Source organism: Cygnus atratus, chromosome 3 (genome assembly GCF_013377495.2).
Source record: "Cygnus atratus isolate AKBS03 ecotype Queensland, Australia chromosome 3, CAtr_DNAZoo_HiC_assembly, whole genome shotgun sequence".
Classification (NCBI taxonomy): domain Eukaryota; kingdom Metazoa; phylum Chordata; class Aves; order Anseriformes; family Anatidae; genus Cygnus; species Cygnus atratus.
Genome location: NC_066364.1, coordinates 90,326,198 through 90,470,376, shown reverse-complemented (window position 1 = coordinate 90,470,376; position 144,179 = coordinate 90,326,198). Strand labels below are relative to the sequence as shown.

Here is a 144,179-nt window from a genome sequence, read left to right as displayed (position 1 = left end):
TTTAGACATGAATCATGAGCACGTCCTTAGCTACTAGTCACTCTCAATATCCCATGGCCTTCTGTTGCGATTTTCACCTCAACCTCTGCATTTATGGGAATGCACGCATCAGTATTCCGCAGACGTCAACAAACAGTCACCACTTCTGTTCTAGCTGAGCACAACAGATGGGAGTCAAAAATGAAAATGTTCACATAATGCCCAGCAATAGTTGTTTATCTTGTTTGTTTCTTTGTGGCTCTGAAGCTACACTGGAGGAGCTGAAGTAAAAAGGCAGGAGGGGAAAGGGTCAAAGATTTGAAATGAGTCAAAGAAACAGAAAAGTAAACATGGGAAATGGTTTATGACTGCATCCCTGATATTATGCCAGTGAGATAACAGGAATGCTATCAGGAGGTAGAATGCTACATGGTTGCTGAGTCCTAACTCTTACCAAAATAATGGGCTCTTACTTTAAGGTAGTTATCAGTGTACCATCAAAAAACCTGAAGTGTTGCCCTTTTATTTCTATTTCATTTTCTTTCTGTCTCCGTTCTTTTTCGAGGGCCCTTCGCATCTCTGCGTTATACAACATTATAGCAGGGCTCTGTGTGTGCTTTCATATGTTTGTGTTTTCACACACACACACAAATGCTGTAATACTTGAAGGATACTTGAGATGAAATAGGTAAATACATACCTATACAGTTATGAAGCCAGTGGAGACTCTTCCTCTAAAGAGAGAATATATTTTTATTATAGGAACTCAATTTATAAAGCAGATCAGACTAGAATGTCAATCCTATAAATCTGTATGTTCCCCTTGGGGATCAGGGTCCTCACTAAGCTACAGATAGGATAGGAAGGATTTACCAGCTCGGGCTTGGAATGATTGCATTACTTACAGGTAAATAAACTGAGTTGTTGGAGTGTCTAAGATCAAAAAGAATCAAGAGGGGCTTAGCAACAGGCATGGTTCAGTCACCAAGAAGCCATTCAGCCTAAAAATGCATAGTTGCATTCATGCTAATGAGTGGGGAGAGGAAGTTTTCAGGCCAGCTGATGCAGCAGTGGCACCTTTCCATATGCACCATGAGTAAAGTTACACCTCCTACAGAGTTTGGACATGTTTCCTGAGCTACAAGTTGTGGGTTTTTTTAGTTCCTTATTGTTGCTATTTGTACTGCTGGACATGCACTCAAGACATACCTTCATGCAGCCAGTAGTTCTCTCACCTGGGCAGCAACTGCAGTGTCACCTCCTGTGGTGTTTGGCTGCTGGGCAGACCAAGTGTTCTGCAGGAGGCATGGGGCTCTAGGCACACTTTTCTGTTGCACGTCCATTTCTTTTCCCTGATTTGCACTATCCTGCCAGGCCTAATCTGCAGCTGCAGACGTAAAAGCTTTATCCTCTGCTGCATTGTGCTCAGTGGTTCATCTCAGACTAATCCAGTGTCAGCATAAAAACAGCTTTCTCACTTTGCAGAGAGGTTTTCAGCAGCTTCTTGCTGGATCCAGACAGCTGGGTCCCCTGGCAGCAGGGACTGCATGGTGCCAGAAGTGTGGCTGTGCATGGACCCTTGACTCTTGAGACAGTAAGCAAATTGATAAAGCCTTTCATGGCCTCTAGCATTTTCTACTTGAGCATTGTTTCTGGAATATGAATGAGCTCAGCCACACCATGTCATGAGGTGAGGAAGGAAGTCTTTCCTGATTTTTGCTCAAGAGGCAAATGAGTTTAAGATCACATCAAGATGTATATACATATATATACGTATATGTATATACATAAAATAAAGTCTGAATTTTGACAACTTTTTTTTTTGATAATCCAGGTGAGCTAGAAAGGATCTATACTTTTGAGATATTTTGAAATCTCATTAACTTCAATGTGATCTGAAAAGACTCAGCATGTTTGAGACCTTAAGCACTACAGCATAGGTCGAGGCCAGCATCTAAAAACAGCCAAAAATCAGGAGGGAAAATGATAACTGGGGTTTGTTATAGATCATGTGGTTCTCAGGCCAGAGAATAAACCAGGAATCCTGACTCCAACTCCTAAAAGCCTTTTCAGCTGCTTTCTACTCCTATATATGACAATGGAAAAGAGACATCTGTGTCCAAACCACAGAAGAGTAATTGCTCAAATCATCGGAGGGATGTGGTGTGTCTGTGGGCTCTCTTCAGCTGGGTCACAGGCTGCTTCATGTGGTTAACAGCTTGGCAGAAGAACACTTGATTAGGATGAGCAGCTTGTGAATCTCATAGCAGTTGAGTTTTCTATTTAGATAAGTAGCAGAAAGGTCAGGTGCTTCTAAGGATCTCCTCTGGTTTCTTAGCTGGAGAAATCAAATTGACTGGTGTGTTACCTAAAGATCTATATTGTAAATTGTATCAGAAGTGCCAGGAGGTGCCATCTTTGTGTGTAGATAAGGGACCTACTCTGATTATTTGAAGGTATGACATTTTTCCTGATTTGTTGAGAGAGACATAAAAGATTTGATGGAGAAGTGGAGGGAAACAACCCTGGCTATGAGTGTCTATACGTTGCCCTCATCCTCAAAGCATGCAAAATTCTTTACCTATTGATGACATATTTTCTACCCCTTATTTAAATGAAAAGGCGAGAAAGAGACTTGACTTTTCTTCTACAGTATTAAGGGGTGGGAAGTTGTTCAGAGCCTGAGATGGGAAACAGTGCTTTCTAGGATGCTTAACCTGTATCTAGACTAGTACACAAAACGTGCTCAGGACTGTCCTCTTTCACTGAGGCTAGCAGACATAGAATGACCCATGTATGTTAAATTTACTTATCCTCTGAAACAAAGGGGAATGTTATTTAGCACAGGTCAAAGCTATGATAAACATCCCTGTAATAACATACCAGGCTAGACAGAGGAGACTACTTATTTGGAACAATAGATATGGTTTAATTTGGTAGTATAAATACTTTATAGTAAGACTTACCAGGAGAGGTGAGTAGGCAGCAGCTTTGGTAAACCAAGGTAAACCAAGGTCTCTGCATGTACCATTTGCCCTGAGGGCTGTGGAAAGTTTATACTGTGTTTCTTGAGGCTGATCCTTGAGTGCAGCATGTCCTTGCTCAACATAACTCCTTCCTACAATATAACCCCTTCCACTGCAAGTCCGCATCCCAAAGAGTTTGCTCAGAAATGATCTTATTCTTAAAGAAAGCCTAATATCTTTTTGAAAGCCTCTGGAGTTCAGCAAGACAACCCATACATCTTTAGTAGATCTCTAGTAGATATCAGCTAGACAAAAGGAATAAGGAGAGGACTTCTTAAATAATGTTTTTGTTTGTTTACCTTTTCTTTGCCATTCCACAGCTCTGATTCAGTCAAAAGTTGGTTCTTCACCAGTGACTATATATGAAGTATGGAGTTAATAAATCTGTTATTTATTTTCTTGGAATTTTGAGATGTGGGAATGCTGTTTTTTGTTGTTGTTGTTTGTTTGTTTTTGTTTTTGTTTGTTTGTTTCTCCCAGATATAGAAGGTAAAATGAAATTGTGGAAGAGGTGGTGATTAGTTTTATTTTATTCTGATATATTTCTGAAAGATTATATATTTGTTTCATAAGACAGAAAAACTCTCCTCTCCCCAGATATGTCCTCCTTTAACTCACTTCAAAACTTAACATTCCTAGATTATACCAGAAATTTCCTAAATTCCTCAAATCACTGCAGAAATTGCAGTAACCACTATTTTCATAGATATAGCTGATACTCTAGATCTTTATGAAATGAAAGCATCTGTAAAGATGGAAGATTTTATTCAATAACATGAGGATAAGATTGATGGAAAACCATGAAACTGAATGATTTATCTTTTCCAGCCCAACCTTGTAAACAAGGAGTACCTTGAGTCACTCAAGGGTGCTTTTTAAGTGGTATTTTCCAGGTTTTGTTCAGTATGTGTTCACATAACTCAAAAGACAAGTCTTACTCTGTGAAGTAAGCCTATCACCAGGAGATTTGTGCTCCCCCAAGTCCTTCTACCTAGCCATGATTGCAGTTTCCAGACTCCTTTGTTTTGTCACTTTAAGTAATTCTTTTGGATTTTCCACTGTAATTAATACCTCAGAGTAATAACTTTTTCCTGTGGTCTAATTCTGGCTGGCAGCTAGGTACCACCCAGCCACTTCCTCACTCTTCCTAGGTGGGATGAAGGAGAGAATCGGAAAGGTAAAGGTAAGAGAACTCATGGGTTGAGATTAGGTAAAGCAAAAGCCATGGGAACAAGCAAAGCAAAATAGGCAGTCCATTCGCTGCTTCCCATCAGCAGGCAGGTGTTCAGCCATGTCTAGCACAGCAGGGATCAGTACACATCATGGTTTCTTAGGAAGACAAACACCATCACTCTAAACACCTCCCCCTTCCTCCTCCTTTCCCCCAGGTTTTATTGCTGAGCACAACTCCACGTGGTGTGGGACATCCCTTTGGTCGGCTGGGGCCAGCTGTCCTGGCTGTGTCCCCTCCCAGCTCCTGGTGGCCCCCCAGCCTGCTGGCTGGCAGGGCAGCACGAGGAGCAGAGACATCCTTGGCTCTGTGCAGGTACCGCTCTGCAACAGCTAAAACATCGGTGTGGTATCACCACTGTTCTCGTCAAAAATCCAAAACAGCTTCATGTGAACCTCTATGAAGAAAATTAACTCCATCCCAGCCAAAGCCATGACACTTTTGAATATGATACTAATTCTAGCTTAGCAGCTGTATTATGGCAACTGAGTCTTCTTAAACTTTCTTATAAATCTATCAGCTTTTGGGGCCATGAAAGCGTCCAAGCAATAAATGGTTCAGAGGAAAGTCCTATCAGGTCCCAAAACTTTAGTAACAGTTTCCCAGTTCTTCCTGACCACATAAATAGCACTGTTAGTGGTATTGACTTATGAAAGGCTCCTGAAAAGTTTTTATCTCTGTCAAAAGTCTGATACTGTAATGTGATGGTACTATCTTCTCTGGCTGCCTCACAGTCTGAAGTGTTTCTGGCTTGATCTTCCTGAAGGGGCTACAAAAAAAGGCTAGACATTAAAATTAATCTAAAATTTGACAGTTTCAGTAAGAGTATTTTTAACCTCTCTGATCCTCTTCTTTCTTAATTTTTAAAAAAGACGGGAAAGGTGGTTGTCAAAAAATGCTATATATATGGCTGACTCCAATGCTATACACATGTGAATCCCCAAACTACTTAAGTCTAAGGAGGGAAGACAATTCAGATAAAATTATGATAGTAAGTTTATTTCAGCCACCAAAAGCATCAGAAGTGTCCTTACACTGATACTCGGAACAAATGCACCAAAAAGTTAAGAGAAGCAGATGGTGTATTAATGGGGGAGAAAATAAGTAGAAATACTGCCAAATGGTTAATTTATTTATTCTCAATAAGCAGTTTCCAAATGTCTCTCACATTTGATGTCAGGCTTTTGGTTAAATCCAGAAGCATCTGGAAATTGGGGAATTTGAGCATTTTGAGGAGAATTCATCAGGAAAGCCAGCAGAGATCAAAAGGCCTAACCAAGCAACAGTTAAGGCATTTCTCAGCATTACCCTGTAATTCTCTTGCAGTCAGGCTTGCTGATGAACAAGGGCAAGTTTCACACCTCTGGGAAGTAATCAGAGAGAAAACAGGAGTGGACTTTGCTCCACTCTCAGGGTGACCCTTCCCCCCTACAGGCAATTCCCAAGGGGATTGGGGGGTGAAAGGATTTCTCTTCACCCTCAGTCCTGTCTGTGTGCATGTAGACCTCTCCTGTTCTTCTTCACCTACATGAAATAATCTTATTGTCTAATAATAATGCTTTCTAGCTGAACACTTATTTTGCCAATAGGAAAATGAGACCCTTATGCAAATTCACCTGGAATATATATTCATTTCCAGAAGTGCTTAAATGTGTTTAATTGGCACCCTGAGATGAAGTTAATAATGCTATGGACTTCCACAGAACTGTGAGTTTGGTTGGAGAAAGAGAGAGGCAGGGGAAATGACAACAAGAATATCTAACAGGGTTCAGGGTTGACTTTTTTTTCTTTTTTTTTTTCTTTTTTTTTTCTTTTTTTCTTTTTTTCTTTTTTTCTTTTTTTTTTCTTTTTTTTCCTTTTTTTTTTCTTTTTTTTCCTTTTTTTTCTTTTTTCTTTTTTTTCTTTTTTTCTTTTTTTTCTTTTTTTTCTTTTTTTCTTTTTTTCTTTTTTTTTCTTTTTTTCTTTTTTTTCTTTTTTTTTTCTTTTTTGGTGAATTTGGGCTACCTCCTCCAGAAAGGCAGGAAAAGCAGTGTAAAGACTTCAATTTTTTTACTTTGTTCACTGTTTAGACCAAATGGCTGAGCTTCGTTTAACATTGTTCACGTTCATTTCACGTTGATATTCATGTTATTAGCTTTTTTCCACAGTTGTTGATGATCTCTGAAAATTGCACGAGTTGATAGGGTACTGAGAACTTGTGAATGACCTGAAGTAGAGATTATTGTTTTATTTTGGGCTGTATAGTGTGACATCAGTAAGAATGGTGATAGGGCCCTGGCACTGCGTGAAGGGCTTTATGCCAGTCTATGGGGAAGGTGAACAAAGACCATGTTCTCTCTGTACAGATTTCAGTCTGCTGGCTCCAACATTCAAATGGTTATCAGTAGGCTGGGGAAAAAAAAAAAAGTGCAAAAAGAGAAATGTACTTACAGACTCTGAATCACATCCCAGGGGCTGCTAATGATCACCCTTCAGCTGCTAGCACAATGCCTGTAAATGCCTATTTAGAAAAAAGAGCAACATGAATTCTAATGCCAGTGATCAGCACTCTTATGGTTAGTAGTTACACGTGTGGTGTTATTTTATGAGGTTAAATCATATCTCTTCTTTCCCAACCAAGTGTTTAAAATGATTTATTTATTTTTTTTTCACAGCTTATTAAAGAAATCAGAAGTGGGAAAAAGCCACTGTGCCTGATGTGTTTCCGCCCTCCGATACTAGGAAAGATAGCCAACATGGTGTATTTTTTTTTTTTTTCTGGGACGAATGTTCTCTCTTACACAGAAAGCAATAGGACTGAGAGCAGAAGCACAGAGTAGGGTTCACTCCAGCCTCTGCTCAGTTTGGGTACATGGTCATAATGTTTTCTTACTGCCTTATCTTTTAGTTCAGTAATTGTCTTTCCCAGCTGTGCACACAGTGCAGTGTTAAGTGAGTCAAGTCAAAACTGTTCCTATCATCCTTTTCTATGAGCTACTTTGCTGCTGCTTCTTTCTTCTCAATGTTATGCTATTCCTTCTGTTAATTATGTATTTAACTGCATTTGAATTCACACCAATCCCATAACACCATCCCTTATCCCCCCAAAATAGCCTTGCAGCTATATTTTAAATTTTTAATCTGTCTGTAGGCATATTTTATACTGTATGTCTTATCTCTCCCTATTTCCAATGTACAGTGGAACTCTTCAGAAAGGCCAGACACAAGGTCTAGGCAGTCCATAAATCCCACTTAATTTCTGGAAAAAAAAAAAATCCGCACTTTTGCTCCTGCATTGTTTTTTTTTCTCCTGCATTTTCCACGGGGGCCTTTCCTCAGATGTCAGTTATACTTTTTGACAATTTTTCATTCAGCTGTATATTTTTAACCAAATCTGTTCATGATTTTTATGGGTATCAAATTAAATACCAAAGTTCCATACCAAATTTCAACCTGGAGCACAGTTTCTCAAACCACGTCTTGTGTATTAGAGCTGGGTAGATCTGCTTCAGTATGTCAGCAAGAATTAGAGCTTTGGGTTTATGTTCAAACTCATCACTATGGTTTGAAAGGCTTGGTGTTTCCTGTGAAATTGTCTGGGATGGAAGGCTCAGAATTACCTGAACCACTTACATTTTTCTAATGACACAACACTGAGGGAGGAAACCTCAGTTCCCACATGTAAACCCATAAATAAGTCTCTGAAAGGTGAAAAGAGATCTGAGGGGGGCAGTTTAGACTTTCTGTTGCCTTGTTCTTGAACGATCCAATGGCAAGTCTAAATATGCCAGTTTTGATATGTTTATCAATTTATTGTTTATTATTTATATATTTAAAAAATAAAACACAAGTAAGGAGTTACTTCAGGGACAGCAGCTGGAAAAGTATCACTTGAATGAGTTTATAGTCAAAAATAGTTCAGGAAAGGTTATGTTTTATTTTATATGAAACTAAAGCCATATGCAATCCTAAGGTCTTCCCCTTCACCAGCTCTATTCCTCAGTGTACATCTTTGTCTGTCTGGTAGTAATAAACTCTCTAGCCAGAGTGCTCCTAAAACCAGGCATAACCTTCTCCCTGACTACTAACGTTCCTATGGGACACTCTGGTTTCACAGCAGGGCATCCTAGGGTGGATCACAGGATCATCCTAGGTGGATCACAGGATAACTTCCATAACCAAGTGTGTCATTTAGAGAAAGCCTATCTCCATGAATACTATTATCTCATCTACTATACGCAATTGACAGATGTCCCATCTTTATAACATACTCCTCCACCTCACTTAATCGCCAGTCACACTAAGACTTCATTCTGGTTCTTAACCAGAAAAAGACCTGGAAGACACACTTGCAGGTCAAATGCCATGCCCCTCAGTGCCAGAAAGAAAAGAAAAGAAAGAAAAGAAAAAGAAAAGAAAAAGAAAAGAAAAGAAAAGAAAAGAAAAGAAAAGAAAAGAAAAGAAAAGAAAGAAGAAAAGAGAACAGAAGAAAAGAGAAAAAGAAAAGAAGAAGAAAAGAGAAAAAAGGAAAGGAAAGGAAAAGAAAAGAAAAGAAAGAAAAGGAAAAGAAAAGAAAAAAGAAAAGAAAAGAAATCCACAGCTATTTCCTTCTGAGTTTAATTCTCTCTCTTTTCACTTGAGGAAAAATTTTGGGTCTGCCTATTCTCACTGACCACGTAGTCAGGCAGCAAGATCTGCAGAGTCCTACCAAACCACCTGCCTCAGGAGGTAGAAGAGCAGGCAATGGGAAAACTCTTCCTTACCAATAAGCTTTAACATGCTACTGCAGATTTCAGATACATTAAATGAGTGTTTTTCAGGATAAAATAATTCCCTGGACATTTCCTTGCAGCTGCTGTTCTGACAACTGTGATTGACAGAAACAGGCTGGGAAACACTCTTAGAGCTCAAAAGAAAGGCTGAGGAAGGCAAAGAGAGTGGAGGTGGGGGTGGGGGAAGGACCTGTGTTGAGCAGGAATCTGTGAGGAGGCTTCTCTCTATTTCTGATATTTTTCCACCATGCTTTTCACTATGCCAAGACTTACTTTTTTTCTTATTAATATAGAAATTCAAGATTATGTTTGTTTCCTTTTTTATTTTTTCTTTTTCTCCTGTCTTTCCCCATTTTTTCATATTGTGATCTCTTGGTTAAATAAATGCTCTTTATTATGAGCTGTGAAAGACTATGATACCTTGCTGCTAAACAGACTGATGAGGATTTTAAGAGCAAATCACATGCTGTTTTTGCATTACTAGTGATATTGTCACATGTAAAGAGTTACCCTGATCGTGACTGTCAACAGATAAATGTGCACATTGTCTTTCTACTTAAGGGATTCTTTTGTGGCACTGAGAAATCAGTGAAAGTACCTGACTGATAAGAGATGCACCAAACTTACAGATGGAAGTCAATGAGGATGTTGGTTTAATTTCTTTGACATTACAAATTTCCTTATCAGAAAATGCAAACATCTCATCAGTATTTTGATAAATCTGATAAGTTAATTTGTGGGAAGAAGCTTTTGTAAGCTTGCTGAAGCCAACGGAAGGTGTTCCATTGATGTGGAAAAGTTGTGAAGCAGGTTGTCAGTGTGTTTTGAATGGAATCCAGGATGGGTATATACACTTCTCAAATATATGTCATTTTCTTCCAAATTAGAAAGATCACTGTGTTCTCAAAAATTGCATTCCCCACATTTGGAGTGGCCTTTTTCATATTCTCCAACTTCTGGCTTCACAGAAGTTCTGGATGTCATCTAAGACTGTGGCATAATTGCCGTCTGATGTTTGCAGAATACAGCATTGCCCAGTAGGGTCTCCCTGTTCTTAATGCATTATTTTCACAACCTTCTCTGGGAAGTCAGGGGTCTAGATTAGTATCCAGTGCTGAGGTCATGTGCCATTTACTCACCCTGTGTCACTTTGTATTACAGTAGGTTGTGATAAGCTAAATACAAACTCCTTTTCCTAGGGTTTGGTTGCATCTCACTCAGGAGCCAAGAGTATGAAATCAAAGAGGAACTTTCTTGGCTCTTAATATAAATAGCTTATACAGAGCACAGCATCCTACTTTGCTGTATAGGATTGCAACACAGTAATATAGCTCTGGAATTTTAAAGCTTGAACTGTGCAGAACACAAAGGTGAGAAGCTAGATTATCAGAGGTCATTCATAATCTGTTATTAAGACACGAAAGGTTTCCTCCAAATAATATTATCATCAGTCATTTTATTCATAGATAATTTATGAATGATGTTTGCTGTAAATTTAGGCTTTTAAAATTAATTCAAGTGACATTTAGCCCTATGAAGTCGGTGGCAGAATTTTGTGATTTAACGTGACATAAGCAGTGCCTCCTGTTGAATCCCTACTTACAGTGCCTAAAATTCATCATTGTCACATTCTTGACAAAATCCTGATGGTCTTACAAGATGTTGGCTCCCCAGAGCGTTTCTTTGAAAAATTTTGAGGATCAACTTTCAGCTTCTGTTTTATCTTATGTCTCTTCAGGTATTTGTAATGCTTTATTTGTGCAAATGGTCAACTCATTTCCTCTTCTGACCACCTGAAACAGGAGGATGACAAGAGCAAGTGTTATTCAGCTTTTCTTGACATTGTGGAAACTTGCATTATGAGTGGAAAAACTTGTAACCAGTCAAAAAGTTGCTGCTAATAACTGAGCTGTCATGCAGTATTGGTGAATGAATTATGGATCTAGGCGTGTTGATTTTTTTGTCGCCCCCTTACCCCACTTCCACCACCACCTCTTTTGGGTTCACCCTATTCCCAATGAAAATTATGCTATGTGGATGTTTAGGCTACTAACTACTACTATATATCAACAAAATGATTAGATTTTGTGGTTCAGAAAAAATATTTTCCTGGACTTTTTTGACATCATAAATATTTTGGAGATGCATTCTGATTATCTATTAATGACAGGGTCTCCGAGGAAGATATAATTTGAGGCATTGCACTGAATTTTTGAAAATAAAAATAAAAATCCTTGCAATCAGAGGAAAGGAAATCAACCCTCCATAACATGTAGTGGTGTTTTTGTGGGTTATCTGGCTGTGTCTGCACCGTGGAATATCTCTCTACATCCCCCATCCTTTATTTATTTTTCCACGTTCACATTTACAACCTAATTTATTTTCTTACCTGATGGTCTCTCTCCTCTTTTTCCTGTCAAATCAGAGTATTAATGGGAAATTTCCTTAATTTTTAATTCAAGTGATAAATTAGACACCTTAGAACCTTAGTTAACACGTTGCAAATCTCCGATTACAAACTGTTGTGAGGTTGATATGGACTGATATCTTTATATAAAGCACTACAAACCTTTTCTGAAATTCACAGCAAATTAAAGCCTACAAAATTAACTAGGGTCTCATGTCAGTGTGATTTAATTATGATGAAAATTCCTAGCATGTTAACTAGCATTTTAACATCAAAGCACTGGACTCTAACATAGGGAAGTACTGCTATAATTATTGGTAGGTACCCTAACTTTCCTGAAAAACTTGGTAAAAGTCTATAAGTCTGGTAAGCACATGGATAACTAAGGAGGCAATATGATTGAGAGGTCTGAAAAACACTCAAAATTAGGACATATGCACTATACAGCAGAATTTTCTTCTTTGTATATTATATACTTTTTGTTGTTGTTAAATCAAAGCATCATAATTTCAACAATCTACGCAGCTAGATTTGCAAAGAAAATAGGTGCATTCCTGTTGTGTTGCTTTAATTCAGTATCACAATCCTTAAGAATTCAGACAGCACACACACACACAAAAAAAACACCAAAAAAACAGTGTAGCTACAAAAGAAAAATTGCTGTGATGTTTATGAATTAGAAGTGCTTTGTGCTTCATACAGCCCAAAAAAATGGAATGAGAAGCACTCAGTTTAGAGATGATTTCATGTTTTCACAGTTTTTGTCTGTTATTGTTTCAATACAACCCATATTTTCTCTGTTCTGTTCCTTCTTGGATGTGCAACAAAAACATTAGGTCACAAAAAATAATTTTATTTATTGCTGCTTGACTTACCAAATCTTCCCAGACACTTACATTAATGGATTTATTATTAACCTTTCTCAAATAAAATCTAAGAAAAAATAAGCAAAATTTTTTTGGTCCCTTGAACACAAAGTTAAAATAACCATGGCTTGTGGTATATTGTTTTCAGTTTACTATGAGTTATCTCCTGAATTCAACTTTTCCTGTGCAGTCAATATACTAATGCTCAGCAGTCATCTACAGAACTGCTGTTTGATTTTACGTCAAGGTTTGTTGTAGTTATTCTTTCTTGTCTTTCCATAGCCTCAGTGAAGCACTTTTTCCTTTCAATTCTTTCCTTTTCTTAGCAATTCAAAAGATTCCCATCCATTTTTTACCAAGCAGCAAAGGTGAAAGCATCTCTGTAATGAAAATGTGTATGAGGAGAGCAGATCAATTTGCAGTGTCACAACATTATGACACTCGCATCACAACACAAAACACAAAGGCTGTGCTCCCAGGCAAGGAGCATGCCACACAATCACTCTAGGCAGGGTATCAGAGCTGTTCCTGATTTTGCTTGTCCCCTGCTGAAAAGGAGATAAAAACCTTCAATCCTTATTATGCAGCACTGTTAGAACACAGTGCAGCAAAAAACAAGGGGGAACGGACAAGGTTATCTTTAGGCTTTTGAGGAGAATTAACTGTGTCACTGAGCATTTTCTACTTTTAGTTAAGGGCTCCAAAGAAGCGCTCTTTCTGCAGCTTAACATTCATGATGCAGTTTATTCTGTGCATAGTAGCTATCGATAGCTGATGATAGGGTCAAATCTGCTTTCGGCAGATCAGGATCCAAATTTGGTCCAGCAAACCAGGCAGTGACAACTGTGTAGCAGACCTCTGCAAGGAGCACAACCCTGTGAGCTGCTAGACAGCATGCACCAAGCCCCAAGGTGTGCTGCAGCATTTAGAATGACCTCTGTGTTGCGATTCATGGGTTTACCACTGAGTTTCATCCAGCCACGTGTTGCTTGCTCTGCTTCCACAAGCCAGAGGAGCTGCAAAAATATTTGAAGTAGCAGGTGGAAAACAGATGTGAGCTCCTTTCCTGTCCCCAAAGTTACACCTTTTCTATTCATAGCAAACATGCAGCCTGATGTCTCACTAGGACAGCCCCATTTTCCTGCTAACACCACTCTGCGTGTGCGAGGAATGCTTTCCAGGGTAGCACTACAAAACAGGATGATCTCTAGTGGGAGTGGCAGCCACAGGCTGCAGAGATGTGTGAATTACCTGGTGATCGTGAAGCAAAACTGTACCCTGGCCATTATCTGTGCTCTATCAAAGGAGTGGCTACCAGTGGTCACCCAGGCAGGGAATTTGCCAGCCTGGTTGTCCAGCACAGTCACACTCGTGCTTCCACCCTAGATGGCCCCACACTTCAAACTTGCTACCATAGGGAGTGAAGATGGAGTGAAGAGAGAGAAAGTGAAGGTAGTGTAGATCTTCCAGTGTTATAAATCAGCCCCATTACACTGAACTCCATGGGGCTGGCCAACTGCAGGTCTACAGGCAGCATGGAGTAGTCCTTCCAAAAACTGGCATTGTAAAGTTCCTGGAAGTAACAAAGTGAGGGGGAAGCCTTAGCATTCACCTTGATTTCATGTCACAGAAAATTTTCTAGTTCTTTATAAAATGTGGCTAGTGTGCTACTGCTTGTTCAGGTATGTGAAGTAGAAAGAGATAACAAGGTACTTGCTTGTTTTGATCAGTGGGAGAAAAAAATAAAAATCCCTTCTAGTGGAAACATATCGAAACCCTGCAGCCATCACATAAAATATATCTATGGAAACCTGATTCTTGTTAATCCCAGTTGTTTCCCAGTTGTTGATTAGAAAACTAGTTTAGGGTTATTGAAACTCTCCCCATTAAGTAACTCTGTAGAAGTCAAGGAGCATCCAACCTTGTCCAGCTTAGAGAAGGGCTAGTTTGAATACCTAGGGTCCATCACCTTCTTCTCCAAAGGTAGATTAGTCAACTTCTCCTGCATTAGAGATGAGCTGGTTGAGCTTAGCTGGCCAGTTGTGAGCGTCAGATATAATTTGTTGTTCAGAGACAGATCTCAACAGCATTTTTTCTCTAGGGTATGTTATGAATACCTACAGACCTCAGTAACCCCTTGATCTGTACAGCTGCTTACCCTCTCCAAAACAGGTGTTAAGTGCTGTGATCAAGCCTTCTGTCAGAAACTGAGACTCATTAGCAGGAAAACACAATTCTAAGCAGTTTGCAGTACTGTGTGTTTGTGCAGGAAATGAAAGAGCCTGTCTGCTGTTTTGAAAACTGAGGGGATAGTTCCTCTCGCAGTCATTAAACCTCAGTAAGGATATTTTAAAAATAATCAATTGTTCTAGTCTGAGTGAAACAAAATGTCTTGTTGACTCTATATTATAAGAATGCATTTGAGATCCACCTTCTCCTTTTAGACATTTGGGCTGATTTGTTTTAACAGAGTATCTTCAATATCTTGCTATGAGAAAAGAGAGAAGTGGTATGTGGCTGAGTTACACCATGTGCCAGGATGCTGAGGCTCAGCAAAGATAAGATAACCTCATAAATAAACAACAGATGGCCAATGGCCTAATGCTTTGCTTTGGGTGAACACGACAGGGATTTATTCTTTCAACCTGGAGGAGCCTCAGAAAGGCTGAAACTGCAGAAATGTATGACATGCGGGCGGACACAGTTTGTTATGGGGATTCGGTCTGAGCAGATGGTATTAGAATAGAGAGCTATTATTAGGCATCTGCTTCCCATCTCAGTTATATGATGTGTAAGGTTTAGATTAAATTCCCCAAGGAATGCCTGGATCACTTACTAATTTGTACATTCACATCTCTGTGTGTCTTACTTTGAATTCAGATGATGGGCTGCATCCTGAACTAGGTTATAGAGACATACATTTGTAGTAACTTCACAGATTTAGTAAAGCGATGGCAATGTAACTGGAGGCAGCATCTGTGTTCTCACTGCACAGAGAGCTCCTCAGTGATAAAGTATTAGCTAAGGACTGATACCTGAAACAGGCAGAAACTCTGTGTTGTCTGGATAAACATGAGTGGAATCATACACTTGTGAAGGCAACAAGGTGTAAATGTTCTATGAGACCTGCAATTAGGTATAAGCATGATAGATCAGGATTTCTTTCTGCTTAATCTCTGTTTTGCCTAGTAATTGGGCGTATCACAGGCTCAGTGCTATGGACATCTTCATGTCAGCCCATGCTGGACTTAAGGCAGGAACAGTCCCAGGCCCTCCAGGGAGGCTTTCAAAGAACCTGTAGTGATGAGAATGTCATGTCTTACAACAAATTAAATTCTTAAGGCACTTTTGAACACTGCTTTTTGTGCTTTCCATGTGAACAAAGTAAAACTGGTCAGCTGGGTCTGCAGAAGACAATGGTTTCTCAGCTTGAAGGCCAATCTCCAGCAGCAGATTTTAATAGCACAACTGCACAGTTGCCCCTGGGGCAGGTAACCTGTCATGATTGCATGTGCTAGCAGCAAGGAGAAATACCCCTTGGCACCTTCCCAGCTCCATAACCTGCCTTGTACCAGAGAGAAGGAGCCACTGATGGCTGCCTTGCCCTGGTGTGGTGGGGCAATGATCTGGCTATGTTCACTTTTTTTTTTTTTTTTTCTCAATCCCTTCTTTTCTATTATTAAGTAACAAGTATGTTGCTTTGCAGGAAGGTGTTGCTGCAGGTGTATTGCAGGGGTAGCTGAGGCTGGTATAGTATCTACTTGATTCCAGTGGAGAGGAGAGCAGGAGACTGAACTTCAGCATCAGCAAAGTGACACAGCCTCTGTATAAATATGCATAACAAAATTCTGATCAGATCAAAGGAAATAATGTAGCTGATAAGTTGTACTCTAAAGCACTTTCAGGCTAGCATAAATTGCTCTATTAATAAATAAACATAAAGATGTAACAAGCAGTTCTTCCTTCTTATGCAGAGAATCTAAGGAATAAAACCTAACCACTGAGGTCATTCTTCAGTCTTTGAATTTCCACGACCTTCTGCAAAGCAAAAAGTACATTAATTTGATGTTCTTGTCAGGTTCTATACCATGTCATTTATGGTTCAAGCTACTGTGTTTAGAAATGGGTCTGTATTACCAAAGTTATTAGTGCTTGAGTATGAGCAAACTAACTTCTGTTCTACCTACAGCGAGAGAGAAGGTGTTGACTGATGTCCATCAGATTTTTGAGACCTACAGCAACATAAAAATCCAAATAGCTCTTTTACCATTCTGACAAATTTCCCAGCTACTACAGACAATGCTTATGGGTAGAGGAAAAATGGGATACTTCTCATCCATCCTTTCTATAACTATAAATCACTTGCTTAATTAAACCTAGTTCATACGATTGCATGAGAGCAGCCATACCTCTCTCAGCAGTAGTGTGTCTACAGTCTTATTTAATTGCATTATACTTCATTTTTGCTGAGTACTGAGCCAATCTCTCAAAAGGTTACAAGGCAGATAAGGCATGATTAGTAACAAAGTAAGTTTTCAGAGGAAAGTTTTCTCTCTAAGGACAGAGTGGAAAGGGATGGGTGGAAGCTAACATCCCATTAAGCCTTTGCAGGTGAGGAAGGAAGATAAAGGGGTGGGGTACTAGTCAATCTGTTTCAGTCCTGTAAAAAATCAGCGTCAAAGACCATTCCACTGACTGAAAAAAAAAATAAAGTTGTGGATTGTTAAGTTTTACATTTTCATTTTCAGTACTGAAAATCATTCTAAGTGGAGAGAGAAAAAAATAAATACCAAAATGAGAATAAAGAATAAAGTCCCTTTCATGAAAAGAGATGTAATGAGCAGAGAAAATTGCCTCTTTTCATTACAGCCTTAAGCTTGACCTCATGCTCTGTCTCACAAGCTGTATTTTTCATTATTATTCTCAGAAATATTTTATATTCCATGTGCTTTTTCTTCCTATTGAAGAAATTCAGACAACGATGGTGATGAGGATCCCTATTTTATGGGAGCTAACCTGTGTCAGTCATTCATCCACTCAAGGCTTCTAAAAATCCCCAAAGTGTTTCTCTCTCAACATTTGTAGTCAATTAACACTTCTCACCTTCAGCAGATGATATTTCAGATTGGGTAAACTGTATCTATCACAAAGAAAAAAAAAAGAAAAAAAAAGGGGGGGGTAAGTTTTATAGATAGTTAAAGCAAGTAGGAGTCTACCCTAGCATAAATTGCAGATGGCATAAAATGCAAATGTCAATCTTCTATTAATCGCCAGCAGCAATTTTTTCACGTTAAACTTAAAACTTAGCAAGAACATTGCATCTAGTTCTCTCAGTATTTTATTGAGAAGGTAGAAGATTATAGGAAAGAGTGGCAAAAAGTATTTATTCCTCCTTTAGAAAGTAAGGTACAATCAATCCTGAGTGCAGCATTAGACCTGACTGAAAACAGAGGCTTTTGAAGAATAAAAATTCTTGGCGTAGCTAAAATATCCAGCTAAGGAAATCTACAATGTGAAAGTGTCTAGAAATAGGCAATGAAATAATTGTGAACCTGGATGAAATAAAACAGAGGTAACAAGGAGAAACACATTAAATATACTTATATATATTTATTATTCCACCATTTTTCTTTAGCAATGGGATCAAGTCCAACTACCCATTAGTCTGCACCTATATGCATTATTTAGGGAACTCAAATCCAAGTTGCTTATCATTTGAAGCCTGCAGGGTTAATTTTCCAGGATAGTTGTATTGTTTTTTTGTTTGGTTTGTTTGTTTTCTTGCTTGTTTTTTATTTTTATTTATTCTGTAAGTGCATGTCCTGTATTCCTGAGTGTATTTCTGTGCATTTGGTATTATATTACTGGCTCATCTCCTCATCCTTCGCATTCTTTCTTGCACCTATTTTCTTCCCATTCTCTCTTCACATAAGACTTTCCAGGTTCTAAACCACCCAGCCTGGTTTTATCTGAAGTTTTGCTTAGTCCTAATTTTGTCTTTTAATTTGGAGATGTGTGTTCACAATTTTCCGTTATTCCAGATTAAATAGTTATAATTGCATGAATAAAAACCAAGTTCATAGTTGGATAGAAATTGTATTGAAAGTATTTTCTTTCTTTTAAACTACTGCAATTTTCTTTTGTCAGAAAAAGTAGACTCAAAATATAATCATTTTTGGAGAATAAAGTGAATGCTTTTCCATCCACTTTTTGCTGAAAAATTATTGATAACGAAATGTAAAGGAAGAAAAAAAATAATTTCTAGATCTACTTTTTTTCTTCCCAAAAGCTGAAAGTTGTACTCATTTACTGTGTAACCAGCATGTTCAACATTAATTCTGCTAGTTTATGCCATTTGGGAATCTGAAACAATATGTCACAGACCAAACTTCTTTTTTAGTGCTGATCCTGTACAGGTGTGTATTCCTTAACTATGGATTCTCAAATCTCTTTTAAGATGGGCAGATCACTTTCATAGAAGTTGACTAATTTAAGAATTTAAGATACTCCTAAGAAACACAGTTTAGTGGAGCTGACATATTTTCAAAGTTGGTTGACAACCTACATCCTTAACAGAAGTTGACAAGGCACAGCTACTGCTCTTCCAAGTCTTTTCATGTAGTCTTTAAAAAGCAAAATCAGTTTCCCTTCTCCTGCATCTGTCAGGATCATATATTCATCATTAGATGGATGCCATATCCATTATTTTATGATTTAAAAAAATGGTGGTGATAAATCCCACAAGAGATTAACACATCTAAAGAGCCTAGCGAGGTTAATTCTTTGCCCGCGCACCACTGCTTCCCAATGAAAGCTTTGCAGCTGAAAAGGAAAGACCTTCTCCAGCACGTGTTTTTTGTATTGAAGCAATCTTTTATTGTTTATTCATGCTTAGTATAGCAAGGAAGACCTATTTTCCTCCGAAGAGCCTGTTTATACTGCTTTCTAATTTTCCATTTCAGTGGCTTTATGTCTTGTCCTTCAGCTTTGCACAGTTTTCTCTGCTAGTGGAGTTTTCCTCTTCTTGCAAGCTGAGAGGCACAACTTGGGAAAATAGTCTTTTTCTTTTTTTTTTTTTTTTTCCAATTAAACCTATTTAAAACAAAATGAGGTACGAACATGTCTGCCGCACTTCTTGCATATGTTCTGCTGACTCAGCCAAGTGATTTAAGCCTCAGTTTGAAACCCCATGGTGAAACAAGGAGTACGAATGCAAAGCCATCTCTAGAGTACAATGGATTCAATGCTCTCTGCAGCTGTTTTGCAGGTACAAGAGAGGTATGTCCATGCCTATTTGGACTTGGCAAGAGTGAAAGACCCTAGGGACTCAGGCTCAGTGACACCATTGTTGAGTGTCAGCTTCATCTTGAATGCTGACATGGCTTGTTCAACTTGTTCAGCCAAGTGGTTCCTGTGATTTGTCTTGAAAGCAAAGCAATACACTACAAGAAAAATAGATTACTTTCTTCCTTTTTGGAACTCCTGTGAGTTAGAAACACCCAAATGAGACCTTAGGCGATTCCTGGAGCTCACAATACCTGCTGAATCCCAAAGGATTACCATTCTGGTTGTTAAGGGAATTCCCTACTGATTTTATTTATTTATTTATTTATTTATTTAGGATATTCTACCTAAGGCATTGTTCTCTGCAAGGAAAGTAGTTCTTTTCTTGAGAGCACTTTGCAAAAGTGATTATATTGTCTTTCACAACATAGATAACCCCACTGCCAGCTTTCTTTGTGAGAGGTAAATGACATCCTTGTGATGCAAACTGTGTTGACTACAACTTGAGGTCAGCTTGTCGGGGTCAAAAGTCATGGCCACTACCTTCCTCACCGCGCTAGCCATGTCTTTGGTCTCTCATGTGTTGCACAGATTTGTCAAGCTATTTTTATTAGTCTGGCTGCTCAAAGTTTCAGGCTGCTTAAGGGACTAGAGATTGCAAAACATAATGCTAAATTCATACAGCTTTATCATACAATCTAAGAAAAATATATTTTGGAAGGGATCTCAGGAGGTCTCCAGTCCAATGTACTGACCAAATCAGGTCCAGCTGTGAGGTCAGACCAGGCAGATCAAAGCTTTATTCAGTCAGGTCTTGAAAACCTTCAAAGATGGAGACCATTCCGGTGCTTGATTGTCCTTACAGACAAAACGTTTCCTCTTATATATAGCCTGAACATTTCCTGCTTCAGTTTTTGAGTATCGTTTTTTGTTGTCCTATTATACTCCCCAGTAAAGAGCCTAATTTTGTCTTCTCAATGTCTTTCTTGTAGGTATTGAAAGGCTAATGATAGCCCCCTCAACATTTACTTCTCCATCCTCAAGTTGTTTGTAGGCAATTTTCCCTCTCTAATCACTAGTCTAAGCATCTACCACTACCAAGCTTTTGCTTGTTGTTGTCGTGTCTATTTATTTCATAACTTGTTATGTTGTATAGGTAAAATAAATTCCTCTCTCATCTGCCTCATAATAAGCACTAGTATAGTGACCCATAAGTCTATAGGCACTCATCAGTTTAGCCCCATTCCCCTGTTTAGTCAGATGGAAATTCTCTGTGATTCAGGCTTGCCTTTTTAATATGCAAACTTTTTCTACTGTACCATTGGAGGCAATGTTCCTCTGCCTCAGCAATGCATTGCAGGGCCTGTTGTTTTTTTGAAAATGTGGTGGGAGCTGACACAGAATTACCCATACACTCATGGGACACAACATTTGAGAAGGCAATTTCCCTAACAGCACTATATTTTTGAAGATTTTTCTTATTATTTCAGGAATTATGGATGGTTCTTAGCATGGGTCACCAACCAAGAAATCTGTGTATGAATTAAGAGATATGGTTTAAATCCCTATTTTACTATGGATTTCTGTTCAGACTGCGTGTGTTTAAATAATAAGGCATTTATCTAATCATTTATTATAGACAAATAAGGAAAGTAGGCACTGCCAGGGAATGATTAATTCCCTCCTAAACCAGACACTTAGGACAGTTCAGTCCCGCAAGCATTTCTTTTTGTCTAATGACTCTAAGGAAAAACCTAGTTTCCTAGCTTCAATGCAGACATCTACACTTAGACTTCTAAAGTTAGCTGACGTGAATCCTCTTGGTTTCTCTCAGCCTCAGTTCTTGCACCTTAAAATTGTCAGTTCTACCTCAGGAAGTATTAATGGAAGAATAATCCTTAAGGATTTTAAGTCATCCAGGTAACATATAATAGCATGGACTGTTGTTTAGGTTTTTTTTTTTGTTTGTTTGTTTGTTTGTTTTGTTTTTCATCTAGTGAAGCATAGATAGTGTAGTTGTGTTGGGTTGAAGCAGTACAAAGCATGAGATGGAAGATCTGTGGCTGAGTTCGTCTCAGAACAGGCACAACACACCTCCCAGCTGCTTCCTCCAGAGCAGCATAGCATCCACTGTCCTGGCTAGCCTAGGTCACAAGACACAGAGATGGTGATACTGCTTCTCCATGCAGGTGAATCTGCCTTTCATCCTCTGTTCTGTGTTGAAGAGGAGGAACCAAATTAATGAAACTCAGAAATTCACCTCAGCTTCCTCAGTTACAAATCGTGCTTTAAATTTTTATGTGGATTGGTGTGATGGGTATAATGTATGATTCCATTTCAGGTAATTACATTCTGCCTGCTTAAAATTCTCCCTGTGGTTTCCACTGGGAAAACGATTCTTCATTCCTCTCCCCTGCACCCTGCTGGGTAGGTAATATTGCTGTCAGAGTGGCTGCTGTGTGCCACCCCCATGCCCCCCACGTACGATCATACACAAATTGTGGTGATGTTAGACTGAGCCCTGCATATGCAGATTTTTGTCCTGCGTGCAACTGAAATTGGCTGAAATTGCCTGGGTGTAGCTGAGAGCAGGGTTTGACCTGCAGCTTTCAAACCACAGGGGATGAAAGGAGGCTGTGAAAATGCAGCGTTATAGTCAGTTTTTGTGCCAGGAGAAAGCCTTTTTATCAAGGATCCAGAACCATATAACTCTTCCACATCCCCTGCTGAAGCAGGTGAATATTGTCTGATGGGTTGTGACACCAGGTTATCTGAGGCAGGGAGAGTGGAAGCAATCTGCCTGCTACCATGCAGTGAGAACAGAGTCAGAAAAGTGCTGGAAACCTAGCTGGAGCTGCTTTGGAAGGTAACAGCTTCCCAACTAGATGACACAGTCCTACAAAAGGTGTTTTAAGTTGGCCTTTTTACTGGGCAAGAAGCCTAGGAGCACTTATGTGATCACTGCCTGTTGAAAGAGGTGGCAACTAGAAACAGAGGAGGCATAGCTTGTCTTAGAGCTCCAACCAGCTACGAGCAGTTTTGAACTAGGCACTGACTTGGTGGGAAAGCCATGGCTGAAAGGCAGGTGGGTACCAGCTTTCCTCTCTTCTGCCAAACCCCCACACAGAGCAGACCTTATTTTGTGGCCCTCGAGGTTAGTCTCACAATTCATTTGGGTTCAAAACTCCCTAGCCATACATACATTTCTTTTTCCTGGGCTGCTGTCTCTTGTCTCCCAGGCAGCTGCAGCACTGTGGTGTGTGCTGGCAGCCCTAGAGCCTGCTTCCTGGTGGCATGAAATGAGGCAAGAAGACCCAGGTGTTTGCTCTGCAGACTGTGTTTCTTCGTTCTTTTCCTACATCCCTACAATTGATCTTTTTTTTTTTTTTTAATCTTTTTTCTTTTTTTTTTTTTAATTCCCTTGCAAATGTTTCCTTCTCAAGATATATTTACATTTTATTCATGACTCTGTCAGGATTAATTTCAGCGCTTCACGCTGCCTGTGACTCCTCATGTATAATGAATGAAGCAGCAGCTGTTGCAGCTGACAGCCTGGGCACTCCAAGGGCATATACGCACCAGCATCATTGGCAACTTCTTACCAGAAAGGATTTAATAACCCTGCGGTCTGGACAGCACTTCTGGCCAGGGCAAGCTTTAGCAGCTCTAAGCAGAAGTAAGGTACTTTTCAAATGACTGTCTTGCTCTTCGACTACGTGCATTGATAATAACAAAGGCTTTGGGTTCATCAGTGTCTGAAGGCTTTAAGGTGCCTGGACTTTAAGTGTCTGGACTTGATTGCATTGGTGACATCCCTGGGGGAATTACTTAGCCATCTCATTACTGTAAGAAACTAATCCTGGATCTAGAGTAGCACATGGACAGAGCCTCACATTTTTCCTTTTTCATCAAACAGAATAAATTATTTATAACATAACTCTCTAGAGTTTCTCACCCAATATAGTCTCGGGGTTGAGAATGATACCTGGCTCTGCCACTGACTTCTTGAATGACCACTGGAATGTCACTTTATCTTGGAGTCACATAGCCTTCAGTTTCACAATGGAAGGCTAATAATAGTTATCTTTTTTTCCTCCCAGCTTTTTGTTTATTTAGCATAGAAGCCTCTTGAGAGGAGCATATTTAGTATTTGGATTCACCCTACCACTCTGGCACCTTGATCTTCCTGGAGATTCTTAGGCTGAGCCGTAACAGGAGCAATTACATTAATAAACCAATGGTTTCGTGATCTCTAATTGAAATGCCACCTCAACCTTATACATCAAATTTCACCATCCATTTACCATCAAGACAAAAAAAAAAAAAGGTGGAAATTATTCCAAAAGATAGTGTTTTGTCTCTCTCTCTCTCTTTTTTTTTTTTTTTTTTTTGTTTAATGAGGGAAAAATCAATTGTGAGGTAATTTTGGGGAAAAAATATATTTCAGATTAACATTTAAAGAGATCAAAATATCAACATTTCTAGATTATCATGTTTGCTTAAGCAAAAATTATTATTATTTTAAGTTTCAACATCTCTAATTATTATGGACTTCTTTAATTTTGATTCTATAAATACTTTTAATATTTTGGCTTCTTTGCCATCTTTAGGTTGTACAGGAAATTTCACCTACTAGATTGTCATGTCAGACTTAAACTCTGTTTTCAAACCATGCCAGTTATAACCTCAGATGACAAAACATTTTTTTTAATTTTTTTTTCATCTTCACATTCCCTTTTGAACACAACTCACAAGATTCTGTATCCCACAAGACTGAGATATAGAATCCCCCCTAAAGTCATTGGTAACTATTATGGCATTACTCTATATATATGTCTTGTGGCTCATAAATGACATGTTTCTTTAAAAAAAATATATATAATAAAATAGTAGAGATAATCAGTGATGAATCTTAAAAGGATGGTGTCATTAAAACTTCTTCCAAAATGCTGTGTAAATATTGTAGTCTTAGAGAATAATTAAACGTCCAATTTGAGTGAAATTGGACAGATTAGCTAGGTGAAAAACTATTCATCCAGGGAGTAAGGTTTGGTGTGCTGATTCTCACTAACTAATTTTAATAGTGTCAATTTGACAAATGAAAGAGTTTGTTAATTTTTCACAGGTGAGAAAAATGAGGCCTGTGATGTGCAGATGGTTTGTCATAGAGTCAGTTACTGGGAAAATCAGGATCATCACTTGGAGGGATTCTTAGCCTACAGTGTAGAATGCAATCAAAAACACCTGCTTGGCATCAGCAACCTGAGATAAATAGTGAGGCACCACCCAGAGTAGAGCACCTATTTAATGATGGATTTTGCAGACAAAATGGCTCTGGCTGTTCATTCTGTCCACTACTACAGGGAAATGCAGGACCATTATTCTTTACAATGTCTCAGCAAGGGGATTTTTTCCAGCTCATTTGTCCAGTGCTTTGTTAAAGCAGTTATACCCAATTACTGCAATTACTGCAACTTCCACTAATTTTCCTTTCCCACAGTTATTCTGTACTTGAATCTTTTTTTGTTTTATTATTATTATTATTTATTTTTTTCCTTCCACTAGCTGAAGAGAATGCCAGGCAAATTGTCCCTTTCATAAACTAGTAATCTCTCCAGTCAAGAGGTTCAGGTTCATTCAGATAAGCTGTCACATAAGTAGTTCGTCTTTACTCTTCTGTTGTACCCTCGCAAATTTTGTAACCAAAACAGACCTTAGAGCATTTATTAAACAGGAAAATCCAGGTGCTGGCAGTTCAGAAGATGCCACTTTCCTCTTTTCAAGTGCTAATGTTTTTTGATCCAGAATGGTTATGAGCAGGACACTAACCAAATAACATCCCCCCCACACAAGCCATTCATCCTTAAGATTATCAACTGTCTGCTAACTCTTCTCTTGTGAGATTTAACATCCTGGCCATGGTCCAAGCTGTACTGTTAATACATTCAACAGACACATCCTAAAATGTACCCTGCATTTTCATCAGGGCACTGTATTCTTTATCAGCTCCCGTAATGGTAAGTGTTGTTGCTATGCACAGTTAAACACTGAGAGACTGCTCTGTGCTCCTGTGGGTAGTGCTAACATTTGTTGTGCTGTATTTTCTGGTATAGAAACATCTAGGTTCATAATTCCCAAACTTGTGAAAGCCAAGACTTTACTGTATTTTAAGGAAATAAAACCAGTCATACCCATCCTGACTCCCACAAGATGCTAAAAAAAAAAAAAAAAAAAAAAAAGACACACACACACAAAAAAAGGACCCATTTGTGCATAATCTGATGCTTGGACCTTTGCATCCTCCAGATCAGGAAATGAAGTTTTTGATTTTCTTGTACCTGGAATCTGTCAATAACCTGTCTTTATACCAAACCATGAGGTCCCCAGCAGGGATTGTAAAATATTCTTAAAAGCTGAAAGGGCTTGTGTGTAACTTAATTCTTCTAAGTTTCATACTCTTACATGGAAAGGTTGCTCTGGTGCAGAGTGCCTCTGAGAAGAGGGTGTTCTTTGTGCTGAATGTCTCTCTTCTCTCTCTTTAATTTATTCAGATGTATTTATATCATAATGCCATAGGCTGTTTGGCTGTTTGATCCCAGATGCATAGATAGAAATCAAATTGTTCATTGTTCCATCATGGAAAAATACTTGAAAATCCTGGGGATTTTCATTATTGTCAATAAACAAAACTGCTAGGCAAGAGCACAGTAGACGTCTGTCTCTGGACTCTGCTTCCAGCACCTTCCCTGAGCTGACTCTTGCTCCCTGATGTATGGCTCAACTTCTTATGGCTTGCTTCAGCCAGGATCATTTGAAAGGCTTTCAGGAATAAGTAAAACTTAGGAGAAGTAACAGAGTCCAAAAGTGGATATTGGGTGGATTTTAAAAGCGGTGACCAAACCCATGAGTGCAGTGGGTACTCTGATCTCAGAGATCTTCCACCACTGTTGGGTTTAACTCAAGGTGTCTCTGGGCTGGACTAAGCATTGCTCTGATCAAGGGGAGGGCAGGCAGGCGTAGCTGATGACTCTGCTCCATTTGCCTAGTTTACTCTAGCATTTAATGGAGAGCAGCTTATTATTTTCTACCTCCTAAACCAGCAACTACAGTTACAAATAACTTGTTCACAAGTGGCAAGACTCTATATTTTAAAACTGAACTAGGTAGGCAGAGCAAGCCTTGCTTGTTACTGTAGGGAACCAGGCAGACTAACCTCGTATAGTCTAATAGGTTAAAAAGTGGTGTATTGTGCTTGGTGTATTTTGCTTTAGTTAGTGTGGACAAGCTCAGTGGTTCTTTTTTTTTGTTTTGTTTTGTTTTTTAATCTAAGACTTTTGTTACAAGCAACTTCAACTGCCCCCAGAGAAATAGGGCTATGGCATTTTCTCAGCCCAAGTGTCACTGAGGAATTCACAGTAAGATTCCTCATTAATCAATTAAGTGGCCTGTTTTTATGCAGAGAAGGGTCAGAACAAGGTGTGTGTATAAACAGATAGATGTTACATTTATATATATATATATTGACCTTAAGTTTCAGCTCACTAGCAATCCCTACTCCAAAACACAGCAACACTGAACCTATTTTAGCTCAGGATTTCAAAAATTGTTGGAAAATGTTCCTGGGCACCTGAATCTATTTTCCCATATTGTTGCATGGCTAGAATGGTCCCCAGAGGGAATTTGGCCCATGTACCCTCCCAAACAATCACTCATGGTTTAGCAAGGCCCACAAGCCTCTCTTAGCAGGCAGATGAAACTACCCTGTTGGAAGGATGAAGAAATTCAGTGGTACAGATGTATGCTAGTCTCTAGCTGTTCTCTTGCTAAAGAGAGTACTGCTGTAATTAATTTATGAGTCTGAGAGGCAAAATCAGAGCATCTCTATATCTACACACAGAGATTTCTTTTTTTTTTCCTCCCTTTTATTTTTTTTAATAGGATAGATAAGGTCATCGCTGAATACAGGCTTGATTTGCTCGTACATACAAGAATCTAAATTCAGAATAACAAGACAGAAATCAATATAAGTAATCCTGATGGACCAGCGGCAACAGAGATCAGAGACATAAGAAAAATCGTGTTTCGGTTTTCTTAATCTAGGGTCTAAAAATGTAATTATTAAGCAGCAGTTGGCAAACAAATTCTAAACATGGGACCAATCCCCTCAAATCACCCAACTCCTATACAGTGCTTTTCTATCCAGACCCCTAGTTTAGTAGCAGTCCTTATTAAGTAAAAGGAGTCGGCAGGCAGTATTTCTATTTAGACTGTGCTTGATTGCATTAATACTTGCATACGGTATGTTACATAAGGAGAAATTGATTAAGACACCTTTGTTGCACTGTAACAACTGTTGCTCTTACCAATAATAACAGCCACCATTATGCATTCAAGATGCAATCAAATCCTGTGCTTCAGGATGTCAGCTGATTGCTTCTGTTGCTGAAGGTATGCAAAGGAGGGTCAGGAAGCAATTTCTCCTCCTTGTGCATTGACATAATTTAAGGGGTGAAGGAAGGCAGACAGATGAACTGTTGATCTTATCGTAAATGCCACATCCTACTAAGCTCCAGCCTAGATTTGCTTTGGTACCTTGTCTGGGTGAGTAGCACCTAATCAGGATTCCATTTTATCTTTCTTTTTGCTGTGCCAAAGAGGATCTTTAAGAAAAATGGTCTTGCCTCCAAAAGGCAACCAGGTAACCATTTCCTTCCAAATCACCCACTGGGGATATCCCAGTTGTGTACTGTCTCTTCCTTTAAGGGTAAACTGTATGATACCATGCAGGTCCACATGCCCACCCTGTTACTCAGCTGCTTCTCCAGCACTTGTCCAAGCCAGCCATTAAGACAGGTCAGCATTTGTATTTCTCTGTGGACCATAAATGCAGGCACAGAGCTTACGCCAATGTTCACCAGCACCACAATAGCTTTTGCAGCCTAACTGCAGCTTTGTACCAACAAAAGAAGGAGCAGATTCAGGCCAAACAACTGTTTGCGAGTGATTAGAGGCTAATGGGATTTGGCAAATATCAAGTTGGCAGGAGACATTAGAGGGAAGTTCTTCATCAGTGGGTTCCCCATGGTGCTTTGAAGGGTCATCGTGTGTACTGGTGGGATTTTCATATTTTCTTCCTTCCTCCTTCCCAGAGGCATGTTGAGGAGGAAGATAGCTCTTCTGCCACATAATCACTTCTTTCGTCCCTCTCCCCATAGCACACCCTTCCTTCACATTCTTGTTTATCACGCTGAGCCGTGATGCAGGAGTTTTACTCTTCTGCTTCTCCCCTGCCCCCCTCTCGCTCCTTACATAAATCTTTGCTGCAGAAGCAGAGCCTCAAGAGATTTTTGATCAGTGAAATACTAACAGCTTTATGAATTGCTTCTGAGTCTAAGCGAACTCTGCATTTAATAGGATGCTAGCAAGGAACTGAGTGAATGCTAATGGTGTGCTGAAGGAGGAGGTCCTGTTTCAGGTTTATCCTTACAGATGTATTAGATACAGACAGAAAAAGTCTTCGACTACAGTTTCAGAGACAGTCTTCTGAATGAAAGATAATAGCAAATGTTCAAGAATCTATGGAATCCGGGGTGGTCCAACCTTTTCTAGGCATTTTCTTCACCCTGAAACTGGTTTAAGGAAACTTCCCTTGCTGTCTAGGCAAGGGCATTAATCCTTTCAGGCAGTGGGGTGCATCAGATCAGACAGGTAACCAGAGATTTGAGCTCCACGTAAGTTGCTATAATATATGTGTCTGAGGGATTTAAAATGTCTGAAGGTTTAAACTCAGCCAGAGGAAAATATTAGTAATGGGACTTGGGTGAAATGTGTGTCATTTGTTTCTGGATTTTGTTGAATTATTGACTTGAATTGTTGAAATATTTTTGAATTATTGGTCGTGGCTATTTTGTGACATTAGGAGAGAAGGCTAATTGTGGAGAGTGAGATGAGGGTCTAAGAGAGGAATTATGTGGATGGGGGGAAAATAACAACAAACAACATTCAGGCTTCAGGATGGATATTCTGAAGGCTAGAGTGAAGAGGAAGAAGGGGGGAATATAAAAGGAAATTTGACTTCAAAAGGCTGAGATAGCTTCAGGAAAGCAACAGGTTTTTGCTGCAGTCGGGGACATGGGTTCCTCCATAGAGGTTCCTTTTGCACAGGCCATCACAGAGCCAAGGGGCTGAGTATCCTAGTGTCTGCAAGGCCACACAGATGTGGTGCAGGCCCTGTAGGAATTAACAGGAAGATTTCCATGGCAGTGATGGGGTTCCCCAGGGTCCACTTCAATCCCATGAAGTCTGGTTTCCACTGGGTTTGCTGGTTGAGGCTGTCCCAGGTCAGGATCTGGGAGGTGGCGTTGTCCACACCTGCCCATTGCTGCTAAATGCCGTTGTATTTCAGAGCCTCTGTGCTGGAAGTGGATAAATCATCCATGGGTGTGGGTGTGAGCGTGCATTTATCTCTACTAACAAAATCCCACGGTTTATAAATCAATGTTTGAGAAGTTTATCTTGTTCATACACTAAACTCTCTGGTGGTTTATCTGAGTCCAGTTTTGCATGCTTCGGCTGCAGACAGCAAACATATTGAGCAAATTCCTAATGAAGTGATTACTCAGCTTAGCATTTAAACTGCCACATTTAACATCCTCTCATTCTCATAAACATATTGAACTACTAAAGGGATTAAGGATGACAGGTTTGCTGTGTCATTACTAAAAAATTAACCTAGACTTTTAATCAGAGACATCATCAGAAACAAGAATAACTGAAGAAGGTGCTGAAGTTTTGAGAAGTATTTAACTCAAACGATTTTTTTTTTTTTTTTTTGCACTGACAGCTCATTTTCAGAAAGACTTGTCAAAAGCAGGTGTAAAGGGCACAGGCATTTTATTTAACCTCAATGCATGTGCAAAGATATATACTATAATCTTCACATTTTAACAAATGTTTTCACATTCTCAATGATTTTATTTTATTTTATTTTATTTTATTTATTTGGTGGTGGTGGTTTTTGTTTGTTTGTTATTTCATTTCTTTTATTGCAGGTAGGACTTAATTTTCCAACATATTCTTCCAAAGTCAGGAATACAGAGGAAAACTGACAGGCTCTTTTAAATAAATAGTAACATTTTCATGGACCCTGGGCATTTCATAACTAAGCATTGGCATTTATGCCTATAGAAAGAAAAACCAAAACCCCCCCCCAAAAAAACTGATGCATTTCCATACATTAAAATTTTCATTGTCTCCTACACAAACCCCAAACTACTCTATAGCTGTAGAGGCTGTAACTTCCATGAGTGGTTAAGTTTTCAGAGGAATTGAGGACACAATGTTACCCCTTTTTCATGAGATCATGAAGTCACGAACATGAGATTTAAATCATGAGATTTCCCTTTCTTGCGACAGGGGATCCCTGCCTTCAGTGCTTTCATGACATGACAGCACTCTGCTCTTGCAGCAAATCAACATGAACTCTGTCTGCTGAAAGCAAGGCCCAAAGTGATTAAGCTATGCTGTATACGTAGATATATGTATAGGTGTGGCACATTTCTACTTTACAGGGTGCTGAGGACCATAGGCTGGATCACAACGGCCAAAGAATAGCAATTGGAAGATGCAGAAGTTCAGGAAAGAAAATAATCCAAGGGTTACTTGGGAGATGACTTGATTTGCTGGTTTATAAGAACAGTCGTATTTCATCAAACTTACAGATGTTTCTTGGTATCTAGGGAGGGGAAAAAAGCAAAGTAGTCCTTTCATTTGGGAGGAAGACACATTCATCAGTGGAAAGACATTAATCCAAACCATCTGCAAGATGGGATGGTTATATGAAAAATGTCCTCATTTGTCAGTTGCTTAGGAAGATACTTTGCAGCAACTGCATATAATGTTCAGTGGGTAACAAGCTTTCAGCAGTAATCAAGACTACTAAAACCTGAGTCGGAGGTCCAGAAAAAGCCATAGAAAGATTTCTGTAGGCCCTAGTGAGCTTAAGTGAAAACTGCTGTTTCTGTTTTAGAGCATATTGACACCACAAGGACACAAGGACACGCTCGTGAAATTGCTCTTTCTTGCTCTTCCTTTCAAGTAATTCCACATAATAATTGCAAGTGGAAATACTTGCAAGTAATTACAAGTAATTCTGTGTTTGACAACAGCAAGATGTTTCTCTTACCCTTCTTTTTAGTTCATGGCTATTAATGAGTCTCTCTTTACACTCTGGATATCAAGTCTGTGATTAGAGATGAAAATCTGTTCAACTACGTTTCCTGATCTCTCAAATGTCATGGCTGTATCTTCACCACCTACTTATTTAGCACAATAAAGGTGGAGTAAATCACTCTTTTCTTCCCGGATACCTATTCTCTTCCATCTTCCATGATACATCTCTAGATTTTGCCAAAGGGAGGGATAGGAGATTAAGGGTATAGAAAAGGGCAGAACTGGGCCCTTTTACATGGGTGGTGTAAATGTTTGACCCACACCTAATCAGCTTGTTTGTCCTTTTATCCTTTAAGACCTGAGGTATGGCAATGACAGTAAAAAATTGTTACAGGCATCTCTTAACTTTTGGGACCTTTTGCCTTCAATTTGTCATCCCAGGGCATAGTTCCACAGTTGCAGACAGATGATCTCAGCACTTTTAGAAACTGAATCATCAAATGTCTTGTTGAAAGACCAGAAAATGTTGAAACAATGGTGAGTTTCCATGCAAGTCTTTGTTAGGGAATTTGCTGAACATCCCCTCAGAACTCATTGTCAGAGGCATAGCTTGAACACAAGTGTCCAGGGCAGTCTTCAAATTCAGGCATCCATCCACTGTCCTTCTGCAGCTTATGTACTTTCACAGAAGGCTACCAGGAAAGATAAGTAATTCATAACACAGTTGTCCACTTAATTAGTAGCTCTTTTGTAAGGAGATTACATAATGGCAAATCCCACTGATAAATCTGTTTTCCCACTAGGATATAATGTAGTGACTTGTATTTATATATTTTACATACACTTTTTTATACTTATCTTCTTCATTGCCTTTGCAGTTACACCTTCCTTCCTAACGTCTCTGTCTCCATGCTAGATGTATATCTCTGTGAGCAAAGGGCAACATGCTCTTTAGACATTGAAACTCCAGAACAAACCCATGTAACCACATCTATTCCACAAGGGCCAGTGAACTGAATCTTAGCAAAGGCAACAAAGTTTTGTCTCTGAAAGGTTTTGCCTGTGAAAATGTTAATTTTAAGGGTGAGTTATTTATTTTTTCCATTTGTGTCAGTTAGCACTGATCTGAATGTTAATGAACATTAGATAGTTAACAGGTGTTTTACTGGTATTTATTGTACCCGTTCCTTTCAATTCCTAACGTATAAATTGTAGAAAAAGAACGTAAATGAAACAAAGTAGAAATCTGGTTCTGCAAAATAAGTCATGTTGCTTGGTAACAAGGACCCTTTGCCTGCCAAATGTTGATTATGATCCCCCTGCTTTGTGATGCATTTGAGTCAGAAGATAACTATAATCACGGGACTGCATGAAGTTAGTCATGCAATCACAGAAGCTGGCTAAATGGCTAGTTACAGATGTTAGTGGCTCCTACAGCATCTCTCAAACCATTTTATTCTAGAAAGCTCCTTTCTGAAAAGTATAATCCCTTCTTGTATCTGTTGTGTTATGCACACCATTAATCTTCCTTTCCTTCCTAGTTCTTGCTGTCACCTCCTTTTGTAGCTGGAAGGCACTGCCTAACAAGAAACGTCCTGTCCTGTAATCTGGTGACAGCACAGCATATCTGTTCCTAGCAGGGCAGCTTTAGGGGCTGTGTTCCCTGATGAACATCAATCGAGGAAGAAGATTAAGAAATTCCCCCCTAACCCATCAGACAAGAATGTGTCTGTAGTAGAAGTAGTTCCTTTCAGGTTGAGTTGCTGAGTACAGTTTTAGCCTTGTCTTCTGGATTCAGAGATTTATTTGAAGTGCCCAAGAGATGTCAAGAACAGAGCCAAAAGTTATGAGAGATTGGGGTAGGTGACAGAAGGTGGGAAGTTTCACCCAACTTCCAGTATTTTTACTTTTTCCAAATACTCCTAACAGAGGGAGAATATATCATGTATGAAAAGAAAGAATCAGTTGTCATTTGGGAGATGGGAAGGTCAAAATAATACTATGTCATATGGCATAAAAGGATGGCTAAAAGTAGGTACCAGATTAATGTAAAGTATTCTAAGGCTAGGAAGGAAAGAATAGGGTGAGACAGCTGTTAAAGGAAGCAGAAAAAAAAAAGTTTCACCTTGTTCAATATATCCCAGAAAAGAGTACAGAGGTCAATACATTCACAGCAAGGCCTGTCAAGGGGAAGCTGTCAAAGCGATCTAGAGCAAAAAGGTAGTGTTTCAGTGTAAACTGAAAGGGAATTTCTCTGCTCTTGGCATGGATTAGTTCAGTATCCAATGTCCCTTGTGTGTGCTTGTATTGATCCAACTTCTTCTGAAATTTGCATCAGCTCCTAGGGGTTTAGATGTAGCAGTTACTGATATTATGTGCTACTGACTGATTTAGGCTGGCCTGAGTAGGTGCAGTACACTTCTATAGGTTCCCAGGGTTTCGGTAGAGAAGGCACAGGAATGAAATCAACATTTTGGTAGCTGTTATGTTGATCTGTGTTTTCTTGAAGAAACCACACAATTTAGCTTGCTGGCTGCTTGCTTTATCACAGACAAAATGCAACATCACAGCAACAATAATCTTGTGATTAATTTTAGATAACATATCTGTAATTATTTTTTAAGTGTTTTTCATCTCTCCCTCTTTTTTTCTGAGTTCCTGTGTATGTACTATCTCTCTCACATCTGAGTGCATAACTGATGACAGCTCACTGATACCACACTGGTGTACTAGGAAGTGTCATTGTTGTCAAGGCAGAATGTATTTTTCTTTTGGTTGGTTGAAGAACATTCTGTACTGTAAACAATTCCTATGCTTAAAACACCTTCCTCTTGTCGAAAGCTAGCAAAAGGTAGAAATATGCTTGGTCTCTACAAAAGCGGATGTTTTGCTTGGATGAATGCTAATCAAACGATTACATTCAGGCCAAGCTTTTCTTCAGTACTTCAGTACAGTGTTATGGCTCAGCTACAGGGGATTACTAATCAACAGGTTTGGGATGAAAATCAGGTAGTTCAAGACCTCTTTTGGCTAATGATCATTAGGCATTATATTGCTAATTATAACCAATGGGAATGTATACTTAGAAATCCTTCCCATTATTTTGGCACTTCAATGGATACAGTCAAACAGAGGCATTAAAGATCTGCATGTGCTCCAAAAAAACAAGTTCCACTTTTAATCTAGATGAAAACTTAGTTAGGCAATGATAGATAAATCGATATATCAAAGGCCTCAGTATGTTCATGTTGCTCTGTACTAGGAAATGCCCTGCAGAGATGGTCAGGGTAACTCTGACCACAGACTGGGAACAGTCTGGCTGGGCTAGCACGATGTTTTATTTGTTCACTTATGTTACCCTTGTTCTTGAACCTGAGCTTGTTTATTTCTGAATGTCATTGCACAGTGAGGGCACAGTTGCATAGACTGAAGTAGACCTTGATCCCAGACTCTTTCCTTTTTTAATAAAAGGTCTTCTGTTTAAAGTGTACTACTACATTGCTATTGTCTTGCTTAAGGCTAAAATCCACCTTTCTCTCCAAATATTGGTCTTATGTGCTTCATTCTAGCAGCAATTTCAAAGCCCAATTAATCTGAGTAATGAAGAGGTAGCTGGATATATTTGTTTGGGGTTTGGATTTTGTTTTTGAATCGTGTACTTTTGGTTGGATACCGTCTGCCTTTTCTTATGAGTGCAGAATGAAGAACTTGAGATCCCACAGCCTCATCTACAGACAGCATAAAGGAGTTATATTCAGTTGTTGTGACATAAGTGTAAAGGCCCTCATGGGCCAACAGACAACCTATTGTGAAACACATACTCAAAGTAAGTAACCCACCTTCACCTCATGAAAATTTAAAGATCTGCAAAAATCTGGAGTTCTAGAATTATTTGGACAATGCTCTCAGATGTATAGTTTAATATCTAGATAGTCCTGTGTGAGTCAGGAACTGGACTTGATGACCCTTGTGGGTCCCTTTCTACTCAGGATCTTCCATGATTCTCTCATTCTCTGTTTTCTTGATGAAAATGGCAAACAGATCACGTATGGAGCAGACAGATTGTTCAGTTTTTAGGTGTTGTCTACAGAAATGCTTGCAATTTGGGCCTCTCAATGAGACACAGAACACTGTATCTGTAGATCACCACTTCAAATTTTGTCTCATTGAAAGTCAGTTGAACTGAGTTAGTCTCTGTCAGGTGAATTGATGGGATCACATATTTCTAATAATTGCTATCCACACTGATGCTGGCACCAGAAAGAAGCTATGCTGGCAACATCAGAGAAAATAAAAATTAAACAGGCAGCGATACTGCAGTATTCTTCCCTACTTTAGATATCAAAGAGTTAGTTCTTTTAAAAATACTGCTTATGTCAGTCAATCCAAGAAGTAACATTTCCAAGCAAGGTAAATGGAGAAAAGCCCTGTAATATTTGTTGAACCTCTGAGGGATAGGGACCTTCCTTTCACAGGACTGTCCATGGATCTCTCCCAACCCTAGCAACAGCCAGAACAGACCAAATTTACTTTCAGTGTCTCTTCTTTGCATTTAAACTTGGGTGACAAAGGTCTAGAAAATTGAGAGCTTAACAGAGAGGGTGAATGGGAAATTGTTTGTGTTTCTTCTTATACAAGTATTATGAGGCATCAAGTGTCACTTGTTTGTTATATGTTCAGAATAAAGTAATGGAGATCTTCAGCTTTCAGGTTAGCTCTGACACTCCTTGCCATTGGGCTGTTAAATTCAAACCACATCTTTTGTCTCAGAAAGTTCCTCATCTGCAATTTTTTGGAGCTTCTGAGAATATTCTAGAGAAATGTTAATAAATCTTTGTCCAGCTCTTCCCTAAAAATTTGCTTTTGGCCACAGTTAGAGACAGAAAATGGATGAGATTGCTCTTTCATCTGGACCTTTCATTTGAGGCAGGATGCAAAGTCTAGCACTCGTAAGTCCATTAGCTCCAAAGGTATTTAGTTTGCCATTTGATGTAGTACTATTCAGAGAAAATCTTTGTCTGCCCAGAACGCTCAGTTTTTAACAGTCAGTCTCTTATTGTTTGCTTATATAGGTGAAGTAAACTGTGCTGCTTGTGCTATGACAAAGCTTTTTACCCATGTTCTTCTTGTATCTCTAGGGTGACATAGTAGTTAGAGCATTAGACTAGGAGGTTGGAAAGCTAAGTATTATTTTCAGATATGTTACTAGTTTCTAATAAAGCCTCAGGCAAAATACTTCTCTGTGCTTTTTCATCTGTAAAATGATGATGATGATGACAGAGCTCTGTGAAATCATTTGGCAATATTAAAATGGATAGCTCTGTTTGATAGTGCTGTTTGATAGCTTAGTGCTTATTATTATCACCATGTATAATGCAGGCCCTGCAAAATCAGAGCATCAATGAAATGCCTGCTGTTCTCACTTATATCATTTACTCATGAACTCTAGAACATTTCCATCTGATGGAAATCTACATCAGATAGAAACAAGTTATGGAAAATGAAGCTTCTGTATCTGTTTGAGGTTCAGGATCAAACCACCAACTGGATAGCAGTCTCAGGAAATTAGAGCAAGGCTTGTCGATCTCCTGCAGGAGACTAGCATAAAAATAATAATAAAGTGCCACCCAACACCAGCAGTATGTAAGCTAACTTGCCTGACCAGTGGAAAGGGGAAGGCTAATCATCACCTCAGAAACTCCTTGCCAACCCCACTTCCTCTGCCCATACAGGCAACACTGCTACTTTGAGTTCCCAAAGCTTTCCTTTGCCTAACTCACTGCAGCAAGTGTGTTGTCTCTATTGTATTTTGTGTAACTTCCAGGCATCTCTGCTCCATTCTTTTCATAATATTATTTCTACTTGTAGTGTGATGTTGCTATTGGTCCAATGAGGCTATTTAATGAGAAGCTAATCTCATTCCTTCATAAGGAAAAATTACTCAGCATTACAGTTTATCCACAGAGCAAACAGATTGTCAAATAAAATAGCATATTATGCCCTAAATAATTAAATAACCACAGAGATATTTGTCATTCTGCTATTCAGCAGACTGGTGTCAGCTGAGAAAGCAGATATCTTATTCCAAATGATGTTGGCTTCCCTTTTAAAGTGCAGTTACAGAAGGAAAGCAATTGTCAAAACGACAATGTGGGATTCCGTATTTTTTCTCTCTGTTACTTCCTGAGCAAATTCATTCAGTTTATATATCACACAATGCTTTTAAAAAATTGCACCAGGATTATTCCTGTGTTTCTCTTGTCCCACTACCAGAGAAGATACTACAATCACCATTTAGCTGGTAGGTTTGATGAGGAACAAAGCAGAAAAGGATTCTGCTTACTGTCTTATAAAGAAAGTGGCTCAGCTAGCTGAGCAGACTGGGTTTTTTGTTTGTTTTGTTTTTCTTTTGTTTCATTTTTTGTAATTTGTATGTCAGCAGTGGTGGAGTGGTAGAAGGAATATTGTACTTTTTCCCAGTTACTGCTTTAATGAATAAAAAGCAAATTTTCAACTGGAACTGCAGCGATATTTATTTGGCTTATTGTATGGTAAACAGGTAAATGAGACAACAGTGCATATCTTGAATATGATGCAAGATGTTGTTCCACATACACAGTGCAATATGCAATTACAATATGCAAATAATGATAATAATGCTAAGAAAGTATCTGTTGTCTCACACTTAGATTTCAAAAGATCCCAAACTACATGCATGTGTTTCTTTCTTCTGTACTCCTGGCAGATTTTCCTTTCCAATCTTTCGCTTACAGTAACAGGCTTCAGTTCAGTCCCAGGCTGTTTAGATTTGTTGTCTTGCAAGTCATCAGAGCCAGCAACACCTGCTGTGTCCCATTGGAAGGAGGGAATGTGAGGCTGTGATCTACCCAGCATGTGTTTTTTTTTATTTGTGTTGAGTTGTGAGCTATATGACCTTAAAATTGCATCCCCTTGATTTGTAGGCACTCCAGCTTAACTAATTTAGGGGTATACAAAATACATAAGTACTGACTTTCTATCACTCCCAGAACTGTGGGCATAACTAAATCAACCAGCTTCACAGACATAAGAGATACAAAAAGTGTAGCAATAAAGATTTTATTACTCTAAAGTATTTCTAAAATAACCTTTTCCCCTCTCTCTTAAATGGAGAGTAAATGGAATACATGATAGTGTGGCAAGAATGTTTTATTGGCACGCTTGAGTAAGGCAGCCATTTCAAACTCATGCTAGTAAAAGGCCAGCTCCTGCTGCCATTACTCATTTGTATGGTCCTAATGACTTCGATGTGATGACATGCTCAAGCAATTTGAGCAGGATTCAGTACAAAATCTTCATCTCGTAACTGTTTATTGGAAATTAAAAATTTTTATCGATGCTATAAATAATACTTTGGACTGTGAAAAATCAATTGACATTTTAACACCTAATTCACATTACTAAAATAATGGCAACCTTTCAGGTTGTTTACTTTTGCCCTCCTGTCTACTGGGGCTGAAAGTGGACTGCTCTGCTTCACTTTGGATTTCCAGTCAATCTCACTTTCCTGTTCCCAGTTCAATGACGGGTGCTTCAAAGCCAGGGTAGTTACTTTTATCAGCTTCCCTTCATGACTTTTTTGCTCCTCATCTTGAAACTGAGTCAATTGCTAGTAAACTCCAGCCATGGGACATCTGTTTCAAACAGACTTTTCAATCAGGGCCTTATCTGTTGGAGTCCTTTCTCAAAAGCCTATGATTGGCCCCTGATTCATCTCTTTGATGCCACCACCAGTGGCATAAGGACTTGTGGAGAACACGTTGTGTATTTCCAGCTCCAAGGCTGTTGAGATCTGATTTGGCCCTCACAGGTGCTAAACTGTCTCAGGAATCCCAAAAACACCAAACCACAAGACCATTCCAGCCATGCTCATTCTCACCACCTGCATGCTTCAGAGCATCTCCTGTTTTGGGTCTAGCAGTGACAGCTCAAACAGAGCCAGCAGAGCTGACGTGGGGCTTTCCAGACCCCTCTGCTGTGTACAGAGCTTCCTAAGAACTGCTAATCTGCATTGCTTTGGTGAAAAGGTGATTTCAGGCAGCTGAGAACAGGCTTATGGTGTTGCTTCTCTGTGCTTCATTCACCCAGCAAGAAGCAGGTTTGTGATTAGGGCTCAGAACAGCTATGGCAATGCAAATACTGATAGTAATAACAGTTGGTACTTAATGGTTCCTGTAGCCAAGCCCTTCTGACAGCTGTAAAGCTGACATTCCTCAGTCAGTACACACATGCCTTTATATGAAAGAATTGGTTATCCTGCATTGCTCTTAACCCATCGAGCTCCTGCCATGCCACTGTTTCCTGTTATCAGATACTTGTCAGTAATAAGCAATCAGTCAGCTCCTTGACAATTAGCGGGGGGGGAAAAAATTACCTGTGTCAGTCCCAGATGTTTAAACCAGGAGCAGGATAAGCCACAGAATGTTCCACACTTAGAGCTCTGCAGTTCACCCTGTAGCCTGGCTTATTGTTTCCTTGGCTATGCCTTGTAATTTTTAGTAATAACACAAGCATAGGATGTCCTTGATATAATTCCTTTGATAGCATGAGTTTTTGTTATTATTGTCATTGGCTGTCTTTGCACAAACCTTGATTATTCTATGTATTGAGAATGCTTACAAGGAACTGGCATTGAGATTCTTCAAAACAAGCATATTAGAAAAGCAAAAAAATAATGACAGAAGAACTTTCTTTCACAAGGTAAAATCACCAGCATAAGGAAGAAAAGGGTTAGGTCCAGAACCACCTGCACTGGCAATTAACACCCTCCAATGTAATTATTGGACAGAGTAGTTGCTTCTAGTTTATCAGGCTGACGCAGGAGGTTTTCTTTTGAGTGATTTTGCATCTGTGTGAGTGGGTTACCAAGATTAGAATAAGTGTTTTGTCTGTGTAATTGAATCTCAGCTACATATCAGCAGCACTGAGAGCTCCCTATTAGAACTGAGAGCCTGCATTCTGGTTTCTGTGTAGTAAGAGAGCTCTGGCTGAAAAGTTTTCAGTCTATTACCCAGGGTAAACTGGGGGTGGCAGGAAAGGTAATAGCCCAGAGCAACAAATGAACATACTGAGTAGATGAATGGCAAAGGTAAGAGACCCAAATCTCATGAGAGTTATGCTGACTTCACATTAGACCATGCCATATTTTGTGGTTTGGTGGCATCTACCACTGTGAGTCATGCTGTTCACAATGAAACTCCAAACCATGAAGAACTTGAGAGCTGTCATCCATTCACCCAGATGAAATACACCAGGAGATCTGTGGTGGAAAAGCAGAATATTAGCATCTCCTGTCGTGTAAAATGAAGCCTATTTCCACGCGTTTGGAACTGCTACATCTTAACTGGAGAAAACTGAAAGTTTATTGAAGCTGAAGCAAATGTGATCTGTGCCTGTTTTGGAAAGTCTTTATTGCCCTGATCATCTGGCCCTTTTTTAGTTTTAGTTTTGGCACTGTGGAAAGAGTAAATAAGATCAAAATATTCAAAGTTTGTTGAGAAATTGTATGTACTGTACAGTAGTAAATAACATCTTGTGGTTTGTGTGATAAATTAAACATAATTGTTTTCCTCAAGGTCGAAATGAATTATTTCTGTCCCCCTAGATGTGAAACATTTTGCTTTGATATTTAACTTTTTCATTTTCCCCAGAAATCTTTTGTAAACATTTTCTTTTGCAAGAAATCAGGGTTGCTTAAAGAGAGAAGAAAAGCTTGTTCTTTGTCTTGGCAGGTTGCTGTTTTTAATTTAAAATACATGTGATCAATTGTTCAAAAGTGTCTCTGAGAGTCTGGGTAAGGGAGCATCATTGTCTGAGAGAAAACATCAAGTGAAAACTGTGCTCCCAGAACATGTACCAAACTCTAGACATATTAAACAGATCCTACAGCCATGTTAAATGAGGATGGGGAAACTCCTTGTATTATTTTCACTTTGAGTAATGTTGCACAGGTTTTAACATCTTCACATCTTGAACCCGTGTCAGATCTAAGTTTCTTTGGAACAGCGGTACCAGCAATGCCTCCCAAAAGGAAGCTGCAGTGAGGAGGGTGTTGATCTCTTTTCTCAGATGACAAGTGATAGGACACACAAAAAAAGTCTCAAGTTGTGCCAGGGGAAGTTTAGATTGGACATTAGGAAGAATTTCTTCATGGAGAGGGTGGTCAAGCATCGGAATGGGCTGCCCAGGGAAGTGGTGGAGTTCCCATCCCTGGAAGTATTTAAGAGATGTGTGGATGTTGCACTAAGAGATAGGGTTTAGTGATGGGATTCAGTAGATCAGGATGATGGTTGCACTCGATGATCTTGAAGGTCTTTTCCAACCTAAATGATTATATGAGTATACAATATTATGAATTGTTGCTAAATGGTGTAGGTGATGCATTGCAAGACAGAAATAAGAGGAAGAGGTAGGGGAAAGAGTGAACTTTGGTGATATTAATAGCTTCAGGAAGGGCTCTCACCTGAAGTCTCACTCTATGAAATGGGACCTTGCTTATCCAACACGCTGAGTCTTTAACATTATTTGTAGCAGTAAAAACACATGCTGCCATAGACTGTTGAACCTTTCTCATTAATAATAGACATTTTCACTAAGATAATATAATTAATAAATGTACTCAACTTAAAAATTCTTACACTGACAATGAAGATGATAATAGGTTAGTGTCTTGTTCATTCATTCATATTCATTCATTTTGTAATAGAGGATTTCCACCTTTGTAGGTGTATTGCTTTGGTAAATGTTGCTGGTTTGGTGGTTCAGCAAGAGACCTGGCAATGAGTATTCCGGAAAAGTACAACTTTCTGTCTTTACTGAGAGGAATATGCAACAAACAAGAAAGCAGAGCAATGGATAAGCTTGAAAGAAAAGTTATATGTGACTATCTTAAGCATCTGCTCGTGACAGCAAGCATGCTCTTAAGCATGCTCTGTGACGTTATTATAGAGGATGGACTAGACGGACATATGCCGGAACCAGCAGAGCTTTTCCTAAGACATCAGTGGTCATAGTAGAAAGAAGTCATCTCCCCCTGGAGTGCCTTTTATTTCTAACACTCAAAATAATTTGTAATCTTTTTTTTTTGACATTCAGAACAAATTATACCTACTACCCCCAATCACCCCAATATCTCTTGTTACAGCTGCACATTGCATCAATGTGTATCTGAGGCCAGTGTACCAGACTATATTCTTGGGCACTGCTGAGAGTAAGAGGCACTTTGAAGTCCCAGGAAAACACTGTTCACAGGAGAGGTTGAGTTTATTTTTAAAGAGCTTAGCTGTGAAAATGCAATGCAAATGATTTAAATAGTTTGCGATAAATGCTGACAGGAACAGATTTGTTTGTGTAAAGCCAGGAACTTTCTGCTAAGGGAAAGCTACTATGACTTTGGCGTTTTTATTCTGTCTCTCTTGGCATACTACCAGGGGTTGGCATTTTTGTTCACAGGTTTCAGTTCTCTTGGCAAACACTGATCAGCTAAAAATGATGTTGCCACTTAAAGGTGGATATGACAGACAGTCCTACTACTTCTTTTTTTTTTAATTATTATTTTTAAGAAAAATGGTGCTAAGGATATTAAATCGTTTCATTATAGTTAGGGTTAAAGACAGGAGAGAATGCAAGAATCCCAACCAGAATTTAATTCTGAATCTGCTTCCAGAAGTTCAGTCTGGGTTTCTCCTTCTCTTTCCTCATAACTGACCAGTGATTCCCGGGCCTCAGAAATCTGCCAGCCAAGATTTTCCCTGTCATCATATGTTTCCACCAGGGATTTCAGCTGTGATAAAGCAGTGTACTCTGAAGACGCAACATTTAGTCAAAACACCTCTTAAAGGCATTGAGCTAGATATTTGCACAGTGCTTTCATCATGAGTCTCAGTCCTCATTCTCAGAGCAAATGCAAGAGCTCTCTTCAAGACCTTGAGAAAGCATCTTCTCCACCTTCCATTAGCAACATGTTAACAAGGATTGACAATATCCATATAGATAAAACTCAAGGTCAGTAACAACACGTGGGTGATCGCTGTGGACTGTCTTGAAGAACCGTAAAGAAGTTTTTTCCTAGCTGGCAAGCTGAGCAAACTGCCACGTTATGGCTGATGATATTGGCATTTTATGTAGTACCCAAGACTCTAGACATGAAACAGAGAGCAGTGTGAATGGGCAGCCAAGTGATGCTGGTATGCCCTGGAGGAGGAGTAATAATGCTGCAGGTCAGATTTTAATCATTTATGATAACACATTAATAGAAGATAATTGAGCTGTGAAGCTAGAAATCACCAGCTCTTTTGTTTCTTGGAGAGTGTTTTAGTCTTGGTGAAAAGTGGCAGATTGGCCTCCCTGGAGTCTGGAGTCCTTTTGTTTGTCAAAGAGCAAGTACCATATGAACAGCAACGATATGCTCTTACTCTCCCTGCCAAATGCCAGTGAGATGTCACTGCTTGCTCACAGTCTTTTTCTTCCTATTATTATTATTTTCTTTGCTATTGAGACTGTGTTCATGGTAGTCAATTCTATTGGTGATTCTTATGTGTGCATTGAGTGCATAAATTGAATCCAGGGCCTACTCCAAACCCCACTGGTGTGGATGGACTTTTATCTCTTTATTGGCATGGAAGAAACTTGTATGGAGTTCTGTGAATGAAGATGTGATTGCTGTCACCTGAAAGACCGATAACCTAAGCTTCCTGATGGCCTCCTATCAAGTTTGCCAGACTTATTACCTCTTCAAATTGTGAATGTTCACATCATATGCCTTCTAATATCCCTCAAGCAATTGCAACTCATATGCAATTCATATGTTACGTATCTGCATACTGTTAAGTAACAAAGATTCTACTAAACAAGTAATACCAACAAATAAAAAGCTAATTCCTGAAAATCTTGACCTTTCTGTAATTGCAGATAATAGTTTCCAAGTGCCCTGAGCATTTTTGCCATCAGTTATTTCCTCATGTATACATAAGGTACTCAGGGTCTGTAGTGGTCTAGCCCAGAAATGTCCTTTTTATCAAGTCAAATAACATAGTAATAACAGTCATAACTATGTAGTACTTTACTAGACTCTATTATTTTTCCTCTAGTAGTCTATGGAAAAAGGTGAGGGATGTACTCAGAATAATTTGTTTTCTGCCTTTCCAGACTAAGTATTTATAATTTTTTAATTTTTATTTTTTTTATTTTTTTTTTTACTTCTTTTCAAGGGACAGAAAGAGTTAGGGTATAAGTCCCACATCTTAGGTTGGAAACACAATAAAGTTACCTAGAAAATCTAAATTGAATAGGTTGATGGATAAATATCACTTAATATATTACAATAGATTTATTTTTCTATTTCTTTCAATGCTATTTCTTTATTCATTGTTCTCTATTCATTAAAAAAAAAAAGAAAAAGAAAAAAAGAAAAAAAAAGTTCTTGTCTCTGGCTAGTTTCATGTTTGTTTTTTTTTGTTTGTTTTTGCTTTGTTTTGTTTTGTTTTTTCCTACTGTTGTTGTTTTTCTAGTTTTTTTTTTTTTACTTAAAAAACAACTTTTAACCTTATACAAAGTGCACACTTCAAAGTTTGCTTTAAAATTCAAAAGGTTGTTCAGGTGCACTAGAACCATACAGCCAATGAGCCAATGTTCTGTTTCCTTGCTTTACATTGGTCCTTCCTGTTTGAATTAGGAAGCTTAGATCTTCTATACCCTGCTGAGAGTGAATGTTTAGGTATTCAGACAAATCAAAGTTTAAAGGATTCCCAGGGATTTTAAGAATTCACTTTTCCTGAAATAAAAAAGTCCTGAAGCCACTGGTTGGAATTAGGAGCTAAAAAGCAAAGGGTGGCTGTGCATAAAATGAAAGAGCAAAAATAAAGAACAAAGGAAGTTTATGCAATTCTGAAAAAAAAAAAAACTTTAATGTTAATAGTCAAAACTCATCTGTTTCCTCCACCATCTTATTCTTAATAATAACAACAACAAACACACAATTTATATATATTATACATATTATATATCATAGCAGAAATCCCACTACACTGATTTATGGGGAGTTAAGAATAGTTTTAGTCCTTAATCCACTTGACTGTGCATGAGATTTAACATAATACTTGCTTTATGGGATTCCTCATGTCCAAAATCTAATCAAGTACCTGGGCAGCCAAATCACAGAAGCTGAAAAATGTGTTACCAGTCATCTTCTCCACCCCTTGTTAGAGCAGGACCTTTTCTATCTAGTCAGTGATAGCCTATTTTTATCTGCTACATATGACAGACATCTTCCTTTTTCCTGAGAAGATTTCCACAATTCATAATTTCATTTTAGGCTTTTAATGGTTTTTTTTGTTGTTGTTGTTTGTTTTTCATCTTATTCTGTTCACTTTCTTGGACCTCTGATTAACATGTTCTCTTGCCCTTACTCTTTAAGTCCTTGTAGACAGCTGCCATGTTCTTTCATTGCATTGATGGATTTTAAAAAAAAGATGGTAATTCTTTTATTTATTTGTTTGTTCTGTCTTGTTTTGTTTTACTTAGTATGATTATTTGTAAGGTGCCTGTGTGCTAACTCTAGAAAATATAAATCTTACTTTGGTTTACAGATAATGATATGAAATATGGTATGTGGGAAAGGTAACGTGTTCCCTTCACTTTCCAAGACCTATAGTGTATTTCCTCAGCCTCCAAACTCTATTCCACTTTGATGCAGGCTACACAATAAACAGTATGTGGAAAGAATCTAGAGTAGGAAATCGAAGTCCCATGTGCATTGCACATAGTTCTGTTTAAATGTTGAGACTCTAAATACTGGTGGATGCATTGGTCTATAACAGTGATGTAACGATGTCTGAAGTGGCTAGAAGCAAAGGTGAAGGAGAGGAGTCAGTACCACAGTAGAAGCAATGCTGCGCCATAATATAGTATGTTTGCAGAAAGGTGGAGGGTGCATCAATCCCAAGAAAATATTGCAGTTTTAAGTGGAAACATTGGCTGAGACAACTAGGAAAAAGCTGTAATACAACTGGCTTGTTTTAACAGGATTTGGGGGTAGCTATGGTTTTCTAGCAGGCAACTGGCTCATCACTTGCAGATTCACCAAATTCATTGGAGAAGTTTTGTTTTGGAAATATAGTAGCAATTTTTTCCCTCACAATTAGAAATAATAGTAGGACTTACTTTAGCTTCAGGAAAAAAAAAAAAAAGGCATACCAATTTATAGCTTGATGAAGTCTTTTTCCACCTGATTGCTGTAGGTACAGCTCCATTATAATGACAGGAAACAAAGTGAAGAAGGGTGGAAGAGTGAGCATATATATTTTCCTCGTTGCTTTTTTCCTTAAGTACTTTAAAGAAGGATTTAATGCCAAGTTGTAGTATAAAGGTCTCATCAAAATAGCATAAACTGTCAGCTTTTCCAAAATAAATCCACCAGTTCAGCCATCATTTCTATAAGGTGTTGACAGCACTACACTGAAATTAAATAGCAAATGATGGTTCTGTTCACCTGACTTAATTTCTAGGACTGTCCCTAAGAATGTCCTAGAGATCTTAATCTCACTGCTGAGCAGCATGTTGAGCTCCCAGGTCTTACAGCTCAAATTGAGCTGTGTGGGGCAAAGTTTGCACAGTAGACAATCTGTCTTTTGTTTTCAAGCTGAGTGACATCTCTGAAAGCAAACTAAGGAATAAGGTTTTGTTTTTGAGATCTTTTTTTTTGTCTAACATAAAGCACCAGTCAGGCACCAGTCTTGTTCCCTCTAAAATTCTGCATGTGTTTTAAAGAGCTCTGGCTTATGGTTGCACTGGAAATCAACCTTTGACATGTCTTTACTTCAGTATGCTGCACAAAACTATGTTTGTATAATGCTGTTGGGAGAGGAGCAAAGTCATCTTGTGAAAAGTAGCATCACAAGGAAAAAATGAAAATGCAATCTCTTTCATTTCCTGTGGTTTGTTGAGTGTTGTCATTAGAGCTCTCCTGGCCTCTCTCATCCTGTGGGTAATGAACTGAATCCGAACCTTAGAATTGAGAATTTTTGTATTGCATCACATTAACAGGCTACCAGACCACTTATTTGGACCCGAATAGTTCTGTTCAACACAAGTTTTCTTTGGATTGCCCAGATGCAGTGTCAGAATATGTAGGGAGGCAATCAGGGAGGTGGTATTTTCTCTTGCAATGTTGCCAGCTGAAAGCAACCTTGATAGAGTCTTCCAAGACAAAGTTTCCTCATGATCTAAATTTCTACTGCTTATGAACAAACATAGTCAATTCTTTGTATGCTTCATGTTCAACCAAAGAAGTCACCTGCAGTCTCTGCTCCTGTATCTGCAACCTCAAAACTTTGGTGTGGCTAGAAGTGAAGAATACCCAAAATGAGCAGGAAATTTATTGACTCAACAATTCCCAAAGCTTTTTTGAAGTGCTGTTCAGATTTCCAAGTTTTGCCTAGCAAAACATTTGCTACAGAAAAATTGATGTGCTTCTTGCTGGTATGTCCCTGGAATGAGATCCCTTCGTAAGGCGTATAGTTTTCTGAAGATCAGTGACACAGGTAATTTGAGACATCCAGTGCCATTTGAATGAATCTAGCCCAGAGATTAAAACCTCGTTGCTGGAGCAGATTGTGTGTCTCATCCCATACTGACCTAAATGATAATTTACTAACATTTATTCTAATGGATAAAGATTGTACTTCAGGGCAGCTGGCTGACATTTGTTCATCCTCTTGAGGAGAGTAGTCATTTATGAAGGATTTTGACTTTTCTCTTTTTTTTTTATGTCCCAGTAGGGGACAGATGATCCCTTTGCATTTGAAGTGGACAGTACTGTTGACTAACATTATAAAGGAACCATAGTTCTTTTCCCTAGCAACTTCAGGAGACTTAAATATAAAGGTCAGAAGTTTCCTTTTATGTTGAATTTCCGTTGCTTTTCAATGGACACTTGAAGGTTTGACTGGCCAGTTCCTATCTGTTAATACTTAAGTCAAACACATCTCCTGCTTCTTTTCTTAAGGTCAGGAAGTTACATTCTGGGAGCCACACAAGGAACTTCCACAAAGCCTATTTTTATATTTGAAGACTGTCCTGCAGCTGCTCACTGTGTTTCCTAAGCTCTCTGAAGCAGAAAGCCACTTCTAGGAAAGTTGTGTGCGATTGTATAAACCCATTAAACTCATTTCCACTTCTTCAATGAAAAATGGCACATGGAGTTGCAAATTTTTTAATATAGAAGGTGGGGTAGTTAGAAAGCCAATATTAGTGTTGATGCTGTAAAAATAAAATTAAAAATGCATGTACTGGGGAACTAATAATAATAAAGACTTGAACAAAGGTCTGCATGGTTTTTGGTAATCTGAAACCACAACACAAATATTAACTTCTGAGAGTTTCCAATATATCAGTCAGTCCAAATGAATACTCATAGCAGAAGAGGACAAAATGAAACACAGCTGCAGATCCCTCACAAAAGCAATGAAGAAATGGTTTGCAAAATCAGGAAATTAAGGAGGTGATGCACTTTAGGCAGACATCTGATGCCCTGGATACTAGGGTGAAAGAGAGATTGCAGCTACTGGGAGACACTGCTGCAGGGCTGGTGTCTGTGTCTTCTGGCAGACACAGAGATAACATGGAGCGGTGTCAGTCCTAGTGCTCTAATAACCAGTGATAACATCCAGTCTTTCTGGGGAGGGAACAAGGTGCTTCTCCTGTCCTTCTGCCCCCACCAGGGCCAGCATGGATTAGAGACTGCTGCCAGACCCTGAAGTTAAACAGAAAAGCCCTCACGGTGACTGCAAGCTTAAGAGGACTCACTTACAGCTTACACCTCTGCATGTACCATGTCCTCCTTTCTTTTAAAAGCTATAAAGTCATATCCAAGATGATGTACTTTCATGCTAGGTGGATTGTGGATTTGAAAGCCCATATCAAATAGAATTGATCAAAGTAACTGCAGAAACCAAACCTGGCAGCGGCTTGTCTCTTGGGTGCATTTTTGTCAAGTGCTCGCAGAAAGCTACAGACTTGGACTGGCCCCACCTAAGAGAGAGGCTTTGCAAGGGATTCTGCTGTGCGGTGATAGAAACGGCGGTAAATAGCATTAATGATGAGTGACAGTCATGCCCTATTTTTCCGTATCACCCAGCTGTGAGTTGGTTACCTTCCTTAGATGAAAGTTTCTTTGGCCCTTGCATCAGACTGAATTTCGGATGGAATTATGCTGCGCTGTGTCAGAGGGCAGAGATCTATGCATGTTGAGGCAAATGGACTGAAAAGTGGGAAAGAACAGAAAGAAAATGAATGGGCATCTGTGAAATCTGGCATACACAGGATTCATACAACTAGACATAATCCACGAGTGAGGGGAAGGATATACTTCAATAAATAAGCTACTTTATAGAAAATGTAAATGACACTAGAGCTATAGAACGCTTGCCAGCATTCCAGCTCACTCTGAAAAATGACAGGAAAGTATGATTGACAATTTTTAATGCAGCTTAAATTCTCCTTTTTTTTTTTTTTTTTTTTTTTTCAGAATCCAAAATATAAAGCTATGGGTTGTAGGAAGTGTTTATTAAACCTAAAAATGAGCAATTCAAACACTTGCATGAGCCATAGTGTAGTGATGAATGAGGAAGAAGAGAAATAAAAACAGTACCAGTGGTGGTAGTATTATTTTCAGAAAGGCTAAAAAAGAACATTGCTTCTGTGATCTTAAACATAAGAATTTCTAGAATAGAGAAACACCTGAAAAATTATAGCATGAAAGTGTAGGTGGTAGAGCAGCATTAAATCAGTATTTGATCCTGGACCTGAGAAATATAAAATAGAAGGGCAAGATAACAGATCTGATTCTTCCATGTGTATACATGATAGTGGATGCAATTCCCTGTGCAAATTGCTTAAAATACGTTGAGATATTCTATGATTACTGCCACTAAATAATGTGAGATGTGATCATTATTAATCATTATTTTATTACTGTTGTAATAAAGCTCTAGAAATAGACATATCAGGTGTAAATCAGCATTGCTCCATTGCTCTGTTGACTTTCAGTTTAGTGATGCTGATGTGCATCATTGAGGAGTAGATCAGAATCTGGAAATAGATATAAGGACATCTTCTTACACACAGAGAAAATATGTTTCTCTTTTACTGGAACTGCACTATCTTTTTGTGTGTGTGTGTGTGTGTGTGTGTGTGTTAAACATGTACAACAAAATAGATATTTACTTGTAAAGTACCAAGCATTAAGTTCTTGTATACTCAAAAGTTAACAGGTGGTAAAAATGCTTTCAGAGTAATCCTGGTGTTTTATTGCTAGATTTCATCATATCAGCATTTCCTGCCTGATGAGCTGGTGCTCTGTAAAGGTAAGGTAATGGAAGCACGAGCTTCTTCTTCAGTATTAGGAAAATCTGCTTTGGTTTCCCACGTAAATTATGAGGCTTGTGCTGTGGTTCTTCGGGTCTTGAGATTACTGATCAGATCAGGTTAGGGACTTGCTCCTCTGCATATGGGAAGCCTTGCAGGGAGTGGGAGGCTGTGCTGGGCTGTCAGCTGGGAGCCCTGCAAGCACCAGGGCTGAGCCGGAGCCTCTGAAGGGCTACAAGGCACCTCGTGCAGCAGCCTGGTTCTGTGGAGCGTCTCAAGTGATCCCAAGGCACCTTCTGCAAGGGTAGGGCTGGCGGCTTCCATTTTCTAGCAAATTCCAGCTTGTCTGCTTGCCTTTTGCTCTACTGTTTTTTTGTTTGTTTGTTTGTTTTGTTTTGTTTTGTTTTTCCATGCAGTTTCCATAACAGAGTGAGCTCCTCAAGCTCCAAAGATAAGTGGCGTTTGTGGGGCTGGGAGTTGAGGCCACGTATTTCCCCACAGGAACAGCCACATGTCAGTAAGGGGGCTCAAAATTATTATTCCTGCATACACAGTATCTGCATTGCCTGGGGATCCACTTCTTCTGGATGAAAAGAGTTATAAATGTAAGGTATTATTAGCACATGGCTTTGTAGTGAGCCACCCTCAGGCCACATTAAGGTTTTTGATGTTTCTCAGTTGCAGCCTCTAAAGGGATCTTAACATGATTTCAGAAAAAAAATAAAATAAAATATAGAAATATAAAGAAATAAAAAAAAGAAAGAAAAGAACCTTCTTAAAGAAAAAAAAATAAAAATGAAAGTGCTTGTATTTTGATTTTAATTTCTGTTTGTAGCTGATGTTTTGTTAAGATGCAGGATGAGTATCTTGATTATTCCCTTTTAAAAGTGACCTTGATCATTTAAACATGTAAATTAAAATGAAAGATCTGATGACCTTTTCATTGAGGTCTCCAAATTGCTGCAAGTAGCCATCCCTGTCTCCTAGCGTTGCAGGAATACCTCCTGCTAGGGAACACAGTATCAGGCTGTGTTAAAAATACCTGGAGGGCCTTATTGATGAGGGGAAACTCACTCTCCACGGCCTTTTTAACATTCAACAACAGTGTAACTTGTTTGTTTCCTCTGTGTTGGAAATGTCAACAAATGTCACCCAAGTTCTTTGCTGTCCTTTCTTATCTTTTGACATATTATTTGATATGTGTGTGAGAGTGTAGGGTATATTAATAAAGGAGATTTATTCTCCAGAAAATTAAGAGAGTGAGCATTAGACTGCACTGAAGAAAGGTTTCTTCTGTTAGTTTTGCCATTAGAAAAACAAAACAAAACAAAACAAAACAATGCTCTAGAAAAGACTTACTGAAAAGAGAGATGGAAAGAAGACCTATTAGTTCTTAGTGGTCTGTCCTTCTGTTAGCATGGGTCACTGTTAATTACTCTAGGATTATCCTTCTGTTGAAGTGTGAGTGTGCTTTGCCCAGCCAGTTTAAAAATGCTTTTTAGCAATGTGATTCACATTACCTTTCTGGGAAACCGTTTCACAGTCAAGACATCTTGGATCAAAATTTCAGAAGAGATATAACTGTCTCACATAGCTAACTAAAAATTTCATAAATGACTTAGTTCCCCAAAGGTGGTTGATGACGATTGGAGCCTTAGTTGCTTTTTGAAACTAGTCTGCAGTTCCTAAACCACTACAAGCTTTTTTATTCTATTTTTTATATATTTTTTAATAGTAGCCTTTGCCTTTAATGAAGCTGCTGGTATTCAGATTAAGTTATCCTTTAAAAATGTTAATGTATTATACATTATAGTAGTAGGTGCATAATATAATTATAATAAGTAGAATATGAAATTTAACATTTATAAGGCACTTTTTGTGTTAGTATAATGACTTAATTATGGCAGTGCTGAAAGGCCCCCAAATCAATTGGGGTTATACTTTGCACATACTATGTGAATGCATAGAAAGAAACATTTTCAGCCCAAACTGCTTTCAAATATGTTGACAGGACAAAGAAACAATGAAGGGTGAAAGTCTTTGTTTTCATAATAAGTACAGAGAACTTGCATAGAAGAATATTAGGAGACTTTCCAAAGGACAAACACCAGTAGTCTGTGGCAGATCTGTGGAAAGAAGTCCCTGTGCATGACACCACCTTCCTTCCTTTTCATCTTCAGCTGTTTTATACACACTAAATTTTGATGATTTATATACCTCTGCAATTTGATAAACAATTCTTTTTCATCTCTAAGTCAAATGTTTAAGCTATTTGTAGACAGTTAGTCATTGCTATATATACATTTCTTTTTTATTATCATTATATATTTTTTTTATTCCAATCTGTCCTCTGGGGAAAAAAAAAATAGTTCTGCTAAAACATGCCTGGATCCATCTGTGAAATTATGCCCTGTAAAACATTTATAAGACTATGCACCAACGATGTTCTGTCTCCTTAGTGCAATGTGCTTTGCAGTTTTGAGCAGCCAGGGTGGGATGTGATGATGAGGTGAAGATGCAGGCATGCAGCCACGCCACTGGCAGCAGCCCTATCTCTAGCCCCTCTTCCAAATTACAGACCCATGGAAAACTCACAAAAGCATGGTTATGAAAGGCAAAATGCACACCTCATCACTCTAAGATTCCTAATATCAGTTGTCAGGAAGCTTGTGAAGTAAATAAATTCTTAAAGTAGTATAATTTCTAACAATTACTATTATGAGTGTTTAAATAAAAAATAAAGCCTATAGGAAAAATAGCAAGTCTTGTATAATATTTTATGTTCTATTAATTTGTGACCACTTAAAACACCCTCTTAAACCCACACAGTTAACTTTCGCCATGCTTTTGGCACTATTGGAAGGAAAACTTGCTTAAAACTTTATATATGATTGGGAGATTCAAATGGGGAATCTCATCTGAGTTTAATTCCAATGACCAAATTTGTTAAAGTGGAGGAACCAGTGTACCTTCTTTTGCACTGATGCTTTCAGGTGTGGAGTGATAGATAAAGGGTTAAATGCTGAAGTCTTTTTCTGACCCCAGTTACAGCACAGCTGCAACTGAGGTATAACTTATGTAACGGAGTCCTCAGTCCCCTGTATTCTTCTTCCATGTTTGCTCTGTCAAACCTCTCATTCACCTTTTCATCTTAAGAGACTGTGGGACAGCTCACTAAGATCAGTCCTGACATTAATGCATATTCTCCCCATGCCAGCAATCTCTTAGAGCAATAACAACTTCTTGAAAGGAACCAATAAGAACAGAGTGGTCTAGAAATGCTGGAAAATAGTCAGTTAGGCATCTTTTGCATTTTTCTCCCAGCTTTGTCCTTTGATTAATGATTTGCTTGCATCTTGATTAGCAGTTGTCTGCACACTGTGAGTATATCTGAACCTTGAATTGTTTGATATTGGTTCAGTACCTTGAGGGAAGCAGTTTTTCCAGATGCTTTCTGACTCATTGATAAAGAAGTGATGCTTTTGCTGGATATTAAGGATGGTAAATACCTAGAAACTGAAGGCTCCTAAGCAATGGACAACTTATTAAGAGAAGTTAGATTCCTTTTGTGCTTCAACAAAACAGCTGTTGTTGTCAGGTTATGAACAGTATTGCAGAGGAATTATTTTCGCTGTAAGATGGCTTTGACACAGAGACACAAGTAATCTGTGTGTGAGCAGAAACATGATGTAAATACTTTGGGCTTGTATGTCACTTCAGCAATGAAATACTCAATTTCACAGGTAGCCACAAAGCTTGTTTTGTTCTCAGGGGCTCGTGCACGGGAGAGTGGTGACACAGTTTACAGATGCTCCTGAAAGCTCCATCGTCGATGCAGGGTGTTCCTTTCTGCTTGCAGGTTTCCCTGTGGCTCTCATCTAAACTATTGCATTGCACTGCTTGCCTTTGTTCTTCAGCTGTGGTGAAATGTGAGATATGAAAATTCAGGGAGATATTTCCATATATCTGGTTAGGTTCACGCTGTTTTCTGAACGTGCTTGTGTCATCCCATCATCCCTGCATTCTGTGGCTCTTTACATTGTGCCAGACATACATTAAGATCTCAGGAGATGGAGCCTTTATTTATTTATTTATTTTGTTTCCAATTTTTGAGTTCTTCAGATTGCATTTCCAAGCATTTGATATTACGTTTTTTGATTGTTTTGTTTTGTGTTGTTTCTGGAAAGGTATTAATATGTGCTACTTGAGGTCTTTACTCTTCAGCTTTTGCCAGTGACAATTTCCATGTTCAGGCAAAAGGCACTGCTGCAATGAACCAAATTCACTGAACCATCAAGCCAGGAAAGATGGGAATCTGGGATAAGTCAGAGAGACTGAATTGCCTACTGTTCATTTGTCTTCTTGTAAAGCCTATTTTATCATTGGATTCACGTTTCCTCCTTACAGGGGTGAGCACAAATCTCCATTCCTCACCCCACTGCACCCCCACTCCTTTGACAGGCTTAGGAAAAAGTGAGATGATGACTTCATTTCCTACCACAATTGTCCTAATTGAAAAAAATATATATAAAAAAAGTTGAAAAAAAAAAAGCAATTTAAATTGATTTCCAAAGTGGGCAATAAGCTCAAAAGAGGGCCTCTAGAACCCTTGCTACCCTGGCCATCATTTGGTTGTAATCATTCTCAGTCATTTTGACAAAGGATTGATTTCTAGCAATAGCTTTACCATAATTTATCAACCTGTGCAATCTGACCTCCCTTTTGTGTCTGGAATATTGATCCATGAAAGACGACTCTTCTTGGCTCTGCCTAATACCTGAGCCAGGGCTACAAAGTGTGATGGATGGGGGAAATTGTTAGTTTATGTTCTGGAGAGAGGTACTTGTTATAATAAATGCCGGTTTGTTAGGATCATCTTCGCTAGAAGTGAATTTCCTTATGAATAAAGTTAATTATTATAGAATCCACTAGTCTAGTTACTCATCTCCATTATGTTTAAAGTTGTGTGTGAAAGAGGTAATATTGCAGACAGCACAAGGGCAGAAGCTGTTCTGGCTATGCACTAGGATCAGGACTGCCTTTTAAATTTATGATATAAAAATATGCAACTAGTTTACACTGCAGAATCAAAGAATAGTTAAGGTTGGAAGGCAGCTCTGGAAATCATCTAGATCATGTGCCTGCTCAAAACAGAACCAACAAGGACAGGTTGACCATAACCATGTTCAGTCGTGTTTTGAACATCTCCCAGGATGGAGACTTCTCAACCTCACTGGGCAGTCCGTGCAGATGTTCAACTGCTCTTAAGGTAAAAAGTATTTCATGCATTTAAATGAAATTCCCTCTATTTCGATTTGTACCCATTTCCTTTTGTCCTGTCACTGGATATCACTGAGAAGAGTCTGGCTCCATCTTCTTTATTTCCCCCAACTAGGTGTTTATATACATGGATAAGATCCCCTTGAGCCTTTTCTTCTCCAGGATGAATGGTCTCAACTCTCTCAGCCTTTCCTGTGTATGTTTCCTGTGTATGTGTATATTATATATACATATATATATATATATACACAGAGATATTTGTCCCATACAGCCTGTTGGGCAGCACAATTTGCCTATTCAGTTGTTGGAGAAAATAAAGTAGAGGGGAATAGCAGCCACACAGAGCTTACAAACTAAATTATTGGCCTTACCGTTTGCTCAGTTGTCTGCATTTTGTTTCCTTTCTATTTGCTCCAATTTAAAATTGTTTGCTATTACCAAAGGAAATGAGAGACTCCTTGGCATCTAGAACACCCACAGTGCAATCCTTACTACTGATGAATAAGAAAGAACACATGAGTATGCTCCAGTGCATGTCGAGACCCAAGAGAAAAGTTATTGAAAAGAGAGAAAGCAAATATTATTTGTATGAAATCAAGAATAACCTTCTGGACAGGTTTCACTGTTGTGATCGTTTAGTACTCTTTGGGCAGCTCAGACATGTATGATGATTCTTTGAGCAAATAAGTATCAAATACCCCCTGATATCCCAGTAGTAACACCTTGCAGAGGACCTGTCACAGATGATATATTCACCATTCTTATTATCATTGTCAGCAAGGGCCACCGCGTCCCTCTGTATTCAGAGAACTGACATGTTAGTTTGACATAGAATCATAGCATCATTAAGGTTGAAAAAGACCTCCAAGATCATCTGGTCCAACTGTCCCCCTACCGCCACTATCACCCACTAAACCATGTCCCTAAGCACCACGTCCAACCTTTCTTGAACACCCCCAGGGGCAGTGACGCCACCACCTCCCTGGACAACTTGTCCCAATGCCTGACTGCTCTTTCTGAGCAGAAATGTGTCCGAATTTCCAACCTGAACCTCCCCTGGCTAAACTTGAGGCCATTCCCTCTAGTCCTATAACTAGTGTGATAGTCCTATCACCTGTGAGAAGAGGCTGACACCCAGCTCCCCACACCTTCCTTTCAGGTAGTTGTAGAGAGCAATAAGGCCTCTCCTGAGCCTCTTCTTCTCCAGACTAAATAATCCCAGTTCCCTCAGCCGCTCCTCATAGGACTTGTGTCCCAGGCCCTTCACCAGCTTCATAGTCCTTCTCTGGACATGTTCCAGGGCCTTGATGTCCTTCTTGTACTGAGGGGCCCAAAACTGAATGCAGTACTTGAGGTTCGGCCTCACCAGAGCTGGGTACATAGTTGCCATGCTAGCATGGTGGTGTATGTTTGACAGTGGTTTTTGCAGCCCCCCCCCCTCCCCCTTTTATGTGTGTGTGTGGCTTTTTCAATAAATCTGTGACTCAGAGACCCATGTCTTGAAATCCTTACTCACATTTTACTCATGCAAACCTCCCACAGAATTCGTGAATGGAGACTTAGTCCAGAAGAAGGAGGGGACAGATGAGTAACATCCTCCATGAGCCAACTGGCATGGCTGAGTGGGGAAATATCAGTCAGGAGAAAAAGCAGGATGTTCCCTGAAGGACAGATGCTTCCCCACTTCTTCTCCGCTTTTCATGTCACCATTACAGGGATATACATTTGTAGACATTGTTGCAAATGACCTCAGAAATGGGAAAATGAGTTGGGTGTGTGTTGGGGAGATAACTTTCATCAGGAGTCTGGGTTGGGCTGGGGTGTTATAAAATACTTCTGAGACTGAAAGGTGTTAGGCTATGGAGTTGCTTGCTTAAAGTAAGCGATGTGCTTCTTGGATCATTAAACATCAGTGGGAGCTGTGGGACAGTAAGCTAAATAATCCAAGTGTTATTCTGTATTTATTTATTTATTTGTGAATTATGGTTTTTCATTGTCTTTATCTCTTCTTTTATATGATTTCTGTGATTTCTCATACCATGTGGTCTTAAGTAGCATAAGGGAGGTAAAAGTAATTTTCTCCTGTTTTTAAAACCTCAACACAAACAAAAATCTTCCATCAACATGAAAGACAACGTCTAAGAGTGATCATTGTGAAAAAACATGGAACATCAAGATCCGTCTGTATAGCAGCCCCTCTCATTAAAGTCCAGGAAGCCAGCATCTCTTCTCTCATGGTAGCAGATAAACCATCCCAGTTTAACTTTCCATTTTGGGGAAAGAACACCGTGGTCGTGAAGCAGCTCCAATTTTATTCAGAGGGCTCAGTTTCCTTGACCCTTTTCAGTCAGGGTCAGGCAGGCTGGTTGTGCTGATCTTATTCAGTTGTTAGCTTGTGGCAACAGGCAAGGATAATGTGTTCATGCCGGTTTACTTAGATTCGACATCACCCTTGAGTAGAACTGGACAAAGTGGATTGAGGCATCTGCAGATCCTGTCAAGCACAGAGCTGTATTTAATTAGCTCAACCTAATTCAAAGAGACCTTTACCACACCTCGTGCTCACTGAACATGCACAGCTCAGTGGCACCGTGCTGTTTCTGTGCTGTTGTCACTGAGCTCTGCATCCTCCTGGATCTACACTAACTGCAGACCCTGTGGAAACAGCAATCACCATGGACATATTTTTCCCCTTTCCTGGCTGCAATATTGCAGTTTTCCCTTCCTGGGTTAAAAAAGTTGTATTTCAGTTTCCCTTGACTTTTTCTGCTGAAGATAGGAAGCTTGTACTGATCTACTGAAGAGTTAGTTCTTCTGCCTGCTTGCTTATATAGGGGCATTTATCATGTATGTCAGGCTGGTAATTTATAAACAGAGCTATCTTCTATCTACTCTGTGTGTCATCAACACAGCATATTTGGCTTTGCAAATGTTCTACAGGGCTCTTGATCTTTCTTGAAACCACACGTTTGCCTTTCTACTTCAAAATTGAAACATCTTGCTGGTTATTTCCAAAACGGTAAATGATAGGAGCAGAATTTAAGAAAGAAAATTCCTATAGGATTGGACTTTGTTTTCATAATAGACCAAGAGAAATTAAATATACAGATCTTTAGGGTGTCTTGTAATTTCTGTAAAATGTGATCTATTCTTTGAGGATGCTTATGAATGGTGAAGCAAGTGCTCCTGTTGTAGTATGAAAATCCCTCTAATTGTTTCCCCTTGATTTTCTGTTAATATGTCTAGACCTAAGGGCAAGGAAGAGTGTATTGTATCCACCACAAATAAATCAGTGCAATTAACTGCTGATATATGCAAAATGACCTTCAGAGCTAGTACATGGCTGCTTCTAATATCAGGAATCTAGTTTAGAACAGGCAGTACAGGGATCTGGCCCTGGATCAATGAAGGAAATATCTTGAACAAATTGGGACCAGAGAGGTCAGTCTTGTAAAAAACATAATTAAATTGGGCCTGAACTGGAAGACTCACACATCAAAGAACCACAGTGATCAAATGATTAGGGGATGAAGGAACAGGGGTAACAGCAGAAAGGGAGAAGGGAACAGCCAAGAGTGTATGAAACAGCAGCTTTTGAGATGGTGTCTGAGAAGCTGAGCATTTAGAGGCATGAAGAAGGATATTTAAAGGCAGATTAAGGGAAAAAAAAAAGAAAAAGAAAGAAAAAAAAAAATGTTTGAAATAAATACCAGGATGTGTTGGCACACACTAGAAAGCAAAGACCATGCAAGGAAATGAGGAACAATAAAGCATGCAGAAAGACAATATTAGGAATGCAACGAGAAAATCCTTGGGTAATGGAGCCTGTTGTTTGCAATATAAATTTAAATGCAGCGTGTAGCAGCTGGCCGCTCTTATCTGATAAGACTCATTCTGTGAGTAGTTGGTAAGCAGAAACTGCAAAGTGAAGCAGAATATACATTTGAAATATTTGGGGCTTGTATGTTTTATTTTATCACATGCTTTCCCTTCATTTTAATTTTAAGAGACTTGTTTTTTATTTTATTTTTTATTTTTTTGTTGCCTTAGTGCCAGTGAAAGGTGCTGTGTGGAGAGCCCTGGGGATTGAAGGCTTTTGTTTCCTCATAAATAAACACAGCAAGAGTAGCAAAAAAGGCAGCTATTCTTATCTTGCTTTCCACTCACCTTCCTGTAGCCTCAGCTGGCAGACTTCCAACCTTTCCCAGGAAAAGGTCTCTGCAGACCAGCCAGTGTTTGACAGAAAATTAGTAGTACTTTCTGTAGTTTTACATTCAAAGCCTTCAGCCAGGTCTCATCAATATGACTGAAATGCCATCATATGCTTGTGTTATTTTTATTTATTAAGTAATAGACTAGGCATGCTTTTTGTTTACATCTGTTTGCTTTCATGGTACTGTTTCCCAGTGTACCCATTCGCACTGGTCAAGAAAGTTAGAAATGTACTCTATTTATTTACTCGTCACCGGTGAAAGTTGAGACTCTTAGCTATGGTTAAATTACCAAAATAGAAAAATATCAGGAAAGCAGGCAGTGTTTCTTCCACAGGCTTCTGTGCTACTGGTATTTGGGGCAGTAGAGGGGTTGCTGGGGATTGGAGTCACTTCAGCATTGCACAGGCATCCATGGCTTCTGGCTCCCATTCACTGCTAACCTTGGATGATGATGAACCAGTGACTAGCCAGCGAAAGGGCTGCAAAAGCTGTTTCTTGTCTTCTGTCTCTCTTTCTGGGTCATGACTTCCATGTTAAGAACCTTTACACACGCTGTCTCCAGGTACCTTGCAAACAACTGATTGTAGAAGTCAATAGATATAATTATCTTTATCTTACAGGGAAGAAAGAACATGTAAGTGAATCTTACCACTTACATTTCTTCCCCAGATATGTAGGCCTCCCTGCCCATCTTTCCAATGCAATTGTGACAACACTGTCCATGACACCAGATTTGTGTTAACAAATCTGTTAACATGTCTTACACATGGAAACATCACTGTGCAAGAAGAAGGTCTGAAAGGAAGTAGAGCTGGGTTTTCCAGGATGGACTTGGCAAGTAATCTTGGGAGAGATGTTTGAGCCAGATTGTGCCTCTTGCTTACCCATCAGCAAAAATGAGGTAGTAAAGGTCTCTTCTGTAAAGTGCAATGAGATCCTGATATGAAAGAACAGGTATTACTGGCAAAAATCTAGACTTCCTTTCTCTTCCCTGTCCAGTGACACAGCGATTTGGAAATACAATGATAGAAGCAGATACAACAACTTTAAAGTCTACAAGTTTAAGAAACTACCCTCCGCATGCTAGAGACAATGGGAATATAAAGCCCTCCAAAGGAACAATGAATTATCCTCCTGCATGGAATCAGTGAGTAGACTAGAAAGAGAAGGTTTAGCTGACAAGTCTAGTTCCATCAAAAGTGAAAAGCAAGAAAATACAATAAAGTGATTGCCAGACTGAAGAAAGAACCTGGAGGCTGAGCAGGCCATGTTGAATCAAGTAATGGGACAGCAGTGGTCTTGTTTTCTTCTCAGACCTCTGCCAGTTTCTTACCAAACTGTGAGCCAACCACAACTGCAAACCACTTGGGTGTATTCCCTGAATCAGCAGGCTTCTGCTACTGAATGCTCTTGCTAACATACTTAGTAATCCTAACTTGTGGCATTCATCAAAAATGAATTCATTATCTTTTGAGTGTGGACTTTACCTGACATCCTTCAATTTGTCTTGCCTATATTTCATAGCATCTCCAAATCTTCACATGTAATTTTCTGCACCCAATTAAATTTATGAGAAACAACAGAAAATGGTCTTTTTGTACGTATGCCTTGTTTTTTCATAACAGTGACTCTTTGAGTATACGTTATAAATAAAACGCAAAATGCAGTATATATTGCAAATAAAGAATACTACCTAGGAGCTATTGGACAGAGTTTGTCTTTAGGGGAGAGAAAAGAGAAAAAAAAAAAAGGCAACAAGCTCAGATTAAGGAAAGGATGCCAATTTTAATTATCCTCCTTTTTCTTTGATGTGGAAGGAAATAAGAGTATATAAAGGTTTTTATAAGAATTAGAATAAGCCAGGGATAAAGAGCTACCCTTGGAGTTGCTGTTATGGCTCAGAGTAGGGGAAATTTGGATTCAAATGATGAGAACAGATCTTGACTTGTAGACACAGAAAGCAACAGGGACTGTTGATGGACAACTGTGTCTCACACAATAGGCAGTATCTCTGAGAAGGTTGTTCCTTCGTACATTTGCAGCTTCCCTATGTGTTCAAAATGAGTAAGAGACAGAATAACTGATAACTTCTCTACTGTGCTGGTGAAGCAAAATGCAGGATTGCTCTAAAGAACCAGATAAATAAATGAACTGGGTCACTAAAAATAGAAAGGGGCTCAGCTTAACTGACTCATGAGTTTTTGGATTGAATCTGATGGAGACTTGGCACACCACATTAAAAGCAGGAGGTAAAGGTAAATGCTGGAGTACATTAAATGAACAGAAGAAAATGAATGGACCTGCAAATGGTCTGGGGGAAAAAACAAAAACAAGAACAAACCAAGCCATTTCTAGTTAGATCATTTGAAAACGATACCCTGCACATCCTGTGCCCCTGTCATTGGGAAATCACTGTCCTCCACAGATGTGGCTGCACTGGAAAGCTCTAGGAAACCAGTTTGATCTGCTGTTGGTGCAATACACCTCCATGACTGGGAAATTTATTATACTGTCCTCTAGCCAGCAGCCACCAGCTAACTGCTCCACTACATCAGAGCTTCTCTTACACCCCACACACAGCTTCTCATCAGATGGTTCAGGCAATTCAGCGAAAGTGTCTTGCCCTTGAAGAAAAGGGACACTGCATGTAGCTCATGTACACGCAGATACACAACCATGTATTAGGTGGTGCTACCTAGGTCTCTCTGTTTGCCAAATGTCTACACTTGTATTTTCTAAATAGATACTTTCTTTTCAATTTGTTTATTTTATTTCATTTTGTTATGCTTACAAATAACTGTCTACACATTTAAATGTTGTGCATGTTCGAAAACCATCAGATAGCTAAGCATTTTTTTTTGTCACAACAAATCAGTCAGTTAAAGCCTGTAATTTACAGTCACTGAAGGTTGAATAATGCCAGTACAGTTATTTTCACAGGTAAAAATCATACTTCTCAAAAAGATCTGGCTATGGTTGTTAAGGTTACAATGGGCCACTCATGAGTTCTGGCTAGAGCTAAGTAACTTTTCCATTTAGCCAGAAGTTTTACCACTGATATGTGATATGTGTCCATGTTGACCAAACCTATTTTTGTGCCGGTTCTGCTTTCATGAGACTACTTTAGGAAAGGTATAAAATGAACCATTCAGAATATTTATTTCTAGTGTTTCTGAAATGTGACATTTTCATTTTGAAATGATGTGTTTTGTGTAGGTATTTGCTTAAAGTAACATATTTTTTAATGAATGAGTAAATCAAGCATGCCTACTGAATTCACAATATAAGACTGAGTTAATTCAGTTACTATAATCAGCATTCAGAGATTAAAAATTGGACCCCAGGCTTCAGGACATATACAAATTAAACTGACCTTGGCATTGAAGGTAAACATCATTCTAGAAGATAAATTTCCATCTTCAGCAGCACAAGAGACTTAGGTTAATTGGTAGGTGTAATTTTAAGCCTGTACTGCTTTTGCTCTGTTCTCTGTATGTTCCCAGAATGAAAGTTTTCAGTCCAAGTTTCAAGTGGCGTGATGCCAGATCAGGCAAGGTCTAGAGATTAGGTATAATGGAATAGTAGTACCTGTAAACTTTGAGTAGAAACTCTCTTATTTTGTTAACTACCTTATTAAATAGCGCTCCTATTTGCGCAATGTGACTGCAGAAACAGCAGCCTTCACTATAACTTCAGTGTAGTTACAGAATGATGTTACTATTTAGTGCTAGATTTTTAAAAAACTCAGGAACATGGACTTTCAGGGCCAATTCAAAAGAATCGGATCAGGGCATCCAGGTTCTCTGAATGGTTTTCAAAGTCTGGATCCTGATCAGCATTTACCTCCCTGAGCTGTCTGGAACACACTTTTCTGTGGAGCCAATGGAAACTCTGGCTTCCCAAGGATGTGTGTGCCTGACTGAGCAACTCTTTAACTGAATTGTATTGGGATCATAGAATGAGTTTGCCCCTTATGAGACACCAGAGAACCCATACAACTCAGACCACTGCAACAGCAGAATGGACTCTCTCTTCTCTAAAAAGGCTGAATTTTAATTAAAGACTTTTCAACAACAAAGATATTGACAATATCTCTCTTCCATGTGGATTCTTTAAGGCTCAAAAAGAGTTGGCCTCATGATGCATATCTCCTTTGCAAAACTCCAGTAAAGCTAGTAAAGTCTCCTCTGCTGTCTCGAAACTTACTCTGTATTCTTGAAATGCATGAGTAGTAAATATTTTGGAGGCCTCTGCACTTCAAATTTTATCTGAAGTGATGAAGATGTCCCAAATGTATTGTGGGAAAGTGCCAGACAGGCAGATGCTCAAAAGTACACAGAATGTGTTCACCAAGTCTTATTTTCTCAGGAAATGAATCTCAAAAGCTTGATTAATTTTGCACATTTCTCAAAACCAAATGGCTTACAAGAATGTCTTAATTTCAGCAAAATGCTAGTGAAAGTGAGGTAGGATATAACAGAATGCATGTGATTTCCTTTTGACTTAAGCTCCCTTGCTGAATTTCCTTGGAACTGGAGATGTAAGTGCTCTAGTGTCACTAAGGCTGTTAAACACACAGAATGTTTGGCAGCCAGAGGTCCAGATCTTTGGCAGAGAAGCTGCAAATATGTTTTTTCTTGATCAAACCCACTTATAAATAATAATAATAATAATAATTCCTCTTGTATGCACGTGTATGAGCACATACACATTTTCATTAGGGCTCAAAATGCCCTTTCCAGGTGATGCCTGTATCAGAAAGTGACTCTAGAAGGGAAATTTGTACTATGTCTTTCAAGAGCTCACCTAAGCAGTATTCACTAGCAGCTTAACTATGTTAAATGGAGGGAAGGTGTTGATGTTTTTAACTGACTCTGAAATTTATTTAATAACAGTTGGTTTTGTTATCATCTGTCGAGTATTACAGATTGTAAACCTTTGTAGAACTGTCCAAGGTTATTGTTTTTGGCCTAAGTAGCAAGTAATGTGAAGAGGTGACTTAATTGCAGAGTTCAACTGTGACAGAACAATAACAAGCGGATTTGTTCTTCTAGGGTGTTTGGAAAGTACTGCTTTCAGTGGGAGAAATGCTATGCCTCAGTAGACTGGAAGACCTGGAATGATGAAAAAATTTACCTGTATTAAAACTACAAGGTTCCTGTGCCAGATACCATCAAAGTTACAGTTCTGTATTTCAGCAGAAAAGCTGCTGTGAGGTCTGAGCTTCTTTTACCAAAATCCTGCAGTGAATAGAGGTTTGTTGGGGTATAAAGTGTATTCTGCCAAGCTCACAGCCTGGTGTTTCACGGATGCTCAGGTTATAGCTGAATTACATCTGACCTGTCTCTGTATCTGACCAGCTACATCAATTATTTGAGCTTTTGATAAATGCACTGCTTCAGTCTTTGGAATGGTAAAGGAATTAGGTAAAAGTAGTGCTTAAAACAAACAAACAAACAAACAAACCAAACAGCCATGAACAGAGGCAGGGGAAAGATAAGGAATGCACACAAATAGACACAAGTTTTGCCAACGAAAGACTGAAAGAGACCAATATCTTTCTGTGTGAGACAGCCCTGACTAAGAAAATACTAGGTTATTTCCTTGGGGAACTTTTGGATGGATTAAATCAAGCTTCACAGAGTGAGCCCTCTTGAAAATTGCTTTTTATGGATTATCCTTACCTCCGTTCTGGATCCAGTTACCTGTTATCCAGCAATAACAGAAATATTCTTACATTTAAGCCATTCTATGAGTTAATTTCATTTGGAGGCATTCACCTCTTCAGCATAGCTCTTCCTGAATGCAGCCAAGCAAAGACTGCTTCCAGCCCTGGGGAGGACAGAGGACGTAGGATGGACCCCCAGCAGCTTGGAAAGGACAGCACTCACATGAAGTAAAGTGCATAAATGAACCTTGTAGTGGTACTGGGGTAGTAAAATATTTTGGTTGCAATCTTGCTACTGCTGCACTATTCAAGAACAAGTTGTACAGAGGGAAAAAAAAAAAAAAAAGTTAAAATCCAGAGTTCCTTTTTTTTCTTTGCTACCGTGGAAGCAATATTTGTCAAATTAATATGGGAAGAGCTTAGTAAAGACAGCCACAAATACCTGAAACAGCATGTGTTTGTAAATGTTTCCTCTCTATGATTTACAAAATGTAGAGTGGCTGGAGAAAGCAAGCACACCATGTGCTAATGCTACTAATTCTTTTCAAAAAACCAGCTCCTAAAAAGGCATAGCTAAAATCTACGTTGCACTGTACATATGCACATCTGATGATGAGCAGCTTTACCCGAGAGGAATGCAGAAACGTAGGTGAACACAGAAGTCCTGATTTTGAGCCTGTGAACATCTAGATACATGACTGACTTTCAACAACTGAACAGTCTTGGAGATGCTCGTAAAACTAGCAGTGAACCCATGTCTCAATGCACTCATTTCTGAGGACAGATTCAGATGCAGAGATGTTTACTTTCCTTACTGCCATAATCATCACTAGGTGAATCATAATCTACCTGTATGGATCAGGGCATACTGGGACCTACCTTTACCACATGGATTTTGGCAAAGGAAAGGATTAAGGAATAATTTTTGTCCTGGCATGGTTCCATTCCCTTTTACATGCTGTAGATTAAATTGCTTCAGAGACTACCCGTGAAACTTCACCCATTGCTGCAGTCCTTCAGGCTTTGCAGCTGTGGGATAGATTTTTTAGTCACAGAGATTCAGTGAAAACAGAGAGAAGATATGAGAAGGTTAAGAAAGAGGAAAGGGTAGCTCCTAGGAGAAATATATATATATATATATATATATATATATATATATAATTCTTTGAACAGCACCTACAAACCTGAAAAAGAAAAAAAAAAAAAAGTGTAAGAACACATCCATACAGTCCCTGGAAGCTGCGTCCCTGTACAGTAGGAGACAGTAGAATGAGAGCCACTACCCAGCCACCTCTCTGTTTATTTATTTTTTTTCTCCCAGCCTGTGTGCTGCGGCTATACCTTACTTGTCTGACAATTAACTTGTACTTGGTGCTGCGGTACACAAAGGTTATTGGAATTTATATGCAAAGCTCAATGAATATAGAATTAAAAAATGCCTCAGAGACAACCCTGAAATGAGATGCCAAATCACAGAAGTTGTATCTTTATGAGGAAAATTTGAATACAAAACACCAATGTTTATGACTCTTGCACATATTAATTCATACCAATCCATGTTATAAGAGGACTGAAGAGACTATTTTTCATCTTGAGCTGAGACAGAAACCCTGCCAGATTTACTGACTTGCTGTGAGAAATCTACTTTAGCTTGCTGATAGATACCTTTTAAATGTAAATCAGAATGGTGAGCTTCTCACAGGGCTACCACCAACAGCCTGTAAAATGCTCGATGTTGCAGGTCACAGGAGATTTAGGAACAAGGTGAGCAAACTACTCAGCAAAAACAGACCCTAAACTTGACAATTTATTTTCTGTCTAATACGAAAGTTACCAGAACTGAAATCAAAACATTTTTTATTATACATCCATCTCCTTGGCAGCTACCAATTACCTTGACATTGTGGGAGACTAGATTTTAGAAGATACTATTATAATTGTGCAGACTCCTGAATTCTTACCATATCTGTGGCCTAGGTATTTTTTCTTTCTGGAGGGAAAAGAGAAAAACAGCTGCCTTATGAAAACACCAGATGTTCTCTTTAAGGAGTCCTGCATACCTCTGTTCTCCCCAGTCTCCTCTTTGTAACCCATTGGGTTTGTGTACTATTTGCTGTGTCATGAACTTGTCACTTCAGGACAATGTTGTTGAGAAACCTATGGTGCCAGGCTCAGAAGCTTGAAGTGTTGATGCTGGCAACAGATTACTAAGTCTAGAAATATCCTCTGCAGACAAACAATATTTACATTAATACTTTCAAATGGATTCAACAACCGGAATGACAGCAGCCATGATATTTTCATCCTGGTATAGATGTTACTGATTTGTTCTCCTGCTGGTAAAAGCACATATCGTGCTCTCCGCATTTTTTTCCTGCACGCATGCAAGTACACACAGGCAGATGACGAGCTTTCAATCCATCCACAGATGGTTTCCCCATCAGGGTTTACTTTGCCATTTAGATCTCCTGCTTCACAGCCTCCTCTCGGTGTCGCAGTCCCTATTTTCTGTAATTAAATTCTGTTCCTCCCCCCAGTTTTTTTACAAATGTTTTTCACTCTGATGCTTAGAGTCAACTGTCTCCCCAGAGCTCTGTGATATTTAACGGCATCCGGAAAAAATGTGGTTAGAGAATTGGGACACTTAAAGGAGACACTGCTCTCCTAAGTGTGCATTCACATTTATGAATAGATATTCAGAGGGTGGGAATGTAGATGAGGGAGAAGCTATGAAAGGGCTTATTACTAATTAACTGTATCTATTTCTCCCCCTTTTAAACTGTTTTTTGTTTATCATTTCAGCTGGTAGGGTAATACACTAAATTAAAGCTGCAGAACACAATTATAATTAAGATTCTAAAGCCAATTGCCTGTTAGTAAACTACCAATTGATAATAATGTAAGGGATATTTATAACACTTTGCCAAGTATACTGCAGATTTTCATCAATAACTTAGTTGCTAATCTCCAAACATTTTTTTCAGTAGCCTTTTATTTACTGTTGAAGGTAGGATTAGTCTTCTTAAGCCATCCTTTCTGAAAGTATCTTGCTTTCATCTTGTTTGCAGAGTTCAGCAAACACAGATGCTTCAATCTTGTCCTCTCCTACAGAATAGTAATAATGTTATATAATTGCCAACATCTCACCATGCAGAAAACTTTGCAATAACTGAACTACCATACATAGTTCAGCCCTCACAACATCTTGCATTCCTACAACTCCTTCCTTCTGAGTCATGTCACTCTAAATTCTAGCCAGGGGAAGCCAAACTACCTTAACCATGAGAGAAATCAGCCAATTTTGTGCACAGCCCCAAAACATAAAGCTCAAATTTTCATTTCTTTCACAGGGAGGGTAAACGAGAATGGTATAAAGAGTTAAAAAAAAAAATACTGAGGTGATAGATTTTGTTCTGTGTTTGGTGTGTTACTAGTGGATTAATTATTAACCTTCATAACTTCTTTTAATTTTTATGAAACATCTGCATAACTGTCATTTCAGCTGTGAAATGAAGTGTAAATCATTGCACTGTGACTTTTTTTTTTGCAAAATATGTTTCTTGTGTCATATGTTTGCTAAAGTTTGGGTGGCCTCATAGTACGAATTATTGGAGCTATTATGAGACATTACACATTATCCCATCATGTGTACAGCAGTAACAGAACTAGCTCAGGCACAGGTGACTGTCTACCACATACAACGTGCAGGAACAGCATGATTTTATTGAAACCTCACATGTCTGCATGGGGATCACATCACTAGCTCTTCCACAGCAGGTAGCATAACAGACAGGATTGCAGCATGAGAACATGCAAGAATCAGTAAGCTTCTCAAGGTAGCACATGTTTTTCCCTGCATCCATCTCTTTGGAGCTAGACAATATCATCTTTCCTATAGGTTGGCTGAGCGTAGGGTGAATCCAGGTGATGATTATGCAAGCGATTTCTGCTTCCTAAGCGGCTGTCATGAATTTTTATTACGGATGGGCAAGTGAACTGACTCGCTCCAGGACTGGCCAGATAATTATATGGTCATTACCAACCACATTACTGAAGGGTAAATATGTAGTTATTTTTATCCATAAAATCAGCTCTTTCAACCCTAAGATTAATTCCACATTATTATGCAGCAATATTTAATTACTATAGGACAGCTTCTACCCTCAAAGAAGCAGGCACTATTCCAAGTGAAATCTTTCAGAGTTTTAAGTAAGCCATGCAATCTGACAGCAGGATTTGTCCTCTACCAGCTACCCAATAAAAATTATAAAGCTGTAACTAGAGAATAGGCAGTTACTGTGATCTGTTACCAGACATAAACTCTAAGAATTTCTATTCCATTCAGTTTTGGAGCCAAGCCCACTTTTTTTTTTTCTTTTTTTTTTTAAGAAACAAATGCATTATGTGGGGAAACGTTGTCGTAACACTTAACCTTCCCATCACAGAATGTTGATCACTGTGAGTGTTATTTCTGAGAGGAGGCACTGGCAAGTCTCTCTGGAAGTAGACGTCAGATAAAACATAGATGAAAGGTAACACTGTCATAACTGCTGATCTTCCCTGTAACTCTTTTCCTTTCTTGCAGGTACTGTTGTGTGATTTACCATGGAAAAATTGCTCTGCAGCATCCTGGTGTTTGGAATGGCTGTCATGGTCAACGCTTGTCCCAAATATTGTGTCTGTCAGAACCTGTCTGAGTCACTGGGGACTTTGTGTCCCTCCAAAGGTCTTCTGTTTGTACCACTAGACATAGATCGAAGGACTGTTGAACTTCGGCTCGGGGGCAACTTTATTATTAATATCAGCCGACAGGATTTTGCCAATATGTCTGGGCTTGTTGACCTCACCTTATCCAGAAACACAATCAGTTACATACAGCCCTACTCTTTCACTGACTTGGAGAGCCTTCGGTCTTTACATCTGGACAGCAACAGGCTGCCTGACATTGGAGAGGATATTTTGAGAGGCTTAATTAACCTTCAGCACTTGATTTTAAACAACAACCAGCTAAGCAGCATCTCTGATGAAGCCTTTGAGGATTTTTTGCTGACATTGGAAGACTTAGACCTTTCCTACAATAACCTCCGAAGCATTCCCTGGGAATCTATAAGAAAGATGATAAACTTGCACCAGCTCAGTTTGGATCATAACCTGATAGATTATATTACAGAAGGGACGTTTGCAGATCTTCAGAAATTGGCCAGGTTGGATCTAACATCCAACAGACTTCAGAAGCTTCCCCCTGATCCTATCTTTGCCAGATCTCAAGTAATTCCATTAGCTGTTACCCCATTTTCTCCACCTTTATCTCTCAGCTTCGGAGGTAACCCCCTGCACTGCAACTGTGAGCTGCTGTGGTTAAGGCGACTTGACAGGGATGATGATATGGAAACTTGTGCTTCTCCTCCAGGTCTAAAGGGAAGGTACTTCTGGTATGTACGGGAGGAAGAATTTGTCTGTGAGCCTCCTCTTATCACACAGCATACTCACAAGTTGCTCGTTTTAGAAGGGCAAACTGCCACACTGAAATGCAAAGCCATTGGGGATCCCACCCCCATCATTCACTGGGTGGCCCCCGATGACCGCCTCATCGGGAACTCTTCGAGGACATCTGTCTATGACAACGGCACCTTAGATATTCTCATCACCACATCCAAGGATTACGGGACTTTCACGTGTATAGCAGCCAATGCTGCCGGAGAGTCCACCGCAACGATCGAGCTCTCAATTGTTCAGCTCCCTCACCTCACCAACGGCACAGGCCGAGCAGCCCCACCGAAATCCAGGCTCTCAGACATCACCAGCTCCAGCAAGTCTAACCGAGGCGAAACAAAAGGCCCACCAGAAAGGGCTGTCCTGGTGTCAGAGGTGACCACTACGTCAGCTTTAGTGAAGTGGACAGTGAGCAAGTCAGCCCCTCGGGTAAAAATGTATCAGCTGCAGTATAATTGTTCGGATGATGAAGTCCTGATCTACAGGTAAATGCAATTGCTGTTCTGTTCTCTGATGATGGCAGTGGGAGGAAAACAGGATATGAAATCTTTTACTCTTAAGTCACTGATTCAAATTTGAGCTGACATAGCAGTGCCACTGCCACCGATAACGTTAGTGGTGTCTGATAAGTCTGTGCTGCTTTTGTCAGTCTGTCAGTTTATCTGTTGGTCTGTTCATCACTTTTCTGTCTGTTTTGAGTCATACATTACAAATCTCTGTAGCATTCATTCTCTAACAACAACTGTTTTCAGTAACATTTCCAATTTATAAAAAAGCAATAGTACCACAGTTGGTACCCTCCTTACAAGGCTTAACAAAGAAAGCAAAACTTGACAGGCTGGAAGTTAGAAGTTTCCCTTTCCACCTCCTGTAGGTGGGATAGAAACATACTACTGAGAGAGGAAGCATTGTGGGAGTAAATTTGTGCTGTCTACCCATAACACAGGCTCTAATTATTCTGTGATTCAAGATTCAGGGTTGTTAGCAAGAGATTTTTCACCCATTTGAAAGAGCTTGTTTCTTACTTCACTAACATCCATTTTACACAACTGTAATTGCTTACAACTTTGGAACATTTAATGTTTTATACCATATTAAATGCAAGAAGAGTTAGAGATAATTTTGAAAGCAAGCCCTGAATGTTCATTAAGCTCCTTGAGTTCTACAACTTCTCTGACATTTAATGATTTAAAAAAAAAGAGTTGCTCTTGCAGTGAACCTATGAAAAAGAAAGAAAATTTATTAAATTTTGCGGATTAAAAATAGGTAGGAAATTGATTAATAGAACAGGAAAGTAGTGCTACTGCTTTTTCCTTCTGTTTTAGAATAATGATTGTGTTGTTCTTTGGAGCTGTGAGCTATCAGCAGAAGTCAGAATCAAAGGGCAAAATAGAACCAAACACAAATTCCTATAACTTTGCAAGCAGCCTGAATCCAGTGAAGAAAAACTGGATCCGGCAAAGGAATACTGGTGTTTGGGTTTTGACACTAATTTGAGAAGAAACTCTGCCCCCAAAAAAGCAGTCAAAGCCATTGATTTTCTTGGTAGGCTTTTGGTTGCTGTCTGCTGACCTGGAAACCACTCTGTCTTTCTCAACCTGCCTGCAGTGAGAGGTGAGGCACTTGTCAAGTCATGGTACTCAGACTCCAGACCCCAGAACAGACCTTTCTATTTTCTTTTTTATTATATAGTATTTTTGTTGTTGTTGTTTACCATGTAAAACCAAGCAGTAGTAAATGTTCATATAATGTTTTTCATTAACCCTTCTCCTACAATGATTTGTAATTCTAATGTTGCTTACAGAACTGAAGTTTTTATGACTGAAATTTTGTTCAAGAAATAGTTTTGTAACAAACACATGATGAGCAGAATTCACAAAGTGATTTACTTAGCTACTCCAAACTTAGTTACTCTTTGCCAAAAGTAGGAATATTGTTAAGGAAGTCCAAGGAGTATTTTTAAAGGATATTTACTCAAATACTGAAGAAATATGAGGAAACTCAGTTCTGTTCATTTCCATTCCTCAATTATAAAAATATGTTGAAATAATCAAATCATTTGGAAGATGGAAATTATCTGCCTTACTCTGGATAATGTACCGCGGAAGTGGTATGTCAGCCTTGGGACTTGCAGCTATGTTGAGTTAAGGAAAATGAAAGTCTAAGATAAAACTAACTAATGGTAGAGTATTAGGGATGGAATAAAAGAAAATGTGCCAGTGCCAGTTTTTCTTTAGGCAAAACTTTAGGCAAGAACTCAACCAACATTTAAGATCCTGGGCACAGCAATAGTTCGGAAAAAAATACTCTGAAGAATGTGCATAGTCATATGACACTCTATAGTCAATTTGTCACAGTGAAAAGGAATATCCCTGCAACTGAAAAAAAATAAGTTTGTGGAGGTTGTCAGGTGTTAGAATTGATTAAATGTGTTGGTTTGCTGAGGAAGGGGATGGACAGGGTAAATAAAACAATGCAGAAGGGAAGTCACATAGTGTAGTAGCTGTAGAAATGAGAATCAGATGCCATAGGCAGAAATGAAAGAAAGATGCTGTCTTACCAGTCTGGTCTGGAGGAGCCAGGGACTGTCAGGCAACTCCTGATTCTTATCCTGTCCTCACTACTGCTTCTCAGTGAGTTTTTGGCCCTGTTGCTTTACTCAGCTGTGGCTCAGTTTTCCAGAAGCACAGTGGTGAGGACAGTTCTATTTCCGTAAAACTCCCATTGGGACTTTTTGAGGATTCATTGATGATGTGTAGCTATTTTCATTCACAGCTCTCAAAAGCACTTCACCAAAGAAAACAAATTTTATTTCCCTACATTTTGCACCAGGGGAAAATAAAACTTAGGAAGATGAAGTAAATTGTCCAGCAGCTAAGAGTTAATCAGTGGCACTCATATATACCTAAAACAGCTCTAATGACCTGCAGCCAGGGAACCACTCAGTCCCTTAGAGTTAATTAACTAAAGTTGTTTTGCTTTAATTGGTCAGATGCATGTCACTGCAATGAATGTGTAGAAAAACCTAAGGGAAAAGGATTTTTACAGCGCTCTGCTCTATAAAATGCTGTGTATGTGCTAAATGGGATGTGATACTGCTTAGCTACTGAAATGATGGGCACTTAATATACATTCAGATATAGCAGTGTGCCAGGACTGAGGCCCACTGGCTGTGCTCAGCTTGAAGGAATCCTGCCTTACTAATAAGAAATGTTGTATGCACAAGACAAAAGTTTGCTTTATTCTCTGCTCAGCATTTTTCATGTACATTGTACTCATAGTGAAAGAATGAAAACAGCAGTTCTTCCCCCCTGTTGGTATTAAGCTGCTTCTTGATCATTATGTAAGATACCAGTCCCATTTCTGCTTCCGTCCCAGCTATGGTTTTCCATCTGCAGGAGATACAAATGATGCAAATGGGACCACAATGGTATGTAATGACCCCATAAAAATTCAAGTGTTTACTGTTGGGTCTCCTGATTTCAGTGAGCTGAACTGGTGTCAAAATCTGAAATTTACCTCTTGATAGACCAGTGTCATTGTATTGAGAATTAATGGAAGGAACACTGTCTGCTTCCCAATCTGACTTCCCTTTTATTTGCTGTCTCAGGACCACGGCTGAAAGTAGCAGCAGGATTTTTTTTTTTCCTGATCAGTGGATGCAGAATGCATGTTTCTAATACTGATCTAATGAACACAGGTCTTGATCAGCTCTCTGTTCCACATGGCTTCCCAGTGAGAAGAAGAAACCAGAGGGAAGGGAGCAGTAGCTTGTACAAAGGTCTCAAAGAGGCAGTTTGGTCAATATCAACTTACAATGACAACCTCTGTCACAAAATAAATAACCTAGGGTGCTATATATTATCTTTGCCATATCACTGCCAAAAGGGAATGCTCCTTCTTTTATGGAACATGCACTTAGCAGCTAGTGGAAACTTAGAGCTTCTCTTTTGTGCCCTGACCTGTGGTCATGTGGGAAAAGATCCTACAAGAGAGTCCTGTGCTGGAGTTGTGTGTTACACACAGGTGAACACCATTGCTTTACAGATCTATGCGTGGTCCCAGTGAGCTCTTTATCTTTCTCTAGCTTGTCCTTGCACTGGTTTTAGTAATCCTGCAGTCAAGATTAGTTCCACCTGGAACTGAACCAGGATTCCTCTCTCTAGGCAGAGTGAGAGAAAAGGAAAGCTTGTTTTGCCTTTTTTTTTTCTTGTTTTGCATTTTTTCCCTTTTCTGATTTGTTGCATATGAATTCCAACTTTTCTTTCCTCTTCACTTTCCTTACACTGATAATAACAGTCTTGTTCATCTTTGGGCTATTCAAACCAAGGTTACCCTGGATGGAGAAGGTGAAGCCACATCTTGGCTAACAGGTTCAAGCCTTGCTATCTATGTCTTTTTTTCATATTGATAGGTTTGTTGTTTGCTTTTTTTTTTTTTTTCTTTTTTCCCCCACTGGTGAAGGTTATTCAAGCATGCCCTTTTAAAGTGGAAATTATTTATTTATTTATTTATTTTTGCTAAGAACTGCAGGTACATTTTTTAAACTACTAATAAAGTCCCTTGGCTGGCATATATAGCTGTGGTCCATACTGCTCCAGTCCAGCAAACTGGGCATACATGGGCCCTGATGGAATGGACCCATGAGTGCTGAGAGAGCTGGCTTGATGTCATTGTAAGGCCATTCTCAATTATCTTTGAATTGGCACTTGGGAAAGATGTCTGAGGCCTGGAAGAAAGCATATATGTCACTCATCTTCAAAAAGAGGAAGGACCCAGGGAAGTACAGCTTGATCAGCCTCACATCAATCCATGGAAAAGTGATGGAGCAACTAATTCTAAGAACCATTTAAAGGAACACAAAGGACAAGAAGGTGGTTAGGAGTACTCAGCATGGGATCACAAAGTCATGCTTGAGCAGGCTGATAAACTTTTATGAAAAAATAACTAGGTTGGTAGACAAGACAAGACAAGAGTGGTGGATATTGTCTACTTTGGCTTCAGTAAGGCTTTTGACACAGTCTTATAAAATCCTCATTAATCTTCACTAATCATCTGAATGGTGGGGCAAAGTGCACCCTCAGCAAGTTTGCCGAAGACACAAAACTGAGATGAATGAGTGATATGACAGAGGGTCATGCTGCCATCCAGAGGACCTCAACAAGATGCAGAAATGGGCTGACAGGACCCTCATGAAGTTCAACAAAGGGAAACCCAAAGTCATGCCTGTGGGGAAAAACTGACCCCATGCACCAGTATATGCTGGGGGTCACCTGGCTAGAAAGTAACTGCAGAAAAGGTCCCAGGAGTCCTGGTGGACACCAAGTTGACCACAAACCAGAAGTGTGTCCTTGCCCAAAGAAGGCTAATGGCATCCTGCACTAGGAGGAGTATTGCCAGAAGATCAAAGGAGGTGATCCTTTCCCTCTACTCAGCACTGGTGACACAACACCTGAAGTGCTGGGTCCAGGCCTGGGCTCTGCAGGGCAAAAGACACATGGACATATTGGAGTGGGTCCAGCAAAAGGCCATGAGGATGATTGATGTCCTGGAGCATCTGACATTTGAGGGCAGGCTGAGAGAGCTGGGGCTGTTCAGTCTGAAGAAGAGAAAGCTCAGGGGTTATATCATTAATGTATATAAATACCTGAAGTGCAAGAAAGACAAAGCCAGGCTCTTCTCAGTGTTGTCCAGTAACAGGATAAGAGGCAATGGACACAAACTGAAGCAGAGGAGGCTCCGTCTGAACATTTGGAGACCCTTTTTTACTGTGTGGGTGACCAAACATTGACACAGGTTGTTCAGAGAAAAAAGTGGAGTCTCCATCCCTGGAGATACTTAAAACCTGTCCTGGACAGCCTGCTGATGGTAAACCTGCTTGATCAGGGGGGTTGGACCAGATGACCTACAGAGGTTCCTTCTAACCTCAGCCATTCTGTGATTCTGTGAACAACTGTAAGATTAATTGTACTTCTCATTGTCTTTTTTTTTTTTTTTCCAAATTTTCCCTGCCCATACCAGTACCTCCTGTTAGAAATCTTAAAGACTGACACTTGCTAAGAAGATGTGAAGTGGAAACAACAGATGGTTCAGTGATCTTTCAGCCTCCCCTACTAGTGAGTAGGAAGGTGTTCGCACAGTAGCCAACCACGTGCTACAACACAACAGGTAGAGCTGCTATTTCCTTTGACACTGTAATCTAATCACTGAAGAAAAGATTTTTGTAACTGTACCTCCAGAATAGCACAGTGCAATTTGCAAAGGCCGGAACCAAGTGAGTATAGGTATGCTTGGAGAGTTATGTGGGTTTTTAATGCTGCAGCTTTTCCATCCCTCATCCTTTTTTCTAATATAAATCACCCCTAAACTGCTGATAGTAAATGTGTATTATGCCCATCACTTTTAGCCAAGACAAGGAGCCTTTTACAAAATGCATGACTTTAAATCACCTCTTATTTGAAGGAAACAAAACAAAAACAAAAAAGCACTGTGAATACAGGAAGAGTAACCAATGTCCAACAGAGAAAGGGATGGGAGAAGACCAGGGGCCTGCAAAGCAATGTCTGTCCTTAGACTCAGGTGAACAGGAGCAAACACTGGGACACTTGCTCTGTCACAGAAATCCTACCTGTTCTGGGAAAGTTAAGAATACATTTGTCTCCTTCTATACTCCTTCCGAAATTATTGTAGAAGTTTAAGATCATCAGACTTACTATCGGTACAACTCAGGCACGTGTAGACTTAATTTATTTTGAATATGGAATTGAACTAAAATATGAAAATTTGGAAAGTGGTCTCTTTGGCCCTTAGTTTCCCACCTCTAAATGAGATGACAGCACTACCTTGCCACGTAAGGATAAACACTTCAGAAAATATTGTGGAAACAGTAACTCACATAAATGAAAACTGCTGCTTTGAAGTCATTGCGTGGCAGCAACAGGGATAGTCATAAATGATTAAGATGGAGCGTTACATAACCATAACACCTGCATTTAACTAAGGCATTTGGGGGTGGAGATTGTCTATTTTATGTGGAGTGCACCCTACATGATGTGGAACCACATCTCAGTTTTGGCCATTGGGCATTGATGTAATATATAAAATCACCACAATTTCAAAAGATGAATAAGTCTGCAAATGTTCTGTAGAACTTCCCAGGTTATACTGAGCCTGCTGGCTGTGTTTTGAATTAAAGCACTGATGCAGCCACTTAAAAATGTGTATCTGAAATGTGACATAGTCATTAGATTTATGACATATTTAGGTCTGTTTCATTTTGTGGTATTTCATACTAAAAGTGATAAAAACTTCTGCACAAATTGAGGATTACTATAGTACTACATTTCCCCTAGCTTATAAATTCACCACTGAGAAGAAAAAAAAAAAAAAAAAAAGAACAATACCACCACCAAATTTTATATATTTCTGAAAGCTTATTTTTTCCATATATATTTTATGTTGCAGGCAGTTTAAGCATTACAATATGAATAAATGTCTCCACATCTACAGCCTATTTAAACAATAGTGCCATGGGTTTTATTATTTAAACAACAGAATAATGATTTACATTTACACAGAATCTTTCACTGCAAGTGTTTTACAGACTGGCTGAACTGAGATCACTCCACTGACCACTACTATATCACCTCTCAGTTTGGCAGTCAGGTGATAGTGCAACTGCATTTTATGAACGAAGAATAACTTCAACATTTGCACTTATGGATACTTTTACTTAGGTAGGAACTAATTAACTGAATTTGAATTTCTCACAGCTTAGTGGAATAAATGTGCCTATCCACTCCTATTCCATTGCATGTCAGTTTGAAATGTTTTATGGCTAAGGTGCTGCAAACTTCAGAAATATCTCAGGTGTGTTAGGGGCTTATCTCCAACAGCAGTGCCACACTGAAAACCAGATCATGTATCAGAGGAGGTGCCACTGTCTAGATCACTGATATTTCTGGCAATGAAAGTCTACTGTGTGGAGGTCTACCAGCTAATGGCTGAAAACACAGGAAGTCCTGCCTTGTTGCTTAGTTAGAGCAAATAATCTCTACAGCCTGATGCTATAGTAAAACATGATTACATTATTTTTGCTCTGTAGAAAGTCAAAAATACATAGTTCTGGCAATTTTAGAGAAAGCAGAGGTTTATCTTCTTCTGAAAGTCCTGAACATATATCTTTACTTGTGACTTGGACATGGGGTTCATACAGGTGAAGACCTATGCGTAAATGCCTTTCACTCTTTAACCCCTTTCTCAGTCCCATCCTTGTCTCAAACTTGTCTAGGCATTGAACTGTCCTCTAAGGCTCAGAGCTGGTGAAAAAACTACTCAGCCTCAGCATGTGAGCTGAGCTATTGCAGTTCCATTGTATCCAGGATACAAGCCTTTATTTGGTCAAAGCATTTATATATTTAAACATTGGATAAAAAAACTGTTGGTATAAAGAATATCACACAGAGACATTAATCATCATGTATTAATCATTTATATTTGACAGGCTGAGATAGCAACTGTGTAAAAATAAAAAATGTGAAGTCACAGTCCCAAAGGGAAGCAAAATTCCTATAAGCAGAGCAGGGAAACGTCTAACATGGATGTTTGGTACTTAAGGTCATTTGAGAGGGGTTTGCAGCAGCAGTGTGCATTGACTTCTAGAGGGTCCTCAGCATGTGCAGGCTTCCTGAAAGACTTCAGACATAATGAAGAAGCTGTTTCACAGGAGCATATATTCTGGGACTGTGGGGTTTTGTTCACTTCTGCTGAAAAATGTTCATCTACCCTTTTTATGTTTTCTATTGCTGGGAGAAGTACAGTGACAGAGTTCATCTGTCCTCCCTCCCTCCCTCCCTCCCTTCCTTCCTTCCTTCCTTCCTTCCTTCGTTCCTCTTGCTTGTTTTTTGTTGTTTTGAATTTTTTTTCCTTGCAATATTTTTTCTTTGCAATTTTTTTTTCCTTGCAACTTTTTAGTCTTTGAGAAACAAAAAAAAAGAAAATTCAGTGAAAATAGAAAAAAAAAAAAAAACATTTATTGTCTGGAAATGAAGTGGGAAATAAAAATATAAAATATTAATAAATATATTAGTATAATGCAAATGCAAAATATAAAACTTATCAAGAATGAAAGGAAAATAGATGAATAGCTTGGTATTGTCACTAAAGTTTTCCTAGACTGTTGTGATAAACAGTCATCCATCTGATACAGCAACTGATAAGGAAACCATTGGTGATTGGCAGTTCAGTCTGTCATGAGCAGAAGCAGATCATGCAAACACTACCCAGACTGATATTTTCTTGCTTGATAACTGACACAGAAAGGCAAAATACTAAATGGTCACTTCTCCATGCAGGAGATAGGTCCCTTTGTGTGAATATGTGAGAAGTATGTGAAGGCATGTAAGAAGGGGCTTGTGACTCCAGGCCACAGGGACTGGCAGGCCAGCACCTTTCAGCAGTTTCGAGGCATTCCCATTTCTTTCAAAGTTTAACAACTGTCACATAATGTTTAGTGAGGTATATGGAGAATTTGTATGTTACTGCTCTAGCCCCAAGCTCTGCCTCAGGAGCTGAAAACAAAGGCAAAGAGCCTGATTCTCATCTCAGCCCCTGTTGTGCTGCTGGGAAGTATCTCCACCACAGCTAGGGGTGTTGCACAGGGTAGGAATGAATTCAGAATCCGTTTTCAGCATAAGACAGCAGTACTCTTGTTTTATCTCTGCTGCTAATTATTTATTAGAACTCATCAAAGGCTCAGCATTTTTTCTTGAGGGGAATTCACGATGAGCTAATGCTTGCCCATAACATCTGCCACATCCCCTCTCTTAGCTGCTCCAAACCCAAATGCCAGGAGCTGTCCCCACCCGTCATTGTGGTAGCAAGCTACACTTTTGATGCCAAAATGAACTATTGAAATAAGATTTTGATTAAGCTTCAGGTGAGTCAACATTTTGATGTCTAAATGAAAAGTTTTAATGTATTCAGATTCATACCGTTCATGAATATTAACAAGCCAGCATACAGCTGCTCAGCTACCACTATCTTTGCTATTTTAAATCTAGGACAGATTTACAGCAGTTCATGTGCTGCTCTGTGCAGAAAAAATGTTGTCAGCTTCTGACTGCTTAACAGTAACAACCTCCCATGTCATTCATAGTCATGAAAAGTAATAACATTTAGTACTGATAGTTAAAAATATTAACTACTTAAATATTTGACTGAAAGCTTGACTCAAAGTCCTCAGAAATGAGTAACCACCACTGACTTTGCTAGGCTTTGGTTCAGCCTGAAAATCTTGTGGTTTAGGATTAGCTTTGTTTTCTAGAGAGGCAGAGGTAGAAAGAAGGAGGTTAAATAGCTTACTCAAGGTAATTTGGTAAGGTAGTGGAAGAAACAACATCTCTCCAGAAACACAGCTGGGAGTAATCCTGATTTAGCTTTCAATGCATTCCTAATAAAGTCCTTCCTTGCATTTCAAATGACAATTTCCCCTCTTAATGTCACAATTTGGGAAAGTACCACATTCTTAATATTGTTACTGTTGCTAAATATATGTTATAAATCTGTTTGACTTGGGAAAAACAACTTCAGTAGTATCAGTCTTAGATCAAGGCTCTAACAGCAGAGCATGTAAGTGCGCAACAGAGGGGTCTCCTCTCCTTAAAGGAATAGTGCAAACAATGAGGCTTCATTTCCTCCATAGTTTGTATATATAATGCATACTTAAGTATGCAAAATGCTCCATCTGATGTCTGAGTTTAACTTCTACAGGTGATGCCTGCAGCAGGTTCACAATGCTCCTGTCTTTCCAGTGCTGATCCACTGAGTTCCAGGTGTGGCCACAGAACGAACCACCACTCTAACTGCTTCCTCAGCTTGGGTTAAAACTATAGATATCTGAAAAGGAGATCTTGAAAAAAAATAGAAATGATCATAGAGTGTAACAACTACTTTTAGCCTTTCTAAATCTATATCTGAAAACTTGTTCTCTCACCTCACTAACCAGGATTCTTAAGGATAGTACGGACATTTCCTTTATTCTTCACATTTGCTACCTCAAAACAGAAAAGATTCCATGAGAACAATGGCGTCTGATGAAAACATGGGGTTCTCAGCTTTCCATAAAGCTCACAAAGGGATAATGAAAATGGAGCTCTGAGAGGGTTTGGACTATACAGCCACTCTGTAAAAAAAATTTAAAAGCATTTTTACTGCCACTGTGGCAATGAGAAAGTGGCCCAAATGTCACCATTTTGTTATTGAATCATATTCAGAAATACTTATTTCTAAGAATATGAAACCCCTAGAATAATATGTGACCATCTTTCACCAAATACTTTCCAGATTTGTGCTCTCCTCACTGAGAGCACTGTGGCAGACCAGATCTTGCCCACCACCCTCTGCCTGCCCCAGGGAAGAGGTTGGATTTGGGCTGGTGAGTGCAGGGCGGTTGCAATTGCTGCCTTGCCATCCTGTTCTCATTAAGTACTCCCGGAGAGGAAGACTGACCCTCCAGGACTGTCTTTCAAGAAAACAAGAAGTCAGCTTTGAAAATTTTGTTTCAGTTAAGTCTGTCTTTGAAGAAGAGAAAAATAGGACCGGTGCCTTACTGTTTACTTTTTTTTTTTTTTTTTTTTTTTTTTTACCATCATTAATTGATAGAAATGCCACTTCCAGTAAGGATATGTTTTTTTCTTTGAAGAGAGGAACACAACGAACATAAATGTACAGATTTCATTAAAAAACAAAAATGAGAGAAAATGCTTTGGGTAGACCTAGCATTCTTCACACAAATCAGAACACTAAATGCTATCTGTGAGCCAGCACACAGGATGCCTCTTAGCCAAGGGGTATTAAGGTTGTCTTGGGTATCATGACCCATAATTAATTATAGGATTGTGTAAAGATCAGATGCTTATGGCAGTAGACACCAGACAAACCTAAATAAGAGGTGTCTTTCCTCATGGATCTTATAGCCTTCAGAGGTGAGAGGAATTTCATGTAACATCATCCCATGTCTACCTGACCAGATATCTTCAGAGTATATTGACATAAAATGTTGTGCATGTGTATTATAGAGCAACCTAGCTTTATCTCATTGATTTAGCTGTAGACTCAGCTATCTAATTTTTTGTTCTGAATTTCCTGTTATACCCTCTCTCTTACACACCAGGCTTTCGGCTTGCATGCCCAGCTTATTTTCAGAAAAACTGTAGCTTTTTGTATGAATGCACTAATTAACCTTAACTTACGATAACAATGATTCAGCTTACTTCCTTAGAGAAATGACTTAAGAGTTATCTTTTGAGAAGTCTAGAACTCAATGAGATACACCACTAGAAAAAAATAAAGAAAAATAGGAATACACTAGACTGAGTATATTATATATTAAGTCTTCATTACCTTTAGTTCTTACAAGTCTGGTTGTTTTTGGATTTCCTTCTAGTAGACAAATTTTTGGGGCAAAATATATGTACTCAGAGTGAAGAAAAATCTCTTTGTTCAGGCCATCCAGTACAAAGTGAATGCAACATTCGTTTCTCATTTAAACTTATTTTGAAGCTTTAAGTGACATGCTTGCAGTTAGTAGTCTTTGTGGTAATGCTCTGGTCAGGAAAGGATGAAAGAGAGGGATTTCAGACAAGCTGAGAATCTTAAGACTCGAGGCAGAAATCAGGTTCATATTCCAAGTAATGTTTTGAGTGTTCTACTTGTAGATTTTCAATGAAGGCTTGTTCTACAAGGGAATCATTTATTCTTTTTTGTTCTTAAAAGCGCACAGCAAGAAGGTAACTCAAATTTTTGATGGTGAAAGAAAATGTGAAGTAATGGATGTCTTTGAAAACATGATATGGGTTATTTCATTGTCATATTACTCTTTTCCCCCAAACGTGTCTCGTTTCACAGTCTAATAAGAGGGCAGTACAGGCATGTACCCTGTAATCTTAATGATCTGTAACAGTGCCAAGCAAAAAGGTACTCTGGTCGTGGCTGAGGATAACAGGCTGGTGCTGCAATCTAAAGAAACCTTCAAACTATCATGCAATCAAGATATTTTTATGTTTAAAATGAAATGTTCTGATTTTCATAGCCAGAGAAAAAGTCCAGACAGCAGGCTGATCTGCCCCATTGTCACAGCCCTGCTGATGTCTCAGAGCCACAGTATGACTATATTAGGTCCCAGAGCACTTGACAAGAATCACACAAAGCAATGCTGCCTAGAAAGGACATGAGAATTAGCTTCAGCCTTTGGCAGAGCTTGTTGTGGAGTAGAAGCAAGATCAGCTGTGTGCCAATGACAATGAAGTGGGCTACATGGATGCTGGGCAAGACAGAGGGAGGCATACCAAGCCTGGCACCCTAGGATGGGAAAGAGCTTACTCACATCTCTGCTTTGGAGTGGTTGCAAAGACCCTGTAGACAGTACTGTAAGGCTATGTTAGAAGCCCCCTTTGCTCAGCTGCCCCTGGTTTACAGATTATTTGCAGAGATGAACAGTTTGAGTCAGCCAGCACAAGGTGTGAATTTGTACTGAATCTGCCCACCTGTTCTCCCTCCCTTCCCCTTGCATCACTTTGAATTTGCCCAGGCTTAAATTTTGTAATATATTTATTATCTCATAATTTACTTAATTTTGACAAGAAAACAAATAAATGAGCTGTTTGCTCAACCCAATACTCTTTTTTTTTTTTTTTTTTTTATTATCCATTTGTTTATTTAACCATCTTGGATTGTGGAATCAGTTCGTATATAGACATCCCAAACCGTGCTCTGAATTTTTCTCAGAGTGGGGTTTGCACAAGGAGTAGCTGCCCAATAGACATATGGGTAGATGACAGCATCAAGGCACCCCACCAGCAGCTCTGTCGTCTGGCAGATTGCCTCAGAGAGTTGGGCTTGATGAATCAGTCCTTCTGCCAGTGCTGGGGGGGTGGGGAATGTCTGTGTCTCTTTTCCAGAAGGCTGCTGCAGAAAGAAAAGGATGCACAGCAGTGATTGCTATGATCTGAACCATGTTGTACTGCACGCAGGGTTGAGACAGCAGTGTCCAAGCGAGCTTGAATCCTGCTAATTTGAATATGTCGAGACAGAATATCAGCTTGGTTACTCCATGGCAAGGATGGGTCACTAGCTTAGTGCCAACTCTTCTCTCCCTCGGGGGCACAGATTCATGGCCTAGGAGAACCATAAGGAGGATGTAGGCACTGCTGCCAACGTTTGGCAATGGCGGAGGAGAGGAGGAATGAAGATAATAGGCTTCAAATGAGCCCTTCTGTTTGTGCCTCTTCCCTTTCACCATTAAAAGAGGGCCAGCTGTTTACCTGAGCTGAGCAGGAATGGGAGCTGATAAGGTCACTGCTTCTGTCTTCTACGTCTTGATCCTTGCAGCCTCCTCTGGTTGCTGTTTTGGGCACCAGCATGACAGTGCCCTGCACTCTGAGCTAGAGGAAGGAGGAATGGCCACCATGGAAAAAGTCTCCATCAGACCCTGGCTTCTCCTGTCCAAGGCCTTATAGTGGCTAGAATGGCTGCTGTTATTGGGCTGCTGGCCGAGCAAAGGGCAGTGGCAGCCTCATCTCCTCTGGGTAGTATCAGGCAACCCTCTGGCATCCTCAGTGGCACTAGCAAAGCCACAATCTATCAATCTATCTGCTAGAAAAAAAAAAAGGTGCAAAAGCACTTCATACACATGCTTGCCACTTGTGTGATTTGCTTAGGGAGATGAACCACATCCTGGACACAAGGCTATATGTATGTCTAGTAGTTTATATTTTCTTTCTCTCAGGATACTAACACCTTAAGAGGCGAAAGACTGCTTGCAAGGGGAAGGACGGAATAAACACTGGGAGCAGGATACATGACTATGAAAAGTGCCAACAAAAGGGACAGTCACAGTCCTATTTCAGGGCTCGGTATTGTGTCTTTGAACAACACCAGGATGGAGTGGGATGAAGAGGTGGCTAGACCTTGTGCTATACAAACTCTGCCTAATGGAAGCATTTTAGTGTTGTTTTTGTTTTGTTTTCACCACTGAAACACAATATTGTTGTTTGTTTCACCTTTCTGCTTTGTTTTCCCCATCCAGGCTCTCTCATAGTAGATAATTATACTGGCTGTGGATTAATTAGCTAATTATGCCAGAGCTGGAGTATGTTTCAGAGCAAATCCTTTTATTTGTTTGTTCTTAAGCAGGTTCCATTTGGGCTTTCTCCTAGAATTTTCCTCATATTTCATTGTGTGGCAGCACAGGTGTTTATAACTGGTTTCATTGGGGTTTATGAATATGATGGTTATCCAAGCGGAATAAAAGGAATAGCACTTTGGAGGGCAAAGGTGGCATTCTTCTGGGAGTAACACAAAGGCAGAAAACTTCCTGCAAAAGTTAGTTGATATTTTGGCTTTAAAGGAGAAAATAAAAACTATGATAAAGTTTTCTTCCCCCAGAAAACTGATTTTAACCTTCATATTAACATCTTTAAAGGACGTATTTTATCTAGTAAGTATAAAGCTTGTTGAATTTGTTATTACAGTTCAAAACAAACAAACAAAAGTTTTCCTTTTTCTCAGCAGGGTTTGTTTATCAGTATGTACATATTGGTTCTGTTGCTGGCTGTAGTGTAGGCAAAGATTAGGTCCTGAGGTGCTGAGCTGGAGGTGAATGGAATCAAAGCTGCGTTTATATACTCAGTCTTTCTTGGAAAACCCAAAGAATACAAAGAATAGCTCAGAGAAGCAGGCAAAAAGAGTTGCTCCTTGGCCTGGTTAACATACAGGGCACTTGTTTCTGTTGCTGTAACATGTGAGATCGTAAACTGTTTTGGTTTTGTGGTTTGGTTAGTTTGTGGCATTTGTTATTTTTCTCCATTTCCCTTCCCTTCCCTTCCCTTCCCTTCCCTTCCCTTCCCTTCCCTTCCCTTCCCTTCCCTTCCCTTCCCTTCCCTTCCTCCTCCAGCAAAGTCTTGCAACCTCCTGACAAAAAGCATGTAACCCTGTAGTGGTGATGCCTGATCGTAAATCTCTATTCCTAATTGTTGTCAATTTAGACACACTAGGTGTTGTTCAACTATCAAGGATGGTACGGAGCAATATCTTAGTAAGACTTTCCTGCCTCAATGCTTTCATTGTGCATATTTGGGATTGTGTTGTAGACAAATTTCTTCCTTCTTTCCTGGCACCCCTCAATGTGTCTGGTCACAGTAACAATGTCAGGACTGCAATGAAACTTTTGATAACTTGCATTTGCTAGGAACCTAGTCAGGTTGTCAGTTGTGATCTTATGGCTGCATGGCACTGAGGAGATTCCAGCTTTGGTAGACACCTCCTGACAATTTCCTAGCCCTCCTGTTTCACCAATTAAAAGTGGATTAACATGTTTGCCAGGCTTTGTGTTCATCAGTTAGTGAAACACTGTATGCCTATGCAAGGTTAAAATCTCTCTTCTACCCCTCTTTAAGCGATTTCAGTTTTGAAGCTAGTGCCCCAGTTTACCCAAAGCAAACCTTAATTGGCTGTATGAATGGACAGAACCACGAAGTAATAGATTGTTCAATACACTGAACACGGAGCAGATTTAAAAAATAATTAAAAAAAAAATCCACACTAGTTAGTCTCACAGTTACTGCAGCAGTGTGCAACATCTGTCTAGCACACCCTCTAAACACCTGCCTCCGCAACAGCTATGAAGAAGCAAACCATATATCAACTCGGTTTTATTTTCTCGTCCTGTTTAAAATTGAACAAGCCCTGGAATATCTGTCCCATGGGAAATTCCAATATTGCAACATCTGTTTCTGTCAAGAATCGGGCTGAAAATTCTCCATAACACTTGTTTTGTTTGCTTATGGGGGAAACAAACAAAGAAACAAACAACAAAAAAAATTTTAAAAATATTTCATTCAGAAACGTGAAAATGTGACTATCAATCTCTTTGCGGCTTTGAAAACAATAACCCCATCGCCAACATCCGTCATGCCCACAGGGGGTTGTTCTCCTCCTGGAAGCAGAATTTCCTAAATGGATCACATCCACTTTGCTCTCCATCACCCGACTGCAGGGCTCTTCCCTCCCTACATATTCTCCTTCCTTTCAGCCCCTGCTGTGGCAAAGGGCTGGTCAGGATGTGCAAGAAGGAAGGACAGATGTCTGTGGGGGAATGGCAAAGGGGTGGAGGATGTGGTGGAGGAGCAGAACAAGGGCTGGAAGAAGAGCACCCCTCACAGGTGCCAGGGAGAAGAGCACTGAGGCTCCCCACAGCTGTAGCTTTGATTTTAATTTTCCTGGCAGGAGACAAGAAAAACCTGGATCTAGCAGAAACACCTATTTTAACACTAAAAATTTATTTCATTCGAGGTATTAGACCAGCTTTGCCCTCAGAGTACCAAGGTTTTGAAAGATGCATCTAATGTCAGTGCGTGTAGGAGCTGTGAACACAAGGTCCAAGAGACATCAAACTCTTGCAAGATACCTGTGCAGTTTCCACAAGCTCCCTTAGTGACAGGGTGATTTGGTATGAGTAATGAATCCCTCTGCTGGACAGAAACCGAATGTCTCTGCCTTATGCAGCTCCAGCTACGGGAGCCGAAAATCTCCCACTGCAATTCGTGTCCAGGGATCTGTCATATTTTTCAACTATTCTCTAACAAAAGCAATAGATCCTGTGCTTGTCCCATCCTGTCAGCACCCTCCCAGCTAAGGTTTGAGCGTAGGTGACACAATAAACCCCTCGCACATTTTCACATTTGGCTGTATTTTGAGCGCACGTTTTGTCTTTTTCCCTTGCGGTGCCAGCATAAGTTATGAGCTGACATGCATTGCTGTTTATCAGCAGTGCTGTCTCTTACATGTTGTTCTTGTGACAGCTCAAAAAGGCAGAGCTACACAACATTTAGCAATGTTTAGGAATGAAGATAGAAGATAAAATATGAAAAGGGTGATATATGTGAGCACATTAAAAGGTACAGTAAGGCAGAGAGATATATTTGAGGGGAAAAAAAATCTTTATGTTTTCCTCTTCTGCTGCTTCCCAAATATGAATTAAATGTAACTTTGATTAAAGCAGTCGAAATTTCTTTTCATTTTGTTCCCCCATGGATGGTAGCTATCAAGGAAGAATTGAGTAGAGCTAAGCTAATAAGTCACAATATACCATTTGTCAGGACTGGATCTTCTTCTCCCACTTGTAGTTTAATCCATGAACAGACTGAGATTTCTTCAGCTTTGTTTTCTGTTTAGAATTACCAAGATGGAGATTTTGTGAGACTTTTTACTAATCTGTGTAATTATGGAAGCTATGACTTTTGGCATTTCTGTGCAGAGCTTTTTTGTTTGTTTGTTTAAAAGTTTCTGTTAGATATATCATTTGGGATTGTGTTTTATTATCTGACTGGCTGCTTATTTTTATGATCTCTGTTCTCACCCCATTATTTTGAGATACCCTTTATGCTAACCATTATTTTACCGAGCACAGGTAGGTGAATATATGCTTAGGACACAGTTTTGTCAGCCGTTGTGGGATGATGGTCCTGATATATATATCTATCACCTACAGAATGACAACTACACTTGAGATTATCAAGAAGCGGAGGCAACATGCCATGAGGACACAGAGATAAGAAATGCAATATTACTTCTAAGAACAGGTCAACACAGTTCTCTAAGAATTCAGTATTTTCTGTGTTCCAGCACAGGAATAGTATGAGGTTCTTTCATTTGCTGTAGAGCAGGCCAGGAACGGAAGCAGAAGAACAGCCTTTTTGGTGGGTTCAAGTCCTATTTTACATCCTCATAAGCTATGGAAATTTCACTGCTCTTCAGTCAGATTTGGATAAGCACCAAAACTTTGCAGAATCTGACTGTTCAAAGAAATATTCAAGCTTTTCTTCATTAGGCCCATTGCTAATCTTAAGTATCTGTAGGTAGAATGACTCAAAAAATTATAAATATTTTCAGTGCAAATTGTAAGTGGGATTATACAACATGAAGAAAAAATACATAGGATATAATATTGTATTCCACAAAAAAAAAAAAAAAATCACTAAAAAACAAGTAGTTAAGAAAAAAATACCTAAGCTTTGCTTTTGGAAATGGATAGATGAAAATGCTGAATTTTTGTTTCTTGAACTAATGAATTTTCTTATTAAGAATAAAAGATGCAAATAAAACTACGTGACTTCTCCTTCTCCTTCTCCTTCTCCTTCTCCTTCTCCTTCTCCTTCTCCTTCTCCTTCTCCTTCTCCTTCTCCCTCTCCTTCTTCCTCTTCTTCTTCTTCTTCCTCTTCTTCTTCCTCTTCTTCTTCTTCTTCTTCTTCTTCTTCTTCTTCTTCTTCTTCTTCTTCTTCTTCTTCTTCCTCTTCTCCTCCTTCTTCTTCTCCTTCTTCTTCTCCTTCTTCTCCTTCTTCTTCTCCTTCTTTTATTATTATTATTATTATTATTACTGTGTGTTTAAATAGATCACAGCTTCTGAGAACTCCATGATATTTTTCTATTATAAGTCCAGAAAAGCTCTATCTTAATCTTCAAAGCAGAACCTTGTGGCATGCAACTGAGTTTCTACATTTAATGTTTTGGTAATTTCACACACCTACTATTTTTTTCATGAAGAAGTTGAGTGCAGTTGGCCACCTACACAAATGTACCACCTGGCTTTCCAAGAGAGGTTTCCATATCACCTAGCTTCAGCATCTAGTTTAGGTGGTGATTATGGAGGTCACTCCAGGAGGGCTGCCCTCCCTTCCCTCAGACTGTCCTTTCCTTGCCAGCTGGACTTACCACAGCCATGGGCAGCAGGGCTGACCCCTGGTGAGGCCAGGACTGGGGCAAGACTATTCTTAGTAGAGGTGTATTTTGGTGGCTAAAGTCAACAGATATAACTCTGAATTATGTGATTGGTACACTACTCCCATGGGCAGCCCTTCTGAAGGCTGGTTTGTGATATTATTATACAGATGTTTTTGGGATAAGCCATGTGCTTCGGAAGGTGCTTCCCTGCACAACTGGAAATGAAAAGACTGTAGGAGATGCAGGTACTGTGGACAGAAAATGATGTCTGCTTGTCTCACGTCTTCTTGCTGCAAAGTGAACAGAGTATAGAAAGTAACAATAACCAGCCTACCAGCCTTAAATTACTTCTCTCTCTTTTTTAATTACTTCTCTCTCTCTCTCTTTTTTTTTTTTTTCCTACTGGTGATCTCTTTTCACACTCCTGTGTTATGTGCATATATTAATCTGAAAACTACAGACTGATTTATGAAGGAACTCCTAGAGAGTTAACATTTTTTTGTTGGTTTGGAAGGATTTATGGATTTATCAGTTTCAGGGATGTTCCATCATTCTCAAATGCTGAAGCTTTGAGTGAGTTATGGCCCTGAGGAGAGTGAAATGCAACTATTAATCACTGATAACAATGGGATATCCCTTCCTCCATGGGCAGCATGTGCCATTATCAATATATCACAGAACTTCTGTTGACCTTGAATGGAGAAAAGTAAAAGATAAAGGTCATCTTTATTTGACCTACATGACCAAAGCTTTGAAAATGCTTTATCATGAAAACATCAAAGATGTAATGAACAAAACCATGGGGGTGAATAATAATGGCTTACCCCACAGATTTTGTGATGATCAAAGTGACAGTAGAGGCATGTCAGCATTGAGCATTACTGTAGAAACTGTAACTAACATGCTAAATTGCAGAGACACTCTTTTTATGTTGTTGTGTTCATGTGATCCTGTGGCCTTCAGCTAAAGCTTCTAAATGTTTTTTTGTTTGGTTGGTTGGTTGGTTTTTTCTATGTCTCTTTTAATAGTGATAATAACACACAGAAATACTTCACAGTCACAGGCATGTATCAAGTATTTGGATCCAACACAAATGACCTATCCCTGGACTGTCCAGAGATGTCTGTAGATACCTGTTAAGTACCTTCTTTTTTCTCTTACATGTGGAATGTCTTAGACTTCCTTTTACAATGGTGTCTTTGCATTTCTCCCTTCAATATCAACCAATCTAGCTTTTTTCCCATAGACAAATTCTGGATTCTCATCTTCATTTTTATTAAATCTTTGGGCAGTTTGCTTGTGTCCAACTGGACTTTCTTAAGCCTATGACTGATCCAGCTTATGAGGAACCATAGGCCACTCATCTTGGCCATTAACAGAACATCAACACCCATGGCATTATTCTTTATATGACAAATTTCAGCTACCCCTGCCTCCCTCCCCCAGGTACAGAAACCCATACCATCCTCTCATGCTTCCAAAAGCAAAAATTGAAACTTTTTAGCTTTAAATAGACTGACTTTGTCCTCATACTACCTCAAAGTTTTTTGCTTATTGGTTTGGCTTTATATGCAGATGTCTAAACCACTCTTTACATTTCTCAGGTTGAAGCTAAGACTGATATATACAAATTGGAAATGAGCTGTGACATTTTAACCTCATGGTATGAACTGAAGGAGACGGGGTTGCCAACTCCTTATCCCCCGAGAAAACCTTAAGACTATGTGTCTATTAAATCATTGTACTCCGGTTCTTTGTAAGAATCCCTCAATAAACTCCACAGCCTATGTCCAGAGGTTCAGACTAGATGTTTACAACTACCTATAATGTTCTTAACATTTGTAAACCAGCCACTTATAAAGCCAAGAACGTAAAAGTAACCAAATTGTCAAAGTCTTCTGGTAAAGTCAGCTGGTTTAATAAAACTGAATGTCTCTATGTACATTAATGCTACGACTGTGTACATCAAAATTTCAATTGCCTTAACTTTTGTGAGTATGAATAGTCATTACTTTAACTGACAATTATGTCACAGCAGTCAAACACTGAATGGATCTTGCAAGCCTTGTCAAAAAATGGGTATTACATGGCTTCGCCTTCCTTGAGAACCAGGCAGACTGTTTTTAACTGACATGGTAGAAGGCTGTCAAGCTTTCAATCAGTGCATGTGTTCCAGTACTAACCCTCCCCTTACAGTTCTGAAAGTAAGGCTAATGAAAACAACATGTACCAAACATTATAGAAACTCCTGTTCTAGGACTCCAGTCGGAAATATCCTACCAAATGTTAAGAGGTCCACAAGTGCAGAACACATATGTCAGGATCAAAATCTCTCTCTATGTCATTTATTCACTGTGTAAGCAATTAAGTTATGATCCATTAAGTCTCTTCTAGTCTGTTCCTCTGGATTTTTTTCAATGGATTTTGTCTCAAGAAGAGCCAACTTGCATGGAATATTTGTGCTTGTGAATAAATAAGAAAAAGCAATTATGATCCTTTGCTTTGGACTGTAACTGAAAGGGAAAAATATGAAAACATCTACTTCTTACTTATGTGAATCTAGTGATGCTCTTAGTTAACCAGTACCATGGACAAATGCATCCAAAGATCTTTTGAGCACTGTAGACACATCTCCATGCCTCTCAGCCTGCCTTCTGTGCTGTTAGTCATTGTGGAAGGGATATGGACTAGATCTGTCTATTTTGGCTTATCGTTGTCTGGTTAGTGGGTATTGGAGTCATTAACTCGTATCTTCCTCTTTGCTGCTTTTGCCGGTGTTATTGATATGTCAATGTCAAGGTCCCAAGTACCACAATGCCAGCATGACTGGCATTGACATATTTCTCTTAAGAAGTAACCACAGACTCAGTCCAGTGGCAGAGGTTTGGCTGGGTTATGTGAGTACAAACACAGTCCTAAACCACTTCTGCTGATATGCACTGAAGGAAGTGTTAAGTCATCATGTGCTGCTGGCTGGGTGAACCATCTCAGTACCAAAAGGCTCCTTAAGTACATTGTGCTTATCCCCATGCCTCTGCTCTGATTTATAGCATGATGAAGAGAGCTGATGCATTTGTATTTTTGCTGTGTTATCTTTGATTGCCATGCTGTTCTACATACTTCCAATTCACCCTTATCTGAGTCACCCTGCATCCATGGTACTCTTCATTTCTTCCCATCCAGAAAGGGTGCATGCCTGGTGGCAGCTACAACCAAGCTCACAGTTTCCACTTCCACTTTGGTAAGGAGTTTGTGTTTCAGCCAGGTTTGCTAGATAGATACTCTCTGGTTATGCCTTAGTAAGCTTCTGAGTGGGCAACTGCAGTATCCATTGCTCTATCAAGCCAGAAATCTATTTTAGCCAAGGCACAGAAGCATCCTAGGAGCTGAATATACTTGTCTAGGATTGTCTCATTGACTAGAATAGAGCCAGGTGTTCCCTCAATTCACAGTAGCTATCTCTTGATTTATTTATTTTTTTTTGAGCTAGACACTTTTGAATATTGGTTAAAACATTCATAAGACCTCAAAGTATGTGCCTAAAACTGTAGTGAAGTCCTGTGAAATAATGACCCTTTGCTTTCATCACACAGATCTCTCTGAAAATGTTTATAGGCACTTGAGGAAGCCAAACCTTATAATCTTGAGAAGACTGTTGTGGGATAAAACATCATGTTAACATCTCTCAGTCTGAGAGCAGTATAGAAATTTGTGACTGAAAATCTCTTTTCAAGTGTTTACAGGTTGCTCTCTTCAGAGGCAAACAATTACGGCATAATTTTACTAAATACTCTAGAATCTGAAATTCATTCTTATGGGGAAAGAATCTAGATAACTCTATGACAATTAAATCAGAAAGGAAAATAACTTTTTGTATGTTTGATTTTGAAGCTTATGCAATGAGCTTCTGGCAGTAGGAAGGATCCAAGCTTGCTGAGCAATACATAAAAGGCCAGCTGTAATGGGAGTGGGCTTTCCTCTCTCGAGGAATCATGAGCATGATGGAAAGCAGTAGACAAAAAAAATTGTTGAACATGAGCAGTTTGAGAAAGAAAAAGAAATGCTATCTCCTAAATCCTCCCTTGGGACTGTGTGATGTGGGATCCATACAGACACACTCCTACAAGATAACCCTTTTTTAGGCTACACCATATGCTCAGGAGCAGCAGACACATTTTTCTTCGTGCAAGAGGGAGGGTGGAATGATTCACTCCAGAGAAAGGTAAAAAATATATGTGTGTGTATATATATATATATATATATATATCTCCATATAACAGTGGATTCAGAAATATGTCTGTGAATGTTCTGGGACACTTGAGAGAATAAAGTGGCCAATATCTGTGGACAAACCCAGGGTGCACAAGAGCAAATAAGTCCTAGGGGAGCATTGTGGCACCTTGTTCCATAGTGTATTTACACTATGGAATGAGAAACTGCACTGGTGGTTAGAAAAACATTTCCATCCATTCCCCTTTTCCATGGCACTGCAAAAAGTCACCAGTACGGTCATTAAAAAGCAACTAATTTTCTGAAGCATAGTTATGAATTTTATTCGTGACAGAATAAATTCTTTTATACTGCTGAGGTGCTAAAACCAATTAAGCATCCTTTAATATTTCACTGAAGTTTAATCACCGTAAGTCAGAATTATATCTTCATTAGGTGTATAGCCGCGTGAATTTGAGACCAGACTCTATCTTTGGCTTGTTGCTTATAGTCATTTTGTCTTTCTCTGTGGTTTCTGTTGTCTGAGATAAATTAATATTAATCTGCGCATGAGATGCATTAGATAGTAACTTCTCCAGGTTATGTGCAAGTCAGTGGCTTGTAGGTTTACTGCCATGACACAGCTATCTTCATTCCATCCCTGAATGTAGCACTTTCCAACCACCAAATTTGTGTCAGTGTCACAGCAGGGCCAGTATTTCCCAGGACAGGTCTAGGAAAAACTTTCTCACTGAATGGAAGGATAGCAAAAATACACACCTGCAAAGACAACACACACATGTCCAGGAAAGGGCGGCACCATAAATCTCTCTTACAAAAACAATCCCCAAAATGAATACAAAAACTTTGTGGTGTTTGAACACAGGATTTTTCTCACCTGTACAAACTGAGGGGGATGGCATCAGGAACAAAACAGGCCTGTGTTCTGTTTCAGCTGTCTCCCAGGACTGTGGGAACAAAAGCTGCTCCCATGCAGACTTAGAGGAGACAAGATAGGTCTTGTTAGACCATTGTCATTTTGCTTATTTTGTTACATCTTTTGGTGGAAACATGGGTGTTCCTTTCACAGACACCTAAGGACAGGCCATGTCTTCCCCTCTTGTTTAACCAGAGCTGTTGTTCAGCAGGTTTGTAGCTTCATTTCTTCTGCTGGTTACTCTTCCTCCTTCTGGCATTTAGGTGAAACAGAGAAATAAGAAAGGAAATTAAACTTTTCAAAAAATACCTCACCACACTGTAAGCTGGAGGACTTCCCCAGCAAGAAAGTAGGAAAGGTCATCTTACTGGTCACAGTGAGAGGCTCTGCTCAAGTTTAGCCCTAGTTCTCTCTTTAAGCAAAAAGACATACACTGTGCCTTGGTGAAGTTCTGCCACAAGCGGAGGGCAGTGCCTTCACACGTTACACGGACAGCACTTTCTTGGTGCGACCTAGAAAGAGGGCTCAGTAGTGATTTAGAGAAGAGAACTCAGAGCCAAGAAGTTGTGTATCAAGAGGTGCAGAGGCAAGTTTGGGACTTCTCCCAATGCAGTCCACTGCAGGGAAGCTAAAATCAGCAGTTCTGCTATGTGGAGCACAGCTTCATAGGGCTTCACAAGAGAATAAAGTTCCTGCCTACTTTATTCCCTTGCTCATACATTCTGAGCCGCACTCCAATATTTCTGCTGTGATTGTTTATTGAGAAGAAAAAAAAAAAAAGCTTCTGTAAGGGCTACAGAAGTAGGTTCTTTCTTGACTGCAGAGGTAAGAAACCCTCTCAGCCCCTCTAGTTGTTAAAGAATAATGTGCTTCAGTTTCTTCTGAAGGATTACATTAGCTACTAAAAATGATGAGTCAAATGCACATACTGATAACATTCATGACAAGTATACACATGGGAAATCAGTAATAGAACTAAAGTACCCTAAAACATAGTTCTGGCTGTACTCTCCAAGAAGCTGTGAATCTTATATTCTTCTGTAATTATTTTTTTGGAGTACTTATTTTGTCTTCCTTTCTAGGAATGATTTTGGAGGGGTTGCATGGAGGTTTTGATGCTGCTTAATGTTTTGAATCAAGGTTCAGCCCATCTTTTTTACTCCTAAGAAAATTTGGCAAATTTCTACCACTGCTCATTTTGACAGGATGGGGACAGTGTTCCCATGTTTGATAGTGGAGGTGATAATTGACTCTGTATTCTCCAAGTGGGCAAAAATTGTGGGTTTACTACCATTGTGTATTTGATTTGCATTTCATTTCATTCTCTCATTTTTAGCTCTCAGGGTCACTTTTGCACATTCTACTTACTTATGCTGTCTGGAGTTACAGCAGGAGTATTACAGAGTTTTACAGCTGAAGAGCTCAGAGAAGATTTTACAGAGTGAAGAAGAGAGACTTTTGCAGGCTTTACACTTGAAACTCTGCAGAGCAGACAAATCTGCCAGTCCCTTCATTACTTGCTGCTTTGAAAGTTTTTCAAGCAAAGATTAAAAACAACCCCCCCAAAAAAATTCATTATTTTATTTAAATTTCAACAGTAAAAGGAGCTCTTACACGTTTGATTTCACAGTATGTAAATATCCTTTTTTTTTTTTTTTTAGTGAAATTATTCAAAAGCTGTTTTCTGTTATCTGCAATGATTCAAAAGGATGCCTGTAACATGTAGAAGCTTCTTTAAGTTTCACTTTGTTGGTGGACAATGAAATATTTGTGACTGCCAAAACCTTCAGATATGATGAGTAATAATCAGTCACTGGAAACAAGTAATAATCATTTCAGATCTGGATGTAGCTATATAAATAGACCAATGACATACTTAGTCTTTGTTCTAGTTGGTTTTCATGCAAAAGCTTATTAACTTGCTGATCAACAGCTTATTTTCTGGGTTCAGTTGATCCTAAAACCATATTGAGCAAAACTGCACAACTTAATCTGTAAATTTCTAAATCTCAGGACCCCTGTAAAACTTTGGGTAGTTGGAGAAGCTGAATCATGAAATGAAGTTCTAGTCTCTCCTTAACATTACACCATCAAACATAAACACATCAGTTTTGGTCCTCTGAAATAAAAGGGAGACACCAAATTTGAGCATTCTTTTATTTGTAGCCTTCTCTTTTAATAGACTACCTTGCTTAAAAGTAGGATTGAATTATTTTCCAAGTAATTCCAAACCCTCTGTGTATTTTCTGTGAGGGAGAAGTAACATGAGGAGGGTCAAATATTTATTTGCAGAAGTTTATGACTAGTATCTGGGAGAAGAAAATCCAATAACCACTGCTTATGCTTACCTCTCTGCAATGGATTCACAATTGAGATGTGAAACCTATGGCTCTGGACTGCTTACATTTGGTTTTGGATCCTACCATTGGCCTATCAGATGACCCCTGTCATCTTCGTTCAGTTTTCTGTGTCTCATTTGTAGCATGTAAACAATGTCAGTACACTGCTTTTTAGTACACTTTGTTCATGTACTGTGACACTTACCTAAGACCCCTAAGTGGAGAAACTTATTTCTAGGCTAGAATATCATGCTACTATTGGAATCTGTCATTGATTTCTTTTCATCCTACTGGGATCATTATAAATGAGAACTTGCTTTCTGAATGGATGGATTTTACTTCCCATTTCAGAAATGTATTTGTCACTCTTCACACAGTATTATTGGACAGTTCTGGTCCAGGCTCAGTTTTGAAAGAAGCAGGATGTCTCTTGTTGCAGAGAAATGCTTTTATCTAATTTTGGCATCACAAACTCAAAGGATGTAACTGTGTTCTTGTCTTTTGTAGACAATTCCTAAATTTAATGTCTTCATGTTTCTATAGCTTATCTTGTCTTTCTAGCCTTCCTTTTCCTTTGCTTTACATGTAATACCCAGGAAGTGACACAATGTCAAACCTCTGCTTCAGGAATGTTTTCATTATGTAGTTATGCTTTTTATTTTATTTTATTTTATTTTATTTTATTTTATTTTATTTTTCACATAGGAGACAATGCTTTTGGCCATCAGTGACTTTTTTACTCCACGTTCTCATTTTACAATTGAAAAACAACACATATCTTCCCTAATGTTATTGCAAAAGTCACTCTGAATCGTCTTGGTTCTTTTTACCTTGTGTGTTGTTGTACAAGTTTCATGGGATTTTTGTCACAAAAGATTTTCTCCCTGTTCTGACTCAGAAACTAAAATCTTGATGGTTGTCACAAAAACATTTTGTTCAAACTTTCCTTTTTTGTTTTTCAATTATTACTTTTTGTTTGTTTGTTTTTGTTAATTTACAGGAAGCAAGCAATTCTACTGTATCCATTTTCTATTGCAAAAGTTGTTTCTGATGTTTCCTGAGAGGCTAGATGGTTGGATCTGCGGTCTTTCAGTTTTACCACAATCTTTGCTTGCTTTTAAAGCAGCCTGTGATTATTAAAATCTCTTCAAATAACCTTCTTTTCATGTTTCTATATTGTGCCAATGTTCTTCTCTGGATATATGTAAACTCTGACTGTATCTTGGTGAGCTGATATTTATTTGGCTCATTTTTGGAGAATTAGCAAATGTAATTCTCACATTCTGTCAACTAACAAAGACATTTTTTCAACTTCCTAATGAGAGGGATGCTCAAGATTCTGGGAGATGACCATTCCCAGTATCTTGAATTTAACCACAAGTTCAGTCACTGAAACATTAGCAGGGCCCAAAGGAATTTGGGGGAACTCTTAAATGATATGTGATTAAACTTTTTAATAGCATGTAAACTGTGTCTTAAACATATGTTGAAACACTTCTTTATATAAAGTGGTATGTCAGTTTGTACACTTATTCTATGGGTACTGAGAGCTCTAATTCTCTTCACTGACCAGGGCACAAAGCTTTTGTGACAGAACAGCCTGAAACAGCATGCTGGAGTTTGCTTTGACCAGTCAATTACAAAACATGCAGGAGCATGACTTTGAGCAATGTCTGGTGTTTTTGTCACTCCAGCACAACCCTCCAGAAATAAAATTATCCCGTGCTGTAGGACACAGAGTTTCTGCAGGACATATGAGTTGCAACCTAGCATAAGTGCTCTGCATACTAAGCATGAAAGAAGTCACTGAAAATCCTTCTCCTCCTTTTCACCTCATCTCACACGAAATCTTACAGAAAAAGGAGATGGGCAGCTGTCAACCAAATTATTATCATTTGCACAGATTTCACTGCCTGTAAATAAGTGGAAAACTCCACTTGTAACTCACAAGAAAGGGTAGCATGTGACTGAATTGCACAGCTGTGTGATGCCAGGAAAATAGCAGAATCCCTACTGCAAATGAATTTCCTCTTAGCTTCTAAATGTATTCATTATTTATAATGTTGTTTCTCTTCTGGGAACCTTTGCTGGTATGGTAGGATGACCTTTTCTGTTGTAAATGTCCAATTCTATATAAACAAGTTCAAAACTGAGTCAGATAAAATAAACATGACACCTCAGCCAAGTGGAGGGGCTATACAAATCTGTCTATACAAATCTGGAAGAGTGTCCCAGGTCCCACACCCTACTTGAAGATTTGAGCACACCTTCCATGGATAACTTTTACCTCTTCCCAACCTTAGAAATGTGATAGCTGTAATGTGTTGTTGTGACTATCAGTAGAACACCCTAGTGACTTTAGATATTTTTTGATTAATCTCAGATTTACAGACTAGCTTTTTGAAACATTGCTGTGAATTATGGTAGCTCACTAACTCAGCTTTAACATGATACAAAGTGAATTTATGAGTGCGGCTATTCATTGTTTCCATAAATACTTCAGCTTCACATTTACTAACAGAAATATTGTGTGGGCTTTCAATTACTCTGCTAATGAGCTTAAATATGTTTTAGTTGGATTTGAATTAGCGTGAGGATTTTTTTTTTTTTTTCTGAGGCAATTACTGTTCCAGATATTTCGAGGTGAAAGGTGCTTTATGTGCTGATGAATAATGGGTGTGACTAGATTTATCTTTTGTGCTGTCAAATGTTCCTGGGGTATGTCTGTAGTCCCTTACAAGATAAAAGTTAATGATAAGGGCACTAAATGCCTGCCGCTGTCACGTTCGTTTGAAATAAATGATAGTATAGAATAGGTAGCTTGAAAGTCTCATTTTGTTCTGTTATACGAACGTTAGGCATAACAAGTTTGTCCCAGTGCAGTAACATGTACCTGGAACTGAACTGAACACCTTCATTGATTCAGGGCATTACAGGTGGATTCTGTAGAATCATAGAATATCTGGAGTTGGAAGGAACCCACAAGGATCATTGAGTCCAACTCCTGGCTCCACACAGGAATACCTAAATATTAAACCACATGTGTGAGAGCATGAGAGCATTGTCCAAATGCTTCTTGAACTCTCACAGGCTCAGTGCTGTGACCACTGCCCTGGGGAGCCTGTCCCAGTGCCCGACCACCCTCTGGGTGCAGAACTTTTTCCTAACACCCAGCCTGACCCTCCCCTGTCCCAGCTCCATGCCATTCCCTCAGGTCCTGTCGCTGCACCCAGAAAGCAGAGCTCAGTGCCTGCCCCTCCACTCCCCTTGTGAGGGAGCTGTAGACCATGATGGGTGGTCTTCTGGCCTTTATTCATCTAGAAGTGCCTCGTGAATTCTGCCTGCTTGTGGATCCCTATTATAAGCAAGAATTTGTCTGGGAATAATAGGGAGAGAAGCATTTCCTCCTGGACTAATGGCTAGAAGAGGGGATCAGAATACCTTGTACCACAGTGTTCCCTCCTCAGCCTTGTGCAGTAATTTCCCCTAGAAGCCTATGTTTTGTTCTGTTGCCTATTGAATTACTTCAGTGCATCCCCAGGGGAAACTCTTCAGCAACCTATTGGATCTCACCAGAAATATATATTCTCTGAGCTCACAGTTTAATGTTTTTTGTTTGTTTGTTTGTTTTGTTTGTTTGGTTTGGTTTTTTGTTTTGTTTTGTTTTGCTGTTTGTTTGTTTTTCCCTGTAGCACAGAGGATATATTCATTATCAGTATCTCCCTAGCTCACCATCTCATGTTACACTTATGTAATCCTTTTGGCTCTGTCTTCTCTTCTTCACCACCACCCCACTTTTCCAAATGGGCAGAAAAGAGCATAAGCAAATTAGGAAATAATAATGAAAAGATATGTACTTTTTATTTCAATTGGCAAGACAGATTCTCTGAAGGGTGGCTGGATGCATGAGTGATGAGGAGACAAGATTCATAGAAGCAGGAAGGGATTTGTGTTTAAGAATAGACGTTCCATCTGAAGGCAAAATTATGACTGTATGTCATAAAAAAAAAAAAAACATTAAAAACTAATAAAATAAAAAATGCAGGAAATTATTCATGCTGGGTTGAGTTAGTGTTTACTGAATATGTCTGGCTACCTCCTGGAATTATCTGACATTTCCTTATGTCGACATGACTGACAGAGGAATTATATACCTAATACTAAAAACTATCTTTTCCCTAGGACACAAGAAGTAAGCAAATGCAACTTTTTTTTTTTTTTTTTTTTTTTGAGATGCAGGTCACAGTAGACCTCTGTCTTTCTCAGATTATTAGATTCAAAAACCTTGAATCAGGTGCCAAATGACTGTGAGAATTTCACACAGCAAAATACTTGGTACTTTTCCTTTGTTTCTTGATTCCTGAGGCTTTAGAATGATCTGAAGGTATATATTCAAGGCCTTATTTTTATTTATTTTTTTTCATTTTAAAGGATTGGAAATTAATCTTCAGTATTGGCTTGCTTAATTTTTTATAGCATTTCATGTTCTTCTTTCATTCCATGCCTCCAGAAGCAGCGGTTTTCAGGTGGGAAAAAAACACAGCAAAAAAATGACAATGGCGTACACCATAAAACTTTCTAGAAAATCACAAAAGTTGGCAGCACAAAAGAGTGCCAACTATGCAGTCCAAATTTGTTAAGTACTTGCTCTTGCTTCCAGACATTAAATCAAGCATGAAATTTTCAGAGATATTTAAATCCTTCTAGTCTTCCTTTGATCATTTTTTGGCCTTTTCTCCAGCCTTCTCAATATCTGTCCACCATGTGATCTTTTTCCACTGCCCTGATTCACTTCACTGTCTTTCTAATTGTCTTGGTTTTGCTGAAAGACCTTCATCTCTGTTTGACAGCACTCAACTGTACATTGATCTGTTTCTTTGATCTTAGACCCGATTCAGTGGTCAACTGATCTACTTCCATCATTTTGATAGCAACCACATGCCTACACCCTTGCCAGTTAGTGCCCCACCAATGACTGTTTTGGACCTGTTAGTCTTTCTGCCAGTTTTTGCTGCTCTGACACTGCCAGAGTCACCAACTGTCATCTTCATCTTTGCTTCTTGCATTCTTTCTCACTTTTCCTTTCTCTTCATTCTTTCCTTGTCTGTCCTCAACACCTCCTTCCTTATCTCTTGTCTGCTAAAGAGCAAGATCTGTGTACCATTAAGCTACATCCACTAGTCTTTAAAAGACATTTTACATTGTGCTGCAGGTAATGAATTCCATTCTATGATTACCAACTCTTTTTCCACATTCTTTAGCCAGTCTTTCTCCAGTATGTCACCACTGAACATTCCCCTCTTCCGTTTCTCTATCATCCTACTTTAATCCCACTGGCAGTGAAAGTGGACACTCCATCTGAAAGGTAGGACTCTACCAGACTCTTCTACAGTGCTTTGAAAGAAGACTAGCTGGAATCATAATTTTATTTTTATTTTTTAAGAATTACCTGATAATCTGGAACAACAGAAAAAACAACAACAACAAAAAACAAAACAGCCAAAACCAACTGATTTTAAAATAGCAGATGAAGCTTTTGGTGAAGTAAATGAATATTTTCAGCTTGATATTTTCACTAAAAAATGAAAATTAGTCAGATTTCAACATCAACATTTTCTGGATCAATTTCTAGTTCTGAGACTAATTGTCAGTATTTTGCACTTCTTATGTGAAGTCAGTTCAGTGTTTGGGGAACTTTAAGAATATGAAGGTACAGACTGATATTTTCACAATAAGGCATTTACAGACAGGAAAGTTAGCTTACTAACTAACTGGGATATAGATTTTATAGGACCCTAGCTATTTCACCTTGCCACCTCTCTTCCTCTCCCTTTTCCCCTCTTCAATACAAATATTTAGTAAATGGTGACAATGTTGCATTGTAATATTAGTAACTGCTAAACAGTGCTCTGCTGAAGGAATTATGAATTACTTCATAATTAGTGTACGCATTACAGGTCTGTTGGTAAATTAATGATTGCCCAGAAACATTCCCATATACCCCAAACTCCTCATCTATATTGCCAAAGTCTTGATATGATTGCTGGAATTATTTTTCCATCATTGTTCAGGAGTTAAAATATTCCAAGGGCTATTCTATATGTACAGCTTTCTGGGGCCACTCTGTAGGCAAAGAGAATTTACCAGCTGAACCTTTCCTTGACAGGCATCTGTCTTGGGACAGATATATCATATGTGCATGGAAATGGTTGAAGTAGAATCATGCAGGAAGCAAATCCATACCTGAGCAATTTGCCTTTATTTGTGTGTTTGTTTGTTTGTTTTTAGAGATACAAGCATTTAATAGAAAGTCAATAGCATGCATGACTTTTTATTTCATATGCCTATCATTCAGTTAAAAAGGAGAAATCATATTGCAGTGTGGATGATGTATAGCCCTGGACAATACAAAAGAAAGCACTGCAAGAAAAGCAACATGGTCTAGCAGGTCAGTGTAAAACTGAGTCCTGGGAGTTGCAAGCGCCTCCTCAAAGGAGCTGTCTTGACAGCTCCTTGCAAGTTCTGTGATTAAAGCAGTTTCAGGCTAAAACTAGATGGTATCATACACCTCATAGGATGGAAAAAAAGGAATGGAATTGCCTAGTCAATTAGCCTAATCTGTTTTTTTCTCTAATTTGTCTGCTTTGCATAACCACAGTATTAACCAGCAGTTTACTGCTAATCCCCAGTGCTATGAAGAAGAAAAGAATCCATTTGTGTATTACAGTGTAATCATAATATCTACTAATTTCTTCCCATACACTACAGGCCTCTTTTGAAAGCAGATTGCTGGCATTATCCCCATTTTATAAATGAGGAGACTTATAGTACAGCAAAATGATTTCTCAGGAACTGAAAGTTACTGTTAAAGTAGAGCCTGATATCAGTGTAACTGATAAAGCAGAGAATAAAACACAGGTCTCCTAAATTCTCAGCCCAGTACACTGCCTACAAGCTTCAACGTTCACTTGCATCTGGGATTATGGGTGAAGTTTACAGCAACCCTTTTTCTCCTGTATTTCTAAGTCATTTATTTTTTGATTTTCTTAATATCACTGCACACTGAAGGGAATAATTACAAATTTGCTTTATGTATGTCATGTCTACAAGGACACAACAAGGACTTTTTAGCAATGATGGTAGAAAACAAAGTTGAAAAAAGGGTGCTAACACTGTTTTCTTTTTTGAAAAGAAATAGTGTCATGGTCTCGTTTTGATGCTTTCAGAAGGTGAGACAAATTTTCATGAATTGAAGGGTATATATTGTTTGAATAAGCCTTGAAAACTTTCAGCCCACCTTCCTAGCTCTTCATCACACATAAACTCACATAAGAGCATGTGCTTATTAATATTACATTTCAGACATGTGCCATGCTCCAGTCCTGGCCACAGGTCCCCCTTCTTCCAATAAGTGTTGCCATTGTGCTAAAAGGTGAGAGAAGAGGGCTTTTTTTGTTTCTTAAGGAGGTTGTAAGACCCCCTGGATCATTTCATTGCTTAGAGGCAAGATTTTTGCAGGGTTCCAAATCTTGTCCTTATTAAAAACAGTTTTCCTTGGAGTATTTTGATCTTCACTGATAGAATTCTGCAGCTATATTAAGAGACAAATAACAAATTCTGGTGCCAATGTGGAGGAGATTTGCCTGCTCCTCCTACCACAAAGAAACTAAACTGGAGGAGAAATACAGAAAGTACTGTTTTATGTGTCTGGATTGTGAAATTTCAGTAAGGAGAAAACAAAAACTTGCAGATATTTTCAAATTTCTTGTTGTTCTAACTAGGTTTTAAATGTCCTTTGTTAAGTGGATTCCCCATCCAAAGCTTTTTGATTTTAGATGCCCTTCTGGGAACTATGTGCCCACACTTACACCATTTACGTATTTAAGTACTCTTTCACTTTCCCAGGCCTTAATATTCCTGGGCTCTTTAAACTGCACACATTAAAACCTATCACAACTTAGCATTAGTTTAAAATTAAGCAAGAGTTTTGCTAGTTGATTTTCTCTTGCAGTTAGTCAACTATTACTTTTTTTCCCTAAAGAAAGGCTAATATCAAATTTAGATCTTTACTCTCATTCTGCGATAAGAAGCAGCTCTTCAAGAGACCCACACAGCCCTTCAGAGCTCGTGGGCAATATCAGGCTTGTTGCGTCAAGAAGGAAAGCTGCTTTTTATGTCCTCTAGTGATCTGGCCAATAGATTCTGGCTAACTGAACCAACTTTTTGTGTTTAGTTTTCCTGAGATGACTGAACAAAGCTTTACAGGAGTTCTGCTTAGCCACAGTTTTAAAGAGCTCTTTTGTTTTTGTGGCAGATCCTGGCTATTGAGTCCCAATGGCCGGGCACAGTCGCCCATGATTGATGTTCCTAATGTGCACAGTGACCATGAAGTGACTGACTACCCAGGTGACACAGCAAAGCAGAGGCTGAAGTGGCATCTTGCAGCTACCTGTGCTGAGGACAATCAAAATGTCATCAATATCCCAGAGTGAAAATGTGTCTGAAGCAATTTTAGGTGTGGGGAATGTTAAGACCTGCCATCCATCATAGCTGACTGGCATTGCATTTGGGGAGGGTGGGTTAAGGCATGGAGAGCGTACCAAAATACTCTTACTATTTGGCAGCTTCATGAAAACAAGATCTTCCCTACAAGCTTGAAAACCAAGTCTGAGATTAATTACTTAACTCTTAGTAGACTTGAACTTGGTGCTTACTCTTATGCTCAGCTGTTCTACAATAACATTAATTTTAATATTTTACAAGAACGTTTGAAGTTTATTTATGGAAACATCCAGAATTCTCCATTTTAAATGTATATGGGGAGTTGATTGCTTTTTCCATAATTGGGATTGCAACTGTGTTCTTTTACAAAGCTATTATTAGTAGCAATATTATCACAGCCGTAGCTCCCAGGACTGACTGAGTTTAAAAATGACTCAGTTTCTTTGGAAGGCTAAGATGAGTTTTTATGATAAGTTTCAGCTTTAGGACTGATTTTGGCCTCACTGCCGTACTTTTAAAAATGGACTGGCTTCATATTTTTTGCCACTATCAATAACTGCCAGCCCTTGAAATGTTCCAAGTAGCTACATTTCCTTGAAAGCTTATGCATAATCAGATATGAAGAAAGCAAGTTGTAAACGATTAAAGTTACCAGTGTTCATTCTATATAAATTGGCATGGAGTGTTAAACTGAAATACTGCATTTCTTCTATTTGTATAAGATATGTGCAATGCTATATGCTATGTAAACTCATTTGTTTGCTGTTTGCTCAGATAGAATAAAAAGATCTGTCTGTGTTTCATCAGCGTAAAGCAAAAGGAACCACTCTAGCAGATGGTACTATAGCTCTGTTTTTCATGAGTTATGATCCAAGACCGAGACTCGGTTTTGCAGGGCTGTCTATTCTTTCTGTTAACTATGCTACTTGTTTGTAATGAGGTTTCATAGTGAAACAATTTCTGAAGGGCTCACACACTGCAGAATTTTTTAAGCATGAAGCTGAGAGTGATGGTGGAAAGTGGACACTAGGTGTTACAGAAGGAGATATAAAGTGATGGGTGAAACTGTTCCTGAGTCTGAAGATTGTATGTTTGAAAACTGATAGGATTCTGTTATTCCATGTGTCATCCTTGGTGTGTGCATATGTCATTCCCTTGGCAGGATGGGGACTGTATGAAGCCTATGCAAGATAAGTAAGAATTGAGACAAGGTTTCCCAGTCCCTGGAGCAGAGCGAAGTGTGGGATGGGTGACATATCCCTGCAATCTCTGGGACCTGGGAGAGCTGAGGGAATTGGCTGGCTGAGGAAGACCGAACTGACAATAAGTGCAACGGTATTTTGATCAGCACCAGGCCTTCCTTTAAGGCTGTCAGCATGTCCCTGCTAGCAGATCAACTGGAAAATGTGAGAATATGTGTCAGATAGAAATAGCTGTAAAGGATGGCCTGCTGGCCCACTTATTCACAGGCCTGAGAATACTATAGTGAACTACAATAACAACTGGTGGAAAAGAGAAATACAGTAATAGTCAACAGGAACAATCAGTACTGTGGTCTATGGATTTTAGTTATGAAGACAGTACAAAACTCTTCCTTGAACAATTCAACACCGAGCAAGCTTTGCCCCAGATGCTGTTGTAGCCGGTGGTGTATTGTTGTCAGAGCCTCAGGAGACGAGAACAATTAGAAATAACTCAAGACCAACCATTGTGACTATCAATAACCATTTTAGCAACCGTACCTGGAGTTTTCCAGGAGGGCTGCTTTATGTCCTCTCAGCCCATTCTGAACAGCTCATCTATGTCTGCACAGAGCATCTCTATTAGGATGATAAATGTACCAAGGATCTCAAATATAATACTGAGTAAACTTGCCCAGTTATATTTATATTCCAGGTGTCTCTCACTGATATTACATTTACTTACAGATTTTTTTGTTTGTTTGATTGATTTTTAAAAAGGGGCCACATCCTCGCCTGTGGCCAGAATGAAGGGCAGTGTAAGCGTGGGAGTGCATAAATGCAAAGATGATCAGATGTCGACCTTTGCAGTGCCCTGATGCTGCTCCTGTGTGCAGGTCTGCTCCCTCACACTGCACAGAAGTGTCCCTGGAGTGCTGTAATGGGTGCTAACTGTGATGGCTATTTGGGGCTAGAAAAAAGCCTGGCACACCCACAAGCAGTATGCCTTTTTCTTTTGGCCTAGCCTTACTGTCCCAATTACACTCACACCAGCTTTGCTGTGTGGTGTACTTTGTTGCTTGTGATAGAGATTAGTAGATCTAAATCAGAAAGGGCTGTTTCTAAGCTCAGCTACTTTGTCTCCCTCTAGCCTGTTATTATGTGGAAGTAAAGAGAAAAAAAGCATGGGGTACCTCTTTGACTTTGTTCTTGGCTACCCACCAAGCACTGAATCTGAGGTTCTTCATTGCCTACCTCTAACATGCTGCAGTTTTCACCAGTTGAAATGGGTGTAGACCATTTTCATTCCAATAGCTAATTTTAAATGCCGGTGATGCTCTAATAATTTATGAGATCAAATGACTACTTAAGTTTTGTGGCAGCAAAGAACAATATCCATAAATAAAGTTGGAGTAAACTTACTTGCTGTAACTGGGGTTAGATTTGACTAGATTTTTTTTATTTTAAAATAAATACTTTTTTTCCATTCCCATATCTTCCTACCTCTCCACACTCATGCCTCCACAGCTCATACTGCAAATGCCAATATTTCTTTTTCACTGAAATAGGGAGAGCAGTTGCAAGAAGAAATGTCTGGCAAAGCAGAGAGCTGCATTTCTAGGAGCCATTTTTTCCACAGTAGGGAGTAGGAGGATAGGGAAAAGGGAGGGGAAGGAGGGGTATGGAATTGAAAAGAAAGAGAAGTGGCCGCCTGCCTCGTATTCTCAGAAAATGTGAAAATCAAATGTAGCTTCTTGTCTTCACAAGGTAAGCAACCTGCCAGTGTTACACAGTAAATGTTCAGACACCCGTAAAGAACTGTCATGACTGCCAGGTTCAGGTTTAGCAAATGCAATGGTCATTTGCACACTCTGAAAGAATTGCTCTTTGTAGACATAACATATATATATATATATATATATATATTTTTTTTTTTTTTCTGAATTATCTGTTCAGGTTTGAATATATTTAAGAGTAGGTCAGGAAGATGTGAGGAGAGAAAAAGAACAGACTAGTTTTTTTTGTTGTTGTTGTTTTCTTTCTTATCCCATTTGTTGCACATTGGGTAGATGGTCCTCAAACTTCTGCATTAGCGTGGGCATTTCTGCTAGGATGTTGGACCCACAGGAACTGGGAAGTTTGAATGCCTGTTTGAACTTTAAGTCTCTGACTCCTCTCTGCCAGTACCCAAACTGCTGCTGTCATGACTGTTCTCTTCTCTTTTCTTCTTTTTCCTTCAGTGTCAAGAATAACCCATTTTTTCTTTTATCTTTCTCCCCCACCTTTTTTTTTTTTTTTTTTTTTTTAAGGATGATTCCTGCTACAAACAAAGCCTTTGTCGTAAACAACCTTGTTTCTGGAACAGGCTATGACCTCTGTGTACTGGCAATGTGGGATGACACAGCTACGACCCTTACTGCCACCAATATTGTGGGATGCGCCCAATTCTTCACCAAAGAAGACTACCCTCAGTGCCAGTCGATGCACAGCCAGTTCCTGGGTGGTACCATGATTCTCATCATTGGAGGCATCATTGTGGCGACTCTGCTGGTGTTCATTGTAATACTCATGGTACGCTACAAGGTCTGCAACAGTTCCCAGGGGAAGATGTCCAATGTCAGCAATGTCTACTCGCAGACAAATGGAGCACAACCAGTTCAGAATGGAGTCCTGCCCCAAGTAAACCCCAAAGTGGTGGTGAGAAATGAACTTATGGAGTTTAACTGTGAGTCTGTGCGGAGCAGCATCTCCTCTTCTTCCAGCTCTCTGAATAGCCGTGACTGTGATAACTATAGCCTCCAAAGTGAACAGGGCACATTGTCCAGTAAGTGGAGGCCCCCCTCCAGGTCAAAACACAATATTGATCGGCTAATGGGAGCTTTTGCCTCCCTGGAACTGAAATGTCAGAAAAAGGAGGAGACGACAGACTCCAGAACTTCCACTGTGGCTCATCACTCGGACAAAGAGCCACTGCTGGGCCAGCCAGAGTCCAAATTTCGCAGCCTCCTCATGCTGCCTCTGGAGGGCAAAACTAAACGTAGCCATTCTTTTGACATGGGAGACTTTGCCACATCTCAGTGTTGCACCTACCCAAAAAAGATAACAAACATTTGGACAAAGAGGAGCCTCTCAGTGAACGGCATGCTTTTACAGTATGATGACAGTGACCTAACAGGGGCGAAAGGGACTTATGGGAGTTCAGAGTGGGTAATGGAAAGCACGGTGTAAATATCAGCGTCTCCCCCCATCTTCTCCCCTCATGTGTTATAAAGTGTGGTTTGCTGCAAAGCCATGCATTTGGAAGGAGAGGGGGGTAAATGTTTTCAGATGTACTGGCCAATAAATAAGAAAGGTAAAAAAAAAAATATAATAATAATAGGGACGCTAAAGGAGAAAGAAGGTCCTGAAATGTGAATAGGCACGCATGGCACCATTCTTGTCTGGACCCAACTGAACCATGTGTGATTGTTTCAAGGATTTTACTAGTTATATTTAGCATTGCTTTCCAAAAGTTTCTCAGACTCTTGGTGAACTGTCAAACAAGATTAAACAAGGAGGATGAAAAGGGGTTCGACAGCATAAATTTAATTTTAAATGTGTTTTTTTGTTTGTTTGTTTTGGTTTGGTTTGTTTTAGAGGGGTGGTCTTTTCTTTTTTTTTAAGGGCACCTTTTCCTTTTCTTTCATTCACAGAAAGGGACTTCTGTGGATGTACGACTGGTGCTAGAATGCATCTGTTTTTTACTGCAAGTGATTTTCTCAAAAGTGCAGGCAGGGCATCCACAGGGACAGATCAGAGCAAATTATTCATCTTAATCTCATAGTGTTAACTATGACAGCTGGGAAAACAACAGTACTTGTTGAGTGGGCTTTTGGTTGGGATTTATTGTATTTTTTTAAATTTTGTTTTGTTTTGCCTTGTTACTGCTTTTGAGTTGGTTTAGTTTTGTTTAGTTCTGTTCTGTTTTCTTCCCTGACAGAAAGTGTTTTTCCCTGCATTTTTGTTTTTGTCTTCAGTCTCTTATCAAATCCCCTAGATGAGAAGGAGGATATGTACAGAGATCAAATTTCTGAAGTACTGTATAACCCACCTCCAATACCACCAAAAAAAAAAAAAATGTGGAAATCCAGAAATCCAGGAGCTAATAAATTTTAAAAAATCATCCTTTCTTCCATCTTCTTCATAGTCTCAGCTTCTCAGTGCTTAAAGCAGATTGCAACAGCTATTGATATTTGTGGGGATTTTGCTATTAAAGATGGGGAAAATAGATATGAAGATTTCATATTAAAGGAAAAAGAGAGGGAAAACCAAAGTGTCTCCCATGAACAGTCTACATTATGAATACAATGGCTTCTGGCAAAGGTCACACTGTCACTCTCTGCTCTACTGACAAAGAAAACACAAACTTTCACCCTGTTGTGACAACAGCTCTTTTGTCTGTACAGTCACCACAACATGGCTTGACTGTACCAGTAGCATCATATGAAATGTAAGTTTTTGTGTGTTTCAGTGGATTGGGTATGTTCCCAATTAGCCACATAAAATGAGTGAAATTTGGATGTCACAAGGCAGGGAGTCTCCCATGTGTCCCCTGCACTACATCCAGCCCTTCCCTAGTCCCCAGTGTCCTACAACACCTCTATCCCTCACACTAAGCTATTTGCTAAGAACAGGAGCTCTTTAGGGCTTGTAAACTGACTCTCAGATTCCCTTTTGGGGAGGATTGCTGTGGTTTTGGGAATACACATGGCCCATTGTCCTCAGTGACTTATTGTCCTCAGTGACTTTACTGTGATTTCCAGTATTTTGGTGGCTACTACAACAGTCTTTCTTGTTTATTTACTTGTTGGCTGCCAATGATTAGTTGCTGGGAACCATTCTGAAATTGCACATTGTTCCTATGATTTTGTAAAAGACATGTAGAAAGGGTGCAAGGCACAGAAAAAATAATACATGAAAAAAATCTATGTATATTTTTTTTAAAGGTGCAGAGATTTATTGTGACATGGCTGTGTACTTGATCTTGTATTCGTCATGTTTCCTACTTGGAGTTTTAGAAAATGACATACCTGTGATCATAATATTTTTTCCTTTTTCCTTTTTTCTTTCTCTCTTTACTTTTTTTTTTTTCTACAAAATGTACAGTAAAAAAATTATTGGGGAAAAGAAATGTACCTGATTTTCATTTATTTGCTGTTCTGTGATCATCTTTGAAACCTATATAAGGAGCAGTGATTATTTAAAATATGATCTTGAAAACCTTTTTGGAATGCATGAGAAAAGATTTTGTTAAAGGACATCTCATTTTTTTTTCCCTGTGGTTACAGTTGTAGAGGTCTATATCACTAATGTATTTTAACAGTGAACTATTCCCTGATCAAAAAGGTGAAGAAATAAGAGGAAGCCTTTTTATTGGCTTTGTAGGTTTTTGCTCACAGCCAACATTAATATATTAAAAAGAGATACAGTCAAACTTTGTTTGCAATATCTTTCAAAATTTCTGATTTTCTCATGTTTTCCAAGAGAAATGACACCTCTAAGTGCCAGAATTTACATCAACCAACTGTCCAGATGGCAGCTTCCTATTAACTATTAATGACATTTACATTTATGTTGCACTGAAGACTCCTAAAGAAGTTCATGTAATGATTTTTCTTTTCCTTGTTGCACTGTGGTGTGGTTCAACTATTTATTATTATGTTCCTGCTTTCCTTTGAGCATGATGTCTGGGTTGTTTTTAAGTTAGCTGTTGAGTTCATCATCAATATTAGTAGCATATGCAGCTGTGAATTTTCAAAAGCAATATCTTACACTCTTTTCTTTATTAAAAAGCAAAACATCTATTTCACATTCTCATACAAGATTAGAGTAACTCAACAGATGCTGCTTTAAAATAATGGATAGTTGCCAAAGAACCCAGGTAATAAAGTGCACAATCTAACAGCTGTATTTATTACTGTTAATCATGATTTCAATTCATTTAGCTTTAATGAATGAGGCTCAATCCGCATCAGCATATTTGCAAATAGTGAGTAAAATTAAATGAGTACCCAGCAATTGCCTTTGGTGTTCACAGCATTTGGGAGGAAGAAGACCAAGGGACTTGTAGGTGAGGCAGAGAGCCACATGGCAAATCGGCAAGTGACCAGCCTTGAGAGAAGGATGGAACAACCTGACGTGGTGGTGCCAGTGCCCAGGCAACCACTGGGTCAGGGTCATCCTTCAGGTGCCGCCAGCCACTGCCCTGCTCTCACAGATGCCAAGTAAGCCTCTGAAATTATCCTGCAACTTCCCCCATGTCACTTTGAGAGCTTCAGCACTGCCAAAGACAACACCACCTTTTGGGTTACAACATGCATCAATGCCCTAATTGATAACGTGTGAGTGTGACCCCAGGATTCCCCCCCCTTCACATCCTGACCAAGCTCTACCTGTCCATATATTTACCTCAGTTTTCACAGGTAAACCTCACTCAGCATCTTTGGGTATGATTATTTCTCTATACTGCTGTTGTATGGTACAGATTATTTCTTGCTCCATTCCTGAGGGCAACTGCACATCAGTGGCTCGTGAAATTATATAGAGATATCCACTTACCTGAGTGTAATAAATATTTTCTATATCTTGTTGAGGAGCTGAGCTAACTCTAATGGCCTAATTCCCTGGTCCCACAACCCTACATGGCAAAATTCACGCAGGCCTCAAGTAACAGTGCTGTCACACAAATTAACATGCAGTAGTGTGATATTTAGCTGCACCAACTGTGCTTCAGATGCAAATGGTCAGGGAGAGTAGATAGTAAAAAGGACAATGCAGAGCAGCCATAGCCACCTGAAAAAAAAAAAAAAAAAGCCATAACAATTAAAAGTTCCACAGAATTTAATGTGAATCTTGTGAGAAAATTTAAAGACAATTGTGTATGCATATGTACCCCTGTAAGTTAATTTTTTGAATTCTTGTATAATAGTGACATAAACTTTCATTCTAAAAATATGATGTCATTTATTGAAAGAACAGGCTATGACTCTGCTGTGAAAATCTGCACAAAGATTCCTCCTTAAAAAAAAAAAAAAAAAAAAAGAGTCCCCAAAATATCATCTGGAGACTATTAAACAAGATGACAAGATGGAAATTTCTGAAACTTGTGATGATGTGGAGTGCACATGATGTCTGCTAGGAACAAAAAGGTCATATATGAACATGAAAATGTGTGTGTTTGTGAATGTCTGTGTATGTACATATATGTAGCAAAACAAACCCTATAATTTGCTTAAAATTTGTATCCTCCTCACAAATTTCATGACTTGGAATGTATTTCTGGTTTCAAATGTCTTTTCTGTCTTTACCAACTCTAGAGTACGGCAACTGATTTGCTTTCCACTTGCCTTTTGGGGAAGATAACCTTTTATATGTCTCCAATCTTCAACCAATTCCTGGTTACAATTTGGATTAATTTATTTAAAAATCAATGCATAACAACAAAATGAAAAGCACCTCTGCCTTGTCTGATGCAAGATTGAAAGGCGGTAGCATTTCCTTCGCGAAACTTGTTTGTATCCCACACCATGTGATTGATTTGCTCTGGAAACAGAAGGAAATAGTATTCCAAGAGACTACTTGTTTCATTCTCACACTCGACCCAGCAAAGGGTTGCAGAGACAGATAACCAAAAAGAGCCCTTGGAGGCTCTGAGCGAGTGCAATAAATGCAGCAATGATTTAAGCACTTTTGAACCTGGAAGGCAATGAATAATTCCATCTGATAACCAAGAAAACATTTTAGCCCTTGAATAGCTTGAATGCCACATCTGTTTCCAGTGCTTTGTACCCATTAACCCATGGGTAACACATAGCACACCATGTGGTTCATGCAGCACAACTCTCCTACCCCTTGCAGTCTATTTCTCTGGAAGCTTTTCTCAATGAATCTCCCCCCTCTATGTTCAGTGCTTATAATTCACTACTTGGGCCTTTCTGAAGATGTAATAATAATCTGGATGTAAAATTAACAAGTAACATTATTAATATCTTACACTTCACTTTTAAATTGCTGTAAATATGATGAGGGCATCCCGCCCAAAAAACATTACGTTTGATTTTAGGCTTTAAGCCAGATGAAAACTAAATCAGAGTACCTTGAAACTCTTGCTTTCAATATAGGAATTTTGTGTTCTGCAGTATGCCTACCTAGTCCGAATTAATTACTCCTTAATCCTCAAAGGTACAGTATTCCCTAGAATCAGCTGTCAAAAGGCCCTACTATATGAAACAGTGCCAGATGCTTCTTCGCAGTATTACACTGCCAACAGATGGCAAATGCCACAGACATAAATACATATACATATATAGCTATATCAGCATGTGTGCATTTGTATTTACACATACCTGTTTACGTAAACATGTGAATGCACATATATGTTGCGCTCTTTAACTTTATGGTTAGTTATACACAGATTTTCTGCTTTGGTAATGAAGGGACATTTATTTATTTATTTATTTATTTATTAATGGAATACTAATGAGATGAAGAGAGAGACCAGAAACCTCATCTTTCTAGGAAGAAGATTAGTTGATAATCTGCATCTCAGCCCAGCTGGTAGAGTTCAGTGCTTCAAATGAGCTTAACTGAAGGTGAGGGGTTTCATATGACCACAGCAAAGGCTCAGCTTTTACATTAGGGCATTAGTTCACCTGATTCTCATACCACATGCTATAGGTTCATCTCCTGTCAGTGAGGACTTGTGTTTTGCAGGAAGGCAAGCAGACCACAAGGAGCTACTGTTCTGCATTCACTGCCCCTGCTTGTGCTGACAAACAGGTTCTTTTGTTTGTTGGTTTATTTGTGTTTTGGCAGGAGCAGTCAGCTGCATCAGATGTTACAGTCAGTCATATGAGGAGCCTGGACACAGCTGAGAGAAACTGGTGGGAAATAGAAATATTGATATTTCACAGCCTGTACTAGGAGAACTTAAATCCTGACTTTAAAATCCATGAACCTTAATTTGGAAATAGGAACGGAGTGCATTAATTACTTGTCAAGTTGCAGGCATGGGCATCACAGTTTGATTGTGCTCAATCATGTGCAAGTCTGTGACAAAGGAGCCAGACCCTGGCCACGCATGTACAGAGGCTGGCATCAGACAAGCTGCAGGGGAAGACAAGATCTGTAGCAGACCAGAATTTGTGCAAAAGTACTTTTACTCTTAGGAGCAGTAACGTTCTGCATGGTTACCCACAAGACTTACATTATACCTAGAATGTACTAAATGGTCAGCCTGTATAATAGTTTTTTTTTTTTTTTTTTTTTTTTTTAATATATACATGTGTGCAGAGAACTTTAGACTGAAAAAAAAAAAAAAAAGCCAACACTAAAAACACACCCAAAGATCCCATCATGTAGGGCTGAGCAGATCTCATTTGATCCTCTTTCCTAACAAGTGTGTTCAACTGCTCTTCAAATTTGCTCTCGTTTCCTCCCGCTTTTAAACTCTTGTTCCTTTACTAAAACCCATTTCCTTGCTACCCACCCAGTAAGTTCTAGCTTAGTAATTTGAAATACCTTGGTCCCACAAACCCCAAGAGTGTGTCTGAATATAATTTTTACTATCTACAGTTTTACCATGCTCGTGGTCTTAGTTTAATTAGTCCTTTTTCTAATGTTATACCCATTTTTAACCCCCTCATGGTACCTGGTGGTTAAACAGGGAACTACAGAGAGCACATGAGAGACAAGCACTAAGCTCCAGAGCTATTGTACCCTGGAGCCACCATTTACAGGGAATATTCATAGCTCATGTTGAAGCCAGTTCAATTGCTCTGCTGTGGGGGTAGTACATGTGCAGTCTGGTCACACGCAGGAGCTGTGAGAAGATGAAGGATGCATAATCTCCAGAGACTCTTACTAACAAACCTAATTAGGTCTTTATGGTGCGTGCATAGTCTGCATGATTTCCCCAGGCTTTTGACTAGGGCAGGTCTCTGTAACGTTCCCTAAGAGCAGCACAAGGCACATCTAAGACACTGTTCAGACTCTTGTGAATTATCCAGGCTGAACTTCAAAGCACAAACACCACAAACACAACCAAAACATTTCAAAAACTGTCTCAGAAATCTTTTTTTTTTTTTTTTTTTTTAATATAGGTACAGTGAAAATATTTTTTCTGTCCTTTTCTCTTGTAATCAGCAGAATCATTTAGGTTGAAAATTTCCAAACAAAAGTTTGGCCCCAGAAAAGCAGACCTCCAAGGGAATGTGCCAGGCAATTTTAGCAATGTTATGCTGCCATGTTTGCCTATAATATTTTTCAAGCCATGATAAATTGAATGGTTGCCTTTCATGACACATCTCAAGTTCCTTTCACTGGAACTAATTTATTTTAAAGTATTAGTACTCCTGTGCTCTTCCCTGCAATGAACAATGCAGGAATATTTTTATACCAAACTGTTAATTACCACCTGTACCATTTATGAGTCAAAGCACAAGACAAGTGCCTGCACAGAAAAAAAGAGTCTATTGTTTCAGGGAAGTTGGTCTTCTTTGCCAATTTTATTGGTACGTTGGTATGAAATGTAGGATCTAAGAAGGCATGGGCAGGGCTGCGTGCTGTAAACCATCCACTTTCTACACCATGGTAATGAGTCTGAGACAAAAATCCAGAGAGAGTATATGTTAATCTTCCTTCCTTTGAACATGACTCAGAGATGTGAAACTTTAAATAATTAGGCCCATAAATCTGATGTACCACAGACAGAAAAATCTACTCATTGGGCTGATACAATCCAAGTGTTATTGCAGCACATAAATGCATGCTGGTGGCTGCTGGAATTGGTGTCATGCACAAAGGCTGGCCCTGATGAAGTGCGATCCCCAGAAGGGATTGCTGCACAGGTCACAGCATGGACAGGAGGGATGGCTATGTAGGAACATGTTATGCCTCAGTAGTGCAATAAATTGCTCTACCCAGTACCCTGTGGTAGTGTTTGGTGCTAGTCATTTTAGGGAAGGTACCTTCAGGAAAACTGCAGAGAGCTCTGTTCCAAAGCCTGAGAGAGAGAGTCCTTAACCTATTCTCCATATGGAAGCAGTGAATTTCTTCTGAAATTCATACCCTGGCAACCAAAACTGGAGCAAAACGAGCTCTGAATGACTCCTCTTGTTTTCGAGTTTCTGCCTCTGAGCTTGTCAAGCTTGACTTTGTGAAAAAGCCTTTGTCATCTGAGACTGGGTTGCCTGAGGAGTTTGGAAATGGACAGGTGTATATTTGCAGAGCTGATGGGAACATTCCTCATCTGCAAGGAAGCCAGCATGCACCTCCTGTGCGACTCACTATTTCACTAAACACAACCCAAAGTGTATAGCAACAATAGAACCAGTCTCAACTACATCAAATCAGAAACTCTGTGCCATAAAACAAAACAAAACAACAACAACAAAAAATCACTTCTAAAAGTGCCTCTCATGATTTTGAGAAACAAAAGACCAGATAGTCTCTCTTCCATTTAAATACCACTTTGCATATAATGCAAAATTGATGCAGAAAAAGGATCCCAGATTCCAGACTTCATTTCACTGTGCCAAGTTGTGTAGTAGAAGATATTCGTAGAAGAGTAGATATCATAGAAGAGACACAAGAATAAATATTTGTAGAAGAGACACAAAACCCACTCAGTATAGTACCAATTAAATCCTAAGAAACTGATGTCCATAGATTTAAGGTTAGTAGAAGATGTTATCTTATCTGTCTTCCTGTCTAATACAGGACATAAAATGATGGATTTCTGTTGAAGAAACCTCAGTGGGATTGTGGACGTTTCCAGTTGGGTTGCAAGGCCAGTGCAAAGCTCAGCATGTACACGAAAATTTGAACAGTCTGGGAGCCATTAGTACAAATGCTTTTAGCAGCTGCCAGAGAACCTCAGCTTGCTATATGGTTGGGCAGCTACACAGACAGATCCAAAATGACTACACAGATTCAAATGATTGAAATGTAACTGCCCATGATATGCTGAATGTTGGCTAGTGGTTAGCATTGGTTAGAAGTTATGAATACAGTTTTGGCTGCAAGACCTGGGCGACAGTTATCTGCATGCTGCCGAGTGCCCAAATCAGTGAGCTTCTGCCAGCCTTGGCCAACCAGAGTCAGAAGGTCAGAGCCACTTCTGTTGGACTTTCTCCATGAAGACCACCAAGTGTAAGCTTGAATAATGTTGAGGAACTTGTTCCTCCTTTGTGATTGTAGGTTACAGCTCCCTTCAGAGCCTTGCTCTACAAGGAGGCTTCTGCCTAGATCAACCTGTGACAGCTGAAGTTTCTTTTTACTATACAGCTCTAGCCTGGCCTTCTGGGGCTCAGCACCTCCTCCCCTCCACGTTTCTTATCTCCTCCATTCCATTTCTTCACTGATTTATCATTTGGTTTCAGGAAAGAAGCTATTTTTTATCTGCTATACACCTCAGTCCAGCTGGCATGATGAAGTAACTGCACCACGGGAGAATAAACAGACTGAATTTGGCTGATACACTTTCTGGCCATGCTCCTTTCTCAGTTACCCTGCTGCACTTTGTTGTTTTCTACAGTGACTGATGTTTTAATTGTTCAGTGTAAAAAAATGCATAGAGCTCCTTTATCACGCAAAAACTGAGGACCCAAATTTCTTGCAAAGCATCTGCAATCCTTTAGTGTTCTTCCAAGAGGTAGGGTGAACACACTTCAATAGTTGGGACCTTGCTAGCTCTTCACTCCTGATTAGTACTTTGGCGACGGCTATTTCTGTACGATTTCAGAACAACCACAAAATAAACAAACAGATTGACCATAAAAACACTGACCAACCCATTGGTTTGTCATTGTTCCATCAGGAGACAAACTATACCATTTTTTTTCAGGAATATCAAACTGATGACCCTGTTTTCCAACACCTAAAAGGCATTACTATGTCAGGTATGTGAGATTTACTGCTAATGCCACTACTTTTAAATTGTGTCTGGCATTAATATGGATTACACCTGGTGAAGAGCTTCAGAATTAATCTCTAAAACAGGTGACCTGGATCTCATTTTAGTGAGGAGAGGTTCTCCTACCCTACAGAGGCCTCATACACTTCTGGCTATTTTTGAGACTAGCTCTAATAAGCTAATTATTATACATTTAATTTATATGTGCATATATAATTCCATTAATTTAAATAGAAAGGAAAGTGAAGTGTTCCCATTATCCATACTACTCGTGGTGAGTAGAGACAGGATGTACTTCAGTTTGGCATGAAATCCTGTACATTAGACCAAACATCCTCCAAAATGTATCAAGAGAAATCTCAAGTCTTTCAAGAATGAGTTTATTTTTGATGCATACCCCAAACACAAACTGGAGTGAGATATTAAAGCTGAATATGAAATAACTATTGACAGAAGTATTCATATATACTTTCCGCACAAAACTTGAACCTCAAATGTGCTGAACAGAGGTGGAACCCCCAGTATAATTTAGCCAATGTTAAAGACTTATATAAATTGCTGCAGCTCTGCAAGCAGCAACAGGGCTTCTTCAGGTCTACATTTTTGTCTCCTTTTCTGTCATCCTTAGCACACTCTACAAGATTCGTTGAGCAGACCTTCCTAAAACAGCTGGGGGATGGTGTTTTCCTGTGCCGGTAAAAGACTCTTTTGGCTGTTTTGCTCCCTGATACTTTTTACCCAGTAAAAATCAACTGATGGGGAAATGAGGCTCTCTACTACATGCACTGGTGAAAACCCAGCCGGGCTCATAACGTGTTTGGTTCCAATATGGCTTGTCTATCCTGTGTCATCTTCAATTCATAAATATTCATGTCAGTTATTTTTCATTCATATCAATGTGTGGGGAATGGTCCTTTTACCACTGCCTGTATTAGCATACAGTACTCCCACATGAGTACAAGTATTCTCCATTCATTATTTGCTGTTCATCATGTCTTCTTCATTACTTGGCCATAGAAAAACTTATTCTCATCCAGCAAGGGAGTAGAAGTAATAACATTTGATATATCACAAATAGCTATGTGGGGAATGTAATAGCTGAGATTAGAAATATAAGCATAAATCCTAGAATACAATGTTTTTCTCCAAAATTATGTGCAAATGAGACTAAGATTTGCTAAAGTTAGGGTAGATCAAAAGTAATTCATGAATGAAAACAAAACAAGAACAAAACAAATCAAGTTCATTGAATGATTTATTTGGAAAATGTAATTCGCAGAGCTTTAATGGTGAGGTAAAATGGAAATAATGATGTTTCCTGAACTGCACAGCATCTGTTGCATACACAGAACAAGTAAATCAACTGTGAGGCTAACATACAGTTATAACATGCAGTTTGTAGCCTAACACTGTATAATTTCTAAAAGAGATGAAAAGAAGGAATGCAGTTACTGGAATTGAGATTAACTAATAATAATTAATCCAATTTGAATCTTAATTGGAAAGGCATTTTCTTAATGTCCCTTATGGAAGAGAAAAGGAAAAAGAGACTGTATTTAAATGAATTTTGAAATTAAAGAAGAGAGAGAGAGAGTGGGAGAGAGGGGATTTGCAATCCAGGCCTAATGCTGAGTTTGCTCCTACTCTTCAGATTATAGGAGATTACCACAGATCAAACCCCTTTCACAGGAAAGAACCTTTTAAATCTACCTCAGCACTGCCCTTATTAGGAACGATGGCGAGAGGCTCCTTCCACTGGGATGAAAGAAGCCCTTAATTCATATCTTGTCAGAGGAAAGGCATTTGCTTCAGCATTGAACCAGGTTAGTTATGGCTCTAATTTACACAGCAGCATGTCGTCCTGGTGGAAGGGATGACACCTTTAAGTAATAACGAACAAGCATGCGTTGACAGAATAATAATCACGGATTGAAAAGGTTACAGCAGAGACTGTGGTAAAGCTAAGTGCCTGCTTTAATTCCATTGGGTGCCATAATATCAGGAGTCAGGAGCTGCAGTTACAATATAAAATAACATTAGTGTGGCAATTAGGACTTAATGGTTTGTGAAGAGAAGTCTGCAAGACTTTATAAAAACATCCAAATTAGTCTGTATTCAAGTTTTACTTCACTCCCATTTTTTTTCAGGCTGTATTGTCATCTCAAAGGCAGAGTCCTCTTAAAACATACTGAAGAAAAGCCAGAGGCATCAAGACAGCTTCTCAGTTTGTATACATGGGTACAATCTCAAGCAAACTTCTGCTAATTGATCCTAACTGAAGAATCTAGCCTGCAGTGCCTATGGATAAAATTGCTGTCCTGGTAAAAATCATTTGCTTGGCAGAGGACAGAAAAACAAATGACTGTGTATATATTGACCTGGTCTCTCTTCCACAAAGTTTTCCCCTCTCTGACTTTGTATGAGACTTAAATTCTGGTCCCAGTGTTTAAAAATCACTAGAGAGAGCCTACAACACTTAGAAAAGCATAATTGAAATGGGAGCCTTTTGGGTGAATTTAAACTGCACTAAGTTTGTTAGGACCTTCCCCAGGCTGCAGAAGTATGAGACAGCCCAGATTTCTGGGAAATAATCTGCATTTTTTACAGTTCAGGAAAACCTGGAGTGAGACTGGGTGGATATTTCTCCATGCATGTGGGAGACAGGAGACAAGCAAAAAAGGGGCTTGTGTTTTTGCGTCAGCTGCACAGCACAAATGTTTCAACTTCTGTGAAAATATATTTCTTCAGTAGTCTCCATATATGACATGCACTCAAAAAAAATAGTTTGCTACAGACTGTATATCAAAGCAGAAGTAAAACAGAACCGTCTCCATCACTGTCTGACCGCTGTGTGGTTCTGACGTTGTCAGAAGATTGGATTTAAGCATAGCCCTCAGATCATTGGTAGCAACAGAGAAGCTCCACCTGATTTCCACAGGCATTTCCTAAAGTTTACAGTAAGAACTGATGGAAATGAAGTATGGCATCACCTCTCCATTGATCTTTCTTCCCTTCTCTTTCTTTTTGTTTTTCCCACAGACATACAAATATTCTGTTTCAGTTTATTATGCTTCTTATCTCTGGTAGACGTGTATATGGGAGTATATATTCTCTGTCTGGGACTGAAAGCTCAGAGACCAGACAGGTCTGTATTTATCCACATACTAATAGTGCAACTATCCTACTAGTTCCAAGGGAGATTTCAAAACACACCTTTCTTTTTAGGACACACTTTATTAAGGTTTGGTGTGAAACAAAGAACTATGCATATGTGTAGGTTTTTGTGTCTTTTCTTTAAGTTTATGAAAACAGACAAATGATTTTCCAAAAGAGACAAGAACTTTGGATGCTGCCCCTAGCTGTCCTTTAGGTATCTTTTCATTCTTCTTCTTAGTGGCACCTGGGTACCTAAAAAGCTTCAAGGATGAGGATACTACTTCTGAAAGACCAGCATGAGTCAGGTCAGTATGAGACAGGAAAACAAGAATACAGCAAGGTGGGGCAGGAAATAAGAGCCTATTGATTTACGTGTGCAGCAGCAGTGTTTTGCACAGGTCTCTTCACTTTCCTATCTCATACACCCCTGTTACCACATGCTATCGTCCACATGCAGTCAAGAGTGGTTCTGGCAGGCTCCTTACTGCAGCTCCCTCCAGGGCACAACCACGATGCTGAAGTGAACAAACGGGGAATTCTCCTGTGTTCAACTAAAAAGGAGTCAGTTTTTGCAACTTTTCATTCAACAGGGGCAGTGAATTCTCCCATGTTCAACTAAAAAGGAGTCCGTTTTTGCAACTTTTCATTGAAGAGGGGCAGTGCCCTGAAAATGAGAGATGCCTTTCAGAACAAATGCTCTGTAATAATTCTCCTGCACCCACCCAGGTTACATTCTTTTCACCTTTGGAGAGTGTTTTACAGGGGCACCAGTAAGGATCTGTTTGTGTGTCAGGCTTTGTTTACATGAATTTCCTATGACTTTCTTCTCTTTCACACTGTGCAGCAGAAGACTGAAATGAAACACAAGCGCAATGAGCACATTGCATCAGAGCTGTGTCTCTTTATGTTCATCCCCACCTGGTGCAAGGGAATTTGAGTCTTTAATTGCTGAGTTTATCCCTTTCTCAGATATACCTTTTAACAGGGTGTTCTCCTCCTCATTCTGACTGCTTTGTGGGAAATGTAATCTCTTAAATAGATATACACTTATATGTATATACAGCCAATACACTCTTTTAAGTGAAGCAGGAGGGATTTATGTATTAAAATGCACAAAGAACTGTACTCCTAACTTTGATCTCTGAATCAAGGAAAACAAAGTAGGCTTGTCCAACACAATCACTTGCAAATTACTTCACAGGGGAGCTCTGGGGGTTGTCTGCTAGAGTGCAGTGATGTGGATTCGCTGAGTCTTGGGGAATTTTATCATGTTTTCTTGTTAAACCTTTTGGCTCAAATTTCCTTTGCCATTTTTTGGACAGCAGTTGAACACAGTGATATTTGGGTATCCCATACATAGGGGAACCTGGCAGAGGGGACAGAAAATGCAGTTTGCTTTCCTGTTTCAGTCTATAATGTCACAAGAGTGGTTAGTTGAATAAAGACAAATAGTCTGATGGCCCATGCCCAGAACTACAGTATGCTAGTGACAGAGGATATAAATCTACAGTTTGTATTTAATGAAGCACTAGCCATTCATGCAGAAATATGATGGACTTTTTTTTACAGAATATCACAAAACACTGAAATTATTACCTGGAGAACTGTTCCCGATCCTTTGGGATGATGACCACATTATCATGTTATATTTGTGGTCCCACAGTATTGAATCCAGTATATTTGGACTTTCCTGTAAAGCTGGACCTGGTTCACAAATCATGAAGCCCGCTATGCTAACAGGAGACTCTCTAATCAAATGTCAGTCATGGCTTTTCAACTTTGCATTATGATCATGTCCTTGTTAGGACAGAGAGGGCATTTACAAAGGTATCTATGTCACCAAATTGTGAAGATAAATAAATAAGATTTACAAAAGCATCCAGACTATTGAGTCTGCTTCTCAAATCTCTAGATCCAGGAGGTGACTATTTAACACTTAAACATCTCATTGTGCATGTGTGTTTAACTGTCTCCTGGTCTCATTTTTCATGTCCTCAATGTAGTGGGTACAGAAGACTTAAAAAAATATATTGTATCCCTACTCTTTGGCCACTGTTAACATTCCTGTTCTGTTGGAGCTAAAGATTTTATTATTATTATTATTATTATTTTACTCCAAGACAGAGATCATAGATACCCTTAAATTTTGTCGAATAGCTGATCTTACTCTGAACAGTTCATGACCAAAATCACAAGCCTGATTTCAGGTTCAAATCTTATCTCTTTGAATGTGATCATCCCATAGTCTTCTGGTGTTGACAGACCACATGCAAAACCAAGTGTGACATCATACATAAAGCAGAATAATCTTTTCTTCGTGGAAAGGAGAGGCTACTTTAATTTCTGACAATGGGCAGTCACCTTGAAGTATTTACTGTATTTTAATTTTACAGGCTGTTCAGATAACAGATTGATGGGAATAATACAAGTACCTAGGCTTAATCCACTAAATTATTGGGGCTGATTTCTAGCTGAAAACGTTTCAGTAAAAGGACTATATGTTTCATTTAGCTAAATAATGATAGTATCTGCAGCTACTCTTGCTGGCATAAAAATTCTAAGGGCTGTCACTCTGCAAGCTTCAGGGCAAAAAAAAGTGGACTTGGTGTCAGTGATTCTTATCATGACACTTGCTATATTTGGTGTCTTTCATAAGGGTCCAAAACTTATATTATTCTGACAGATTGTCAGCTTCCATTAAAAATAATAATAATAAAAAAAGCGCTACCCCTCTTGACCGAGGCAAAAAAATCTTGACTAAAATTATAAATCAGAAGTTAATTCACATGCCAAATTTATCATATTAGCACCATAATGTTTTGTGATTGGGTTGGAGGAAAAGGGACTTACGATTTTTGAAAACTTGAGAGTGTCCACCCTTACCAGACTGGATCAGAAGGAAACCACATCCTTTTTCCATTCAGATTCTAAATCCCAGTTAAGTGCAGCCTCCTGCCTTTGTCTTTTACAGCATCTGGCAGAACTGAGACCCAGCTACAGGACACTGAAATCAGAAGCTACAAGATGCCCACTAGGGCAGTGAGTCCTACTTGGGGCCTCCTAGGGAAGTCCATCACTGCGTATTTTCCAAGAGTGTGTTTAACTCAGTTCTGAAAGGGGGAAAACAGCAAATTTACCCATCACCTCTTGCTGTCAATACGTCATCTCTCAGCCAAGTGTCACAGGCTGCACCTGCAGCTCCTCACCTCGGTGAGGGCTCTACCATCCCTGCTTGCTAAGCCACTAACCGGATAGCATCCCTCTTCCATGATGAGGTCATGGGATTTTATGGGACAGAAGATGGTTTAAGGTTAACCAACCTCTTCCAGAAGATTACAGATAATGAGATGAGGCAGACCTGTGAAAAGACACTAGGATCTCCTGCAAGTGGGAGACAGCACAGATCAGCCTCCTGCCCCTGCAGTTGCATGGGTGGATGGGGAGCACCCTGCTGAGGACAAGCAGTCCCTGGTGTGGGGATGAACAGGCTCGTGCTGCGGGTTTCCCCATGTATGGCTCTCAGAGCCATCTGCTCTGAATTAGATGGGATTAAAGACAGCATTGGTAAATCCCTTCCTGCTGTTTGTGCAACGTAGGTTTATTACATGTGAAATAAGGCTTAGAGGCAAGGGCTGCATTTCTTACATGCTACAGAAAGCCAGTTAACAAGAAGAGCTTCTAAAGCCAGGTAAAAGAAACAACCTGTGCAAGATGGGACTTTGGTAGGGGAATTTGTTTTGATAGCCCCAGCACAGAACACACACACACACACACACACAAAAAAAAAAAAAAAAAAAGGCTCTGCGCAGGATTCTCTGCAGGCAAGCGAAGAGGAAAGACACAGAGACACAGACAGGCAAAATATGGTCAGTACAAATAGCACTGGATTCATAATCGCTTTATGGAGAGGACGGGTACCTAAGGGGAACAGGCAAGTCTGAAGGCAATATGGCCTTAAGCACCATTCCTAATGGATCTTTAAAGAACACAAATACCCATTTCCTTCTTGATTTCTCTAGGTGCTTGCCTTGGCACTAGAGCAGCAAAGAATACAAGCTGTAGAGAAAGCCTGTTAAGATGGTTTCAGGACCCTGTATTTTTTTGTCAAACTCATAATTATTTTGCTGTATTTCTGCACACATATTGCTCTCTGACATGCTGTCCTGAACCTAGTTGTCATTCCCCACCATGGATGTCCCAGCACTCAAGTTTGGGAGGGAACCTTGTGGCAGTAGATGTGCTTACTTATGATTTTCTACACCTATAAAATGTCCCTTTGATGGAGGCAATCTTTGCTCACTCTTTTTCAAAACAGCTGCTGGCTCTGCCTTAAAACATGCCCACCTCTGTGAATGAAGCATACTGGAATACGTAAGGGAAAGATCAAGCAAAGCATATGTAATCCAACAAATGTGTTGTTCCCATGCTTTGAAAAGAGAAGCTATAAAAATACAGTGCCAAGTGAAGTCAAGCCATGTACCTGCCTCCTCAAATAACATACAGAGGAGAAGATTCTTTGCCATGTTACTTCCACGCACAGTTCAATTCTTTAAGAATGAAAGCTCTTCTTGCTCTTCTAATTTTTGGGAGCAAAGGAGGAGGAATGGTGACCCCAGTGCCATGCAAGAGAACGGAGTAAGGTTAGCACAAATGAAAATAAAAAGGGAGAAAATAAGAACTACAAAGAAAGAAGAGACTAAAGATCTACAAAAAAATGATAAAAAGTAGGAGAATGCCTTTTCTTTTCAGATTCTGAACAAAAATAAACCTTTATCAGTGAAAATATATGGGTATTATATTAGCAATGTTAAAAAATTTACACTGCTTCAAGGAAATTTTGAGACATGATTCTGACCTCTTTTCCAGGTGTGAAAATTAGAAGCAATTAAAGACAGTGGAATTATTCCAGACTTTTTCTTGTAGACATTATACTGACTACAACAAGAAGATTTTTTTTGACACTTGTCAGAAAATATTAATTAATAAAATTAAAAATAATTTATGTGAGTAAACCATTCTGCCTGAGTTTATTTTTGCACATTTTTTCAGGAGAATATTGCAGAACTGTGCAAAACAGAGCATTTTAGCTTCTTTTCAGAAATTAAGGAAGTAGTTTTCTTTTTTTTTTTCTTTTATGAAATGAAATGAAATACAATTCAACAATTAAAAATAAATTAAAGTACAGTTTTAATTTGCATCCCAGCTGGAAGGGGATGGTATTTTTTTTTCAGTATCAAATTTTCATAAAACAAGAAATCCACTTCCTACCCAGTATTAATAAAGGCATCTATATGGCTAATCAATCTTTTTTTTTTTTCTTCAATCTCATCATCATTGACATAAAATATATATATATAATTTTTTCAAAAGCTATCATTTTATATGTCCCTCAAGACTTTATCAGCCACATTACATTTTTTGGCAGACAGTTTGCCGTGCTATGTGGTTTGTTTATGCTGCAAAGCTTAATAGAAACTATATATTTAATGTGTTTTGGCTGGTCCACACACTGCAGCTCTGTATATAACATAATTAAAGCAGTACAAAGCCATGCAGGCAAATCCTTTATGTATGATATTCAGATTTTATGATCCTTGTGACAGTCATTGTCTTCTGTTTTACTTCTGTATGGGCTCCAGTAGTGGTACAACACACGTTTTCCTGCACATTAATGCAATACAAATAAGTTAACTGTATTACTTTACAGAATTTTGAGACAATTCTTTTGTCACATTCCAGTCAAATCTTAGAATAATCTTGGAAATGATAAAATATTTCCAGATTCTGTTCACATTTGGGATCTTTACCTGTAAATCAAGCAATGAAGTTTTTCAAAATATTTCTTTTTTTTTTTTCTTTTTTTTTGAAAGAAATGAATAATCTATCCATTTTGATATTTTAATTGCCTATATGGTGCCAAGGTCATCCATAAATGGGGCAAGTAAGGTCAAATGAGATTTCTTACAGAATAAAGAAGACTTCAGAATGGATCAAAGCAATGTCAGTCTAGCCTTGCTATATCATCTTTGACAATTTTAACAGCAGTTTTATGGTAGCTCTGCCATTGTAAGCTAAATATAACCCCTTTGTTTGGTTTCACAATAAAATTTATCCAACAAGGTCTCACAGGCCTGGCTGAAGTTACCAGTAAACAACTCACTGGAGTTTATTTACAGTGGAAAAAAAAAAAAAAGCCCACACATTCAGGTCCTTCTAGCTAATAGACAGGAGGAAAATAAGGAAAGATTGGTTGTCTCTTTTATTGAGCTCTGTTTGCAGCCAAGATTGAAAGTTTCCGTGGTCTGCTGCTAATTCTATTAACCGGCACTTCATAATGATATGCTCAGTCATCTGTTACTTAACACAGATGATTGTCCTCAACAGCTTTTAATAAAATAATACACTCCTTTCTGGAGGTCTTACTTAATTGCTAATCTCGTGATATCTGTAATCTTTTGATTCACCTCCTCCTGCTTGTTTCTCTGATCCAGCTGTTCCTGTGGATGCTGACTGGTATGTGGCAAAATGATGCCGTTGTCACTACCAATTACCCCTGGCAGGGAGTCCAGCCGAAGGCTGTCATGGACCTAATGAGGTGTACCCAATCAGGAGAAAAATGTGGCTCCATTTCCATCCCCTGGGTGGTAACTTACTTTGTAAGAGTGATCAATTCTTGGTTAGGTTAAGAAGTGGAAATAAACAAACCTGCATAATTACCCTGTGTGATCTCCTGCACAGACGGGGTGGGAAGGAATTTGGCAGCCTAGAGAAGCACAGGGAGATCCATGGGCTGAAAGTCCTTTGACATGCTCTGCATTTGCCTTTCCTATTTAATACTCGCATTTGTACCAAATAACAAGGGGCATTAGGCTTGATTCCGCGCTTATGAAAAGCAATGAAAAATTCCTACTGTCTTCAGGGAGAGCAGAAGTAAGTGCTTTGCCAGGACACAGTGCTGCTGCATGCTCTTTACATGAGACTAGAGCAGGGGCACTGTTTAGGAAAGATATAAAATAAAGAGGATCAGAGCACTTAGACTGGGATTCGTCTAAAACATAAGTGCCTAATGTATATCAGTTTCTTAGGCTCCCTCTGCAGCCATTGCGCAGAGAGACAGATGTACTTCAGGAGGCTGATCAATCCTTTCCAATCTACCGTCAACATATAGGAGTTTCTTGTTGAATTAAGATGATGCCATCTCCCATGAATAGGTCACATAAGCTTTCTGGATGTCCACACACAACAAGAATGGCGAAATCCTTTCCAGAATGATCCAAAAACTGAGTCTTGTCAACAAACACTATTCTCTTCCCATCACCTTTAGCTGGTTATATATTAGTCCATATTAGCCAAGGAATATATTAACACTGTCAAAGGACCTGGGCTACTTTACACAAAAGAAGTTTAAACCTGAAGGTACTGTGGAAATGTATGGGGATAAGCAGGCAGTGATAGGTAGAGGGTAAGAAACAGCTTGCTTTTTTGGCTCTCCATGTCAGCTTTGATCTTTCCTGGCAAACTACCTGGCACTTGATGCTGTGACTGTGCACGTTTGCTCATTCCTCCTCTCAAGCTGAAAATCATTCTGTGTAGGGAGAAAACAACAAGAATGCATGACACAATCCACGTAAAAACACAGTTAAATTCTTGGCTTCCTATTATATCCTGCAGGAAGAAAAGTCAGGAAGAGTTTGACAGAGATGTGTTTGTCTTACTCAGAGTAAGAGTGCCTTGCAATAAATCACATTTACTGACAGCCTGTACTGAATAGTACAGTTACTCACAAAAGAGTTTCATGAAGGATATTACAACAGGATTAATGTATAAAGCTTTATTAGTGGGGCCAGAAGGTGAGGCATGCATCAACTTCAAAGTTACCAAAGGTATTAAAAATAAGAGGAAATGGGAGAAAGAGAGAAAAGGCAGAGCAAGGCAGGGCAAGGCTCACCCTGAGGCCAAATGAGAGTCATCACCAGGCAAGCATCCCCCTCTATGGTCTCTCCAGTGTAGCAGATTGTGATAGTGATAGTGACAAGCCATCGCCATTCCTGTTCACCAGCACTTCAGGACCTGTTCCAGATTCTGTGAGCTGTTTTGCTTCATGATGCATTCTGTGCTGACTGTGCTGACTTAGTTGGGCACAGACATGACACATGAACTCATGCTAAGATTTTTTTTGCATGTATTTCATTAGGTAATCCTGAACAGGTATCTAGATGATTTCTGTCTACTTTATTGTGCTCTAAATTTTCTGTTTCCCTAATAAAAACCAAAAGACATAAGGAGAGGTGTAGGAAAGGGGCAAGAAGGGTTGATTCCTAATGTCAATGGCAATCGCATCCCATGAGAGCCACCCATACAAGTGGTATCTGGGCTTGCAGTTGCAAGGCCACAACGAAAACCATGAGAGAACAACAGCATGAAACAACAGAAGAAAAATATTGCCCTGGCCACTCCAGAAAGCACTGCCACAAGAGCCCAGGTGAACAGCTGCAGTGAGCTGTGAGCAAAGGCAGGTTGCAAAGCAGCACATGGAAAGTGCTCAGCTTCATGGTGATTACAGCAACTAAGGCACAGTGCAAGAATAGAATGTGTTTTGGCTAGAGATATCTATATTCCAGAATATAGAAAAAAAAAAAAAACTAACAAATACACCATGTTTGCAATTCTGAAAAATGCTGCAATCTGGCTTCCAAATTTTCCAAACAACCAATGTTTATATTTTCAATTAAATTAAATTGACAAAAGTGTCATATTTTCCTTCCTTCAAAATTAAATGTTAAGTTTATTTTACGACTCTTTCTATTTGTTAAAAGAAAATGAAAACTGGAAAAAAAATATTTGTCATTTTCATTTCCACACTTAAACATCAAGTCATTGAGCTGAAATCAGCTTTAATGGAAAATTTTCTTAACAGAAAGTTGTTATAATGTGAAAATATTGAAACATTTCTTTGAAGTTTATGCTGCATAAAAATTTTTCTTTCCCATTTACATGTTTTTCTCTTCATAATTCACCTTAACCATCTGCAACGGACCTTCAAATATGAATTCATGTCTTCACGTATACATATCCTGCTTTTTTGCTGTTATTCCTTTTCTTCCAGTAACGTTCAATCCTCTTCCTTCTTGTCAAATTCTCTTCACTTTCTTTGAAGCTCTCTTACTCTTATCTCTTTTGCAACATGTCCAAGGCAAAACACTTGGAACATATAATACAAAAAATCAAACCTACACGTGCCACTGAGACAGAGACCTCTCAGGAGTCATGCCCTATCCATGAGTGTTCAAGGCCAGGCTGGATGGGTCTTTGGGCAGCCTGGTCTAGTAAAAGGTGTCCCTGCCCATGGCAGGGGGGTTGGAACTGGATGATCCTAAGGTCCCTTCCAACCCAAATCATTCTATGACTCTAATTCACATGGGAAATCTGAGCAGATTGCATTCTCACCTTGAGAAATATTCTGAATGATGTAGTCCTTTTCCTCACAGGAAAAGTTTCTTCCTTCATAAGGTCACCAGACCTATTGTCTTCCTTCATAAACTAAGTCACAAAGGTGTGTAATTCTTCTCCCAAACAATTCAGATTTTCTTCTTAGAATGCCTATAGAGAGTGAAAGAGAGGTGGCCATCGGTTAATAAGTCAGAAAATCACAACTGAAAGAAATTATTTTGACCTCAATGAATAACTAAGTTTTTGGACACTTTGCAGAACATAAAATTCCACTTTCTCCAGAGGGGGTGCACAAAATTCAGTGGCAGAGCCAAGTGTCTGAGTAGATTGCATGTTGTACTCTGCCAGTTAAACCCTATTCACAGAGAGCTGCAAACATACCCATGACTGAGACTCAAGATCACATATTTCCAGAACATCTCTTCCATGTTACAGCATGTGAACAGCGTGTGAACAACTGTTCACAACCATTCTGGCTCTTCAAACATTCTTTCCCAAATTCTTTTGCTGGGCTCGGAGTGTAAGGAGAAGACCTTAATGGTGTTTCTACTCCTATAAAAAATGTTAAGCTATCATCAGTCATGACTCAGCTTAACAGCAATAATCCACCGTGAAAGTACAATGCAATTAAAACCTTAAAAGGGGACGGGGGAGAGAGAGAGAGGGAGATGGAGATTTCCCATTAACAGATGCTACATCCCTCTGTACTCAATGTTTTAAATATGTTTGTTGGAATTATAAACTATGTACACGGTAATAGCATTGTTGATGCGGACCTTGCGAAGTACAGCTCTGTGCTTGGAGCAAGAAGGAAAATGAACTTGCAGAGAAAAATTTGAGAGAGAAGGTGAATGAGAAGTATTTGTCATATATGAGGACAATGGTTCTGAATTAAGCAGAATTTGTTGGTTTACTCCTATAAGGCAAGGCCATGAAGATCAGCAAAACCCAGACATAAAAATAGTCACTTTGACTGGAAGAGGTTAGGAATTAGCACCTAATAACACATCAGATGGCCTCAAGAATTGAAGTGAAGATGAAAACTTTGTAATGGGGAAAAGCATCTCTCCAGCTGACTTGGTCCAGCAAAAAGAGCTTGTGTGATCTTGCCCTCAATTTTACCTCTGAGCAGCAGGAGCCCCTTGCTCAGCCACCGTCACAGTGCTATGGATGCATGTAACCATTTTGCTGGAGTTGCCTACTTTATCATTTCAAATGGCTAGTGCAGGAAACGCTTCTATATTTTTATGTTTGCACATTTTCTACTGGGTGTTCAGACAGGCTCACAAGAACGGCCTTAAATGAATGAGTAGGCAAATTGCTATGCATACTGGAAGATCAGAAAGAAAATGTAAAAGAGAAAAATATACATCAGTGATGTCTGCCATAAACAAAGAACTGCCTTTTTCTTTTCGTATCTTCAATTACTCTTATGTGGTAAGGTAAAGAGAAGAAAAAAAAAAAAAGCAAAAAATTCTTATGCAAATGTACAGCACATACATTTCCTCTGTAACATATTGTATCTAAAATGAGCATATTATATCTAAAATGAGCATAAAATGTCATTACTCTAATAGACAGCAAGGCCCTAGAAATGTGAAGATGCAAATCATAGGAAAGTGTTAGCAGCTGCACGGTCACATGTATGACATCACAACACCTGGGATTCCTTTACATCATAACTGTTGTGGAACTATGAACACTAACAAAAGTCACCTGCCCCTCTGTGTTTAGGAGGTTTAGAGGCACCCAAAACCAGAAGAGATATGCAGGAACAGTTTGTTTAAAATTGAAGAATACCTTCCCCCTAAATAATGATTATAATAACTCAAAGCTTTGAAGTGTTTTAATTGAGAAATTTCAGAAAGGTTTTGAAAGATGTGTGTGCTTAATTTTCCCAATATTTTTGTGAGATAGTTAGATATTGTTTAGTCATTTTTCAGGTAGAGAAAACAGCTGTAATTGATTTGTTGAGTACTGTTAAGAATGAATCCTTCTCAGTTCTTACTTTATTTGCAGGGTAATCTTTTGGTTCTTTCCTCTTGTCAGCTGCCAAGCAGTCAATCTTTCTGATCAAGGTTTAAAATATGAACATAAGAAGAGAATACTAGAAAACATGTCCTTTTTTTTTTTTTAGTAAAAAAAAAAAAAACGATAAATTTTATCACATTTCATTAAAAATCAATTATTTTAATGGTCCAACATTCATTTCTGGAGAAGAATGCTAAACAAAATATCCTTGGTTTCTGCCCAAAGGGAATATTTGGATTATCTAAACTGTTACATTAGCAAGGGTTCTATCAGGCAGCCAAACAAGTGATTTATATTCATTGTACTTTATATGTATTACCTTGTATGGTAACTGTAAGGCTCTAAATTTTTATGTAGTCTTTGCTCCAGAAGCATAAATGTTACTGCATAATCACAATATTTGACAGCACTGCACTTCTCACCTGCAGAGTATCAAACCTCTCAGAAGCTGTGTAAACATTGCTTTCATTTCACAGATGGGAAAAGAGAGTGCCCAGAGACACACTGCAACACAGCCCAGGAGAGAACACAGCCCTGGTAACCTCCTGTATTGACAAACACATGAACTTGCCCCACTCAATTTTTTAACTAAGAAAGCCAAGTGAAAAGCTTCAACTGGAGGGGTGGAGGTGGGGAGCAGGGTATGTACCTCTGTAACACAACTCGGGCCAGCTCCTCTAAGATCAGATTTATCTCACTGATAATATGAGTAAAATTGTTGATCAAAATATCAGTCACTTTCTTGCTTTTGGCCACACTCTAGTCTAGACCCGTGACTAATATTTTTAGTACATTGACAACACATGGTCACATCATTGTATTTTAATACAGTCACACTAGATAGCTCTCTCCTAGATAGTTAAGATCTACCTCCATCATTTTAACTAATCCTTAGTGTTGCTTCTGGGCTGGCAATTCAAGTAATCATCCCCTTAGAAGTCCTCTTCAATGCAAATCTCAATACCTCTTAAAAAACAGGACGGAATACTATGGGCAAAGCACCATTTCAAGTGGATTGACATCAATTCTCTGAGGTTTGCAAGCCACACAACACTTCAATTTGTTTCACTCAAATATTAATATCTGGTTTATTTTAACATCAATTTACTGAATTTTACATTCCGAGAAAGCATTGAAGTGTCAATCAACAGCGTGCACAAACTGTAGAATAGACATGCAACATCCAAGAGATATGTGTAAATTGGAGCATCCAGTCACATACTCTGTTACTCTGACAGGTACTATTCTCATTGTTTTGTTACCAATGAACATAAGGGTGCTGAAGGAGCTGGCACTGCAAGGTCACTCTGTTGTTTTTGAAGAGTTGTGGCAGTTGAGGAAAGTCTCTAATTACCAGAAAAAAAAATAATATATATATATATGTGTGTGTGTGTGCATGTGTGTGTGTGTGTGTATTATACCTAATAGAATAGGTATATTCTATATCTGGTCTGCTCTGTTTAGAGATAGAAATCTGGACTGATGTTTAGAGATAAATGCACTTAATGTGATCTTTTGTCTTCCAAGCCTCCTTTTTTTTTTTTTTTTTTTTTTTTTTTTTACCTTGTGAATGTTGTTTTTGAAGTCTATGGAATTTAGTTTCTTTATCTCACATGCTAAGAAAGCCAGTCAAGAGAAGAAATTCCCAAGAATGTATCCACAAATACAAATCAAAGTGGGCTGTAAACAATGGCTTTGCCATTAGTATATACATAATCATTATTATACAGCACTCTTTCTTTTTATACACATACTATATATGAATACTATATGTATAGGTATACGCCGTATATAAAATCACAATATATATAATTTGGGGACACACTATATATGTATAAGCAGTGTATAATACAATAATAATTTAACAAATACAGAACCAAACAAATACTTAAAAAAATAAAAGTCAGATGTTGTAGATTTAATGCTGAAGCAGATACCTGACTTTCCCCCATATAGGGTAATATGTGGTATAGGGTCCCTATGTGGTAGATGAGAGAATCTGGTTTCTCAGGGATTAAGAATCTTTCTATAGCAAACAAATGAAATCCTCTGAGAAAATATTTAAATTCCAGTTGTCTCCAGACCTTTAGCACCTGACACAAGGTTTTCAGAAAGTACTTCTGCAATTTTTAGGTAATTAGCTATTAGGAAATGGCAAGTATCATGCACATCACCTCTCCTACCCTTCTCTTCCCCCATTAAAGATTTATCATGAATTCACTGTTCATGAGGCCATTAAGGGAGCATCTTTGCAACTGTTTTCTTAGAAGTGTTCTTCTTTCCTTTATTCTGCAGAAACAGGTTTTCCCAAAGAGTGGTTTCAGACAACAGAGATGTCTAACTCTGTTTTGAATGCTTAGATGCATCTAAAGTATTTGCATGGCACTGGCAGACAGGACATGAGACCTATGGCATGTCCTGCCTTTCTAGGTTGGCAATGAGAAGACAAAGTGAGCTCATTTTACTGCCTATGCCCTTTAGTTGCGCAGTTTCTTTTGGATATAGCTGGGTATCTAAACCAATAATAGATACGATTATTTAGGTAGCTAAACCCCACTCATGGTGATGGTATTTAGGAACTGGTCCTAAATACACATCCCAGCTCACAGGGCACTAAATGGGCTCTGCTGGATTTGTGAAAAGGTTTAGCACCCACAGATTTGATGGGTTCGTTAACTTTGACCATTGTTAGTTAAAAATAATACTTCCTTCCTGGGTCGTTGTTGCATTAGTCACACCAAACAAGGCTCATGTATTTATTATTTATTAGCTTATGACTCAGTACAAACAGCAGTGTAAAGGATAATTTTTGAGTAAGGGGACTGGTTTAACAGAAGACATATCTGAATCTGGTGTGGAGTTATGCTTTGAAACCTGAATATCTCTCATTTGCCACAAGGTGGAAACAATCTCAGGAGCTCATCTCAATAACATAGCTGTAACAGTTTAAATCTAATAGTTAAATGCCATATGTTGTACATATGAATGCAGATGCAGCTGATTGCTTGGAACAGCTCTGAACTGAGCACAAGGTATGGTTTTAAATAGATGCCTGAATGCCTCTTTACACCCAAGAGAACAGCATAGCTCCTGAGGTGCTGTTCCAATCTACTATTTAAACGACAGTAGTTTTATAAAATTATTTGTAAGGTTTGTTTTTCTTAATAAACTAGATAACAATAAAGAATCAGCGTACTAATGGAAGGAAAAAAAACTCAGATCCAAATGTAGCTAATGCCTCCAGGTATTTATCTCTCAAAAGATTTTGAATGGGCAATTTAAGACATAAACTGCATTTCTGAGTTCAGGACAGAGGTTCTCTCTACTACATCACTAGTTTAGAAGTATCTTCCAACTAACAAAGAAAGTCCTTTCATGGTGGAGAAAAAAGCATAAGAAGTGTCCCTTTTTTTCTTGTACAGAATAAATGATTGAAAAGTCTACGAAATGTTCCTGTTCCTCCCAAATTAGGGATTAGCTAAACTCATTTGATTCAAGAGGCAGTGACGTGTGTTGCAGTGGTGAAGTTGTTTGGCATTGCTGCTGTGCCAAGCAAGCCCCCTTTATGACTTTTTTCTCCCACTCAGTGGAAAAATAGAAGATTTCTGTTCCTTAGATATGTTTATTCAGCAATGTTACAATTTCTTAATGTTCAGTTTAGAATGAGAGAAATTATAGTCTTTGACACACATTGATCAAAAGTTACAAAATCTTGTCTGTTAAACCTGCCATGCTCCCACTGTAGATCAGCCTATTTGTACCTTTTTATCCACAGCTACCTGTGGGCACTTCCTTCTCTTCCTTTTATGTGACATAGTAGTAAATGACTTTTAATCTGAGAATCATGTTCAGTTTGTATTTTAAAGCTACTGACATTTCCCATACAACACCAGTGAGGTTTATTATACATGGGAACATTCTCTGAGAAAACACCAGATTAATAGCAAACGAGGTAACTGGAGCCCTCACAAGATAACCTGTAGCTTCAGAAACCCTCATGTTTTGGCCTAGTCTACTTCAGGGACATCTTCTGGCATTGTCCCACCACGGCTAACACCAGGCCAAGCCTTGCAGCATTGCAGTGCAGGGAGCTCTCCAAGCCACTGTGCTGCTGTTGGTATTTCCATGGTATAACCATGCTTGCAGCATGGTTAGGTCTTGTAAATAATTGACAAGCAAGATGTACATTGGCAAACTCTTTTCTGCACTTTGCCATTCTCCTCCAGATATCTCACATTCCTTATTCAGTGGATTTCCAAATGCAACCACAGGGTAAACACAATCCTTCAAATTGCTTCAATTTAACGCCCTGTGATTAATCAATGTCATTGCCCCAGGCCAGGGAAGGCTGCTGGGCCCCTCTTTGTAAAGAGAAGTAAATGTTTGTTTTCCCCACTCCCATAAAGTAAGAGGGAACAATAATGATGTCATTAACAAGATCTTCAGTGCTTTGTTTTATGAGCGTCAGCTGCTCCCAAGCAATCACTCATCTAAAACCAGCATTAAAACCAGACTCCTGTGGGACATGAGGCCCACACAAGCAGTGAGCAGCTTTTCCAGTTAAGACCAGTGTGGGTCTTGCTGTGGCACTGTGTGAGCTGCTGACATCCCAGACCTAGGGGTGCTGGGAGCTGTGGGGAATGCAGGGGCCAGTGGGGGCCACCAGGCACCTCTTTGGTATTGGGGATGGGCTGAGGGTGTCCATGGGCCTGCAGGTGGGCCTGGCTTACTGGGGCCCATGGCTGGGTAGGGTTGTGGGGAGCTGTAGCCTGGCCCTGATGCAGTGTCACTGGGGCAGGGGCTGATGGCCCCAGGGGCTGAGGTGGATCCCATGAAATTTGTCTATCTGCAGCTCCAGCTTTGTGGATCCAGTGCCTTGTGCAGTTCAAAGGGCCTGAATGTCTTTATCTAATTTTACCTGCAGCTCAGAAAGATAAACATCTCAGTGCTGCTGCAAAACTGTTGCAAGGCCATGAGGCCTTGTACTGGCTAGGCCAAAGCCTTTGTTTCCTTGCTAGTAAGAGTTAATGAAATTATCCTCTATTCAGCCAAGAGGGGTCAGTGGAATGACAGTAATGATGTTAATAATCATGGACTCAAAGTTGGTTACGTTCACATTTTTGGGGACCCTCCCCTGAAATCCCACACTCATGTCAAACCAAACCCCCACAAACCCCTTTCTCCTAGTGCTTAGAAAAATGGCTAAACTGGAAGACTGAGCATCATACCAACAACATTCAACAAGTTCCTTGAAAAATGGCTTAAAATAACCAGTGAGATATATCATAGCAAGACATATTTTAGCAAGGATTCCTTCAGAGAGGTGGACGGAGCCAATCTCTTAAAACCGCCCCCAATAATGCGGCGCAGAGCCGTTTGCTCAGAGCCTCAGCCCCCGCCCCTCCACCCCGAGCAGGCAGGAGCTGTGCTTGTGCCGCCGCGGCCGCTGAGGTGCTGAAGGCGGAGCCAGGGGTGGCAGCAGCCAACCCCCTAATGGTATATAGGCAGTCCTTAGTGAGCACCGCGAGCCGTAACGTGTAAACAGAACCGGCCTGGCAGATAGCGCAGGCAGTTAGCACAGGCAGTTCAAGAGGGGCAGGGAGGATCCTTTCCTCCCTCTCCCAGCTCCCTTTCTCTTCCTTTCCTCTCTTCTGGGAACTCTGCCTCTTACAACTTATAATTCACCATGGTGGGCACCTGTTGCAGTGGCCGGGCTGAGGCGGCAACCCAAACTGAGGGGACACGGCCTCTCTGGGCTCGTGTGGGCACCCAGGTGGATCCCCTGAGGGGTGAAGCGGCAGTCCAGGCTGGAGACTGTGGGGAGCTCCGGAACCTAGAGGACCCCCTGGGTCCTGAGGGAAGAGGCTGTCATGGGTGCAGGTGTGCCCTGCTCAAGGAACTGCTTGATCGGATGGCTGGGCTGCAGCAAGTAATCGGCAGCCTGAGGGGTTCCTGGGAGTCTCTGAAGGAGACAGATAGGAGGTGGAGGTGTCAACCTGCCCCTACTGAGGCCCAGCAACCCCCTCCTAAGTACCTGCAAGGGGTAGTAGCCGATCCAGCTGCTCACCTGCAGGACAGAGGGCTTGACCGCCCACGAGAGGAAAGGGGCTGGACTCTGATTTCTGCTTGAAGCAGAAGGAGGCGTCTGCCCCCAACACCGATGGTGCCACCAACCCCCACAGTGTCCCTGGGTAATAGATTGGAGGCTTCTGGGCAGGAAAAGGATGAGGGTCTGGACAGTAGTCAGAACCCAGGCCCCAAGAAGCATGTCAAGGTTGAGGGAAGTACCAAGCATAGGGAGCGGGGCCGGATGGGACACTGCATCCAAACCAGTGCCACAAAAAAAGGGTAGAGAGTCTTACTGATTGGGGACTCCTTGCTGGGGGACACCGAGGCTCCCGTTCGCCATGTGGATAACCTCTCCAGAGAGGTGTGTTGTCTTCCTGGAGCGCGTGTCAGAGATGTTAGGAAGGCTCTGCCACAGCTCATTAAAACTACTATCTAAAGGACTACTATCCTCTTATCGTCATTCAGGCTGTGTCCCAGGAAGCTGCAACAATGAAAATGAGCAGTATTAAAAAGGACTTTGCATCCTTGGGGAGGATATTGAAGGGATCAGGGGTGCAGGTTGTGTTCTCCTCTGTCCTCCTGATGGGTGATTGGGACCCAGAAAAGAGGAGAACGGGACAGGTAAATGACTGGCTGAGGGGATAGTGTCTAGACCAAGGCTTTGAGTATTTTGATCTTGGGCAGACCTTTGAGAAGCCACGTATGTGTGGTGCTGACAGACTCTGACTCAGCAAGTGGGGAACAAGTGTATTGGGGAGCAAGCTCTCTGGACTGATTACCAGGTCTTTAAACTAGGTTTGACGGGGGAAGGGAGGGGAGTTAGATGTGACAGAGGAGTATCATGGATATGATACCCCATGGGTATGTGTGACACTGTTGTGGGGGTGTACTACAGGTCACCAGATCAGGAGGAGGAGGTCAGTGAGGCCTTCTACAAGCAGCTGGAAATAGCCTCGTGATCCCAGACGCTGGTTCCCATGGGGGACTTTAATTATCTGGACATCTGTTAGGTAAGCAACTCAGCCAGGCATTCACAGTCCAAACAGTTCCTACAGTGTGTTGAAGATAATTTTCTGACACAGGTGGAGGAGGAGCCAATGAGGCAGGGGGTGCTTCTGGACCTTGTTCTTATCGACAGGGATGGGCTTGTTAGGGATGTGAAGGTTGGGGGCCGCTTGGGATGCAGTGATCATGAGATGGTGGAGTTCAAGATGGAACTTGTTGGAAGAAGTAAGGATTGCTACCCTGGACTTTTGGAGAGCCAACTTCGACCTCTTCCAGGACCTACTTGGGAGTATCTCATGGGCTAGATTGCTAGAAGGTAAGGGTACTTGTGAGAGCTGGGCAACATTTAAACAGCACTTCTTCCAAGCTCAGGATCAGTGCATCCCTAAGAGTAGGAAATAGGGGAAGGTGGGGTAGGAGACCTGCATGGATGAGCAAGGAGCTCATTGACAAGATCAAAAGGAAGAAGAAGGTCTATGAAATGTGGAAAAAGGGCCTGTTCCCTTGGGAGGCGTATAGGAGTGTTGTCAGGGCCTGCAGGGATGTGACGAGGAAGCCTAAAGCCCACCTGGAGATGAAGTTGGCAGAGGAGATAAAGGATAATAAGAAGGTTTTTTTTGTTTTGTTTTTTTGTTTGTTTGTTTGTTTTTAAGTAAAAGGAAGACTAGGGATAATGTGGGTCCCCTGCTGAACGAGGGGCGTGTCCTGCTAACAGAGGACACTGAGAAGGCAGAGATACTGAATGCCTTCTTTGCTTTGGTCTTTGCTTCAAAGACTACCCCCCTGGGACTCCTGGACGGT

General features: G+C 39.4%; 1 protein-coding gene across 1 annotated transcript; it reads left to right on the top strand.

Moving 5' to 3' along the window:
• Positions 1 to 70,883: 70,883 nt before the first annotated feature.
• Positions 70,884 to 111,943, top strand: LRFN2 (leucine rich repeat and fibronectin type III domain containing 2). The gene is made up of 2 exons (XM_035561166.1): positions 70,884 to 72,256; positions 111,025 to 111,943. Exons 1-2 carry the CDS (start codon positions 70,884 to 70,886, stop codon positions 111,941 to 111,943), a joined length of 2,292 nt encoding a protein of 763 aa, XP_035417059.1.
• The last annotated feature ends 32,236 nt before the right edge of the window (positions 111,944 to 144,179 follow it).

Excerpts from the sequence above, each read along its gene's own strand:
- LRFN2 (XM_035561166.1), top strand. The coding sequence starts at position 70,884 with ATGGAAAAATTGCTCTGCAGCATCCTGGTGTTTGGAATGGCTGTCATG. Across the intron at positions 72,257-111,024 it reads GATGAAGTCCTGATCTACAG|GATGATTCCTGCTACAAACA; the intron begins GTAAATGCAATT and ends TTTTTTTTTAAG.